We start from the raw sequence: 144179 nt of genomic DNA on the forward strand, positions 1-144179 counted from the left end.
CTTGTCCCTTTTTTTTAATAACAAATACTTCAAATTATTCATAATCTGTACCATGCTAATCATAATTCTATAGGTCCTTCTCATAGCTCCCCTCAGTCACACCTTTTCCAAACTAAAGGGTTCCCAGGCTGCCTAAACTTTCTCCATAGAGACCAATATCCAAAAATGTGGAGAAAGAGAACAGGATGGATACCATTCATGTTTTAAGTTAAGATTGAAATTAGAGCTGACATAAAGCCAGTCACAATGGGAGGAACGACCTTATTACAAAGAACCACACAGAAATCATAACATTCCTGGATTCTGGAAGACTGCCCATGTGATTTACTTTCTCAAAGACTTTTGTTATCCAGCTAAGTACATTTAAGTTGGGATGATCAGAAAGAAATGCATTATTCAAGTTTTGGTTTTATTATGCAGTGCCATGAAGTATCCTACTTGTTCCAGAGCCTTTGTTAATAATTCTGATACTGGTTTTGCTTTGTTTTATCTGAGTACAGAACAGACTTCTAGAGGACAATCCACAGATCATGCACGTTATTTCACATCCATGTGGACTCCAATATCACCAATATTCCTGAAGCGATAACAGCTATTTTAAAGTTTGCTACTCAATAGGAATGTATCTACATTGTGCAAAACAAGACATTAAGATCCTCAGGTTAGTGGAAATCCAACACAAGAAATACCAGTACTGAGATACCATAAAGACCGGGTACCCAGTGTTATATGAACCACATTTGTATATCCTAGCTCGGTCACTGAAGTGATACTTGAGCAGCAATTGGAGTAGGGCCTAAAACAGCACTATCCTTGATTTACATGACGTTAGCAGCTAAATATTCGGTAGTCTTGGCTGCATAGGTCACTCCTAATTAGACCTTTTCAACTATAATCCCACTGAACTCTCTTTTTACTTATGAAAAATGAACCAGGAGCACTCCTTACCTTGCAGTTGGCTTATGCATTTCTTAAATACATGAAGCTGAGGAGGAAATGGGAGTACCCACTTTTTAACCAGGCAAAGAAAAAGCATCACCAATAAGGAAGGAAGAAAAACATTTCCAAAGTTAGCAAAAGTTGATTGACCAAATTTAAAAATTGTACTTGCAATGAAGGGTTTTTAAATTTGTTTGAATTTTGCTTATTTATTTGTTTTGCATTGTTTTGTTAAATAAGAAATTTCATCAGAGCAGTGATGCCTCCTTTGTTGGCGATTGGCTCTTGAAATGCCATAAAAGCAAATTCCTTTGGTAGTCAGGGCACATTTAGGAAACATCAGGCTCACCTAAATTTCCTGCTGCTTTTTGCAGTGAGACAAAGTAGATGTAAAATGAGGGATTTGCTCGTGCTCTTATTTTTGGTTTTATATTTTGAATGGAGAAAAGTGATCCTAGAGGAGAAAAGTGATCCTAGAGAACTAAGGAATTGCTTAAATAAAAACAGAGTATTGTAAAGCATGAAGAATGTAAACTAAAGGAATACATTTCCATACAGGGAAAAATTCCTATGGAATACTGTGGTACAAGTAATTAAAAATTATTGTGTTTATATAAAATCTTTATTTATATTTATGCACATACACAATTATTTATAATTATAGAAAAAATTGATAAGTATATATTTTATAGTTATATTGAATATAATACATTATAAATGCATTTATATTATGTAGTTATAATTGTGAACATTATTATACTGTAATATTGAATTTTTGTACAAAAAGTAAAAAAAAATATTCACAAATTCATCAGCACTTAAATAATGTACTTGTACTAGTACATTTAAATAATATACTTTACTAGATCCTGTTTATTAATCTGAATATATGTTAAAAAAACTCCTAAATTCTTGACCAAAATGTGTTTTAAAAGGCACATTTAGAGGGCAATTAGTTCTGTCACAGTATGAGCTGCAGAATTTTGGTTTTACTGACTATACTGTAAAAAGCTCTTGGACTTTCACAGTATATACTGCCAATGATTTTCACCCTGAGGATTTAATAGCCCTGTATGGCATTTATGGTCTTTTTACATCAATTTTTTGATACATAGGGTTTATTCTGTGTATTGCAGACTCAGTAGAAGAGTTTATTGCAGCCATCATTTTACACGTCCTTGAAATGTTTCAGCTCCTTCTTAAGTACGATAAGGAAATGTATATTTAATGTATATATCTAACTCCCAGCATGGGTTTGCTTGAAACAGCCAGATGTAAAAGATGTTCTGTGACGTGACGACAATTCTGCAATAGTATATTTGAGCTGTGCAATTAAATTAATTTGTGTCAATGATGATAATAGAAATACATATAATATATGGAGTCACGCTTTCTTACTCTTGAGAATAAATTACCTATTAAACTATTAACTGTTGAGACAATACATTGATATGAAAAGCTGATTACTAATGTATCTCAACAATAATGTTGACACACTGGTCCATGGTCACAATTGCTGCAAAACCACATACTTTCCTTAAGCAAATCCAAATATAAAACTTCCCCCAGCCATTTTATGATTATAACACTCAATTCATGTCCAGTGTCTTCTTTGAAATGAAATAGCTCATTATGTCCCAGTGTGGTTTTTTTTCTTTTTCCAAAATAATAAAAGCAATTATAGTGGCTATCATTTTAAAAAAATAATTACCTGTCAAATTTAATTTGAAAACCAAATCATTTTAACTCATGCATTTCTTACATAGCTTTAAATTTTTAACATCTCATTTTTGATCTTGGGTGTTTTCTTTTAATAAAAAATAGTGATATTTTCCTAATGTATGCTTTTGCATGTGAATGCAAGGTGTTGAATTTCAAAATTAAGAGATTTGATCTAGAGAAATTAAGATATTCAAAATATATCCCTTCACAATCCCATGTAACCTCCTGTTTTTTCTACAGAGCAATCTTTCTGTAGCCATGCTGGAAGCATTTTTTCCTAAGATTGGAAGAGCGAAGCACAGCAGTATAATTCATTGAATATTGTCCTTCAGAATGTTGTCAGTTTGAGACAGCTCATAGGAGATATCCAAAATCTGTACAACAGAGACCTGTCCAAACACTTTTCCAGAAATAATGGGTTTATGTCTGTGAACTGCCTAAGTACAAGGAATGAGAACACTATCCATCTGCCATATGGCTGTGTTGCAGAATGTTGCTACACAAAGATGTTTTCAATTCCTTTTATTCTTCTAAGAATTAGCATGTGTTAATGTATTTTGGATGTAATTGAATTTTGTTTATGCTCTTCTCCATCTTCATTCTAGTAAGAAATAAACATCAAAACAGATTTTCAGTGATTAACAATAGTAGAATTTGACTTCCCCCTTTTCTTCCTGAGTACAAATCTATATTATCAATCTAGAGAGCTGTTGGAGAAAAAGCAGCAATGCACAGAAATGCATGGGTGCTATGATCTGTATCTCAGAACATGGCAGAATTTGTTCTCTGGGGATATGCACCTTTTCCTTAACCAAAAATCTTTTACTGACATGTTGTCTGTATTTCCACAACTATAGCTCAATGTAGCATTTATGTTAAGAGCGTTAAAATTGAGAATAAAATGAAACCTCTCCTTGCAGGTACCTCAGCAGTCTCTTCTTCAAGAATAACTTCTCACAAATTTGTTACAACCATGCATTATGAGTTTTATGAAATACTATTACAAATTAATTGCTTAAACATCTTCTTAGTGATTTTCAATTTGTTGATGGATTGTGTCGTGAAGCATGTAATTCCTGGAGCAAATAATTTCAAAAATGTTTTTATTTTCTTTCCCTAGGTATCCACACTATCTGTGTGTGGGCGGTTGAGCCCAACCAACAGCTAAGCACCCACTTGGTGACTTGCTCAGACTGCTGCCCCCAGAGGGATGGAGGAGATGAATGGAAAAGCTGAAAACCCATGGGTCGAGATTAATGCAGTTTAATAGGTGAAGAAAAGTTTCTCAGGCAAGCAAAACAAAACAAGGAATTAATTTGCTACTTCCCCATCATCAGGCAGAAGTTTAGCCACTTGCTGCAATGCATGACTTCAGTACACATAAAGGTTCTTGGGAGGACAAACTATGTAACCACAAACATCCCAACATCCCCCCTCTCCACCTTTACCTGAGCTTTTATTTCTCAGCACACCTTCATATGCTGGGGGTTATCCCTCTGGCCAGCTGGGGGCTGCTGCTCTGACTGTGTCCCCTCACAATTTTTGTGCACTCCCAGTCTGCTGTCTTAGTAATCAGAGTGAGAAAAACATAAAACCTTGACACGAATTTAAAAACACAGCACCATAAAAGCACCTCAGACAGAGCAAGCTAATCATGTTAATGACTCACTCTTCTTGGAGTCCCATTACACTCCTGACCTAGGTTCCTGCCTGGGAAAATACTACTTTAAAAAGAAGGTATAGCCAAAACAAATGTAAATATTTTAAGCTTTTGGTTTATTCTCATTTATGCATTTTATCTGTCATGAAGGTATTTGCACAGAAGGAAAATCTGGATCAGCACATCTGTGTCTTAATACAAAACTCTGTTTCCTTAGAAAGATTCCCTAACAGGTTACTTGTATATATTCATACACACACATATACATAAATATGAGTAAATGTATATTTATATATATACAATATATGTATATTTTTATATAACAAATGTTGTTTGCTTTTAGTTGGGTTTTTGGAGGATTTTTTTTTTTTTTTCCATCAGCTAAGTTATACCAGAAGGAGAACAGAAAGCAACTAAGGACCAAAATGGCACACAACATTTTTTCATAATTTTCAATATTTTATACTTTGTAGAGGTAAGAATTTGTAAGAATTGAACAGTTTTGAAGCACACAGACTATTTCAGCTTAATTGCTTCTCAATATAATTTTTTTCTCCCTGTTTTTTAGAGTTAATTGCACTGTGGATGAAGCAAAATTTTAATTTTGTTAGGTGAAATAACTAAGCTTTGCAAAATCATCTGACCTAAATTATCCATGGCATAATTGTTAATTGATTTTGCTGCCTCTTGCAATAATGTGTAATATTTCTACTTGGGTTAGAATTTGTAATCCACACTTTATTTTCCAAGGAGATGCACTTTGTCAGGTAAACTATGCAGAATATGATGTAATATACATTAATATTATATATAATAAGTTAGGAGACATGTTTCTGCATTCAAGGAAGCCCAAATTAATATAATGGAAATGTATATTCTGCAAGTAGGTTTCAGTGATTAACTGCAACAATTTAAAGCTACAGGAAAATCTGCTTAAAAATGTTGCAGATTTTTGTTGTGTAATTGGCTTTTTGTTTCTCAGCAGAGGGCTTATAAAGCAGTTGTGATCCAGAATATGTATGTACACAGACTGCACACAGGCAGGAGATTTGCACAAAGTGATCTGTACTATAGAAAATATGGCTGATCCATATTTACAACTGAATCTTTGTGCTCTTAGTCACAAGAAAACAGACATGATGAATACTGTCAAATTTTTAAGTTGTAAAGGTTCTGGTTTTGATACAGAATATATGATGTCTTACATTAACCAATGGGGCTCTCTTTGTGTTTGATTCAACCCCTTTGACAGTAAAAGAGAGATTGAATTTTTAGGCCTATTTCAACCACAAAAGGGAGACATGATCTCTCTGGAAACTGGTTGTCCTCAATGCTTAGAATTTTTAGACATTTATTATAGCTTTCTAAATTTTTCTTTGCTTTCTTTTTTTCTTGTCATTTTTTTAAAATACGTTGTTGACTTGCTGAAAGAAATCTGCCATGTTTTTCAGAGTCTGGACAACGTAAAATCACAGACTGTGTGTTACAAGCAAATAAATACAATGATATTTGTCTAGTCTCATATTTGAGACAAACAGATAAGCAAGATTCACAAACCATTTTACATTAATCCTACATCCACATACATACATTTATGTACACATTACTTTGTAGTAAGCATTCTGAGGATCATTTTCTCTTTGCTATAAAAGTGCACAAGCTTTCTGTCACATTAGCTGAAATTGACATAAAAGTACAAGAACAAATTTGTGAGAATATGGGCATGAGTCTATTCTTTCTGTGTTCTCTTATAAGGGTTGTCTTTCTCAAAAGGTTGTCTTTGCAGACTTGTCTTATATGTAGTAATGTTTTGGAGTCATTAATCTCTTATTTGCAGTTTTAAAGTAAGGCCCATACTATTAAGTTCACAAAAATCTATAAATTGGTAGACCTAAATGGGGTACAAGCAGCCACATGGCTGTGTTTATAGCAAGTTAAAAATAGCTCCTTTTAATAAATTTGGTTATATTAAATAAATTTATGCATCTATAAATAATGAAGAAACAAGTACAAATTTGCAGTAGTCGCCAAGTGACTATTGTGTTTTGAGCTCTGAATTTATAATTAACTTTTTCAAAAGTGTATATCCGTAACTATCTTAATTATCTTTTAAAAAAAAAAATCATTCAATTATTGAAAATGGCACTTTTTGAATTTTGCATTTGTTCATAATTAATATGATTAGACTCAGACACTGAAATAATTTCTGTGGCTGGTAATTGATTCCCTGTTCATTCCACTCACATCTGTAATTTTTTTAAACTTTACCACAGACATCTGCAAGATAATAGCTGTGTGTTCATTCTAAGGCAGCCTGTCTCAAAGTACAAATCTGACCTGACTCATTGAAATCATCATATGAATTTACAAAATTATTCTCTTGGAACATAACATTATAACAGCATATGTAACATATGTAACAGCAAACTAGCCTGCTCACATATTAACTATGCTTACACTTTAGAGATGGGTGAAGAGGCAGATCCAAACGGGGTTTATATTATCATTTGGGGTTCACTGATGGCAAATCTTTTGAGCTTCTCTAATCACTTTGCCACCATATGGAAAGTGTCAGTTTTACCCTGTGGTAATCTGACCTTCTTTCACCAAATCTCTGGTGAATATAAATAGAAACTGAACAAGTGTTATCTGGTTTTAGATCCAAAATGGAACAGAGTCAGACTAAAGCTGAAATTTTACCTTTTTGCTAAAATGTGTTGCATGACAATTGTTACAGCAAAATCAATGGAGAGAAGTTTACGTGAATCCCCGTCTAGGAAACCTAACAGCTCATATTTCCCAGAATAGAACACAAAGTGCCTTGGCTGTTAGAAGATTTCTTATGAGGAAAAAGTACTAATCTGCATTGATTCCTTTCCAGGGACAAAATCTGGGTTTACGTATAGGTGGGAGAATCTCACCCAAATGCCTGACAGTTTTTGTGCTGTTTTCCCGTGTGGGTATTGACAATTCACCATGTACTGCCATGGTCTGATCAGAAGACGTCATAACACCCAGGGTAATAAGGGAGGGAGTATCAGTTCTTGGCTGCTCTCACATCTCTCAGCTGAAAGTTTAGGCTCAGCCAGATACTAATGAACAGGGAACAAGTGTACTGTGGTGAAAGACAGCACTAACAAGTTCAGATTTCTTGGTCACAACCGTATTCTATTAAAACTTCCTTTTGCTTTGTAAAGCCGGTAGGGAAAATGCTATTTTAGAATTTGTTCTCACCCATACAGAAATACTGACTCAGAAACTACAGGTATAATGTGAGTTGAATAAAAAGTACTAAAAAGTGAATACTGATTAATTCTCCAAGGAATTGATGGTAGAAGAAAAGAAGAAGAGTCAAGATAATACAATTCAGAAAATCCAAGTGGGCAACTCAGGGAACTAAGAGACGAGGTGCTTCAGAGAGAGAGAGTAATGTATGAAGAAATGTGAGAGAACTGGGAGTAATGGAAAGGCTGAGATTATGCTCATAATGGCAGAATATAGAATTCCACAGCTAAGATAGATAGGAAGCCTATTAAGAAAGCAGTACAGGACCAGAAATTCTTCAATGACGTGAAAATAAATATTAGATGAATAAATCAAAAATGGAAACAAAGGTAGATTTCTAAGAATATGCCTAAGGACAAAAAAAAAAAAAAAAGAAAAATTGGAGTAAAATCAGGGAAACTAAGGTGCAAAAAAGACTTTCCATTAGCAAAGAACAGAAGAGCCCCAGGAGAAGGAAATTAAAAATAAGAAAAAAGGAGGCAAGGATACATAACAAACTTTGGATTGGGTAAAGATCAAGACAAATGGTACGTTCTTTGCTTTAAAAAACTGAATAAATAAACAATCCTCCCTTTTTTTTAGCTATACATATAAAGAAATAAAATTTATGAATTTTTATACAGAAAATAAAAAAAAAGAAAGAACATACTATAATGTATCTTATAAAGTAGAGTGGGCAAATTCAATTTGTGCATCTTGACTAAATTATTTTTTTTTATATAAGGAATTAATTTTACAAAATGTCTAGACTCCTGGAAAATAATGTTTTGGAATTCTGGTATCCAGAGTTCTAATAGGAATAAGCTTAATATTGAACCTGAAAAAAATTAGTTGAAAAAAAAAAAGAAAAAAAAAAAGATCCCAGAGCATTAGTTATGTTAGTCTAACTCCAATTTCTGGCAGGATTCTGTAAAAAAATTATTAAGAAATCAATTTATAAGTACCTCAAAGATAATAAGGTGATAAAAAAGGACACCATGAGTTTGTCAAGAACTGATCATGTCAAGCTAATCTAATTTCTTTCCCTGACAGTCTAACAGGACAAGTGAATAAAGAAGAAGCAGGAGGTTAGGTACAGCTTGACTTTATTATGTTTTTTTGACACTGCCATGCATGACATTCTTATAAGCAAGCTAAGAAAATGCAGTTAGGTTATAATCACCCACTTAAAACTCACTCTGGAGAAGTAGTTATTAAAGGCTTACCTATCCTAGGAGGGTATTTCAAGTGGCATTCCTCATGGATCTGCCTACCCCTGTCTTGTTTCCATTAATAGTTGGAATGGATGAAATATGTAAAGAGATTCACATAATCACAGAATTAATTAGGTTGAAAAAGACTTCTGAACTCATCGAGTGCAACCGATGACCCAACACCACCATGTCAATGAGACCATGGCACTGAGTGCCACATCCAGTCTTTCCTTAAACACCTGCATCACCTCCCTGGGCAGCCCACTCCAATATCTAATCATGCATTCTGTGAAAAAGTTCTTCCTAATGTCCAACCTAAACCTCCCGTGGTTCAGTTTAAGACTACATCCTCTTGCCTTGTCACTGGTTGCCTGGGAGAAGAGACCACCCCCACCTGGCTACACCCTCCTGACAGGGAGTTGTAGGGAGTGATAAGGTCACCCCTGAGCATCCTTTCCTCCCTGGCTGCCTCAGCCTCTCCTCATAGGATTTTGCTCCAGACCCTTCACCAGCTCCATTGCCCTTCTCTGGACATGCTCCAGCACTGCAATGTCCTTCCTGAATTGATTACATCATAATAGAAGAGATGGCAGTCATTTCCAAGGACAATTTAAGACTATAGTGTGATTTGACATATTCCTACAAAATTCAACAAATTTAAATTCAGATAATTTCAAGTTTCATTTTACTTTCCAATATGCACAAAAATCATTGTTTCACTGTCTACTGTGAGTGAGTTGACATTCAGAGAATTTCAGTCAGAGAATACAGAGAAATTCAATGGTTATATCAAAACCTAAGGTGCTAACGAGGGCTAGCTGACTAGAATTTTTTTTTCTTTTTAAAGGCCAACATGGATCTTGGCCCTATAATAGATTTGAAAGCAATTATGAGTCAGTTATGTGAAACAGAAAGAAGAACCCTAATTCTGGAGCACATTAAGATAGTATTTAATGTTAAGACATTATGGTGGTAACAATTCTTGCTCTTTGCAGCACAGGGGAAGCACTGGCTGGAATCCTTCTGCTTTTTAACACCCACAGACAGTAATCCACAAAATAGCATTCAGAGAGGAGACCTTTGATCTCCTGTTAATTGGTTTTATTGGGTTTTTTATATTATATATCATAACTTGATAGATTTAAGAATTCAATTCTAGTATGATATCTGTAAAAATTTTGTCTAGACAATAATATTGGTTCATTTCTGTAAGCTAGAAGACCTTTCTCCCAGTTAGGGTGACTAATTTGAGATTCCACAAACTCACAGTAGGCAGTGAGACAATGTGTTTTGTGCGTATTGAAAACTGAACCTGCATACAGGGCACATGCTGATTCAGAAAGACCTTCCAGCTTATGAAGCCAGTGAAAATGAAATCTAACTTCTCCCATTTCTTGGTGGTGTCATTCATATCCTCACTTACAACTTAAGTTGCAGACCTAAGTTGCAGACTAAATAGGAGAGTGACAGCATTATTGTGGAGTATTAAGAGGCTGTACTGCACAGACTTTTCACTCCAGCTATTTGAAGAACTGGCTGAGCATTTGTATGATATTCTTTAAAAGCTAAAATAGCTATAATCAATCCATGCATTCAGTGTACTTTGTAAAAGCTCATTTACCATGTTGCACTTATATTCCAATAAAGAAGTTTATAAATTTTCAAGCAATTCTACTGCATTTTAAGCATTAGTCCATCCTGGGAATTGAGGAGCCACTCAGCTTCTAGAGCTCATCTGACAAGGCAAATCCAAGGCATGCAGTCATTTGAATGGCTTATTAAACTTAAATCATAACCAATTAGTAAGGATTGTACTGTTCCCCTCCTTCATTGGTAAATACTCATTTATTTTCTTGTCTCATTTACTTTCTTGTATATCATTATTAATAAGCTTTCTCTCCCGCACAAAGCAACATGCCTGCAAAAGCAGATGAAAGGAAACAATGAAGTTCTTGTAGATTACACATGCTGACATTTAAGGTATTGTAAAATTTTATTCTCTGGGGCTCTGGCCTTGCACAGTGTTGCTCATACCATCTTCTTTATAAAAGGGTAAAAAACCTACACATTTTCCAGTAAGTACAAGAAGGAAGATGGAGGATGGAGAAAAATCCTACAGGGACCAAAATCATGCCTACTTTCTGGAAAACTTAAAGTTTTGTCCTCACACACAGCTAGAAAAAGTAAAGGGCATGCATGCTGAGAATTGAAAGAGCAAATGGTATCTGACAGGGAGAAAAAAACAGGAAAAAAAATTGTGGCTTGTTGTTTAAATTGGTAGTCTGTGTTCCACACCACAGAAAAAAAAGTCACTCCATTTCTTGTCTGAAGACGTTTGCTGCTGCATGTTGAGAATGATCATTGCAGTGGTGCTGAAACCTATCCTATAAGAAGGACATGCATTAATTCTGATATTCCTTCTTAACCTGTCTTGAATCTGGAGCAAAAACACAGACTTTGATGTCATTTCCTTTGTCTTGAGGTTTGGTCTCCAAAAACAGCTTCAGACATGGGGTTCATTCAAGGCTTGACAGACCTGTATGGATAAATGCCTGAGGCATCGAGGTTGTTGGAAATGGTACTGGATGCCTGTGCATATGCCTATGCCTAAGTAAATGAATCAGGCCCAATTTTTTTCTGGGATTCGCCTTTCTTGTACCAACAAGGGAAAAGGTTTCCCGGATGAAGCAATGCTCTCAAGCATGTAGTGTGATTACCACAGTAGTCCTGTGCAGGGGCAGGAGTTGGGCTCAATGATCTTTTTGAGTCCCTTCCAACTCATCATATTATATGATTAATTTCGAGTCATATTGGTGTCTGAACTTTTGTGACAAATTGGTCTCTTGTATAAGAGTTAATTAGAAAAGTTCTGCCAAGAAAGCTGCCTTTTGAAAACATGGATTATTGAGTATAGAACAGAATATTCCAGGATTATGCAAATTTGCCTATTATCTTCATTGAGAAAATATTCTGTTTTGGTAGGAAGGTATTCCACTAAAATTCCATTCATGTAGAATTATTTTAAAAGCAGATCCCCTTCAGTTTAAAAACTTTTTTCTTCTCTGCTTCTGATTTTCTGTATAAATTGCTTCATTTTCTGGCACCACTTACATCACAATATTAATTCACCCTGAGTGTTATAAATAGTGTGAACCACAGGGAAATGATGATAAATGTTAGCTTACTGTTTAGCTTAACTAATGTAGAATAAACTTCCATCAGCATCTCACTATGGATAATAGCTAATGAGATTTCTATCTTATGCTGCAACTTAATTGCATAGAGTTGTTCTCTTTGAAAGCTTGCTATCTAATGCAGTTACATGGGAAAAAAAAGAAAAGGACTAAATGTCTAAACGGCCTGCAAGTTATCTGCAAAGTTTATAATTACAGCATTAAAAAAAAAACTTAAAAAGCAAAAACCCAAGAAGAAACAAAAAAGCTAATATTCTACTGTATTTTCTGTAGAAATCACTGTTTTAATTTAAGGTATTTTAACCATTAAAATGGGGTAATATTTTGAATGTACAACAGTATTGCAAGCCACCAGCTCTGGTGAATTGCAAAACTTTGGTTTGAATTTAAAAGTCTATTATCAACTTTGTGTAATAAATTTAACTTTATTGACATTTAATTTCATATGATTCACTTGCTTGAGTCCCAATTGTGCCCTCACATACTGTACAAGGTACATTTAAAGATCATGAGACTTAATAGCTCACTGTTCATATGAGACTTGTGGACAATTTTTTTAAAAGAAAGAAAAAAGAGAAGATAGGTGTTTGGATATTTTCAGCTAATCTTAAAGAGTAATCTTTACTTTGTGTATACAGAAACAAAGTCAAACACCACCTTCTGATGTATGCGAAAAAATCTGAGACTTTTTTTCTTCTCAAGAAGAAACACTCCAGTAATCCAACTGAAGTTATCTGCAATATTAAGAGCCTATTTCTGCCTACCAGAATTCATTTGTATGCAGGAGGCAAGTGCTCCACATTCTGCACTAAGAGTTCAAACAAGTAGAGGAAAATAAGCCCTCCTCCCTATTGCAAATGTGGGAATGAAAACTTTTTGTTCCAGAGGATTTTTCTATAAGGAAAAATGGAAGAAAATGGGTGTTGTCTCAGTTCTTTAAAAGTGTATAGCTTTAAACAACAGAACCTCAGAATAATCTTGAAGAACAGCTTGTCTGTATCACTTCTTGCAATGCCCTTTTCTCCCTCTGTACTTCTTGAGGAGGCCCTAGTGTATGATCAAGTTGGGAAGACGGAGTAAGGGGAAATAGATAGCATCACACAAAGCAAAGATTAAAAACTCCTTCTCCTCAGCCTGAGAAATCTGAGAAAATATCTGATTTTTTTAATGGCACATCAGCAAAGATGGGTCATGGCAGTTTGTGTGTAAGGGTGTGCAGGAAGGACCCTGAAACTCAGCCAGCTTGATCAGGGAGGAAGGGTATCAGCCTGGCAGAAGACCGTATCCTGTGTAAGCTCTGCACATGCCATGGCTGATGCAGCTTCCCAGAGAGAGCTGTGATAGGAACACTCTGCCTGCCAGGTGTTGGGCTGCAGGGTGTGCCCTGCTCGTGTGCCAGTACTGGACGCACTGTAGGGAGCTGCACCCAGGAGGAAGAACTCCTCCACTTGGTGACAGAGCAGAGGTGAGTAGGCTGAGGTGTATCAGGAAGAGAGACTGCAGGAATTACTCCCTGACTTCCCTTAGTCAGGCAGACAGGACACGTTCTATGGATGATTCCTTATCCTCTCTCCACCTGGCAGAATGTGTTGACTTAAGGGATGGGGCAACGGTGGTGAGTTCCTGCAAGGTGCAGAAGGCACATCCCTGTGGCTACCCCACCTTCCCAGGTGCCCTGGCATAGCAGGCACAAGGCTGTGCAAGTGGAACTGAACAGTGACAAGGATGATGGTTCATCTAGGTTGGAAGTGTTGCTGAGGTTAAGTTTGCCTATAACCTGCATCAAGACTGCTTCCGTAAAGGGAAAAACAAAACAAAACAAAATGACCTATTGTCATAGGACATGCTCTTCTGAGGGGAAAAGGAGATCCAACTTTCTAACCAAATCTACTTCTTAGGGAATTCTGCTGTCTCCCTGGGGTCCAGGTTAAAGAGATGATGAGGAAACTTCCCACTCTGGTATGCCCCTCAAACTGTTATCCATTATTCATTTTTCCTGTAGGCAGCAAAGAAGTTGCAAAAAGAAGTCTGAGGGCAATCAAGAAAGACCTCAGGGCCTTGGTACTACTGATTATGGGATCAGGAGCACAAGCCCTGTTCTCTTCAAACCTTTCAGTTGCTGGGAATGATGAGGGAAGCAACAGGCTCCACACCTGGTGTCACTGGTAGAATTTGGAAGGTTTTGATCATGGGTTTTGTGCAAGGGGAGGTTTAAATACAGTATTTGAAAAATTTAATTTGTTGAAAGGGCTATCAAGTGGTGAAGTCCGATCTCTGGAGTTTTTGAAAGATGTGGCACTTAGGGACATAGTTTAGTGGTGAACTTGTTAGTGTTAGGTCAGTGGTTGGATTGGTTGGATTCAATAATCTTAAAGATCTTTTCCAGCCTATATGACTCTATGGTTCCATGAATCTGTATGTGTTTTTATGCATGTGTATACCAAGTCAGTTAAAATTTCTGAATCTATTCTGAAAATATGGTTAAAATTGTCTTTTCAGAAATACGTAAATAGCTAACATAATTTTTCATTAAATTTGGTTAAAAAATATGGGTTTTAATATTCCCATTTATTTGTCTCAGTCTCACTAGGTTCTTTGGTATCCACGCAATAGTTTCTGTGAATTTTTTGATAATCATAATCTCATTTTTTTTTAAATTATCCGTCTCAGTCCTTGTCTAAAATACTTATCATGCTCACAGACAACCTCTTCTCCACCTTATACATGTCACACAGGGATAGGGTGTCCTTGTCTTCCCTAGGCCATGCTAGCATACAATAATATGATGCTCTGTAGGATGCAGATATTACTTTTGTTTACGGGATTCTGGGTATGGAGAGATTTTTCACATCTCTCTCTTGAAATTATCAAGTTTTGGTGTTTCAAAGTCCTGCTCATTGAGCTCTTGCTGTCCAGTTAAAATCTGCTGAGGTGTCCACAGCTGATACCTCAAGCACAGTAGCTTTCTTCAAGATCTCATAATGCATGTACTCAGAAGTCTTACAGCCTTAAAACCTTCAGAGAACAATTAGAGAAGATGCAAAACACAGTTAACCTGTTGATAATGACACTTAGAAACAACAGGTCCCATCAGGAAGTGGGGTGCTTTCAAAAGATGCGAAAAAGTAGAAAAAAATCTTCCTCTGTGATAGAAGAATGAAAAAGGCTGATAAGATTTGTTGCTCTGGAAAAATGCCCTTTTTGCATGAGCTAATGAGAGTTCCTGTGCTTTCTTTAAGACACTGAGGCACTAATATTTAAGATAAGCTGATTTGCCAGGGAACCTTGAGGTTTCACAGGCTGATTACCATTAGCTAGAATGCTAAAAGTCCTCCCCATGTCTTCATAAATATTATGTAGCCAACAGCAGGAGCAATACACAATTCTAAGTGAATAAACACATCACTAAAGCTACTGAGCATGACTTACACCTTCAGCAATTGACCAGTAGAATATCCATTTTTTTTTGCAGCAATATCAAAAAGATTACTGGACATTTTTACTAGGTGTATTTTTAAATACACTCCCAATTTTTTTTTTTTTTTTCAAAAGACACCATTTCCAATGAAGTAATGTAACAGAATATGGAAAGGAAATGATTTTATAATGTAAGGAGAAAAATTGCATATAAATAATCAATGTTTTCATTTTGTTTCTAAAAGAGAACAAATTAGTTCAAAACATAATTTGAACTAATAACTAATTGAATAAATAACTTCAGGAAAAAGCTTTTTAATTACAACTTCTATGCCAGATAAAATCAGCAGTATCATATGAATTGTAAATTGCTGAGTAGAAGATTTTATTTAATGATTTTCATATGATAAAAATTCCTTCTTTTTAACCTCATTGTTGATTCATTATTCAGTGGGTGTACTAATTTATTGACTCTTTCCCCAGCTGGGATTAAAGTTTCAGAAAGGACCCACCATTTCATATATAGTGTTTATACATATTTTTCACAATACTTTACAATTTTTTCAATGCTGGTTTTTTTATTTGGCGTTATAAATAAAAGTTTAAATAGATGGATTTTGATAAAATAAAAAGAAGCAATTACTTTGACTGAATTCTTCTCTGGCCTGTGATGTAAGGAGGAAGAAATCTCACATGCTTAAATTCATAGGTAATGCTGAGCTTATGTTAGTGGAAATTGAACTGACCAATTTGGCCCCGTGACACTACTTATAAGAGATTAATGTTCTTATTACATGCTATCCTTGAACTTTGTAATGAAAGAAAAAATGCCCCAAAAGTATGAAAGAAAGCAAGGGCAAAGATGAATAACATGAAAGAAAAAGATTTTTGTTTTTTTTAAATAGAGAAAATAACAACAAAAGAGATACTTGAAGTCTTCACCTTTTACACTTAATCTGGAAACTTAATTTTCTTTTCTATTTGAATTACTTGAATTTCCAGGAAATCTTTCCTGCTAGGCAAAAAATGCTGTCATATTAGTATTAAATTGATATATAGACTCACAGTAAGATATTATTCTCACATATAGAGGAACCAATCCTAAACCACAGATGGGTGTTGATTTCACTCTTTTAGAGATACTTTTATTTGTGGGTAATTTTCATGCTCTAGTGGCTCTTTGTATAGCTGGAAGCCATCAGAAAAATCCAAAATCTATGTCACGCATCTAGCAAGCAATATTTTCTGTTATTTGGTTGTAGCAACAGAGTTTCATCATGAAGATATCTTTGGTGTTTGAATGTTGTTCTTTTTATTTAAACTCCAGAAAACATTTGGGAAGCTGTCAAATAGAGGGATAAACAAAATTAAGGAAAGGAACAAGGAAGAGCAAGTAGAGCACTCTTCCTTCTCAAACAAGGATGAATGCTCTATTCCCTCTAATAGAGCAAATCCAGAGTTGGGGATACTATATGGTGAAGATCATCAGCTTTCTGTGGTCACCCTAAATCCCCTCTCCTTTTGCCAGTCCTGAAAATAAGATACTGAAGGGGAAGGACCATTGGCATGTAGGGCATGTAGTAGACTATACCTTATATCCTTAAGCCTTTATGATCCTCAGAAAACACTGAGGAAGCAAAACCCATGAGTGGTTAGTCCTGAAAACCTGATGAGAAAATCATCATGAGTAGCAAGCACAGAATAACCAAGGGCAAGATATGCTTGACCAACTTAAAATAAAGCCCTTTACCTTGTCTCTCATAAGGTCCTCAACAGACAAGTTGGTGTATGGGCTAGATGGGCAGACGGTAAACTGGACTGAAAACTGGTTGAATGGCCAGGCCCAGAGGGTGGTGCTCAGTGACACAGAGTCTGGCTGGAGGCCAGTAACTAGCAGTGCACCTCATGGAACAATACTGGGTCCAGTCCTGTTCAGCATGTTCAGCAATGAGCCAGATGATGGTGCCGAGTGCACTTCCAGCAAGTTTGCTGATGACATAAAAACGGGAGAAGTGGCTGATACTTGGGAGGACTGTGCTGCCACGCAGAGCAGCATCAAAAGGTGGGAGAAATGGACTGATGGGAATCTGATGAAGGTCACCAAGAAGAAATACAAAGTCCTGCACCTGGGAATACACCAATGTATACTCAGTGTTGCTTAGGTGGAAAACTGTTTGGTGGAAGATCTGTAGGGTCTAGTAAACCTCAAGGTGATCAGGAGCCACCAGTGCACTGTTGCTGTAAAGCATGGAAATGGTGTCCTGGGCTGCATTAAGCAATCTGTTACCAGCATGTGACTCACTATTTTCTGTTTTTCAATTTGTTTTCACTGAAAATAAACAAAGAAAAAAACCCCACTCCTTTGTTTCTAATCGCAATACAAAATTTATTGTAAATCTAAACAAAATTCGCATATCTGAGAATAGTATTCACGTGAATACTATGTGATAGCAGCATGTTCCCTGCATGTGAAATAATGGCTCATTTGGAAGCTGTTTGGCATATCAGAGCAGCATCTGAAAGCAATAAAAAGCAGTGAGATTTGTGGCATCATTTTGATATCTCTAGCATGAGCTAAATAGAAATGTTTTCTGTACTACAATAGCTAAGATGTTGCTGTAATAATAAGCTACAAGTCAAACACTAACTGAAACAGTGCTCTGCTTTCCTTGATTTGGAACACAGAGAGTAGAAATTAGGAAAACAGCTTTATTGAAAATACAGGTTAACTACAATCTCCAACAGTTTGGCAACTCCAGAAATAAAGAGATCTATGATGACTATTTTATACAATATATGTCAGCAGTGGGCAGTGCAATATCTGGAATGTATTAGAAATATAACACTAATACTATAACATTAAAATTTGATACCAAACTATGACTTTGTCATAGGTAATTCAGTGAGAAAGAAAGGGAGAAAGGTGTTGCAGACGACAATGATGTTTTCCCAAGCACAAAAGATCCCCCATTTTAACCCAAAAGTTGCACTCTAGCTTTGATAAAATGTACTGATGTGAAACCATAAAGAACATAATGTGAGAAAAAGAGGATGTCAAGCAAGTAAAGCCCACAAAAGAGCTCACAAATCCTAAGAAATGACACTCACTCAATCACTCCTAACATGATAATACTCATTATTTAGAAATAAAATACAAACATTGTGAAACACAACATAAGCATGAGAATTTATTAGATTATTATGACACATTTGCAAAGACCAGCAATCTCATAACACAGCAGTTCAATTAGCTTAGAGGAATTTTTCATTTGAACTGAGACCAATACTACAGGAAGAAGATGAATGTTCTACTGACCAAAGTAAATCAAACATTCTTAATATTAAGGTGGATATCAAAGGGAAAAATGAGGCCTATGAACCACCTGATAGTGATAGAATGGTGAGGGAGGAGAAGAAAGGACTGACAATTTCATTTCACTATGAATTACACATATGAGCAAATATATGTGTATGACATGTCAATATTAGATGATTTTTTTATTTTTTTTTTAATGAAAATTTCCTATCCTCTGTGCCTAATCAAGAGTAAATTAATTACAAATATCAGGTAACATCACACCTGAAAAACTCGCTGAATAGGTCTTCTAAAACCTGAGAAATACATAAATCTAGAAAATTAGTGAAGAAGGCTAAATGTCTCCCATTTCATTGCCACAGTTCCTCTATGTAAGGTTAGAATGAGAGTATTGCTCTGGAAATCTCTGTGTATCAAACTACTTGAGTGCATATAGTCTCTGGCCTTTGTAGGAAAAATTGTCATAATTGACTCGTTTTTGACAGACTTGTCAGCTTGTAAACAAAACCCACCAAAATTAACTTAGTATGCTAATATTTTCTTCTTGTTTTGAAGGGGAGATGTTCAGGAAGTGATGGCTGATGCCAGGTTTGTTTACTTTTTATGCTTCATACATCACCAGGGTTATGCTAGCTACCCTTAGAAAAACAGAGGATATATTTGTGCACATTCAACAGCCCCTTTGGGAAACACCATTTCTCAAACTGCCATTTGGGCTGTGTTCAGTACACAAGGTGTTTTACCAAAAAAATGCAACACATTTCTGATGTCATCTAGGTTACTGATGTCTGCACAGATGACATTTTGATCTGAGGAAACATGGGAAATAGCATTACCAGAAAAACATTTGAATGAAGAGAACAAACAAACAAACCACAAAGCAAAAGGAAGAAAGCATCGTAGAAAGAAAAGGAAGAAAACAACATTGTCAGAATAAAGAGATATAAAACAGTAAACAGCAGCTGCTGAAAAAATCTGATTCAAAAAACAGGGAAGAAATATAAGAATGCTTCGGGTTCTGAACTATGAAAAAGAAATCTCTGTTTCATATGTTTGTTCCAGAAAGAAAAAAATAGGAATACTAAGGTAATCATAGCTTTTACAACAAATCTGGAAACAAAATATATTTGAAGGGCTCTAACAGTGCTGTCCTATGAAGGATTTCCCAAAACTTCTGTCCCCACTGATATATCCAAGAAATGAAACAGTACAGTCAAAATTACTTGTGTTTCTGTCAAAGGCTGAAAATGGTAATCTTTCACACAACGTCTAGCAGCATAAGCAAGTTCCATAATAAATTGAACATTGCTAATTACTTCAGTTGCTAGACAGACATTATATTTAATAATTTAATTTAATAATTGAAAGCAATTAAGTTCAATACAAAAGAGTGTTTTTTGTTAATTTATTATAACTAGCTTTACCAAGAACTAATGTGTTGGGAATCATGTTCTGCACAAAGTTTTCTACTCAGCTTTTGGGAACTAACCAACCAAACTAGGTAAGTACAAATTATGCACGGGTGATCAGCTGCAATGTAGGCGCTCAATGACACAGAGCTTTATTTGTCTCTTTGACATTGAGAGATTAGTGAACGAGAAGACATCTGAGCTTGCTGCATTGCTTGCCTTTACCAGAGAATCGTTTTTATTAATTTCATTGCTTTGGAAAACAGCTGACATTCAATCTGGCTGAGAGAACGAAGATATTTCTGAACTGACTTCAACAATCCTTCTTTTTGACAGCTAGCTTGCAATGAATGAAGCTGAGTAATCAGCCACTCATGTTTGAAATAGAAGCTGTACACCTGAAACACATCTTGAACTTGCATTTCAGACATGTTTGGACCTATAAGTGTGTTAAGATTTTCCATAATTTTAGAGACACTTCTCAAAACCTGATTGAATGCTGAACTTTGTACTATCAATTACATTGAGTAATATATATTTATAACATTTTCTTGCTGATAATGGATACTGTTCAAGTATTTTAGTTTACCTTTTCTTGAGAACATTTCCTCTGGACTCTGCACATTTCAACTTTATCTTCTTTGTGATCAATTACCTCAGGAGTTCAGGTTTTATAATTTTGGGTGACTGAGTGAATAGCATTTTCTTTGTACTTTTTAAATTGCTGAGGAACCCAACTACTGCCATTATCAATTATTTTGATAATTTCTGCAGAACATGGATCCTGAACTGATTCTAAGAAGCCAGAGACTACAGCTACTGTTTTTGTGGTTTTGTTTTTGTTTTTGTTTTTTTGTTAAGCAAGATAATTTTAAGTGGAATTTCATTTGCTTAGAGGGATCTGTGAATGCAGTGCAAAATCTACATGGTCTTCAGCCTAAAAATGTTTCCAAACTACTTGGCTTTCCTGTGTCAACTCTTCCATATGATAAACCAAGAAAGGAGAAATGAAACTTTATGTTTCCAGACCTATACCTTATTGGTAGAACAGTCTGGGTGGTGCTGTCTTTTCCTTATTATTTTGAATTTTTTATTTAATATTGTAAAATGTCGCTTTGTTTCAAAAGACCCCATAAAAATCATACCCAGAGGGGGAGAAAAAATAGCAGATTTTTTCTTATTGTTACACTTAGTAGCTATATCTGACATAAACCAATATGCTTAAGTAATCATCATAAAATTAGTGATAGTTGTTTAAATTTTGTAACTGTCAATAAAATAACATCACCACCATAAGTGATACATTATAGAAACAAGTGAAATCTTCAGTGCTCTTGTCAGTGTTCAAACTCAAAGGCATAAAATAATTTACTGTGTTGCAAGAGTTAACTTTTATGACTATAAAGTCAATCATGTCAATCATGACTTTTTATTAGATACCTTTCTCCGGCTTCATTATTTTAGTTAAAATGAATGAATTTCTGAATGAATTTTGTTTTGTCCCATTTAGTTCTCGTATTTCAAATGAGAAAAAATGCAAAAAATAGGTAGTAGTCATTTCTAGTTAAGAGCATCGTGGCACAGTACCTATCTGTTTTATTTATTTGCTGTAAGTCTAGTGCATGGATTCTGTAAATGTTAGTGAAAAGGTGACAAGAAAACACATATCTGGTTATTTGCCTGACAGAATCTTTTTGAATCATGTTAAATCCCAGAAGAGAGAAGAAATATTCTCTCCCCTGACGACATCTGAGCATCCTCAACCAGGAGGTGAGTCTGGACTTGATGGAAGGAGAGAAATGAAGGTAGGGAGGCGGCGATGTAGGGGGAGGGGTTGGAAATAGGAAACTTGATGGAAAAATAAGGGATTTGATCAGAAGAAGTGTAGATCTCTGTGATAGTGAACTAATAATAAAGACTCCTTTTACAGAAAAGGAAAGAAATTAGTCATAATATCCTAAGTCAGACATCAAAATAGTTTTATGATTCGCTCTGTTAATATCTGTTTCTTTCCATTGACTGAATATAGTGCTCAGGCTGACTAATTGAGATATATACTAGACTTTATAGATATATACTACTAGTATATATGACTAAGAGTCTAAGAGATACCTAGGAATGGAAGAAAAAATGCACCATCAAATCTAATGTGACAAAATTATTTTCTCAGAGACCAAGAGGTGTTAGTGTAGTGTATGTTGCTTGAAGCACCCACAAATTTTTATTAGTGAAAAAGACTGCAGGAAAAGTTCCCACATGTAAAGATTCAATGAGTATAAAATAAACTGATTATCTGCCTCTCTTTTCTTAATCTGTCTCAGCCAAAGGATTTTTTTTTTAAATATTGTAATAAAACAAAGCATTAAATATAGAAAATGCTTTAGGAAATTTACAGGCATATTCTCAGACTGTTCCGTATAATAGACTTGCACCATGAGATTTTCTTTATCTAACTAATATGTGATCTTAGATTTTCATCGTTATATATTCTTTCTTTCTTTTTTTTTTTTTTTTTTTTCCCCTGAGAAGACTGAAAGCTTATTATGTTACTACAAGTTTTGTGGCCTCTGAAGAACACCAGTTGTTACAGGTGTCAGGAGAAATCTTGATAGCATTCAGATATGCATCTAACCTTTTCCAATTTGTAAATCCACATCAACTATATACTTTGTCTGCATACTTTGACTGAAGTACTCAGGCATGAAAGTCTGAAAGAGCAATAGGAATAAAGGATCCCTTCCCTAGTTTCAAAATAATGATAAATAATGATACTCTAAAAAGCATCAAACTAAAGCATCCACTGTTTCAATAATGACATTTTTGATGAACTAAAGAATGGGATTTTTACTGCAGATGACATGAAACATGGATAGACAGTTAAGATGTTGAAAGACAGGATTGAATCTCAGATTACTTCCATAAACTGGAGAAAATACAGATAAGATTAAGTAGGGACATCTATATTTTCATATGCTTAGACAGAATAATTATCTATTCACATACTAGACTTTTGATTAGGTAGTTAGCAGAAAGAGGCAAACATTCTAGGGCATGTCTTAGGAAGTATGTAAAAGGTGTAGCAAAAATGTAAAAGACTAGTAGCAAAACTTCCAGTATTTTAAACATTATATTTTATGAGAGGTATAAAGAGAATACAACCATCCAAGAAAGCACAGGAATGATCTAGAAAATATGAAGTACAAAAAAACATGGAAAGGACTGGCATAATTTTCCCTAGAAAATCAAGAAAGGACATGCTGAACCATATTATCCATAGAAAGCTAATATGGAGAAGAAGGGAATAATCTGTTTCTCAAGTGTAGGATTTAAGAAAAGAAGATAGAGACTGGAAGAGAGAGTTTGTTTAGGTACAAACATTTTAATGTTAAAAGTAGTTATACTCCTTCACATGCAGCTGAAACAGCTTGAGGTTACAGAAACAGGCTTGATTAATTGTGTGTGTTTTCAATGTACGTGTACTGCACAATTAATAACTAGAGTTTTCACTGAGTAGATAAATTATTCTAGTGGCCAAAGCTTTATCATCAGTAATCATTTTCTCCTGGAAGAGATTTTGTTTGTTTGTTTGTTCTCTGCTTATTGGGGGATGTATTTTCAATGTTGTCAATACTAATTCAAAATTATTGGCAATTTTTAATGTTTCAGTTCTGTATACCAAAATTTAGATAACTTAAGGGAGCCTTAGTTTTCCATTGTGATGTATATGTAGCTCCTAAAACTTTGACAACATTCAGACTTGCAAATTTGGCACCTGAATGTTTACATACCAAAATCACTATTGCAACAAGTAACAAAGTTCTCCAAAACTACTGAGGGCAGACAATCCCAAAATACAATTCTTCAGCCAACTTATTTTCATGTTCAGATGCTAAATTTAGTCTGTATGTTCCTGTGGAAGTTGTGGAGTTTTCCTCAGTGGGAGTCTTTAAAAACAGTTTGAAGAAACATCAATCAACAGTGATGAATTGTCTGGTGTTTGAAATATGGGTTCACTCTTTTGGTTTGCTCTAATTAGTCAATTTATTGTAAAGTTGTCTAATACATGAGGGAACGATGAAACAGAAGAGTCTATACATGAGATAGTAAGTGTATATAAAATCTTTTTTTTTTGTATAATAAATTGCAGAGAGATTAGCAATGATTATGGGATTCTCTTTTGCAACAAAAGTCCTGGAAAAATGTGTAAAGTGTTCATGCTTAGAGAAAGGCTTGAATGATCATCAGTTTCATGAGTAGGTGAGGGAAAGAATCAATTTGATTGACGAAAGAGAGAATAAGAAGTTCTGACAGTTTTGCCAAACTTTTCCTTACAATCTTGGTCAACAAATTTGTTGAGAGAGACAAAACAGAAATCAGAGATAATGATGAGAAACATCTTTACCAGATCCTAAGTATCAAATGTCATCTAATAACTCGGATATTGAGACTTCAAGCAAAAGAGATGAGCAGAGATTCTCATGCTGGATGAAAAGGTGAATATCTTAAATGATATAATAGACAATGTAGAGACTCTATTCAACACTTTCCTAATTTATAGTCCTATTTTTTTTCAATTTTGTATTGAAAGAAATGGTGTCATATTATTCTCACAATTATTCCCATTCACATTTCTTATTCCCTTTTTTTCTGTGTTGGCTGTTTTCTCTGTTAAACTTTTTCTTAACTTTCATCTGCTTCATGTATTTTTTTCTCTCATATACAGAATATGCCATCTTATGATTTTGGTATTCTGCCTCTTCAGATCTTAGTTTTGCTGTTAATATTTTTTTCCATAAGCTTTGTCTAAACATTCTTTTAAAATCCATTTCTCCCTTCTGCTCATCCTTTTTTGTCATCCTTTATTTGTCAGATTCAGTTGATCAGCGCTGAGTTTTTTATGTTTTTGCTTACATAATACACTACAAAGTGCTCTTTGTCCTTTTTATTTTCTACTCATCCCTGTGTTTCAACCATTCTTGTTACTGAAATGCTTTTCCTCAGATCATTACCTTGTCTATTGACACTTTATTTGTTGTTTGTAGTGGAGGATATTGTTTTTATTGCTACCTTATCTGCTTTCCCTTGAATATTTGAGGTATTTTCCAAAGTTGTTATGGCAGGTTAAGACCACAGAACTTTATGTCTATATATACTTAAAAAGAAGCAACAGGACACTTTAAACTAAAATATTTAGCTCCCACAGGTAAGCATATTTTGCGTATTCTCCGACATCTCTGTTTTCTTCTTTTTCTACTATACAAACTGATGCATTGGTTTGATTGAGATTATACAGTCTTCAGTAGAGGGATCATAAAAGATCATAATCTGTCTCTTGTTCACTCACAGATGCTATTTTTGCTCCAGCCCAGATAGCTGTCACAGTAAGACAGAAACTAATTCAAGTGGAGGCATGAGCACCTGCTAGTTAGTCTAGTGCAGCTGCTTAGAACTGTGTCTCTCAAAAACTTTAATTATAAAAAATACTAAAAACACAAGTGACTCAGAAAATCACTGGAGCTTACTTAGTATGTCTGATTCAGAAAATTCTTGGCACAGAAAATGTGAAATCCAACCTGTGTTTTAATTTTAGAATACAATTTGGGTTTAGAACAGAAAACCCACAAAATCACCCACAGAGTGAATACTACTGTGAATCCTCCAGAACTACTCACAGCCAACAAAGAAAGGAATAAAGCTGGAGTATTTTTTTAGACTACTGAACTTTAATTTTTCACACCTCCTTCGCATACAGCTGGGGTGGCTTGAAGAGTTAGTAATAGACTTGATTAATTACTTGGCTTTTTGATGACGGAATTCATACTATATAATTAGAGATTTCACAGAAGTGGGCACATTATTTCAAATCTTACGTAGATGGGGGAGGCTTTAACTTCAAAGATTTCTCACCAAGAACCATTTTTCATTGGGGTAGACATTTTCTAATTCAATAATATAATGTTTTACAGTCCAAAATAGCAAGTAATTTTGATGCTTCAGTTTTATGCTCCCAGACTTGATAAATGTTTCAGCTTTATGCCCCCAAATGTGATACATGTTAGGCAGTCCTGATTTTCTGGTCTGCTAGGACCCTATCTGTAAGGATTTACAGAGCACCAAATGCTAAACACTAAAATCACACGGGTAAAAGTAATGGATGTCTTCCTCAGTGTCAGGAGGGAGCAAGCTAGATTTGGTACTTTCACAGAGAGAGTGTCTGAAATTGGAAGATACTTCTGGAGATCATCTGCTCCAACTCCTCTGCTCAAGCAGAGCTGGATGCTTAGGACACTGTCTAAACAGGTTTTGTATATTTCCAAGGTGTAAGATTTTTCAGCCTCTCTGGGCCTGTGTTAGTGGTCAGTGTTTCCTGACATTCATAAGGAGCTTCCTGTGTTTCAGTCTGTGCCCAGTGCCTCTGGACCTGTCAGTGGGAACCACTGGAAAGGGCCTGGCTCTGTCTTTGCACACTGTCTGAGGGTATTCAAGTGCACAGATGAAATCCTTGCTGAACCTGGTCTCTTCCAGGTTAAACAGTCCCAGTGCCATTGTCCTTCCTATACTTGTCAGCTGTTCCAAACCCATAACCATCTTTGTGGCCCTTCTTTGAAGCCTCTCCAGTATGTCCAGTCTCTCTTGTACTGAGGAATCCAGGACTGGACACAGCACTCCATATGTGATTCCCATTTTCATTGCATTCAGTCGCAAAACATGTGTTTCTTGGTATTTCTCGCTGAATACTTTAATCAGTTATCATGAATCCCAAGGTCAAAATATGCCACTAGAAACATTTCTTCATTGAAAGGGTTGTCAAGCATTGAAACAGGCTGCCCAGGGAAGTGGTGGACTCACCATTACTGAAGGTATTTAGAAGACACATAGACGTGGCACTTAAGGATATGGTTTGGAGATGGAGTTGGCAGTGTTAGGTTTACGGTTGACCTCAGCGATCTTAGAGATCTTTTCCACCCTAAAGAATTCTGATTCTTGCATGGTCAATGGCATGTTGGTGTTAAAAGACAGCTCTCCTCAAGTTCATATTCTCTGAAGTATGCAGAGAAATGAACACTTTTTCAAATTCAGACCATTGATACACACATTCATTCTGTGAAAAAGTAAAACCCTTGCAAATGGACAGCAAGGAAACTAGAAGTGATTTTGGCAGATTGACAACTCCTTCCAGAGTTATCCTTTAAAGATGGGAAAATTACACATATTTATTTCATTTTTAATATCTTGTTGCAAGTCTTCATAATATTTAATTTAGCTTTTAGTTTGATATAATCTTATTGATTAAGCAAGGGCTTTGTTTGAATGACAATGTTTCCGTAGAAACCACAGGGCAGGAAGGTATACTTCTGAAATACTAGGAATCTGACACAAATGATAGGATTTCTCAGAATGGATAGCACACTTTGTGCAAAGCCACATGGTATAGGTTGGAGACCACTATTCTTGCCAGAAAACTTATGGAGATAAACCTCTTTTCTCTTATTGCTGTTACTTCTTTACTAACTAGCAAGATGGAGGCAATTAAAAAAAGAAAAAGAAAAAAAATGCAGGACTCTTGGATCTTTGCACTCCAAGTAAATTTTTGCTGTACTTTCCTTAAGTGTTTAATAGGCCAAATTACACCATGGTATTACTTACTTAATATCTTATATTTCCAGTCAGGAAGCTAGAACTCACTTCTGCTATGTGCTGAGCATTCTTGCAAGGTTGAGAACAAGTTCCAACAAGTTTCTATTGATACTTAGCATGACCTGCAGCCCTCTGAACTCAATTAAAAACAACATTGCTTTTGTTTCAAGGGGCATGTTCAGAGGTGGTAACTGTGACACTTATTGGATTGCTGTAAACACCCAGCTCTGTAACAATTATTTCAAGCAAAATCAAAATAGGTGGTTGCTGACATAATCATCTGAATCCACTCAGAAAGGGAGGGGAGAGGAGAGGAGAGGAGAGGAGAGGAGAGGAGAGGAGAGGAGAGGAGAGGAGAGGAGAGGAGAGGAGAGGAGAGGAGAGGAGAGGAGAGGAGAGGAGAGGAGAGGAGAGGAGAGGAGAGGAGAGGAGAGGAGAGGAGAGGAGAGGAGAGGAGAGGAGAGGAGAGGAGAGGAGAGGAGAGGAGAGGAGAGGAGAGGAGAGGAGAGGAGAGGAGAGGAGAGGAGAGGAGAGGAGAGGAGAGGAGAGGAGAGGAGAGGAGAGGAGAGGAGAGGAGAGGAGCATTGCTCTATTTTCCTTATGTTTTTTTTTCCTCTAATTTCTATAGTATAAAGATCTTAAGACTGATATTAAAATATTAACTGTATTAGTTACCAGCATATCAAGTGTAAGAAAATAATATTTCCTTGCTTGGAACATAATACAAAAAAAGAAACACTTTGGGATAATTTTTTAAGTCGTTTCTATTCATAAGACCTTTAACACCTTTAACTCTAAAAGGATAAATCCTAGCTTCTGCATATGCACAGGGAAGTTATTTGTACACAGCAAGATTTAAGCAGAAGAGACACATCCTGAAATCTAGACTCTCAATGGAAATTGTCTATCAAATACCTTTCCTCAGAAGGGCTATGAAACTTAACAAACTGGTCTAAAAACCTCCTAGTCATGTCCTTGCTTCTTAAATAAAATTATTGTCTGGTCCAGCCACTGTTGCTATTCTTTCATGAGTTACAGTACACCATAGAAAAATCACAGCATACTCTGAATAATATAATTTTATTAGTTTCACTGTCTATTGGAAGTTCCAGATGTTGAGTAACCTTTCTAGCTATATATTTACACCTTTTAGTAATAGAAGAATGGATTAAGAGCAGCCCTGAGAAGGACTTGGGGTTGTTGGTGAATGACAAGCTCAACAAGAGCCGACAATATGTGCCCATAGCCTAGAGAGCCAGATATATCCTGGACTGCTTCAAAAGTAACAAGACCATCAGGTAAAGGGAGATGATTCTCCCTCTCTGCTCTCACGAAATCTCACCTGGATTACCACATTGACCTCTGGGGCCCCCAAGACAAGAAGGATGTGAACCTGTGGGAGCAAGTCCAGAGGAGGACCAAGAACATGATCAAAGACACATATCTGTGAAAGACAGAACACCTCTACTTACTGTAACCTTCTTCTGTTTTTAATGCCATCTCTTGCCAGTATACAGACCTCCAGCATTTATAGGTAATGAAAAGTTTGTGGGAAGTTCTCAATTTTAGGAGATGGTGGGTAGATACTACTTTCCCTCTCATTTATTCTATAATAAAAATCTTGAAAAGATAATTTTAGTTTATTGAAACATATATTTATATCAGCATCATAGCAACAGATTATTGTGTTTTCTGAGATTTCTAAGTACAAGTCACATTGATGCCCTTTACTGACCCACACATATTTGAACACACACAATCCTGGATTTCTTTCCACTTACTTTTTCCTTGTGTGCACTGGATTGGACCAAGTACTATGAGATGGGATGTGCCAGTGCACTGCCAGGAACAGTCATTCTTTCATGTCTTTCTCCAAAGAGACATTTTTCCTTGTAATGAAAGGGAAAATGGGAACTGAAGACTAATAAGCTTTTATGAAAAGACTTTTTTTAAGCTTCTAATATAGGTAAACTTAATAAACCTAATAAAATGCTGTACTTTTTGCTTGCTGTGCTTTTATCTAATCTTATGAGATATTTTTATCACTTTGATAGGTGTAAGGTACCGTACTTAGTGGTTAGAGAAGTTTCACAATGACATTTGGAGTACACTGTAATCAGCAAAATGATCCTTCTGGTTTGTAGCCTTCCTTTGAAGGCCTGTCACAGCACATGGACATTTTGTCTATTCCATCTTAATACTATTTTCCCCTGGCTTTCATCTCTTCTGTAAACCAAAAAACATAATAGTAAATGGTTTAACCAAATGGACATAAATGTTACTAGCATTATTTTCCCTTTGAGGGCCAAACTACTGCAGCTGGGCTGCTGAATGAAGCAAGGTGATGTAACAACGTGTGTAGCTGTACACAGAAAAGGCAACTGTGAAAAGGATGTGGGAAAAACATGATGACAAGTATCAGGATAATAAGAGGAACAGAATATGAAAGGTTGGCTGGTAATCTGTTCTGATCAGAGCTGTACCATGTTTTAACTGTCAGCAGCAAAACTTGAACTGAATAGACTTCAAAGGAAATGAAACTCCACTAAGGACATAAAGAATTATCCAAAGGTTGCAGTGTTGTTTGTTTTCTGAGGAAGTCTATGTTGAGCAACCTTTTATTTTTTTAAGAATTAAAACAAAATTCAGCCCAAGAGAAGAACAATTTACATTACAGCGCAAGAAAACAAGCTCATGCTCATAGTTAATAGTTGTACTAATACACTGTAAACTGTGAATTCACCTTTAAATTGAGTACTCTAGTAATTCCCTTTGAAACTAATATAATGCTTGTGAAGTAAAAGAGCTGTTGTTTGATGCTTTGTTTAACAAGAGCATTAATTAAAACTAGTTCAATACTGATATTTTGGATAGCTATATGTACGTGCACTCCTGTACAATAATGGCTAGAGTACATGTTTTATGCTCGGGATTTTTGTGAAGTAAAATTTTTTCTCATGGAATAGAACAATAGAATGTTCTTGTTTTTTACTTTCTTACCAGAGGGGTCACTTTTTTGTTTCATTAGCACTATGTTGCTTATTTAAGCTCTTTGACAAAATGTAGATATGAATGCTTTGAGGAAAGAAGAAATAATATTAATAATTATGATTTATTTATAATTATTATTATTATTAATAATATGCTACTAATAATATACAGCATTGTAGAATGTCAACAAACAAACAAAAAAGAATATTATTTTCAGCTGCAACTGCAAAGGAAATGCACTTTAATTTGAGACTACTTTCATGAGCATGCTTAAGTCATAGGCCTTTCAAAGAGTTGTCTTTGACATTTCAGCATGAGGAAACAGAAATGGAAAGGGCAAGCAATGCCAGACTTCAAATATGTATAGAAATTGCTTTTGTGTGTACAAACTTTAAACTTTTTTCTAATCCCAATTAGAATTCAATAAATTCAATTTGCTTAAGCTGGATTTCTCTAATTCTACTCCAAACTTGCATTCACAGAGCTGGAGGAAGAAATTATTGCTTTGTCTGCTTCTTTTGTCCAGCAACTCTGACTGTGTCCAGGGTACACTACAAGATGCTTTACTGAGATATGAGACAATATGAGCCAATTTTTGCCTTTGATTCATCTGAGAAGTTCTTTTAAGTCTTGGCTCTCTCAACCTGCACTGAAATTGTCTCACTAATATGGGAAAGGGCATTTTGAATTACCGTTTCTTTGTGATAGAACTTCTTCACTTTGTATATTATAAAAGCTGAAATACTAATTTATCCCAATGGGAAGCACATAGGAGATATTCTTTAGCTTGAAGATTCAGATCCTCACCTAAAAAGGGGGCGAAAAAAGTGCCTACTCCCTCTGCAAATTGTATCTGCTCATTCACAAAAATGTGAAAAACTGTCGGCGTAAATCATAGAATTGTCTTGATTTCCCAGTACTCACTTTTTTGTTCTGTCATCAAAAGTCCATATGGTCAACATCAGTAGATGGTTTTGAAGAGAAATGTAATCTTAAAACAGGATGAAGGCTTTGTCTGAGGGTTCTGTATACCAAATAAGGGCAACATCATAATTTTTCAGAAATTAGTATGCTATTTCTTTTCCTGTACTCACATAACTAACTCTGAATAACCAATATGGGTGACATGCAAGATTCCATGTAGAGAGTTAATTATTCTTTACTTATAGAAGAAAATAATAATTTTTTTTTTCATTTAGAAAGTATTTTATAATTAACTTCAGCTATTTAACTGAAAGATCACTTACTCTTTCAGCCTCACTTAGCATCAAGAGATATTGGTGGAAATCCGCAGTCCTAACCTGTACTGAATGGTGATCATATTTAACAGTATGATTTTTAGTACGCCTAATAATAAGTTAGTGTTTCGTGGTTTGGACTAGTCAGTCATACACAGTCCTTCAATTGCAATAAATTAGTCTGGTAAAAATAGTTAACGTACTTAAAATTAATGTAATTTTGGATTTAAAACTCAGGTTTGGAATTCATTACTCATTCTGCTCCTTTAAATTAATAATTCAATTTCAAATAATCTTGTATTTTTATTGCACTTAATATCAGATTTATGGTATAACAAAGTCCTTTTACAGAGTCAGTATCTTACATTTCCAATCTAGTTCACTCAGCACACCCAGTGATAGCAGATGTCCATCTTCAATACATCTTTTTTAAATATATAAAACACTCTGAATATTTAAAAATTATGACAGTTTTTGTGAATGATATCAGTTATTATAGTAGCCCTGTTTTTTAGCGTGCATTTTAAAATATCTGTTTATAAGATATAAAATATTCTTAAGTAAAAACAAATCCAGGGAAATAATCAGACAAGACATAGACTTAAGCATTTATATCTCGATGTTATTCCTTCCTTTTTCTGATTTTTAATTGTCATATCTGTAGTTTTAGATGGCACACTGAATAGTATATTAATTATTATATTGTACCAGAATATTATGATTTAGAAGTTCTTGTTTTAAAATTTCACATATCCCTTCTAAATTTTTTGGGCCCAAAGTGTCCAACGGTCAATATATGTTTAGTTAAATACATTCCAGAGCTTCATTTGGAACTTGAAATATAATTCCACTATGAAAATCCAACTTATAGGCATTTCTTTTTTTGTGTTCTTACATAGGATTTCCATAACAAATTCTAAGAGTTCTATTACTGATGGTGAAATTGGCGATAACAAAAGACAATAACACATAAGATGAGTAGTACTGAGTAAAAAACCCCAAACCTGTCTACGAGTATGTGGTCATTCAAGAGTAACATTACCTCTAAAATATTAGTATGCTTGTCATTGCTTTGCTCAGTGCATCTTTCAGGATGGAGCTGGGAATGGCTGCAGCAGATAAACTATGGCGGTAACTGTGAACTTTTGCTTATAAGTGTCTGGCTTTTAAAGATAGAACAGGTCTCCTTTCCATACCTGCCTGATCTCTCTGTGCTAGTTACAGCTGAAGTGAATGAAAAGATTTTGCTCCTTCTCGTGACACTGATTCCTGCATCCACCGAATGCAATGGTTGTTGTTATCACTGACTTTGTTAATATACAGATCCAGTTCCTCAGTTCCCAGCCACGCCATTTTGCACAAACTAATTCAGCTTCTGATCCCCAGTTTAAGTTCACCTTTGAATCCCCAAACTGTTTCTTTCAGTCAGCTGTGAGCTGTCATACTACACCACTCACATCAAGTTTCCTACCATGCATTTCCTTCCAAACCTCAACATAAAAGTTTACTTGATCTATCCTCTGCTTGCTGCATATAAACAAATTTTATCTGCATGTTCTCTGTGTTTAAGAAGTCTCATGTGTGGTACACAGTCTTCTAGTCTGTGTCTACAAAGGTTCACAGATTATTATGATGGCAAATATTCTAACTTAATTATAAGTAATCTATTAAAAACATTCTTTTTGGTTATAGTTGTAATAATATAGATATGCATACTATTTGAAGAAGTGCAAGTTACTTAGTGCTTAATAGTTACATTTATTGTGATAGTTCTGACTCTAAATATAAGATACTACTAAAATGAACAGGAAATGATACAAGTAGGAAACACTGAGTTTTTGACATTCACTGCTATAGCTGTGAAAAAAACTGATTATAGTTCAGAACAAATTCTGTGATTCCTAACAAACAGCTATTCAACACAGACAACTGCTGCTGAAGTCACTGTGGGTGTTTTGTATTCTGAAAGGGTTCAATATGGTCCCTTTGAATATACCTTTATTTGTTAACATTTCTTTTGGTGAGGTTATACTACTGGCTTTAAGTGTCTTTATAGTAATCAACATATTCAAATTGTCAGCAGTAAGACCAGGAAATAAGCAATGAGATGCCCCATATAGAAATTCACCACATTCATACCATACATTATCATACATCAGTCAAAATATTATTTCTTACTATCATTCTTCATGATGTCCATTAAGTAAACCTTTCATAAAAGTAATTAGGATTCCATAGAACCTAAAAAAGCTGATCTATGTCTGTCTACCTTAGAGACTAAGAACTAACACTAAGGGCTCCTCAAAGAGACAAGAACAAGAGGAAAAAAAAAACATTCTCCTTTCTGGTTCAGGAGATTATTCAGTAGCAAGTAGTCACTATTTGTAGCTAGTAAGATGTACAAAAGGATATATACACTTACAAAAAGTCAGGTAAAATACTTCTCTTTTTCTGGGCAATTGCAATGTCCAAAAGTGGAATGAGACATCCTGTGAAGCTTGTGGAAGTATTTCCCATGATGAGATTTGTCAGAAGCCATGTGCCAAGATACTCAGTCCACACTTCTGAAATGTTCTCTAAGAGGCTATTAGATATTTACATTGTCTACTAGTAACTGCAGCAATTGTGCCACTGCTGGTACTAATCTCTGTATTCAAAGTTTTATCTTAGTCATTGTATTAAGATGGGTGAAGTTAAGTGATATTAATAACTGATCTTCATTTCCTTTTACTAAATCTGTGCAAAAGTTTGTCTTTACAGAATATTGTGATCATAAATTAATTAGTGCCTGTGAGAAGATGGGATACTGGTTTGAGTACCATTAAAAGCTAAAAACTGTGTTTAATACAATTTTCATTATTCTCAAGTTTACCATACTATTTCAGTATTCTATCCTGAATTTCTGCTCCTTAAAATGGAATGTGCATTTTATAAAAAGCTTCATACTTTTCTTAAAAATCTTTTGTTAAAAATTACTGTCATCAAACATTATGTCATCACTTTCTATGTCATCTCATGGTAGTGTGCAGGATTAAAACTGATGCAATACTTGACATAACACACCCCCTCTCCCCCTCCCCCAGTAAATTCTGGTAGTCTGGTTTGGTTTTCTTTCATGAATGCAAAATCTCACTGAAATCAGTGAGGATTACATTGAGATTAAACAAACAGTGAGTATCTTTTATTCCACTACATACTAGCCTCAGAATCTGCAGTTAAGGAAAAAAAAACAAACAGGAATTGTTTTTCTCCAAATCACAGTCTGATATTTCTGTACTCTGGTAAAGCAAGAAAATAAAGTTCTTGCTTATCAGCAATCCTGTACAAAAGGACGTATGCTATGAGTTGAGTTGGAGTCTACCTAGATTATTTTCCTTCCTCTTCTCATTGCCTGTTCTTTTGGTCCAAAAATGTGCATTTCAGTTTGTGGTTTTCTCACCTTCTCACACTATGTTCAGTTATTGAACAGCTTATAAAGACAGAAGGTATCTTAAAACAGGTAGATGATTTATCTATGCCCTTCAACCTTTAAACAGAAATATTAATTTAAAAAATTACTTCAGATAATGGAAAAGAAAATATATAAATTGTCAAAACAAGGGATAATAATAGGGATAAAATGCTCCTTCTATTGGTAGATCAGTCTTTCAATGCATGAAAGGCACGATGTACCTGTTATTTGAGTTGTAGCCAATCCATACATAGTAGGGCAATGATACCAGTGCAAGCTGTTGTCAGTTTAAAGCATCAACATCCATCATGTAAAGTTATTATATATGCATCTATCATTTGGTGTATTAGAAATAAAGTCATTGTAATAGAATTTTGTCAAAAGATCGATGTTAGAAAATAAATTTCTTGGCTTCACCTCAGTGTTTACAGTGTTTGGTAGCAGGAGACCACAGTCTTTTGACAATCTTCTATAGTGGTGGCAATATCTCTTAATTTGAGATCAAGTACAGTATATGTCCTTTAGGTTTTTTTATTATTTATAGATTTTTGCATTAAATTTACTATGAGAAGGTTCAATGAAACACGAGGTACGATGAAAAGCTATTTGTTTCAGTGCTTCTTTATTGCAAACCTGACTGGTCACATATTTGCATTACATTGTTTTGTGCTCTGTCTTATCTCTACTGCCCTAGAAATGTAATAGCACACAAACACAAGAGCGTGGATTCATTAAATGTGTCCGAAGTCTGCTGCCTGTCTTCAGCTGATACAATGAATGGGTGTAGGAGTTACTGACATGAGAAATTATTTTTTTTATTTAGCCAAGCATCAATATAACTTCTTTGCTTACTGAACTATTCTCATTGATCACTGATATAAATGAGAGAGAACTTTATATCTGTGAGTATTTGTCATGGCCAAAGCTTTTATATGAAAGCTATGGATTTTAGACTCTTTGGTGGATTTTATTCCCTCCATTCTGTTTTTTGAATTGCGTAAGACAATTACATACACCCATACTGGAGATGAAGGACATAACTATAAACTAAATGGCCTTTGATTTTTTTTTTCTCACAGTATCAGTCATCAAATGTTAACATTAACATTAATTTCTGTCCACTACAGATAAAACAAGTGACAAGACACTGCTGAATTTCAGCTCTAGTTGGGAAAAGCTCCAGTGACTGGTGCATGGTTGGTTTGTCTCTGTCCTGGAAAAGAGATGATAGAAAATTCAATAATATGACATAGCTTGGTGTTGTCAGCAAACTTGATGAGGCTGCATTCAATCCCACTGTCCATGTCACCAACAAAGATGTTAGATAGCTCTGGTCCCAATACAGAGTCTTGAGAAACGCAACTCATCGTTGGTCTCCTCATGACTCTGAATAGGCAACAGTTCTAGGTATATTTTCTTTTGTCTTGAAAATATATAGAAAAAAATTATAACCAAGAAAATATTTGTGTATCCTTAGATTCTCATCTTAAAATTGTTGTAGGTATTTCCTTTCATAACTTATAATTAACTTCTAGGATTAGTAACTCATTCTTAAATATGAACTTTGAACCCTAGAATTGGAGTAGAGGAACCACTAAGAGTTAAACAGTTTTATTATTGTTTACGTTTTCAAATCCATTTACTGTAACCAAAGTTGATAAAAATAAAAGGAAAAAAATGCACAATACATAAATTAGTACAAATATATAGACTAACTGAAAACTGAGATGAATCATTACTATTCATTGGAATCATTGTTCCTATGCTGATTTATTCTAGTTAAAGAGTTATTCACAGACTGGGTAAAATGTTGTGATCACCATTTGCTGGTCATTGCAATCTGTTTTCCTTAGCTTTCAGTATCAGTTAGTCTTATTTCAATGAATCTTGAGTAGGTTTGTACCTGCTCCTTGCAAGGTAACAGTCAAAATGTTTCAAAAGTGTTAGTGAGGTAAAGTATAGGTAGAGGTAAAAATTCCTTCACCATTCATGAAAGTTTGTTCAGTTGCATCTAATGAATTTGCTGACATCAGCAACATAGATGGAAAATAACAGGAATGAAAGCAGAGCAAAACATTATGACTGGTAGTTGTAACATTTACTGTACCAAAATAGTTTCTATATTGACCCAAAAGAGCATGTCTGTGCTATTTATAAATTGTGGGAAATTAGTACAAGCCTTGTTAATTCAAATCAGTAAGGTATTTTCAGTTTGATATGAACTTCAAGTATGAGTTTGTCACTAAAACTGAACAGAAAATTAGCTGGGCTGGGTTTCTTTCAACTGAAAGGTGTGATGAACCAATCAGTGATAATGCAAAAGGCTTTTAGAAATGGATACTACAGGTGAAAACTGGGAAATTTGAGCTAGTTCTTAATAGCTCACATCTCAAAAATTAAGTGTTGTGTTTTTTTCAAGAGTTTAGTTACAATTAGGATCCCACATGAGTAGCTTTTGAGAATGTCTGCTTTTTAAGATACTGTAATTAGAGCTGCACCTGTTTTTTTGTTATAACTTTCAGGCACAGTGACACAGAATCACAGAGAATCACTTGTGCAATCCTCTGGGGTTTTTTCCTTGCTTTACCGAGTTAAGTAGCATTTAAATGGGAAAAAAAAAAAAAAAAAAAAAAAAAAAAAAAAAAAAAAAAAAAAGAAAAAGAAAAAGAATAATTTATGGGCTCTTAAAGCCAGAAATAATCTGTTTGCAAATCTTTACCAAAACTTCCACTGACACCAGTGGGTATCAGTATGCATACTGCCAAAATAAAATATTAATGAAACTGATGGTCATGAATACACTGTGTAATGTAACACAGTGTAGGAAATCCCCTGACCAGCTCTCAGCCAGCCTAAATCTCTATCTGAAGTGACACACTGTCATGGGGAGATGCTAGCTCAGATCCTGCAACAGCATTGAAGTGTCAGCCTTATACAACACCATAAGAAATTATCTCAAAGATAGGAGGAACTGGCTTGCTGCAGCTCTGCTAAAATGACTATACTCATTATAGGTCTACAGCTAACTCTTTCTCTGATATACTGGGAAAGCTCTGCACCGCTCGCAGCACAGACAGCCATAAGATATTCCACAAGGCCAGCACACATCAAGACAAAATATTGTCATTCCAAAAAAATTGGCTCCTATTTCAGAACCCAGCACAATTGCTTAACAACATGGTAAAATAGTTAATATCACATGATGGCAACATATAAAGTTGCTGAAAAAAATTGCCCTATAACCTGCAGTTTGTGGTCTCTTGATAATGCTTAAGCTTAGAAGAAATAAACTAATCACTTAATTGCTCTCACATTATACAGTTGTTCCCACATAAAGTAGTTGGCACTCAACTAACTAATCAGGTATGATTACAACTGCAGTATTTGTGAAAAAAAAAAATCTTCCTATAAATCTTCGTAAATGAAATGCAATATGACTGTAGCAAAGAAAACAGCATGTAATAAACATTCATGACAAGCAACAAGTCTGAATGTTTGAATGTTTGGATTCCAGGATAGAGTGATGTAAACAATGGACTCATTTAAAATTCATTGTTCAGGCCACATTGAAGACCTGTAAAATAAAGAAAAAGCCCAGGAGAACTGAAATAGATCTATATCAGGGTTTGGACCATACACAAGTGGAAAGAAATGTTAGAACAGGTATTTCAAACATCTCCTACTGAATATAAAAGAGTTTGTTTAATTTTTGTACTCCTTTTTCTGAGTTTTGGGTATTTTTTGCTCAAGTGTAAGTGAACCTGAAAATGAAAAATATTTAAAGCAAACAGAACCCTGACATTTTTGTAAGGTAAATAAAATGGAGTTTCTATGCTATTTGTTAGAGAATTTTGGAAATAAAGTATATGAGCATGTTTTGAAATCCTGAACTCCATTACTGCTAATATTTTGGCTGAAATTATTAGTTGAATTCCAATCAGGTGTAGTGATAGTTTCCAACATTCCACATAGTATAATTTTTCTAATAAAAATACAAAGAACACTACTGATAGTTCTAATATCTATTCTGCAGAATTTACAATGGTATATTAACAGCCTGATCTCTGTGTCTTTGGCCATTTCATACCTTAATTCACAGAAATTATAGCCTAGCTGTAGAAAAAATCTGTTTAAGCAAAGCACAAACGTGTAGAAGTTTATATCTCACTCCTTTCCCTGCAGTCTCTCATAGCCCCATCTTCAAACATTATTTGATCTTGAGCTGTATAAATAAGTTAACCAAGATTTATTTCAAGGGTAACCATATTTCTAAACAGGTACTGTTTGACAAAAGAATGGATTTTAACTATCCTGGTTTTTAAATACGTGGCGTACATTTATTTTATTTAAACATTTGCAGAAATTGTAGCAAAATGACTACCTTGTTTCAGAGGTAACTTAAAAGCACCACTACCTTTATTTACCTGCATAGTTCTTATTAATATCTGTCCACTAGGCCTGTGCTAAGGTCCATTCAGCATCAAAATATTATGATCTTACTATTATGAACCTAGGCATATACAAACATTCAAACCATCAAAAAAATTCAGGCAAAAAATAACAAAAGAAAATTAGAAATGCAAAAGTAAAATCTGAACTGTTATGACTTTTAAAAATTTTATTTTGGTGAAAAAAGAAAAAAGTATGACCACGTTCTTAATATTTCAATCCAAAGGAGTATGACACAGTCAGGGGGAGTAAGGCACCTAATTTTGGTGTGAACAGCTTGCCTTGTATATAGATAGCTAGTCATGGCTATAAAATATAAATTAGGTTTGTTTAAAATATTAATAATATTTTTATGTTTTTATAATATTATAAATATTTTAATGATATTTATAGTTTACTGTCTAATTCTCACAAAAGCAAACTACTTGAAATATATTTTGGCAGGGAAGCATTTAATTTTTTTAAAAATGTTGTTATAAAAAAGGAAAAGGAAACAATAAAAACCTGTGAAAAATTATGAAGGTTAGAACATTAAAAATACAGTATGATGCATTATTTTGGTTTTTTTTTAAAGAGGAACTTTATGGACTTTCACACAGAATGAAGACCAGAGTCTTAGGCAGAAAAATTCAGTAAGTTTTACTAAAAGCTATGGAGATCTACTGGTTTATAGAGCTGAAAATCAGTGCAATATTGTTTAAAAATAAATCATAGTAATATAAATCTCAGTATTTAGATTACCTTCAGCTTTATATAAATCTACCCAATGTATAGCATAATCAATGTTAATTGTAGCAACAGCCATAGGTTTTTACTCCCAATGCCTCATAAAATATTTTATCACTACTGTATGACATAATAAGCCTAAGTCTTGGAAAGGGAAAAGGAGATTTAATGTACTTTCTGGTAAATAATAGTGAATGGTTTACACACTTCTGTGTCTGATCTATAACAGGAAAGTTTATTGTCTTTTAGTTTTTTATTTACCTCACAAGTGAGCAAGCACTACAAAACAGAATAGAAGAGGATTTTTTTTTTCAGAGTCAAAAAACCAGGGGATAATATTATCAATCTGATCTTCATTGACATAGAGTGCTGACTGATAAATCAAATTATCTTTTTCAGTCTGAAATCACAACTTTATATTTTTCAAATATAATGTCTAAATTTTCCAAATTTCAGTTTGCCAACAGTGGTGTTGAATTGGTTCTATTTAAATGAATTATGCCATTTTGGGTCCTGATTACCCTTGTGAAAAGATTATAATAAAATGTAAGGATGGAATTAATCTACTGGAATTCAAGCAGAAGGTTGATTTGGAGGCTAGGTAATGCCAAACCTCCAAACTTCCTCTTTCAAATAATTTAATAATGGACTCATAGTTATCACATTAAAAAAAAAAAACCTTTAAAATGTCTTTGATGTCTGTTAGATTATATGTGGTTTGTACAGAAGTGATCTGTTTTTAAAAAAAAAAATTATTAAAGACTTGCGTTGCTATTTAATATAATTAATCTATTAAAACATTTCATAGCTATTCCTGTTTCTTCACAGTGAGAGATGTCTTTTAATGTGCCTCTGTGGTAAATGTTCACTCTGGGATTGCTGTTCTCTGGAAAACTCCAACTCCCACAGACATAGAGGCAAAGTTTGCCAAAATGAGTTCATTCAAGTTCGTTTTTCAAATTAATTCAAACAACTTATGTTTCTGAAGCTGCCTTAGAAAACCACAGGGAAAAATTTATAGAGTGAGTAACTTCCATTGAGAGAAGGAGGCAGTTTGTTATCTAGTGAAATTTCCTGTGTAGCAGGACCAGCACACTTTCCAGAATCTGTACTTTTCTAAAGCCAGGACATACTTAATTTTCTAAGGAAGAGGCAAACACCGATCACTAACCCTTCTCCCTCTTGCTGTGTGTTTGCTAGTTTAGAAGATCCTTTACACATTTGCCAACTGAATCTCACATATTCTAAGCAGTCCTTGATACTCAGAGAGGGATCCATGATTGTGAAAGTTATTGCCTGCTATCAACACCAGTCCAACAAACTGATTTTGACTCACAGAATCTGTTCATTCTTTCTCAAGTCTTTCCATTTCACTAGCAAGATCAAAGGAAAAAAAAAAAAAAGATGGTCTCTATGCCCTTGAGCATTTCTCCCATGTGCCAGATAGGAAGAACACTGGAAAGCACCCAACTTTATTCCATAAGTTTAAGCACTGGATTTAAAAATTTATTGTCTGAAAATTCAATGTATTTCATATCTTGTACAAAAAGCAGAGCCAATAATGGGATCTGGAACCAGAAAACTAATTCTTTAATTTTCAGCAATGATAATCTTGTCTGGTATTATTTCAGATCTCATTATTTGCTCATGACTTTCAGTCACACCTGAGATACTTCATAGCCCCTTGGTCAGGCCCACAGCTTCAATCCCCCTTGGAATAAAAAGAGCCTCAAATAAAGTTTGCAGTTCTGGGTGAGTATTCCAGTGAGAAGGCTGTTTTGTGAAAACCAGGTCTCTCCCTCTACCCATAAAAGTGCTCTTCAGTTTCTATATCTGAATATAAGGCACAATTGAAAAGTAGGCGTTGTGACTTGATGACATGTTTGTGTAAAGATTGATTCTACTCAGGTTGAATTTCCAGGGCTCATCTCCAGCTTAGGTAGACTAGAGCTTAGCCCAGCTCTTGCTAGGTGTCACTGTTTTCCAGGCTGGAGTGTTTCACTTTGTAAATACAATTTAATTTATTTGGATCTAAATGCATGACTTCCCTTTCTGCTATATTGAACCAGATATTGTTTGATTATGTTCAGCTTGTCAAATGATCCAGACAACTTTATAGAGTAATATATCCTCTTTATTATTTACTACTCTCTCAATTTTCAAACCATTTACAAATTTCGTCAGTAATGATTTTATGATTTCTTTTTGGTCATTGATAAAAGTACTTCACAGCACGAAGCCAAGAGCTGAGCTGAATAAGATCTTACGGAAAGAAAAGCTCCAGTATCCAGAAAAGACATGTTTTCCCTTGCATGAAGTATTATTAAAAAAAAAAGAGTAATTGCTTTTTTCCTATATCTACATTAAATTAACTAAATGATGAAATTGCAACAAAACAATGAACGTAAATATTTCTTTTTTTAAATTATTGCCACGTATGTGTAGTTACCCACATAGTGAATTAATTAAGCTTTCCATAGTTTGTCTTTATCTTAAAGTAGAAACCATGTGTGCATGGGAAAGAGGAAAAAAGAAAAAGCAGATTTTTAAAGTATGATTTTTATTTGCTTAAGAATTATCTCAATTTTGAGTATATATTCTTTTTAAACAAAGGGATTTGAATTGATAGAGATTTTTTGAACAGTATTTCACTATTCATTTGTATTACATATACTGCTGACCTGAAAAAGACAATTAAAATTTAAAAATCTCAAGTGCCTCTTTTTCAACAGCGAAACAGAAAATACAAAAATTATGTATTCTATATACAAACCAGAAGGCAAATGCAAACTTACCTCTACTTCAATGAACCAGATTTTATTTAGAAAAACAAATACTCCCCTCCTCCAGAATTGTGAGTTCATGGATAAGCAGCTAACTGTGAAAAAGAATGAAATATTAAAAATATTTTCTCAGAATCATAATATGCTAATTGAATGACGATTTATGTTACAACCATATCACTTCTTTATTTCCAATCGTTTCAAAGAATAGATCTTAAAAGTTAAGATGCCAGATTCAGGTGACTGAAATGTGGCCTTAGACTTAGCTGGATAGAGAGAGAAAAAAATCCCCACGTGCATTTTGTCAGAGTACAAATTAAATATTTTAAATAGATTCAAGTGCATATTCAAGTACATATAAAGATATGAAAAAGTGATGACAATCCTGAGACTTCCATCACATGCAAACCATTTTTAAATTAGCAAAAATAAAACAGTAGAATTTTACCACCAGACGGATAATTAAGGGAAATAAATAGATTTCTGTACTTTTTTTACTTCTATACTACCTACTGTAGTTTGCAGGAATTAGTTTGACTTCCTATCCGGTTTTATTGCCATATTTCAGTCACCTGAATACTTGTACATCAACAAAAGAAGAAAGCAATAGCTCCTTTAATTTCCATTTTAGTCTCTCAAATCCACAGATTTATAAAACTAGAAATATAAGTTCCTCCATATTTATGCTAAAATTTCCAATTATGTTGTTACATGAATAAGATTTCAACTTGGAGAGCAGTTTGTATCACAACTCCATCATCAAATTAGAGCATGGAAACCCTTAACAAAATTTAAGGTGTGTTCAATAACACCTGTTTAAAAGGAGCCTTCCTAGTCATCTGAAGTTGTTTTTAAGGTTTCCTTTGTACCGGACTGCCAGAGATCTAAGACAAAGTGCCTTAAATAAAGGGAGCCAAACACATTTCTAAACTAATTCATTCAGGACAGCCTGTCAATATTCCTAAATTTAATCAGATAACAGTTCTTTGTACAGAAATGGCTGTGCTTTAAAAGGTACAACGTTCTTTTCACTTTCAATCTCACAATTGCTCTGCAAATACCAATTCAACGCTAATGCTCATGGTATTTAGCTGGGCATTGCTAGGATGTCAGCAGCTCCCTTGGTCTTGTTTGAACATTTGAACTATTTGATAGGTAATTAAGGTTTCTCTCAATAGTCTGTAGCTTTAGTTAAACCATAAGGTCTGCATCAATGGAATTTTTTTTCTCCCAGTTCAACCTCTTCTCACTTTCTCTATCCGTAGTCAGTGATCTCACCTCTGCAAAGTGCCTCACTGAGATCTGACTTACTGCATGTGTACATGAGATGCCACTGAAAAATTCCTTCTAATGAAGTTAGAGACTGCAACCAGACTACAGTTCACCATGAAACATCCCAGGCAGGCAGGATTGATCAATTGTGGCTGCAGATTAGTTCGATTTATAAGCAGGAACTCTGAATGTATTTGGTTTACTGCACATGGAAACTTATTATAGTGGTTGCACAACACATGTGATGCAGCCTAGAAGTGCCTTTCTTCTCACTGAGAAAAAATTTGGATGAAAAAAAATCTATTTGGTTATTTAAATGAAATCGAAGTTTTACCATGGCTGAGGTGGAAGGGTGTTATTGCTCCTTAAAACTATGAACTGTGTCCCTGGCACATGAATGCATTTAAATGCTGACTGTGGTGTTGGCAGAAGCAGATTGTAAGCTCAAAAGAAATTACTGAACATCAAGGGAAGAAGAGAACAAAACATAACTCTTATTTGACACAAAAGGACTGTTAAAGAAATTGAATTAACATCCAAAATAAATGCAATAAATAAATTATTAAAAAATAAACCCCCAAAACAAAACCAAAACAAAAAAGAAAGAAGAAAGTAGACTTCCTTAGAGTCCAATGACCTACACTATGTTGAGTTATAACAGCAATTTCTTAAGTAGGACAAAGAGTGTGGATGGAAAAAGAAATTTGTTTGTGTTTTGGTAGAACTTAAGGGATTTTTGAGACCTGAGTCTTTTTTATGAGTTAAACTACATTCCCCCATCCCATTGTTTTTTTTTTTTTTATGAGTACAACCTATATGAAATTAAGACAATTTATGAACTTAAAAGAACAAAGATTCACCAAAAGATATCATTGAATGATGATTAATAAATTTAGCATATACTGGTAGATGTTAGTGGATCCTACACAGTAGCAATATTAAAAGACTTTATTAGGGCAAGGTTATTTTTTGGAAAAAAATAGATTAATAGTCTAGGAAAAGTAGCAAGGAAATCCTTCCAAAATTCTTTCATCTAGGCACAGAAATTCCAATGACACTTCAACCATAAAAACTGAAACAGTTCTCTCTATCCAAATGTGTTTTAGAAGACAGAATAGCGTGTTCTGCCTCAATCTTGTGGCCACAACTGCTATTGAACTGTTTATGAGCTATGGCAGTGGCCTGCAGTGATCATGTTCTTGACTTCTTAAGTGACTCTCGATGTTTCAGCTGTGTCTTTCACTAACTCCAAATAGTGCTTTTGCTGTCCTTTTGGACAGTACCCATGGGTTAACCTCCAGCAGGCAATTTCAACTTGCAAATTCCAGGCCCTACTTTTCCCAGCTGAGCATTTGTGACTTCAGTTTTTTCACCCTTTTCTTCCAATCGTCCCAGACAAACAGGGCTCCATTGCCCTGGACAGTAAATTCTCTGTATGCCTCAAAAAGCTCACTTCATTACAGGTGATGTCAAAATAAAGGGTAGTAATTCTTCATTGCTCTGAAAAACTACAGGAATTTTTTAAACTTGAGTTTGTTATATACCTGCATTATGTTACTGTAAAATATATCTATGATAACTAAAACAATATCAAAAAGATAAAATTAATTTCTCTCCCTCACTAAGACTCTGTATCCTGTGTGAAATTCAAGACTGCAGCAATTTGGTATACTGGTTATAAATCCCTGAAAGCATGGATTATGATGAAAACTTTGACAAACCTAACTAGAACTGCACAAACACATCATAAGCATGAGAAAAATTAATGTTTTTCCAGTAACAAAATGTGCTATTGCACTTGTAAATTTACATTCTCTGTCTGTACAAGGAAGTAATATAATAAATTACAAAATAATTATTACATGTTGCAAATGTTAGAGCTCATGATCATATTATTGGTATTGAATTTATATGAAGACAGTGAGAGCAATAAAACTTCAAACTTTTTATCTTTGATGCAGAAAGGATTTATAATTAATTAGATCAGAAAGGGTTAACCTTTCCTGAAAATTAATAACACTGGGAAAAATCATAAACAAACCAAAGAAACAAAAATCCCATAATTTTAATTTCTTTTAGCACCATTCCATGTATATGAAAACCATTAACTTCCCTGTTTATTTAAGAAAATAAGTAGGATGAGATCAGTAAGATTGTGCACAATCTTACAAGCCTTCTGCTGAGGATTTAAGTAATCTAATGGATTGCAAATTAACAATCCATTAGATTATTTAAGGCTTTGAATTGTCATCTCTGTTAAGAATAATTTTCCTTCTTAAACATGAAATTCTGCAGTGTAGTTGTCATCCCAATTTTTTTCCTTCTTAATGCTTTAGTCCATGAAGTTGCAAAATTAATCTTTTGATTCAGTTTGCAAGTCCTTTTTGCCCTGTAGCAAAACTATGTTTTCTCCAGCACTATTTGCCGAGGCAATTTCCTAAAAGAGAAACAGATTTGTACAAGAGTTAAGGATGTATATTTGGAAAATTTCTTCTGTGTTTTCCCAGTGAGGTTTACCTCCTCCAAGTTAAAGCAGATGCTATATTTGAAACCTGAAATTCCCATTGCTGGTTTTATTTTTTCTTTCCTATTGAGTATATGGCACATTTATAAAGATTGTCAAGTCTGAAGACATGTTCTTCAAACACATTTGTATTGAAGCAGTTAAATCTGCAAAGATAGATAAATAGGTTTGGTTATCCTCCCCGAATAAAAAATTATAATTACATTAGCACAAATTCTCCTGTGGATAAAAACAGAATGAGGCCATATTTTTGTCTGCACTAAAGGTTTTGTTTCATGGCTACTGTGCTGTGCTTATCTATTGTTTTTCCCAAATATTGTCACTAATGTAAAGAAAAAGTCTGGAATTTTGTGTCTGCAGCCCAAGTCCAGCAGATCTTTTGACTGCAACTGCTCCCTGGTCCCTTGTGCCATTTTTTTTCTTTAAAGTGGAAACATCAAAAGTGACTGAGAGACTGAAGGTTTATTATCTCTCACACCACCATGTGTCTGAAATACTAAAATAATATACAAGCCCAGGGTAAGACTTTACACAGAGATAATGCCAATCTGTTGGCAAGAAAGGTTTGAAGATTGGAGAACAAAGGAAGCTCCTGGTTCCTGAAGATGAAATATTTTACTCCAGATCTAACAGACCAACACCTTCTAGGGCCTTTCTTGGTTAGGTGCTCTTCATCAAGTGCCCTTGCAAAAAGTTTTCTGCCCTCTCTCACCTCAGAGGTGTCTTCACAGATGAATTAACTCCGTGCCACACAAGTGTCTCTGGCAAATTGCAGGATCTTTCAGCCTGCTTGTGCTGCCAGACATCTACTCCCAGGTTCTCCAAGCCCTGTCATTATCAAAAGATTTCAGAGACAAAGCTGTTTCCTTTTGCCTCCAAAGAGCCCCCACCAACCCAAAATGAAGCAGCTATTTCAAGACAAACAAGCAGCTTTCCTCCTTCCTGGCCCACCTCCAATCTCTTAACAACATATATTGGACTTAGAAACCAAACTCGAAACAGGCATGTTAAATATTTCTACCATCTGTCACAAAGGAATTGCAAGTGATTTGCATATCTTGCACTGCCATAACAGTGATGAATGTCTTCAGTTGTAGTAGTAAAAAAGAAAAAAATATCGATATACATTGGACTGTCACCTTTTGTGTTCTGACTTTTTACAGACTCATAAGTAAATATTTGCATTCAGTAGTACACTGCTAGGAAAAAAATTACCTGTCCATTAACACGTTGCTTTTCAGATATTTGAGTTATCAAACTTAGAGGTATTTTGTTTAATTCAGTGGGTAGGATTTAATGAAATATCATTTCCACAGATGAAAGGGAAAGAAAGAAAAATAGAGTTCAAAGTATGTCTTCAGTGCAAACCAACATAACTAATAGGACATGACTGGTTTTCTCAGTAACTGTGTTAAGTCAGGGCCCTGTTCAAAATTTTATATTTACAGATAGGAAGTGAAGCTTGTAAGACTGCTTCTCCCAGAGAGAGAAAAACAAACAAGAAGAAAATTATTTGATATCCTGATTTCTGCACTAGGGAATTCATACAGATAGGTTAGTTTTCCCATTGACTACCAGAGCACATTGAATAAGAAATACACAGTCAGCAAGGTATTCCTTCTGTCACCACCTAAACACCTTCTGGGTAGTTCACTGTATCTTCAGCTACAATCTTGCTTTGGCATGCACTGAATCATATTAATACCTGAATGAAATATATTGCTGGAATCAATACTACGCTTTCCACAGTTTGCAGGGATATTATGAAATGTTTGTTATAACATGCACATATATTGTTCCACTTTTTAAACTTTTTTACATTTTATTTAGCACATACAAACATGATAATTTTTCAAAAGTGTAAAATGTCTATCAAAAGAACCACATTTTTAAATTAAAATTACCTCAAGTGTTTCCAATGATAAGCAATGTTGCCCACTTCTTGACATACAAATTCCAATGTTTTAGTAACTTGCTTAGATCATGTTATCATTTCTCTCATGAATAAATGTGTAACAGTATTGTAAGTCTCAAAATTGAATTATTTCTTTGTTAGGGGAATAGGTTTCCTCTGCTTTCAGAAGTGCCAAGAACTTAAAAAAGTTTCTACCTTTGCTTCTACACACAGCTAAGAGCAGCATCCATCCTTATTCACCAAGATAATTCATTCAGTCTTCCAGTAACAGGGGTAAATATATGGAGTGAGACTTTGCCAAATAGAAACACAAATCACCTTTTTGAAAAGAAGAAGTGAAAATAAAAATATAAATGGCATCTTCCATTACATACTATATCTTAAAGATATGTTGCGAGCTTATTCTTTTGGCTTCTTTGAGACATTCTTAAATTATTCCTTTACTTCTTAGTATCTGTTGCTAAATACTGAAAAATGCATGAAAATGGAAGAAAAAAGGATTACACTGTCTTTTAGAACAGTCCAGGGTTGTCAGTGAATTGATAGACATATAACAACAAGAACAGCATCAGTTGTCTAGGAAATTTATCTATACAATAAAAAATATACTGTGTACAGTAGTCATGCTTTGTATGGACAGGACTCGCAGAGGTGATGACATTTTCAAGCTATAATCTCTATTTTTTGTTAAATGATCATATTTTAAGGTGCCTTTTTTAGTGCCATGAGAGAAGGAAATGTACAGAAGAATTACTTCAGTTATTTATTTTCAATAATGTTAATGTGAATTCTTTAAATATATTTTTTTTTCTGTAAAACACATGTACTATGCAGCCTCTTAGAATACCATGCAGAGTTTTTGTTGATTTTTTCTTATTTAGCATTTACTGATTTCAAAGATTCACACAGAATAAAAATATTACAGGGGTCTTGCTTTGCCTTTGGATGCAGTAGCACTCCTCTCTCTTCACAAAGAGCCAAGTGAGAGGTGCTGTGGCATTTGTTTTTTAATCCCCAAGGACCAATTCCTAGTGGATTTCAACATGTCTTTGTTTTTAAACTCTTTAAAAATATATGAACTCCAGAATGTACTGTCTCCTCAGCTCTCTGTTCCATTCCCTCTGTATCTTCAGTTTGAATTCAACTACATATGAACTGTAATGAAATAATAGAAACACAAAATCATAGAATGGCCTGGGTTGGAAGGAACCTTAAAGATCATCTTGTTCCAGCTCCCCTGCCATTAGCAGGGACATCTATCACTAGACCAGGTTCCTCAAAGCCCCATCCAACCTGACTTCGAACACTTCAATGTTTGGGGCATCAACAACTTCTCTGGGCAACCTGTGCCAGTGCCTCACCTCACTCACAGTGAAGATTTTCTTCCTAATATCTAATTTAAATCTACAGTCTTTGAGTTTGAAGCCATTCCCCCCTGTCCCATCGTTACATGCCCTTGTAAAAAGTCCCTCTCCAGCTCTCCTTTAACTCCCTTTAGGTACTGGATAGCTGCTATAAGGTCTTCCCAGTGTCTTCTCTTCTCTAGGCTGCACAACCCCAACTCTCTCAGCCATGTGTGGTAGCCTTGATATTTGCAATCTTTTAGCTCATGCACAGTATGTCTGTAGAAATGAAATATAACTTCTCTCCCATCATCTACTTTGTTATCTAGCTATGTCCTTATCTACTTTCAATATTAGCTGTCATGAGTTTTATTCCTGGCTCTGTGATACACCTGACAGTTCCACCAAAAAGCAAAAGTTCATTTAGCAGGGTGAGTACAGACACATAGGAAGACTGCTGTCCTGGATCCAGCCAGAACAGGGTTGATTCTTGCTGTAGGCAAGGCATGTGTAGGACCTGGAAGTTATTTTATACCACCTCATATCATTCTGTGGGGACAGGCAAGGCTTGCTTCCTGGTCAGGGCAGCAGGGCAGTGGGAATGGTCGGGTATAGTCGAGGGTTTCTGTGGGGTGAGTAAAAACATTTCTTTTCTCCTACACTCTGTCATTACTGTTGTTGGTGTTCATTTTCTTATCTCATTGTAGTTTCCAGTAAATTGTTCTTATCTCAGCCCATGATCTTTACCTTTTGTGCCTACAACTCTTCTCTCCATCCTGTGGCAGGGGAAGGGGAGGAGCAGGGGGAAGTGAGCAAGCAGTATTTGGTTTGGAGTGGTTTCAGTGGGAACACCAAATTGGAGAATACTCTTCCTAAACAACTGTGAAATCAAACTTCAGCTGAAATTATTGAGGATTAATTATTAATTTGAGCAATCAATACAGGACTAGGAAAATTCAATACTGAAATTCTACAAACATTTTCTGTATACTTTCTTTTGCTAAGGATTTACCTATTTGTAATTTCCATCAATTCTTTCTGAAAATAAGTGGTGTGGTATACATTTACATCACTTCTCAATTTAATGTTTCATGACAAGTTTATTAGTTTTTTAATAGATGTGAGGTACTTGAATAACTGCCAATTTGAGGAACTTGAATTAATGTGTTGAAATATTGAGTAGAAAAGTTCTAATGTTAAATACATTGTTTTAATTCACATAGAATATTTTTCTGCTATCAGACACTGGCTGTGGTGCAGTAGTTGTGAAATCAATATATTTGTAAATAAAGATTTAATTGATTCAATATTTCCCTATTATATCCCTGTAAAAGGAAAATGAGAAGCTCCTAATAAATATTTGATTTTTTTTAAATAAATTTTTCAAAACAAACTTATCCCAAGACAACAATAATTTTGATAAAACTTTGCTTGATCTTTAATTTCTAGGGAAGCTACTTTCAGTTATTCGATTTTAGATTGTGTAGTGTATCTTTTATATAATGCCTGTACATCACATTTTTTTATTTATCATGGATTCAAAGGGAAAGAAGAAAAACTGAAGCCAGAACTGGAAAATTTATGAACCATATGTGGTTTAGAAATAACTGTGGAACTGTCTGGTTTCCAACCAAGTGATATGGACAATGCAGCATTTCCCAGGAATAGCACTCAAGGTAATTCATAGACTCAATGTGAGCAATAAAAGTCTACTAGGATAATTAACCAAAAGCATTCAAAACTCCTGAGATTATTTCAGAAGCCTGAGAATTTATAGAGAAATTAATTTTAGTTTTTCTTGTTTGTTTATTTTTTAGTCCTTCTCTTTCTTCTTCAGAGAAGGACATAGAGGAATCAGAAAAGAAGGAGTGAACATGGGAGAAAGAAAAGATGGAAGAAGAGTTTTTTAGCTTTTATCTTTGTTTCTCACTCCAAATCTATTTTAATTGGCAATAAATTAAATTATCTTTTCACCAGTTTGAGTTTATTTTGTGTCCCTATTTTTATCTCAGTCCATGGGCTTTGTCATCTTATTTTCTCTCTCTGTCCTGTTGAGGAGTGGGAGTGAGAGAGCAGCTGGGTGGGCATCTGGCAGCTGACAAGGTCAGCCTACCACAGCAATGAAACAATAGACTGTTTTAAATGAAATTTTCCTTTGACGTTTTCTAAAAATCATTAAAATGGAAATTGGCAAGTCTACCAGCAATGATTTTTTGCGAGGAGAGAAGAATGAAAATTAAAAGGGAAGATGGTAAGAATTTTTGAGTTTCTCAGTCTGCTAACAGTCTAGGTAAAAACTGAGAGACAACTGAAACTAAAATGTAAATTTTTCTTGTTGATGACTTTCATTTCTTTAATACTCATTATCCCCCTGTCTTTTCTACAAAAGAGCTATTTCTATAATGCTGCCTGCATGTAATAAAACATTAGAGTAGAATTATTTGTTCCGCTTAACAACATTATTGCACTTTGCCATGAATGGACCCACAGTATCGGCAGAGTACCTCATAGATAAGATAGAAAAAAATATATCTCTGCTTTTTTTTACAAGATAAAATTCTTAGTGAAAACATTGGACAGAGGAAGACCTCCAAACTCAATTTGGGAGGAATAATCCCCTAGCTAGGTAATGAACATCATCTTGCAATGTTACAGAGTAAACTGGAAGAGAGGGAGCAGTGGTGCTTGAGAGACTCCAATCTCAAGACATCTCAAGACATGAATGCTTGGTATCTGCTCATGCCACTTCATTATGCCATGGGAAGGCAGTCCTGGCTCAGTGGAAAAGGAGATTTTCAACTACGCTGTGGAATTCTGCTGGGGTGCTTAGTGCTGCTCAGTTTATATGAACGAGACAAGATGGAAGGTTGACGAAGGCATCTGGTGAGGATACCAGTATGGTTGTTTCCTTAGTAGTTATCACTGACAGATGCCCACCACATTTGAGCCCCAAAGAAAACCTGCTATCATAGAAACACAGAGAAGGCAGGCTTGGCTGCCTTCCTTTCATGTGGCACTTTCAGATACGAAGACATTCTTTAAAGACAGGGAAGTGCCAACAAGAAAATGAGTGAGTGATTTGAAGAAATTATGAGAGACATGAAGCAGGAATCCTGTGAGGAAAAAATGTTAAATTTAATTTTGTGTTACCTGGGCACGTATACATATTGCTGTTACTAATACTGAGATTATTGCATAAATGTGGTGGGCTGCATGCATGGAAGTACAATTAAATTTTTTAGTGAAATGAAAAGAATTTTAGATTATTTACTTCTTCCTGCCTGTACTAAATCATAATTATATACAATATGTATCTCAAATATTCTCGTTAGTCCACTGTGTTCTGCATGCTGCAGTGTAAATTCCTACAGGCAGCAGTGACACAGAAATTTTGGGGTCAAAAAAGTCTCCTTGCAGCACATGCTACCATTTCGGCTACGCTGGGATACTAGTTTTGTAGAATACTTAACAGTCAAATGGTAATTGCAAATATAAGGCAAAGATGATAGTTAACCTAAATTACTGGTATAGACACTTTAGTTTTTCATCAAAAAATTGTTTGAAAGAGGATCTGTGAATAGGACAGTCTGCTGAATGGGGCTGAAGGAGACGGAAAAGGATAATGTCCTCACAATATGTTATGCTGTCATAAAAATTATATTAGTAATGTGCCTGACATATTGATGTTTTACAGCTGAATGCCATTTTTAACTAGAGTAGGCTAAACAGATGCCCCGTGAAATCTATCTTTTTCCTTTTGAAGATTCCTATGTTTCTTTTTTTTTTAAACCCTATAATTCTTACTAGCAGTGCTGAAATGCTTTACTTCTGTACCTTCAGAGGGTAAAGCTTTTAAATTTTTTCCTTTTGTATATTTAGAAGACTTGAAGTCCCCAAAGCAGAAAGAAATTAAGAATAAAACTTGACAAGAGTCTATAATCTTTATAAATGCCAGCATTGGAATCCAAATAAAAAGTTATTTAAATGCTGTTTCTGCAGTAATTCAAAATATTATTTTAGAGGAATTTAGAATTTTTTATTGTGCAAAAAATTACTTTGTATTTTTCTCTGCAAGAAGGGGTTTTATTTGCTTTTATTCCATTATGCCTATTCCAGGAAATATCTCTTTTTAAAACTTTATTTCAAACTATGAAAATATTACCTTAGCATGAGCTAAATTGTCATTCCAGTTAGTCCTCATTCTGAGTTTCCCATCAGAAATCTCACAAATGCTGTGGTGTGGGCAAAAAAATAGAAAGTAAGGTAGCATCTTTATTTGCCATGTCTTATCAAGGCAACAAACTAGAACAACAAACATAACAACAAACTATATGAGAAACGGACTTCTCTGCTTTAGGGAAAATACTCATGGCAATGAATACAACTTCATAAAACTAAAAGATCTCCTCATAGGCATAATCAAAACATTGCTTACATTTAAACTTGTGTGAGTTCAGTTAATACAGTTTAGGTATTGTTGATACTTTTTTGTCTTTGAATCTTTTATAGATAATGAAAAAACATCTTCTACAAACTAAATTAGAGCTGAAATATGAGTCCTCTGTATGTAAATAGACTATATTTTATCATTTTATAATATTAAAAAGACATAGCCTACCTGATATTAGGAAAAAGAAAGAGACAAGCCTATGGCTATCTTTACAATAATATAAACTTTACCTTGATCCACTTTGGCCAAAATGGTTAAAAGTATGTGCACTCAAGTTCAGCTATTATATATACAAAAATCTGAGCAAACACAGTAAAATAAATCACAGTATCAGCTGTTTTGACGCAGTCCTTTAAAAAAAAAAAAGACTTCTTAAAAGTCTGAAAATCCCATCCTGACTTCAAAGAAGTGCCAAGATATTCAAAAAGCATACATTTCTGTCATGGTTTAACCCCAGCCGGCAACTAAGCACCACACAGCTGCTCACTTCCTCACTGTGGGTCAGATGGGGCTGAGAATCAGATGAGCAAAAGTGAGAAGATTCATGGAGTGAGATATAGGCAGTTTAAAAGGTAAAGTAAAAGCCTCACACACAAGAAAAACAAAGCAAGGAATTAATTCACCACTTCCCATGGGGGGAGATGTTCAGCCATCCCTAAGAAAGCAAGGCTCCATCACATGTAACAATGACTTGGGAAGACAAATGCTGTTACTTTGAATGTTCCCCCTTTTCTCCTTCTTCCCCCAGCTTTATATTCTGATCATGTCATAAGGTCTGGGATAATCCTTGGATCAGTTGGGGTCAGCTGTCCTGACTGCATCCCCTCCCAGCTCCTTGTGTACCTCCAGCGTCCTTGATGGTGGGGTGGGGGGAGAGGCAGAAAAGGCCTTGGCACTGTGTAAGTGCTGCTCATCAAAAAAGACAATATGCCTCTGTTAATCAACCCTCTTTGCAGCACAAATCCAAGACACAGCCCCATAGTATCTACTGTGAACAAAACTGACTCTTATCTCAGACAAAACCAGCCCAATTTCTTTATCAGTTATGCAGATCCGGCAACTTTATGCAGCTTGGGCTATGCAGAAAGATCTGTAAAGTATCCAGTTGCAAATAACCAGCAGAGAATATGGAGTTCCAGGAGCATCTCTGCCAGCCCAGTCAAGCTCAGCCCAGCCCAGATTGGCCTTGGAGTCTTCCGCAGCTTCCTTCCAGGGCTCCTACATTCTTGGATGAAGGATTACATCCAGACAGAACTACTTATGCAGGTGATGCTGTGCTGTACATCTGTGAGCCGCTATCCTGAGCAGCACAGGACTGGTACTCCACCACAGGAGGTTAGAGCTGGCCCTGCCTTTACTCTTTAATCACCCTGCCTTGAATTTTACAATTACCTTGACATACAGAAATATTCTCTCTGTGTGTTTTTTTTGTTTGTTTGTTTGTTTTGTATGTGGTTATTTTTGGTTTGGGGATTGGGGGGTGGGGAGTGTTTGTTTGATTTGTTTGGGTTTTATGGATTTTTTTACATTAAATCTTCTGAATAAGAAGGTTAATATTTAGTCTTCCATCCACTTTCCCTAGACTGGCTTCCGCTTTTTTGAGACTTGTATGTGATTTTGCTTTTTTCCTTACAACCTTAAGACATTGCTCTGAAAGAAAGAGAGCAAGATCTAAATGTGAGATTCTGCTGTTTTTTCTTGTTAATATATGATAAAGATGATTAGAGTCATAGGTTCTTTTAAGCAGTCCCAAATGATGCATTTATGAGTAATACAAGTACGTGCTAGAAAAATTACATTGATTTTACTGCAAAGCTACAGGTTTCACTGACATACACTAATTACTTTCCTGCAAAAAATAACTAGGTAACACTTTCTATTTAAACAATTGCTAACACGTTTGTGCTGCAAAGTGCATAGTGCAATTAAGTGTCATGCAGAACACATATAATATATAATATCAGACAGAAATGCAATTTTAACATTTCATTTCGCTCTGAAAATGATTAGGGACAAATATACATTATTTATTCTACCAAAAAAAATCTAAAATAAGTACTTTTTTCACTTCAGAAAATGCTTAGAAAAATGTTGTTAAAGTATGATTGCACTAGACAGCTTCATATTCTAGATGTGAACAAAAAGAAGTTAATAGAAAAAATAAACAATATGAGGAATAACATCATCTTATTCAGTTCTTGGGAAAAAAGCAGCCTAAAGTTCTGCATGCGTGGCAGCAATTAGTTGTCATGATAAACCTGTCCTATTTCTGAAAGTGAATTGCAATGCTGTTAGCTGTTATTTAGTACAGGAAAGCATTATCTTTTTAATATCTACTAGCATATTAGGATTTTGGCTGAAAGTGTTTCTATTTGGTGATTTCTTTTTTTTGCAGATTTTTTCTTCCCTTCCTCTCACTGTCTCTGCACAATTATCCATAAGTCTTTTTCTGCTATCTGTGTTCTGGTTGCTCCTTGGTTATTTGCAGTTCTTTCTTCTTTCTTTTCTTCCTCTTCTCAGCTCTGTTCTTTTCTTCAGCTATTTCCTATGATAGCTATCAAATATTAACTTGGCTTTTTTTAAGTTAGCATTACTGTTAATGCTATAAAGCTTATAGTTATAGTATGTTTTATTTTGGGGGTTATCATTCCCACAGGAAGGCCATAGCACACTTAAGGAATAGCATGTTTTCCTTTTTTTCTTGTTTATCATTGTTCTTTCGAGTTATGATAGCTGCTAAATCCTTATGAACCAACTGCCAGTACAGTCAAAGGCATTGCAGGGTCATTAGTCTGAACACCACACACTTGATTTAGTCTTTCAGTTGTCAGATGAAACAGGATGCTCATGAATATTTGGGATACCCCCAATTACTATTTTTTTTCAGTTTTGCACCATGTATGGGGTTTTTTTCTAGAACAATTTATATGCAAAAGGTGTGTTGTATAACTTTCCAGTGGAACTTAGGCAGAAATTGAGCATAAATGGGACATAAGTTATTCATGAATAGAAATTGTAAGATTGTTGACAAAAGTGGATCTATTCTTTTTACAGTTGTTGTCATCCATATGGATGCATTTCAGTCTAAATGCATTTAAATATTATTTCATCATTTAAAATATTTTCATGAGAATGATATATCTGAGGTTTTTTGTGTCAACAGAGACTTGGAAAATAAGGAAATTCATATTAAAATCATATTAAATTAGAAATTTATTTCTAAATCTGTTAGTTATCGTATTCATAATGTAGAGAGAGAAGGAAGAAGGGAAGGAGGGAAGGAGGGAAGGAAGGAGGGAAGGAAGAAGGGAAGGAGGGAAGGAATTCGGAAGGAAGGAAGGAAGGAATTCGGAAGGAAGGAAGGAATTCGGAAGGAATTCGGAAGGAAGGAAGGAAGGAATTCGGAAGGAAGGAAGGAATTCGGAAGGAATTCGGAAGGAAGGAAGGAATTCGGAAGGAAGGAAGGAAGGAAGGAATTCGGAAGGAAGGAGCTTGCTTCTTCAGTTCTCATTACAATATGTTTCTAAGATCATACTTACATTTTTATCTGTCTCATACATGTATCCAAGAAATTCTTAATGGCTACACAGGAATTATGTTCAGATACATATGTTATTGCAATATGTTCTTACAGAATTATGCACAAACAAGTAAATATGCCTATGTATTTCTTTTTCTTATTAGAAAAGGTAGGTGTTAGCCAATGAGGACAAGAATACAAGGAGGTCAAATTCTGGTATCAGAGCTGGTAATCCACATAGTTGTGAAGAAATGTCCCAGGTTTTGTTCGGAGCCAACTATAAACTACTGTTGTTATTACTGTTATTATCATCCTTATTATCATTATTTATTCTATTGATCTTCTTGCAGAATTGTAAGTATCTATCCATCTAAACTCTGCAGAGTTTAGTGCAGACCTCATCAACTTTTAGATAAAACCTTTAGAGAACCAAATATGTACAAAACAAACATTTTGAGTCGGACAAGTCACTAGCACATTTCAACACATATTAATCTCCATCAAATCACTTCAAACTGAGAAAGAACTCTTTTTTTGTTAGCATGTGACATTAAAGAGCCCTGGATCCTGGGCCAGATGATGTAAATTTATTTTTGCACAACCAAAAATAAAGCTGTGGTCAATATAAATTCAAATTATATTCAGAATAGTTGTGCTGGTAAATCACCCTCAATTTTCAGTAAGCGAGATTTTCTGTAAAAGAAGTATGAAAAAAGACAAACTAAAAATAGGTAGAAGTACAAAAATTGTAGATAAATTTGCATACCAAACAAATATTCTGAGTTGGAAGGGACCCACAATGGTCATTGAGTCCAACTGTTAAGTGAATGGCTTATAGTGGGATCTTTTTCATTTTCTATTCTTTCAGGTATAGCCACTGGTATGTCTGAACGAAAAAAGCAAAAGAGATGATTATTTCCCAAGCCATCGGATTGGAGCAACACCAAAACATTTTGCTTTCATCTGAGAAAATCCCTTCCCTTCATCTCAAATAAACATGCATTGAATTTCAGACATCCTGAGAAAAGGAAGGAGGTTTTTCATTTTCTCTTTCATTCATAAATCCCCCATTTTCTCAGATTTAGAAACAGGACGAAACTAGTACTAAATGGAAAAGGGTGGACAAGTGCACGTGTCTTTAGTGTGTCTCTGTAATGGCTGGAAAGTGATTTTACCTTTAAGTAATTTAATAAAGAGAAATGACGGAGAGGGAGCCAGCACATCCTACTGTTTGATGCTGTGTGGTACACAAGGTGGGAAAAGGACTGACAGTAGCACAACATCTCAAAGGAAGGCTGAGTCTCGCATCTTGCCTAGACACAGTCTTCTGCCAGGTCAAGATAGAGATGCACCCAACTTCCTTCTCAAAACACTCTCATATAAGGTTTTGATTGAACCAGATCAAAAAATAAGTAAGATGACTACCAGTTTTTAAGTCAAGGGAAGCAGCCCATTAACTGCCTAACCAAAGAGTGTACTTAATGTTAAAGAGCAATATAAACTAACAAACCTATGAAATCTTTTTACAAGAATCCTAGATTTCTCTTAAACTCAAGTCTTTGGGAAATTCTGTGAGACATATGCACAGATCCATTTATTTATAACCTTTTAATATAGGATCTTGAATTTATCATTAATCCCATTTCTTTGGATCAGAATATATCAAATTTCAACAAGGGAAAGAAACACTCTGAATGAAAACATTTAAGTTTAGGTATCTAAATAAAAGCTTAATTAAGGAGCCCTATCATTTTATTGGCCCACCCTACCTGATATCAACATGTATGTTACCTACTTCCTTTTACTAATGGAACAGAATTTAGAATAATGGTGCTAAACATATTTGCAATAAGGACACACCTTTAAGTGGAGTAAATCTTCATTGCAATTGAATTTCATGATGCAAATCAGAACCAAGATTACATAACTGGGACCAAGATTTAAATATTTACTTCTCACAGTGTACATGAGTTTGGATTAGTATTTAAGACTTTATAGAAAACAATAAAAGCATTAACACTCAGATTACTATTGAAACCTAAGATATTTGTGAAGAAATTTAGACCTGTTTAGTTCTTGTTTAACTTGATACCTCTTGTTTAATTCAGAACATGAAGTACCTTCAGCACAATTCAGAAATAAACATTTACACAAGATGCTGATTTTCAAAGTAAAAAACCAGTACAGTAGGGAGGATGAACTGGCAAAACTAGCTTTCTACATGAACCATGACAAAATGCATGGTTACCTTTAAAATGAATAGACATTCATGCTTTGAGGTATGTAGCTGAAATGAGAAAAATTTCTGCATGGAGAGATTTTTCCATTACCAGTTTCCTTGTATTTTCTTCCAAAACATCCTTGGTCAGATAGATGAGCAACATGTCACACTGAGCGCTAGATCAACTATTACTCTGATGTGATGTGATTCCATGTGGATGCGGATAAATACATCTTACAGATTTTCCCTTTTGCAACCTGCATCACAAAAAAAAGTGAGCTCCTTTCCATAAGATACACAAACTCCAAGTACTGTTATGAATGTAGATAAGCATATAGAAAATAATAAACATACAAGTGTTTTGCTGAATAAATGCCTCAAGGCAAACTCCTGCCGTTATTGCTACTCTAGTAATTGTTAAGACCTTACAAAAAGAATTTGGATCAAAACCATCTAAACCAATGGACTTACACTTCTTCAAGTTTTAGGCAAAGTGCTTGCCAAAATTTGAAAACTGTGTCAGGGAATTTAGGAAGTGGGGCCATGAGGCCAAGTATTACATCCTTTGAGCACAAAGCGGAGAGAAATAATGATAAGGATTGGTGCTGGCTAAATAGTGAACAATTGGGCATGATAGGAAAAGATGTGTGCTAATGTCTTTACAAACAATTAGATGAGTGAGGGGTATGGGTGGTAATGTCTTTGAAATGGGTCTTCATGTCTCTACCAACTTCAAGCTCCAAGTTTGTAACAGAACCCAGATAGTTTGATTCCTGAACTTTAGGGTAAGAGACAAATGTGTCAGCACCAACTCTGTTGCAGAACCCAGATAGCCTGAACTTCTGAACTTGAACAAGACGTGTTCAAGGGGGGATTATGTGTTACATGGTTTGGGAAGGCTGTACCTTCCTAGTACCTCAACCAATGGGGAAAGGAAGGGGGCAACATGTGGCCGGGGGTTTAAGATAAAAGGAGGCTGTGTCCTCACAAACATCTAGAGAAACCCCAGAGTGGTATGCCCCAGTGGACTCTCTCGCTTTATTTGAATAAAGTTGCAGAACTCCTCTGTCTCCTTTGTGGACACTGGCTTTCCATAGTGTGGTTTTCTGCAGAAGCATGTGTGCTAGCACGATCTACTGTGACATTGAGAGAAGAGATTGTGAATCCTGCTGGCTGCCAGGAACTCTTCATTAAAGCCATTATCTTTGTAGGGATTTTGCATAGCATGCAGAAGTTAATTTCTTTTTCTTAGTAAATAATTTTGAATTAGCCACATAGGATATACCCGTGTGCACAGTTTACCTTTGGGCTTAGTTAAGGCAATAAACATGTAAGTTTCTAGACCCAGCTGGTTTTGAGATAAGCAGAGGAAGAAGAGGTAGAAAAAAGCCTGTGCAACTTTTCTTACACAGACTTTGTGTGTCTAAGTGCAAGTTTCTGGGCAGCGGGCAGGTATTAGAGGGGAAAATTCTGTGCTTTATCTATCATAGAAGATTAGGCTGGATGAGCATAACCTCAAACTAAAATGAGGATCTATCTGTTTGCTAGACCAGTGAATACTATCCTTCTAGCGAGACTTTAGTATCTGAACTGGATACCAAGCCTTAAGGCAATGTGTTTAAATGTTATAAAGGATTTAGAGGGAAAAACAAAATAAAACAAAACAACCAACCAAAAAAAAAAAAAGAAAAAAAGAAAGAAAATAATTATTTGCACTAAAACTACTAAAACTAATCTGTTGTTTTCTGAACTGCTAAGACTTGAGGAAACTGTACACAGCTCCTGGGATAAAGAGCATGTCTTGTTCACTCAACAATGAACTTGCTGGACAATATATCAGTGTTGACAGTCTTCCATGACTACATGTGTGGGCCTTTATCTAAAACATGGTTAGCTGAAAGTTATAGGTAGGAAAGCTTTAGGATACTTTACTTTGATTACACAGGTGTTTTGCCAGAGGTAAGGAATGGATCACATTCTCATAGAAAAGGAGTAATGAGGCATAAAAATAATCAATGTCCTGATGACACGTCATCCTAAATAATCCATGTGCCTGGCTGTAGAGGCTGAGATGGATGCTAGCTGCTCTGCAGCTTTCCCTGGAGGAGGTTGTCAGTGGGTGGTGTGGGTGAGGAGGTGATGTCAGTCATGTCCCACATGTGATGGTGAGAACAGATGAGCTGAGATGATGGTGACTGAGGCATTCCATCCACAGGCACAAAGCCAACAACTAGCTCCCAGCTTCCAGGAAATTAAGAAAATAAAAAAAATAAGCCTAAAATTGTCCTTTGAAAGGCAATGTCTTTACAGGCAAATGAAAGTCTTTTACTTACCAAAAGGGTTGTCAAGCATTGAAACAGCATTATGGAAACTTCCATATCTGACCATTCACAACACTCCCTAGCAGTCACACTCCCACTACCAGAGACTTAATTGGGTCCAAAGCCCCTTTGCAGCAGGTGACTCCAGTGACCAACAGATCCCTGCTTGGCTCCCCACACACCCACTCTACAGTCAGACCAGGTTTCCTTGCCAATTCTACCCCAGGTTTTCCATGGCAGAGTCTCAGATACCTCTGATAAGAAAGTTGTGGTTTTATGTCTTTGCAAACAATTTCATGGGTGAGGGCATGGATGTTAATGTCTTTGAAATGGGTCTTAATGTCTCTACCAAATTCAAGACACAGGTTTGTAACAGAACCCAGACAGTGTGACTCCTGAAACAGACAATAAGTCCACACAAGCCTGATTTTCTGAACTTTGGGGAAAAATTACAGGTTCAAGGGGGGGTATATGACAAGCTGTACCTTCCTAGCACCTTAGCCAATGGGGAAAGGAAGAGAGGGTAATGTGCAGCCACAACTTTAGGATAAAAGGAGGCTGCATCCTCCAAAACCTCGAAAAAGAAAACCCCGCGGGCATATGCTGTCTCCCTTTATTAAAATGAAATTGCAGGATTCCTCTGCCTCCCTTATGGACACTGGCTTTTCATAGCGTGATTTTCCATACATCTTGTTCCATAAAGCCATTTTCACAGCACAGTAACACAGGAACAGCCCGAGCCAGTGCCCCCAAGGAGGACCCCAACCAAGGAACCCTTGGGTTCTTATAGCCTCAGAGTCCATTGTGGGCAAGTCTTTCTCTTCTTCCGGAGTCTTTGGCTTTTTCAGATCCTTTCCCCCACTCCGTGTCCATCCACCTCACTGGTGTCACCAGTCCTGTCTCCTTTGTTATCCAAAAGGTCAGCAATTCCCGGCTCCTGCTGTGTCTCTCAGTGTCCATTCCCCTGACTGATGTCACCCACCTTCGTGCCCTTTGTCATCCCAAAGGTTGGCAGTTCACAACCAGCTCCCACACAGAGCTCAATCTGCATCTCAATCTGCAGCTTGTGAGCTAAGCTACCTGGACCAGGAGTATTCCTCAACAACAGGCTGTCCAGGGAAGTGCTTCAGTCACCAGTCCTGGAGGTATTTAAAAGACCTGTAAACACGGTGCTTAGGGACATGGCTTAGTGGTGAACTTGGCAGTGTTAGTTTAATGGCTAGACTTTATCATACTAAGGGTCTTTTCCAACCCAAATTGTTCTATGATTCTACTGCATGTCCAACACCTAGGTCCAGGATAGAAATCTACCTTTAAATCAGATTGCTTCTTTATAAAGGATGTTTTATGCACATAAGATGCTTTTAAAGTAAGGGCACTTAGTGCTTTTTCAATTGTATCAGGTTTTACATCGAGAATGGCTAATACATTAGGAAAACTTAGCAGGTGAGTTTTCTCTGCTTTCGAGTTTCACATTATCACCAGGACACCAGTAAGTGTTGAAGGGTAAGCAATCAGTATTTCCACTTCTATCTGGTAAACTGAGTGATTATGTAGATGTAGATGATTACAGTCAACAAAATTGCATCTGAAAATTTTCATTGATAGAAGTAGTTGGTTAACATTAAGACAACCAAATAATGCAAGGGAAGATACGACTGCAAAAAACAAGGAAACCAATTCTCTCTGATTGGACTTATATTCTCTCCTTATTTTTAATTTTAAGACATTCATCAGTATAATTTTTGGATAAACAGTTGATTTTCACTTTGTTTTTCATGCTGTAGGTGGTCAAAACTTAATAATTATGACCGTTGTCATTATTATTATTAATTATTATTATTGTTATTATTACTACAATTTTTCTGCAAAACAATTTTGGTTTTGCAATTTCAAAATAGCTTGTAGGCAATGTCATTCTTCTACTGACAACTTACAGCTTCGTGGTTTGCCTTGTTACATGTCTAACAGTAAATATATACTCATTCTGGTTTAATTCACAGGATCAGCAGTCTGGTACAGTCTCCAGGGGAAGGAGATCAGCTACTCAGCTAGTCAAATACTGCCATCAGCACAAAGTGTAATTGCAGAAAAGATGTTCTGTGGCTACCATCTTCAAGCCATCTTCTTAAAAGAGTGACAATTTTGTTCTGTTTTGCAGCTTATTTTATATAGTGTACATCTACAGGGAAACTTCCTTCTTCACCATCTTCACCTAATCCCTCTCTCTGTCAAATGCTGTCACAAAACTTAACCTTCTGTTACGAGTAAGAGTGAATCACTTCTTTGAAACCAAATTTCAGTTCTCACATTCGCAGCCTGGCTGAGGAGATTTAGCTGTCACACCTGCATTATACATTCAGCCTCACAGCAGCTGAAATAAGCGACCTTGTAACTGTTACTCCATTTTCAAGTTAGGTTTGCTACTCAGTTCTCTGTGAGAAAGTCTACAGGACATTTTGTGTATTCACTCCAAATCTTCCCAGCAAATCAATGCACCATAAAACATCTCAAGCAGTCCAAAGCTTACTCTACTAGTCATTAACTTAATCAACTGCTGATCAGACAAGACACAGATAGTATATAACACCAAATCTGTTCACTTACATTGTCGATATTTGGCCTTATTTTTGTATCTTAATAGGACACTAGTCTAATTACCAGTAGATTTATTTGTATTGGTTAGTAAATGAAGTTGTTTTCTCCTTAACAAGAGAGTCAGTGGCATCAGAGCTGGCATTTCCATTATTTCATTTTCTAATTCCAAAAGCAACTGATGAAACCTTAATGAGGTGGATGCTTTCAAACTGTCATTAATCTCTGCTTGAAGTTCTTTAATAGGATTATTAGTCTCAGAAAACAACAACCCAATAGAACAACCCAAACCCTCCAAACCCAACAAACAAACACCAACCCCATCAAATAAACAGTCAATTGTCAATCTGTGGGCTTTCTTCATGAATGACATGGAGGCATTCATACTGTTTTGTAAGAAAAATTTGATGGGCCTGGCGGAAATATCCCTTTAACAGAATAAATAAACATATCCAAAGTGAGTGGATATCACTTGGGAGGAAAATCTGTATGTGCCTATGTTTGGTGTAGAAGTAGTAAAGAGAATGCCAATTAGAAATCCCACTGCCAAAGTGACATTTCTAGCACTTATTTCAGCAGTACTGTATCACTGCAGCAATATATGCAGTGACAATAAAAACTCCAATATGTAAAATCTTGAGCTGTTTTGTAGAACTTGATGAAAGTCTGGTGTCAGGCTGGGCAAGCCAGCGAGATAGATGAAGAATGTGGTGCATTTTAAGTTTACATATGAGCATATTCCTGTAATGCATTTCCTATGTTGTGATGAATAGTTCTAAATAATTTGCATAATAAATTTTTTTTGCTTTTGGTGCTTTTGAAAATACACAGTAGACACTACTTTTAAACTTGCATGTAATGAGCTCGCTACAGGGTGGAATTTGTTTGTTTATTTATTTTATTTATTTATTGTTTCATTGAAAAAAATGTCATCAAATTCTGCTTGCTTCCAGCTATTGAATTTATACAATATCAATTGTAGAAATGAACTTTTTTCCTGAACAAGTGCTACATTTTAAAGCAAGATAACATATATAAAATCTGTAAATATGAAAGTATAGGAGAAGGTGCTATCCTTTAAAAAACTATTTTAAAAAACTGCAAAGACGATTTTTTAAATTTAAATGCCCATATCCATTAAAAAAAGTTTCATAATGGAGGTTTCTGTTGCAGATCTTATTCATTTGCTTACTTCTGTTTCTGGAAGGTGCACATTTTTCTGCCTCAACTTTAAAAATTAATACAGTCGTACATAAGAAAAAATCAATGCTACATGTCAGCGTATATATATTATGCCTGAGCTTACTGTGGAATGAAAGATATCCTGTATAGGTTTGTGCACTATTTGAAATCTGAAATCTTTCAAATACTTTGTAATCCAGACTACATTACTGTATGAAATATTTATGCTGTGTTGAAACGTCTTTTTTTTTTCTTTTTTTTTTTTTTTTTTTTTTTTTTCTAGCTAGTGTGTGTGACACTCTATTTAAAATCTGGGCTGTATTGATTTTTAGTCCTATTTGAGTTGTGATTACATGTGGAAAAATCACCATGTTTTCTAGTCAAAATTGAGTAGATATTATGTTCTTTATAAAGTTAACAGGCAGCATGATTTTTTTCTTTGATCCCCATATATAATACTAAACATGGATTTCAAATGTCAGTAACTGCAAATGGTCATTTGTATAAGGCTACTCTTTGGCCACAAGTATGGCTATAGTTTGCAATAATTTTTTATTTTCTTATGGTGGGTCATCTGGGGGAAGGTAACAACATTTTTTCTGTTGAAATTTGATGTTTATTCCTAGCCCTTATTTTTAACATATCCTGAAAAACATAAGGTGGTTTTTTTTTTTGTAATTTCCTTCAAAATTTTTTATCTTCTTTCTTTTTTTTTTTTTCCTCCACTTTCCTAAAAGGGATTAAATTTCAGTTCATGATCTTTCAACTGTTGTCTGAGATCCTTTGGGATCTTCTACCTGGACAAACAAAACCAAACCCCAAAGTCTCAAAGGAACAAACAAAAACTCCCACTTTTTACTACTCTTCCCTACATGTATTGCTACTCACCCTCATGAAAAGTAAATTCAAGAAAATGCCACATTGCTAAGCAAAATCAAAGATAAAATCATCAATATTAACTCTTGTGCAATCATGTCGGATCACTTTACCCTCTAGAGGCAAAAGATGCACCATAGGTATGAGCTCTGCAGGTGTTTCAGTACAGCTGCATGATGAATATCAGCAGTCAGGTCCTATGTAACAGGCAGCACTGCAATACCACACCACCAGCATTTAGGCAAAGGCTTTGGTTTCCTCACCTCAGGTGGCACAAATATTTGAATTTTGAGAGTTTGTAACTTGCTTCTTCCAACCTGACCAGAACTTCAATTTGTCTAGCAATAGGATTACTATGTCAGTGCTGCGACAGCTAACCTCTACTTCTGGTGTGCAAAGTGCGATGACATTTTGTTGATTTGAATATGCAATAAATGCCACTGACTGTCCAATGACTGCTGATCAAGGAAACTATGAATGCTTACATGCTAAGCCAGAAAATAATTCTTTAAAAATTACTCTTTTAGATTTCCAAGTCAAAGATGTTTGACTTCAAATCCTCAAATATACAAATGTAATTTTTCAGTATTGCTGACATACAAAATATCAGCTAGCTGGAGGGCATTAATTTATTTAGAAATGGTACCGGATTATTTAAGAAAATCCCTGTTTGGCAAGCTTGTTTTTGGATGGCTTTGGAGCTCTGGTTGCCTGTAGACTAAGGAAGGGGAGGAAAAATGGAAACCCGAGGGATCAAACCATAAAGTCTGCAAATACTGAGAAATTTGGGAAAAAATCATGAAGCTACAACAGTCCCAAGGTTTCTAAACTGCAGGACTCTAAAGTAAGACTATGAATGTCTACTGAATCTACTCAGCAGAACAAACCAACATGGCCTTGGAGCTTGTTTCTTATCAGCTCAGCAGGATGGGATGCACTAGAGAGAGGGTGGCAGCTGCTGCAGCGTGCCTCACCTCCATATTTCCTGAGCAGAAGGTCTTTCTTAAAAGACATGAAAAAGCACCAGTATCTCATGAGGCATAGAATACTGCCAAAGCTATATACAGGCAAAATAATGAGAAACTGAGAAAGCAAGAAAATCCCAAAACTTTTCTGAAGTTTCAGAAAGATTTATTTTCACTCTAAATCAAAACTATTTCTTACAATGCTTCTGAATATGACTATGAAACTGCTCTTGGGAGCTAACCTATTCCTCCCCTCTTGTAACAGTCCTCTTTTTGTGTTTAATAAACTGAAATATGGTCTTCCCTTCACTGGTTTTTAATAAATTCCTCATCTTTACATGAAGATGTTCTGTGTCTGGCCTGCTGACCTACCTCTCACCTCCTGACATAGCAAATATATTTAGCAATATAACTGAAGAATATTTTAAAACTGAAATAATGCTCAGGCCACTGTCTGATCCAAATCCCGCAGGGTACCATGCAATTCTTAGTTCCTCTTGGGTGAGCAAAACCTTCCATCTTTCACTGTGAACAGCTCATTTAACACATTAGAAGGTATCATCTTGCCTTGTAAAGTTCAGGCAAAAAAAATCCCAGGAAAAAATTGAAGCATTATTATAGCTCAAGGGTGTCTTACCTGTACATGAGAGACCATTGGGCTATTCATCTTGAACAGAAAAAGAGATGGTGCCAGGGAAGGACGCTGAGAACAACTTTATCTTCTCCCTCTAACAATACAAAAACAAGACAGGTATGACCTTACAGCTAAGTCTGTAGCTCAGGAAGAGGGAATATTGTCCCTGGCTATGTCACAGGCTTTCCCTGGGATTTTTTGCAGTCAGTTCTGTCTAGATGCTTAAATCTGGTTAGATGCTTAAATCTTCACCCATGAAGGAACACCTGTGAATCTGTGATGTAGACTCTGAGGGCCTCAGTTTCCTAATGTAAAACACGAATGCAATCTACTCTCTCCCACATAATAGTTTCCATAAGTATTAAAAGAAGATGCTCCCGTGTCTGAGATGATCCATGTAAATCTGCATGCTGTGTGTTTTTATAGAGAGCTACTAAGTCTGTGGGAGAGGTGTGAGAGACTGAAATGTTAAGGTTAATGGCTTAAACATTGTTAAAAAAGACTTTACCCACTATGTCAAAACTGTATAAAGATGTTGCTACCACAAAAGTCCATTCCCCACCTGAATATGCCTCCTGACAGCAAATAGACTGTGATAAAGGTGGTACTATTCTCCAGTTATCTCTGGTGTCAGGAAAAGAATGTACACGCAAGGAAAGCCAAACCCAGCAGCTGTTCTGAAAATCAGCTCTGGCTGGGTTCGTCGAGGGGAAGCCACAGCCCACAGGTTCATTCTTTTTTACTGTCCCCCACATTTCTGGCAGCTTCAACTCCATTTGAGCTTCATCTACATGAATTTTCTCCCTACACTGGCAAGCAACATCTCTCTATTCTTCCTGTGTCACTTGACCCTGTTTCCACAGGGCATACACATTCATTTTTTTGCCTTATTTCCAAGAGAATACTCCTGTTCAGACAAGCCAGTCTTCTGCCTTGCCTGCTTGACTTCCAGCGTTTGGGAATTGCTTGTTCCTGTTCCCTTAGGAGGTGATTTTTAAAAAGTAACCAGCAGTTATGGACCCAAGAACCTGCAAAAAAATTTCTCAGGGGACCTAATTCACTAAGTCTCAGAGCAGCCTCAAGTCTGCTCTTCTCATGTTCAGAGCTGAGGTTTTGCTGTCACCATTCCTCCTGTCAACAGGGCTTTTAAACTCAAACCTTTTGTGGTCACTGTGGCCAAGATGGCCACCAATGTCCATTTCACTTATGAGATCCACTCTGTTGACAAGCAATAGATAAAGGAAGGTATCTTTCTGAGTCAACTCCCTTAGGAGTTGTTCCATAAAGTTCTCATAAAGGTTTTTTAGGAATCTTCTGGTCCGGGCTGTACCAGCTGTGTGATTCCCCCCAGTTAATTTCTAGCAAGGTGACAGAAGGTTACTGGCAGGTGTTCCTTAGCTCCGCAAAGAATAACTCATTGGTGTCGTCGCCCTGGATAGGAGGTCTACAATCGACTCCCACGATGACATCTGCATTTTTTGTTTGCCCCTTGACACTCACTCAGAGGCTCTCAACTGTGATATTGCCAACTGCACTATTGCCAACTGTGCTATTGCCAACTGTGAGCTTCATATATTCTACCCCTCTATTACATACAGTTCCACCCCCCCTGCCTCTTCTGCCCTGTTTATCCCTCCTGAAAAACCTGTAACCATCCAACAGGCCAGCCAGGCATAGGACTCATCCCACCAGGTTTCATTTATGTCAGTAATATTAGATCTCAGGGACTGGGCCAAAGCTTCGAACTGGTGGTGTTTGTTCCTCATGCTGGGTGCATTAGCGTAGAAGCATTTCAGGTTTGGTACATGGCAGCCAAAACCTCATGAAGCAGATTGAGGGGCCCCATTAGTGCTCATTTCCTCAAGTGTTGGCACACCATCCCATTGCTCATCACTGGGTAGCCTGGTTTTGTCCCTTTCTCCCTTCCAAGGTAATATAAAGCTCTATCAAGGAACCCCACTAACTCCTTTGCTAGAATTTTTTCCCCTCTGAGATAGGTGCATTCCATCAGGTGTCAGTAGACCAGATTTTGAATAGGTCATCCCATAGTCAAAACTCCAAAAATTTTCTCATTACACCAGCTTCAGAGTCACACATTGACCTGATGGATCTGATGATGCCTTTTCTATTGTCCAAAACCTCGCCTCATCTTCAGTACCATGAGCCTTAAGCTTGGGAAGGATGTGCACTATAGTTATTCATGTCTTTCTGAAGGAAATCAACTTTTGTCAAGAAAGGAGCTGAGATATAAACTACTCAAAGTTTCATATTCCTCTTTGAGATTCTTAGAATTTCTCTCTACATTCCTTTCAGTGTAATTTCTTTGTATTTGCATCTATACTGCTCCTGCTCATTTAGACTGTTAAAGCATATTTAGGCACACCTGTATGAACTCTTTCTTTAATGAAATATAATGATTTGAAAAAGTCAGAAGGGAGCCATTAAAGTAGAATTAAAAGAAGGATTTCACACAGCTTACAAGTCAGAGGATTCATCTGCCAGACTTTTCCTCTCTCTACAGACTTTTGCCTTTTAATCCTTCATAAAGATTATTTGATCAGAATCATATCGAAAAATGTAAGCATTTATTCTAACAACACACTTGTAATCATAATTGGGAAATGTATTAAAGCTCTTGTCAAGCTGGGTAATTCATGTCGAAAGTGTTTCTTCTATCCAATGAGGAATGATTTCATCACAGATTAGTTTTATGATGAAGACTGAAGAAAGCACATAAAACTTAACAGGAATCTTATGAGAAAATAAAGTAACTGGCTTGAAAATATTTCAGAAAAAACAAATTTAAATGTCCAGTAGTACAAAAAAGATTTTAAAGATTAAAACTGGTAGGTTAATGATACTCAGCTATCTATAAAAGCAGTGCATTTTAATATAAAATCAGCAAGAGCATTCACATCTCACAGTTTAAATAAGATCAAAAATCATCAGTGCTGTGATGAAAACACATGTAGCATTAGAGGAGACAAAAACTTATCTAGCAACCAATAAAATTAGAATAGACTGGAAAGTGATCTAGGTTGACTTTCTTTGTTTGGTTGGGTTTTTTTATAAAGACAAAATGTGAAAATGTGTAGGGAAGCTAGCCTAGACAAGCAGTTGTGTATCAAGCTGCTGTCCCACACTGTCATGCTAAAACAGATCAATGTCTATCTACTCCAAAATACCACCTCAAATACTGATACATAAACTGTAGAGATAGGATGCAATACAGCAAGGAAAAGTTAAGAAAAACAACACTGTTCATATCATCCATTTGATGATTTTTGCTGTGACATGGAAATATGTACATCCTTTTAACTTTTTAAATGCACGTAATGTAATTGGGGAATGTTTAAAAAGGAGCAATGGAAACATGCACTATTCACTGATACAGGCTAAAATGCTAGAATCTTGGATAATGTAATATATAGATGAAGGCATATTTCCAACTCACCCATGGTATAAAAGAGTAAGACTCGTAAGTGATACATAGACCTTATAGACCCAAATTTAATCATGGCCTTAAATTTTATGAAGTATTAAAACTTACATTTTTGTAGTTGTGACATAAAGGCCTTTTGTGTTGATTTGCTTAATATTTTTGAAGATAAAACCTTCAAAAATAGTTTTAGCAAAATAGTACTGTCTTTGGAAAAAAAATGAAGGGGACTCAATTAGTCTGTCAACTGAAAAGACAAAACAATGTTAGAGAACTGAAAGATATAGGCTGTGAAAACAAATTTTATGATTTACCTGAAGGCAGATAAACATGCAAAAAATTTCACATGTATCAGAAAATAAATCCTATAATTAATATGCACTGAATGTAGAAACATTACATCCTAGTAAAATGCTTGTCCTAAACCTCTGATCCTCTTTTGTTTTTTAATAAAGTTCAAGCAATGAATTGCTTCTTTGGTATCTATATATAAAGACAAATCCCTAAAGAAATAAATGAAAGCATTGACCAAAGCATTGACATCAAACCTTTACATCCCTAATTGGCTTTTCCAACTTAAAATTCTTTGTGGAGATCAGGGAAATAAGAAAAGAGAAAGGATGTAAGGATTCACCCCATTAGGTCTGAGGAAAACAAGAATATGTCTCCCTGTTACAAAAGAAAAGAAATAATATACTTAGTAGAGTGGAGAAACTGGAAGCCTTAAAAGAATAACTCTCTTTGCAATGCCAAGATCAGTGTCTTCTTATGTCATTTTCCATATTACCACGTGTCTTTATTGCAAAATTTCTCAGTGTTTCGCTGATTAGCTGGTACACAGCAAGATCTGTGCCAGATTGTCATGTTTCTCTTCACTCCATTTGGGACTTACTCAACCCCAGAAAGTACTAACTAAATGTGCCATTTACCTGCAAGTAATGGCTGTTGATTAAAATCTGTTTTGTATGAGGGAGTGGGAAAAAGGATATTTTTTGTTGCAAGATCATCTTCAATAATATCAGTTCTTGTATCTAGGCTTCTGCATCTCTCCTCTACTCTGGTACCAAATCAGGCAGCTATCATTGTAATACTTCTGAAAAGAGTTCCTGACATCTATTAAAAATATTTTTTATGATATGCAGATAAAATATCAGTCAATGGACAAAAATAGGTTTGATCTGAAAACACAAAGAAAACTTTTTTTAACCCTTTTTATTGTTCCCCATCACAACAATCTGAAAGCTGACATGGAGAAAAACAGTACAGCATAGCAGCTTTGAATTGTATTTCAAACTGAAGTTTGGGATTTTCTCAAACTGACATTTCTGAGCTACCTGCTTGTGGTAATCATCTTGCAAATTATGCCATGTCCCTGCAACACTAACATAATGTGAAGAAAAGAAGTGATAAAACTTATCTTTATCCAGTTGTTATGTAAATTTACAATCAAAATAGGAATTTTAATGTTTAAAAATTTAAGAACTTGTCTAAAAAATAAAGCATTTAAAGTCTTTCTTCTGAATTTTTTTAAGTCTTTTCTTTTTGTATTCTAAAGATATTAGTACCACATGTGATGTCATTTCCAGCAAGGTGATTCTGAGTAGCAATTGACTCAGAAACATCCTTTGCAATTTGTGTTATAGTCTGTTTCTGTAAGCAGTATTTCTCATATTTAAGGGAAACCAAGTTAAACAGAGAAACAAAGACACTTCTGAATCTGACATGAAATTAGAAACTCAAAGTTCAGATACAAATTTGAAAAAAGTTTGGGCTAGTATTCAGGTAAATCATGGTTCTGTGAAGGAGTTTATGTTTTGCGAACTTTAAACATCACTATTACAAGCAAATAACATAAGTTCCACATTGGGATGAGATTATAATTCTCAGTAAGACATTCCTGTGAGTATTAATAAGGAAACTTCCCTGTCTGACCATCCTGGATCCACTCTGTCAGTCATCTCATACCACCTGAGCTGGGACTCAGGCCCCTTTGCAGCCACACCCCCGCTCACACAGTCACATCAGCTTTCCTCCCAGACTCGACCCCAGGTTTTCACAGCCTAGTCTCTGAAGTCCAGATCATTAAAATAATTTAGTCCTGGTGCAATAACTAAACAACAAAATAGCAGCTCAAGCTGGGTGCCCCGGGCCCTTTGTTATGCAAAGGGTCGGCATTTCCCTGCCTCTCGCCTCGGGCTCTGGCTACCCAGGGCTCAGCCTGCAGCTCCCACTGCATCTGCCCTGAGCTACCTGCTCTGAAGGTATTCCTCAACAGGTTCTTTTGCTGAATTTGGTCTGGTGTCAGAATATGCTCTTTTTCAAATTAAAGTTCGATCTGGAGGTAAAATAAGATAGTGTCATATTTTATGAGGAAAACTACTCAAAACTCAGAGAATGTCCTCTGAGCCAGATTTGGTAGAATTTTTCAGGTGTAAGTTCCCACAGAGACCTCTAATGCCATTTGAGATTCCCTAGATTATCCCAAGTAGCCTCCTACTGACAGTCCAGAAGGCAATATGGATCATTCATAGGTTTTATGCCATGCTTGACAGCTTCTTATAGATATCTTGGATACCTCAGAGCTTCTCAGATGTCACTAAGTGTTTTTGCATCAGGGGAACTAAGATGACCCTTATTGCTTTTCTCTGTCTAATCAGGTTTGAAAGAGGAAGCAAACCACATTTGAGCAAAAAGCAATTCTAGTAATTGAGATGGCTTTTAGACCACTCTTTTCCTTTCAGTTCAGACTTTATTCAATATTCCCATGTTAAAAATTTTGTTTAAGGGGAAAGAGGAAAGATAGCTTCTGCATAAAGAAAATAATTTATTGTTAGTGTAGTGGCTATTTTAACAATCTAATCTAGGAAGTATTATTAGTTTAGGTCAAATTATTACAGAAAAGGAAATAATGTTTCTCTACCAAAAAAAGTTTCAATGATAGCAGTAATACAATTAAAACAGTTATAGACACATTTAATTTTCATGCTTTTTCTGGTATTATCCCTTCTCATGCTTCTAGATCCTGGGATCAAGTTCATTCTAGTGCTGGTGTAGGAGTTGCTACAGTGTATTGTCAGCAGCAGGAATCTTTCACCAGGAAGAATATTGTTGATGTTAATGTTGAGATTTTCATCTTCCTCATTCTACTATTCATGAAGAATAATTTTAATATGTTTGTTAAAATATTTTTACAACTTTCTCTTTCTTTATTGATCTGCAACTGCATATTATATTTGAATATAATATCTATGGTAGCTTTTAAGTGTGTTAGGTACTCCTTTTTTTTAATTTGCTACCCCTAAAACCAGTTTTTTCCAGCTCCAGATATGCATTTCTGTAACTGCTCATGTCTCCAGTGCCTTCCTGTATACAGCCTTTATCACCCCATTCCTGAGCTGCATCCCCACTTCTCTAAGCTTCTGCTGTCATACCAGGTCTGCATTTTTCTGCATCATTATCTTAGAACTGTGAACACCTCATTCTTCATAAAAAAGCTCCACCCTACTTGTCACTACTATCTCTATAAAACTGTGATTGGACTGTATAATGATAGGCAAAAAAAATTAGCCATAACCACCTCATCAGAAGAAAAATTGCTCTTCCAGGTAAACCAAATCAAACAAAGCTGCAGGCAGGTCAAAAAAAGTTCAGAAAAAGGAATCCTGACAAACCTCAGTCCTAAGACCTTGCAAACTTATTGCAAAGCCTGTGGCCTTTACTAATTCTGGGTATATTGTATCACAGGTCACAGAATTACAATATTTGCAGAGAAAGAGGTGTTATCTCATGTGTAGCACTAATTTTAGATGCATAAAATTTCACCTAGTACAAATAAAACTCAAATTTTAATATTTTTACCTTCATGAATTATTTGAATTTATGAAGGATATGAAACCATTCATTAAAGAAAAACATATACCCAGACTACAGAACTTAAAACACCCCACCAGTTTTCTGAATCCAGAAAGTAGGAAAACAAGCAAGCCTGCCATTATCCTGGGTTTAACAAGGGAGACTTTGAGATGGCTATTGCATATGCCTTAGAGACATTAGCTTTCTTTCTTTTGTTGGTTTGGTTGACTGGTTTGTTGGCTTCCTAAGTGGTGTATATCTGACAGGTTGTGAAATCCATCTGTACAGCTTATTTGAATCTAAGGATGGTAAATATTTTAAGTTTCTATTGATTAATCAGTAAACATGCCATGCTATGAGGTGAGAATATGGTTCAAAATAATGTTTTTCTTATTTCTGATGTGTGTAAAGAGCTTTCACATATTAAAAAAAAAAAAAAAACCAACCTATTTTGTTGGGGTTTTTTTCTCCTAATGTGTGTCATTTAATAGGAAATCTTGTGCTGTTTTGTCAATGTATTTTTTGATGCCTTAAGCAACAAGCAGAAAACAGTATTGTGTTAAGACTACTGAATCTGTAATGGTGGATATTGGACAGCTCAGGAGAAATTTCTTTATTGAATTCCCCCTGAATTGTCTTGGGGTAAATGACTTAGCAGATGTGGGATATATCTATTAAAGCTCACTGGTATAAAAGGACAGCAGGCATGATTTTATGTTATTCTTGTCTACCTTTTTAATCCTCTTGTCAAAAGTAAGTAATGAAATAAGGATTTATTGAGCATTCCATTAACAGAAGGAATTCTGGCAAAACCTTGTATAAACATGTCAAAAGACAGATGATACTGTATCTTCAAGTTTCTCCACTTGTACCTACAATACAAAACCTTAAGTAGATTTCAGAACAGGTTTACAGTAGTTAAATTTTGTCTTTGTTTAAGTTGATATATAAAGGCAGGACAGGGACTAATGCCTGACCCTGGAGTCATCTGGAAGAAGCTTGTTATAAACCCACATTGACACAATAGATCAGATTTGTCTTGGAGAGATCTACTTGGAATAAACCAGACCTGAGAGATGGACCCAAATTAAGCACAGTGAACAATAGCACTTCATGTACCGCATGATTGTGTGCCATGGACTGGTTTTTGGCCATAAACCTGCGAGCATGGCATGGCTTGTAGAGACAGACCTAACCCTCCTGCCTCCCCAGTCAGGCTTGCCACTATGCATTGCTCATTGCAAATAGCTCTTAGCATATGGGAATGACCAAATCAGAGTCAAGCACTGCTTAGGGTGGTGGCTGGCACTAATTCAATTATGAGATGTTCTTTCCTAACACTTTAACATGATGGTTTTAACAACTGTGTGCCTGTACCCATAATATATCCCTTTTAATTTTTCTGGAATCAGTATAGCCTTGCAGATTTGATGCTCAAGATTTATCCTTCCCCTTCTACATTTAACAATACAGATATACATGCAATTTTTACCTGCATTGCTTTTATTGAATTGCTTGTAGCTTGGCCTAAATTGTTCACAGTAGGCTTACAAAAAACCAAACTGACACATTGCTGCATATCACATTCAATTTTTTTACTGACCTAGTAGACTGTAAGACTGAGCACCTGGATTCATATCAAGTCAGTGAATATGCTGAGAATCTGCCTTCTAAAAGAGCTCAACCCTATGCCTTAAACAGAGCCCAAGCTTATGGATAAACAATACAGAAAGTAATTATGCTTAGACTCACATGTACCTCACAGAATGACGAGCTTGCTGTGTTTAATCTTTGCTTAACAGCGAAAAGTTTTCAACAGTTTGATTATAACTGCAACATGAAGCCACCATGAGCAGAAATAGATGACTGATGATGCAGTTGTGGCCTCTCCTCTTTCATTGATGTTCGTCTACATTGTAAAGGCACCATGTGGCTTTTCAGACATCTGGTAACAGCTGATCATGCTCAGGACAAGGACAGCAGGACTTCTATTTGTGCAGATTGCAACACAGCACTAAAACAGCAATGAGGAATCTTGAATTTTACTTGACTCTATCAAGTATTGTCACGCTCCTCCTTTCAGAGTCATTCAAGTATTAAATGAAAACCAGAGCACACTTATGAATATGTTGTTCCAGTTCTGTATATGCTGTACAATTAAGAAGATGTTACACCAGTACCTGATTACCAAGAATGACTGCAGCCAACTGTAAGGGAAGACACAAAACTGTATTCACCATTTGTTAAGTAATTTAAAAATAATATTAATATTAAAAAAAAATCCAAACAAGTTTAAGGGTGACTAGAAGGACAAATTTCTGTGTATTTTATTGATAGATTTTGCTTACTGCTCTGGGGCACTCTTACAAAATGTGCTATACAGAAAAAAGGAATTAAACCAGGCTAGAATGGCTCAGGGGCCTCCCAGGGCTTTTACAGCAATGTTTTAAAATTATGTCTGAAAAGGGTAGCTTGGGATTCAGCATATACCTGTAGGCTGTTGCAAATTTAGGCCTAATAGCTCTAAAACAATGTAAGCAAGCTAGTTCAGATAATGAATTTGCCTTCTGAACATGTGTTAGCAACAGATTTTCTAATGTATAGATGATGTAACTATACGTATGGCCAATAAAAAGAATAAAATTAAGAGACTGAATATACCTATTAGCAGCGTATGAGATGACATTAAGTACCATCTGTCTGTTCAAGAGCAAAATATTTTTTGGTAGTTATATTGGCTCTGCATGAAGAGTTAGGGCTAAAACTTCCATAGCATTTAAACAAATAAGGCAGCACCACTCCTCCACTACTCTCAGGCACTTTTCTCACAAACCTATAACAAAGTATGGTGGCTTAATATATTGAGACTCTGAAACCACTTTAGTCATCTCTGTTGTAGTGACCAGTCTTAAATAAATTTAAAATTCTATTATTGACTTTACCCACTTAAGCACTAAATACAGATACAAATATTGCATCTGGTATAAACATATAACAGACTAGAAAACTAGTTTTGTTCATTACAAAATCACAGGGCTGAATTTCAAATGAAGGATGTTCTCACTAAGTACTAACACTGTATTTGTGTGGAAACTTGAGTCACCCTCTGAACTGTAATTCTCTCAGATTCAAGGAGGATTAAACAGTTCTAACCATTTTCCATTTGTAAGGAGAATTCTGCTGAAACAGTCTGGGTCTGGGTTTTGGTGTGGGGTTTTTTTGTTTGTTTGTTTTTTGGTTTTGTTTTGGTTTTGGTTTTTTGTTATTTTTTTTTAAACTTACCCATAGACATAGAAAATGATACTTAATGAGTGAGAAAGTGATTCAGAGTCTAGTCCAACTGTCAGTTAAGCCAGTGAAAGTTTTGCCATAGCTCTCATAGTGCAAGATCAGGAATATTGCATTTAGTGTGCAATAGGAATTAAAGCATGGTCTTAGCATTTCTGTACAGGCTCCAGCTGTGAAAGGCATTGTGCTGGGTCACAGCATCCTTTAGGTTCCCTTACATTTCTCTGAATAAAATGTACATTTGTCTTGATTGACCAGCAATTGAACATAAGACACTAAGAGTAGAATTGGATCTCAATTTAAAAAGGCACTACTGATACAAAATTGTCCCTATTTCTGGCAGTTTTAACTAAAAGAAAGAAACTCTTTGCTTTCTCCCCTCAGAATTACTTTTAGCCATATGAGGTTGTATTAAACTGCCAGAGTCTTCATAGAAAAACTGAAACTTACTGAAACACCTAAACTCCATATATTGTCATTCGACTAACACCCTGCTGGACAATGGCATATTTTTAAATACAGGGAGCTAAGGACATTGGTGGTATAAATTCTATAAGGAGATGCACCATCTTCCATTAGCCACTTGGAATTACCAAAAATATTAGAGTTTTTTGAGCATGCAAACCCTACTTGCAAACCTTGTCCTGTTCTTGATATAAAGAATAGTTCATCCTAAAGGGTTCCAGAAATGCATATAGAGATGTGAAGAAATTCCCTTGGTGGCTAAGAGGTTACTGAAATGGGTTTTTTTATCCTTTTGAGACCCCTGGTATGTTTGTACTTCTTCTCATGCTACATAGACATTAATTCCAAGAGTGTATTCTGTCCAAGTACTTGTCTGCTTGATATTCAAAGTTTTTTCTTGAAGGTAACTGAACTAAATAAGAAAATAACTAAAAGGATTAATCTGCTATCAAAGAAATATTTTAGGACATATTTTTGGAACGTTACACATTAATAATGTCCAGAAGTTGTTAATGTCCTTTTTGAAAATAATTCCTACTACCTCAAATAAATCCCAGTTAGAAGAATGAACAATTACAAAATAAATATGGAAAAGTAAACAATAACATTTGTCAGACTTTTAATGTCCCCCCCCATCTCAGACTTTTAATGTCCAAACTTAACAATATCAGTATATTTGTAAAGTTTTAACATGAGATGAAAAACAGGCTGAAATATTTTTCAGAACTAAAATGGTACCTTATTTAATCTTATCCGTGGTAATAAAGCATTCTTTTTATTATATTGTATTTTCAATATGAAATACAGAAAGTCGTAGGAGATGGTCCTTGACCTTCAATTTGTCATTATTCTTTTTATTTAATTTCATTTTAGATAGACATGAGAAACTAGAGCTTAGAAGAGAATCAAGTAACACGATGAAGTGACTCACCTGAGTCTGTAAGGCCACAATAATGTGACAGCATAGTACATATTATTGAAATTTACCTGTATTGACTCAGTCCAGGGCTGGACCTCTAAATAGTTGCTATCTCACTACCCAACAAAAACTCTATGTATAATGTGCATATAAAAACCAGGTATAAATGGGCAAACAGTGTCATATGTGATTTTGTTTAAGCTTATTCACCACAAATTTGGCATTAGGATCGAATAAGGAATGCTTTGAAATGTGCTATATACTTTGTATGTGTCTCATAAATTAATGGAGAAATATTTAAAGACTGGTTTAGGCATCTTAAGTATTTTAGTGCAACAGTTTTTCTTTTTTTTCCCCACATGTTAAGCCAGGTGCCACAGTATCTGTGAACCCAGATGTCCACATCTCAGAAGGACCTATAAATTTTCTGATAATGTGCTAAAACAGTGATTATTTGCATTACAAGACAAGTCTTTAATACAAAGACAACTACTTCATAAATAAACAGCATACATAAATGCATGTCATATATTGATGGTGGGTTTTTTTGTGTCATAACTAAACATACATTAATAATATACCTTAATGATCATCATTTTTGTAAGTCTAGATCATCATCCATTTTGTTTTGATAACAGGCTGTTTGGTCAGTTTACTTTGTAGTGCTCTAACAATGGCACTGAAGAAGTAAGCCCTCATTTGCCAATGTACTTATGTATGTATATGGTGATTATGTGGGAGTATATATGTATAAATCTCTGTGTGTATGTATTACTATGTATTTGTAAACTTCTGTATACATCTATATATGTGAGCAGAAGTATATAAATAACTAGATTCCTGTACATATACATACATAACACATAGCAAATATTTAAATATTCTTGATCTGCAGCAAACATGATCTTTCAGAATATCTTAGTTTGCTCTCCGGTTCATATAAAAATAATTTATGGTCTTCGTCTTTAGGTACTGAAGCAGTGTCCGTAACTTGCACACTCAAAGAAACAACAGCACTGACACCCTTGTTAGTAGTCCTATAAAAAAAATACTTGTTCAGAAAGAATTACAAACTGAATCTAGCCTGTATAACCTTAGGCCACTGAGGCATGAGCCTGGGGCACTTACCTGTCATGTATCCCTTTACACCTCTTAATCCCCACAGTAACAGGCCATCTGCACCCATAATCAGATGGCCAGATTTTAGAGCAATACACCTTGTTTATAAAGGGCAATTCTAATTTACAACCAACTCTATTTTGGGAGGTACTTTGGGAGCAAACCTCTGATGCTTTCAGATCAGCCATCTGTCTCCTCTCTTGCCAAGTTACCTCTAGGTTATGCTCTTTCCCCTCCTCACCATATTATCCTGTCTCTTGCACATTCACATAGAGGGACTATCAGGAGAAAGGGCACTTTAGCAGTTAAGAAGTACAAAAATTATCCTAGAATATATGTTTGGATACTCTTCTGAGCAATGGTTTCAACAATGGGATGCACTTTCTGCTGTGGTATTTGCTGTGTCTTGTGTCCCTGATTATCAAGGGGAGAGGGGGTGGTACAGGGACGGACCTTTTGCACGGTCTAAAAGCATCCACACTACCCGCCTAGGTCTGCACTGTGGGGTTCCTGAGGGCTGGAACATTTCTGTGTGTCCCTGGGCAACTCTACAAACCCATCACATTGCCTGCAAGCAGCTCTTCAGAATAAATCATCTTTCTTCCTTTGCAAGTTGCTGCTGCATTCACCTGTTCAAGAATGGTCTACCAGAGAATTTCATGCCAGCTTTACCCACCTGCAAGGTGCCTTGTCCTGATGATAAACTCAGTTTACAGCAAGCTAGTTGGTACAAAGAAGTGTAGTCATCAGGCAAATCCAGCACTTTGGAACATGCACTTCCTTAAAGGTAAAGCGCCCAAACCATGGCAGGCTGTTTGCTGCTCCTGCTGCCTTTATGTGTGCTGATATGCTGCAGAGGTGCAGCAAATTTTGAACAGATAACACAGGCTAAATTAATTTCTGGAAGAATATGAAATGGAACAAAGAATTCAGCAGAACTCTAGACAGCATAACATATCAGTGCTCCAAGCACATACCCCATCCATAAGTGATAGAATCCGCAAGCACTGGAATCTCTACTGCACTAGAAAGGATGTTAGTGCTTATGTTTCTGGAAAGAAATACAGGAACACAGGAACAAAGTATAGATGTTTAGGGAAAAGATGGCTAGATTACACATTTTGATATTTGTAAAGAGGTATGAAATTTTGCTGCCTTTCTTCAGCAGTTTGATAGACTGTGACCACTGTAAAACTAGCTTCAATGCAATCCATTACAATCCATATATCTATGCTGAAAATCTGTTAGTCTTCAAAGTAACACAGTTAACAAATTTCATGTTAAATTCACATTTGTGTCGGCTACATAATATAACAAGCAAAGAGAAAAAAAAAAAAGCTGAAGAATACCTTTAAGAACAGCTACAGTAAGTGGATTGAGCAGTCTGAATACTATTGATAGAATATTGTAAAAATAGAAGTCAGCATAATCATATCAGCTCTGGAAATATCTAACATTTTTGTTTAAATAGACCCTAAATCTCTGTAGAGAAATTCTGTGAAGTGGTCCTAGGGCAATATAAAATTTATTTTGAATAAAATATTACACATGTTTCTGAGGAAATACCTAAATATTTGTAGTTATATTATTATTCACTATATACATGAAATATTCAGATGAGCTTGGTTTTACTTTATGTAGTGCTTGCATCATCTAATTTCGACATCAGTTTCAAACACCATCTTCTGCACTACGGGTGTCAGGGTGTGCTGAAAAGAATAACAGCTGAATTGCTCTGTAAGCATATGTCTTACATCGCTGTCTTGAGAAATCTACCTAGTCCTCGTGAGAATAGGCCTCATGAATTCATAGCCTTTATATTGACATTGCTACTTTGCATGACTCTCTGTGGTGGTGCACCATCCTCCCCCTCAGTGGCGCTATTATAGAAATATAACGTCCAATGAAGACAAAACAATTGCGGATGTAGCTTATTTTTGGATAAGGAAATAGTTGTTCATTCCAGAAACAATTGCATAGCTGGATGAAGCTACTAGGTTTGTACCTTCCTACTGAAACTTGACATGTATTCTTCTGTTCTCTGTTTAAATGAAGTGGGTTCACAAAGGGATATTATATAAATGGTTCAGTTCTGTGGACAGATAACCTGGACACACCTCCACTTTTGAGAGATGTTACTACCCAGCATTTCTCAACCAGACTTGATTTAGAATTGTTCCCAATGCTTACTAAAAATCCAAGTGAATTCAAAACTTGTATTTAAAATGCTTGACCTGACCTGACCAGACAAGGAATACATTCTTCATTATGATCAGCAACTAAAGCTCAGACACCTCTTACTCTCAATTGCAAAATTTCAACTCCTGTTACAAGAGGTAATGAAAATGGGGAGGGGGGAGGTTTGATCCTTTTTTTTTTTCTTTTGAAAATAATTTTGAAAGAATGGAATATTTTCTTTATCATTCTTTGACATCATTTATTTTCCTGTTAAACATTCAAGGAAACATTGAGATTTTGCTGTGAGGGTATTTCAATGAAGTGGGAATTTATATTAAAATATGCTCCGCAAAGCAATAAATGGCTATGACAAGTTGCATTTAATTATAAGTCAATGAACAGGACATTCCTGGTCAATCCACTTTCACTCTGTTAAGAACCTGAATAGAGTTCATATGGGTACTGAAGATGATATATTTTCAGAATGAGAATAAAGAAAAACAGTGGTTTGTTGTTTAGTTGGTTTGGGTTTTTTTAATGAAATATGGATGCAATTCATGTCCCAAGTTATTTCTGAATGCCACAGAATACTTCTCTGAAGTGTCTTTTTTCTTGTATCTGTGAACCAGTTGAGTCAGAAATGAGACTTCTCTGACCTTTGTCTACTTTTAGTGTCACATTCTGTTTAAATCTTTCTGTGGTACCTAAACACTTATTTTCTTCCATTTTCAAGCTCAAATTGGAAGTGCCAAAATATTTTGATATAAGTTGTTCTTCAGGGAATTTGGCTTAAAAGTACTACTGGTGTAGTAGAAAATATCTGAAAATCTGTTTTCCTGTGATTTTCTCTCCAATTTCAGTGATCAGAGATTCAGGACTTAAAGTACTTCATATCAATATTAATTTTTACTATCTTTTGGACCTTAAAAATAGTGGTTTCTGTTTGTACTTTTCTTTTTTTTAAGTTTGCTGTTAAAGAGCACATTGACCAATATGCATTTTACTGTGCAAGTGGCACATATAAGTTAGCAATCTATATGCAAAAGGTGACAAAAAGTGCCAAGTATTATAATCTTCTATGATAAATAATGACAGAACGACTGTTTGTCCCTGAATCATAAATTCTTGCTGTCATATTCTATATTGAAAAAGTAGAAAAGTTCCATTTTATGAGAAGCCATGTGCTATGCCATATGTATGAGAACAAACACCCTTTTATCCTTTGAATTACTAAATAGGATTTTTTTCCCCCATGAATTGCAATTTTGCCAAACCTTTAGGTTCTGAAACAATGATTCATCACCCTGAAGTCTTTAGACTAGTTCTAGTTTCAGATACCTAAAATATTGAATGGAGTAATATAATTTTTCTTTGTTTATACAAAACTTTATAAATAAAATTATCAATTTTTTTCCCTCTAACACTAGAAATAGCATAATTTCTTTATGATTTTTAAAAGAATATTGGGATACACTATTCTTGTGAAGCTGTAAAAACACCACTGATTTTGAGTAAGCACACACACAAAAAAGTCCACTCCATTCTGGAAGCTGAACAGGGTGAGATTTGAAACATAAACAGTCCACTGTAGACCTCTCCCCTTGCTTCCTGAGTAAAATCAAGAGGAATCATCCTCATGCATTAGATCAAGGAAACAAAAAATCAGTCTGTTTTACACTGTAGGCACTAACTCAGACTTACAGGCATCTCTCTGACTATAGCAGGAGCCAACTAACAGCCATAGCAGGCAAAGGCTGAATTGCTCATTGACTTCAGCCAACAGTGTGAGAAGCTGAATGCTTTGTCTTGCTAACAGCTGTTCGTCTGTTTGTTGCTTGCATCTATGGCTTCATCATTTTAAACAACTTTCTTCTATTCCCTGGAAAAACCCAGATTTTATTTCACTTAAAATACGTGCTAGTTTAGTAATACAGACAGAGCCCCTCCTGAACACAAGCAACCCACAATTTTCTGAGTTTTGCAGCTTAGCTGAATTCCACAGAGCTTTCTAAGAGATGGCAAAAGGGGTATTTCAGATAGCAGGCCAAGCATGCTGCCAAATTTAAAATTATCTCTCCGAGGTATGGACAAGCTCCGGCTTTCTGCCAAATGACTGTATGATTAACACAAAGAAAGCAATGCGTTTTTTCTCTAGACTCATTCTGAAATTTATCCTTTCCTGTCTGTCAAAACACAAACCCAAACAGCTGAAAATAGTGTAAGACAGACATGTGAAAAAATGCTTAAATTTTTGGCCAAATTTTATAGAAAGTCGCAAAAATAAAGACTTCCAAAAATCTCAAAAAATGTGGGTATGGGCAGTTCTGTCATCCATTTCCTTCTCATGAATATTTGAATTTTAGTAGGACTACGTTTTTTAAAATTTTCTTTCTCTAATGTATTAAAACACTTCCTTAGTGGAAGGAGCAAGGCAAGGAAGAAATAAAAAAAAAGAAAAATATGGAGGGGTGGGAGGCTTTATATTATCACAGATAATAGAAAGAATGAAGCATGTTATAAAAAAGATTTGATTTCATCATCGCCATGTCACCATGCAGATGTGTCCATCCCTGTTAGAATCAAATTTTTAGAAGAGGGAGTAAATGTCAAAAAAAATCTGTATCTGATGTTTATCATAGAATCATAGAATGATTTAGGTTGAAAGAGACACTAAAGATCATTTACTTACAACCCCCTGCTGTGGGCAGGGACATTTTCCATTAGACCTGGTTGCTCAGATCGCCATCTGGCCTGAAACACTTTCAGGAATGGGCCAACAACTGGGCATCCTGTTCCAGTGCTTCACCAGACTCACAGTAAAGAATTTCTTACTAATAACTAATTTAAATCAATCAATTTTCAATTTGAAGCCATTCCCCCTTGTCCTGTCACTACATACCATTGCAAATAGTCTCTCTCCATCCTGCTTGCAGGCTCCCTTCAGGTACTGGAAGGCCACAACCTTCCAGCTGACACAGGTGAGGCAGAAGCCTTCTCTTTTCCAGGCTGAACAAACCCTATTCTCTGAGCATTTCTGCATAGGAGAGATGCTCCATCCCTCTGATTGACTTGGTGGCCCTACTTTGGACTCACTCCAACAGGCTCATGCCCTTCCTGTGCTGGGGACCTCAGAGCTGGATACAATACTCAACATTTATGCTTAAACTTAAGTTTCTTTATATACTTCATCTAATACTGAAGTACTAAGGCCTGAACCCAATTGGCCCTACAGGTGAACCTTCCAACCAAATGTTAAATATATATTTTCTCATTAGCAAAATATTGTTATATGTGTTCATTTATAGGAAAAACATGTGTTTACCTTTCTGTTTCTAGAAATTGGATAAGGCCACATCTGGCCTTATCAGTGGGGTATAGGATCAAAGACAACTCCCTTGGTTCCTCATTGAGCCCTGGCCAGGTTTTGGGAGAAATCCAACAGGAGAATGAGCCCATAATTAGAAATTATGTCAGCTTGTTTGTTTAACAGTATAAAAGCTGGACTACTGTTGCAGCAAAGTGGGAGAGCCTCATGACCTGCAAAGGCGGATGCACCGCAGGATTTCCCAGGTACCGTGAGTGGTTCCCCAGTTGCTCTCTGTGACAGCTTCCCCTGATGGCTGATGTTTCTTGGACTTGGATGATGGCAAAGTATTTGTGAAACTGGTGATGTACAGTTCCCAGTTACGGGGCACAGTTCTCCAGTCCTTTGCTGTGACTCTCTCACTCCTGAGGTTTGTCAGACTTGTATGATGTATCCTTACTGGGATAACTGCTGACGTATCTTTCTTAATCACTATAGGCATTCTTTCACAGTAATGATTATGTGCATTGCTTAGCCTATCCTTTTGTGATTTGTTGCAATTGTACATTATAGTAAATCACGCTGTTGCTAAAGTTGGTGTCTGTGGCTTTGTCTCTGATCCTACCTACCAGTAAAACAAATACTAAAAAAGTTCTGCAAAGAAAATATGACTTATTTTCATCAAAGAGTGACTGTTTCACTTGGAAATATTAATGCAATAGCAGACTAGCCCTGATTTAGGGGAATAAATCTCTGATTCATTAAAAAAAGAAAAAACAAAAGGAGAAATAAAAAAATATAACAAAAAGAAACATAAAAGATGTTCAGATCCTGTTATCAAGGAAATAAGAAAAAAAAAAAGATAGACTGAAAGTATTTAGAGATTGTAAAAGATATCCTGTCTCCCACTCTTTTGATTTATTTCCCAGAAGCTATGTTCAGGTACAATTTTTGCTATTGTTTAATAAATCAGAATTATCAGTTCATGTCAACTCTGACTTACCGAAATCCACAAACTCTTCCAATTTGAACCTAATGACTCTGTTATTATCAGTAAAATAAATAGAACTGGGACACAGATTTAAACCCTGGACATTTTCTTCTCTCCTTAATAGTGAGCTCTAGCCTCTAGCATTGTTTTGGCTTGTGTGAACTAACGCTCTTCCAGGTAATGTTTAGACCACTGATGGTTCCCAGGAGGCAGGATGGAAAAAGCCATATATTCTGTATATACTATAAATCGTATATATTCTAGACCTGTGATGTGCCAGTAGTCCTTAATGCTGGAGAATAAGCCCATTTTATTTGATAATATAAATGTATCCAGTGAAACTTGGGATGCTCACAGTAACTCTGCCTCTAATACTTTACCACCCTGGACATAAATCTAGACACAAACTAGTTTTTATTTCTAACCTACCAGAAATACTGTGGAGGTCATAATTTTTACTGAACACTCATGTCCTTATGGGTCCTTAGCTTTCCTATGTGCAGTTTTCTTGGTACTTAAGGAACCAAAGAGCCAAGAAGAAGTCATAAACATAGCATTTCCCATAATCCACTCAAATCTTTTCCACACAGAAGCTGCAGGCAGTCTGTGTTTGGATGCCTAGTAGTAAACTACCCAGCTAATTCCATACTGGTGCCCTAATGTACTTCTAGGGGCTTCAAAGAAACCATCTAGAGCATCTGTGGCCTTCAGTCATGCCTGGGTTCTGGTTTGTGGTTTGATTTAAAAGCAAATCTTAGAGCTGAGAGTTGATGGAGTTGGAAGAAACAACTGGATCTATCTGAAGTTTTCTGTATTTAATATTTAAAAAAACCCCTTTGTATTTGATGATTAAACAAAGATTTGGGTTGTGGTACTTTTGAAAGGTCATATTTAGTGGAAATAATAATTTTAACCCCTTACTTAAATGACAATAACATGACTCCATACTCTTTTTCTTCACTGATTTTCAGAGAAAATAGCATCTGACATTCCTCTGAACAAAAGTAGGCAATTTAGGTAACATTGCTCTGTTCTGAAATAGTTATAAATGTGTTTTTAAATAAGCTAATATTTGGAAACTAGTAATGACTTAATTTTGTCTACATCTGTCAATCAATGATATATTTAAATAAATCTTGCTATACAGTATGGAAATAGAAGTGCAATATGCATGGTCTTCTATTTTTCTCTTTGACTGTACTATTTTTAATCTATACCTTTGGGAAAAAATGCCTTTAGCATCAGTCAGGACTATAACTTTGCAAGCTGTAAAAAAAAAAAAACCCATATCATTGTCAATTTATTCCTATGAGAGTCACCATAAAAACCAAACAAGGTTTTTTTAATGCTTCCCCCCTTCTTTTTGCTGCTAGCTGACTCTACAAATATCACATATATTGTTTTCATTTCTTTACATTGTAACCCACCTGAGAGTTCATAAAACATGTGCTTGTTCCTTGCAATTCGGCAAACTCAGTAAATGGTAGAAATACATTAAGTTTGTACATCCCTAGTAGAATTATTAGGGAATAAGAAACAATGACCCCTACAAGAAGTCAGAATTCAACAGGGATGTAAAGTAGATTGATCATAGTAAAAGAAACTTACCAGAAGAAAACAATACAGCGCTCAACTTTTTCAGGTCTCAAGGTAGCTGTCTAGGCAGTTGAAACTGCAGCCATGGCCACTTCTTATTATTTTTGTTTAAATAAATATTTAAATATACTTTGTGACAGAATGTTTTCTCATGGACAGTAAGAGTTGCAACAAACTTTTTCCAAATATTGTCTAGTAGCTAGAAAAATCCACCTAATGTGTGAAATGAATTTTGGAATTATCCAAGTCTCTACATGGGGAATATAGAACTAGGAAAATATTCTCATAATCTATATGCCTGCACTTGCATAAAGTTATGTGAAATGGACTTGGTCTATAATGGCATTTTGCCTTTTTCCAGATTTGGCTGAAGAGATAAAAATCAACATTAGTGGCTTCTTTTTATTTTCTCACCAACATGTAGATGAGACATGCAAATAGTCATTTCCATGGCATAAAATCTGGTCCCTTGCTACAGTACATATAGATTCTTTAATTACCTTGTTCTTTGTTCTGTGCTTAGTTCTACATGGAAGAATTTGTTATATTTGAAAAAACATTTAAAATTTATCACATTTTCTTCCCTGCGGGTTTTTACTGTAAAAAAATAATACTGACAAGATTTTTATACAACCCAGTGACCAATGATTCTTTCTGTGACCCTAGGACTTTAAAGGTATCTAACTAGAAGGAAACTCTAGCTGTGGGCGTGTAGGTGATTTTCAGATGGGCTGAATCTGTATGTAAAGTCTTAACTTAGATTTTTATATCGAGAAAATTCACTGAGTAGCACTCATTTTCAGAAGAGCTAAATTCTGAGCAGTCCCTAATGAATTTGGTGAATAATATTTGATAATGGTAAAACACCATTAAAACCAATCAAATATGGTATTACTGTTTTAAATCTATAGAGAATTACTGTCCATGCACACACACACAAAACTCCCCTCCCCAAATAAAACCCAACAACCAAAATCAACCCATCAAACAAAGAAACAAATTAATTCTGTGTTATTGGTCTGAGATATGTACTTAATGAATAGACTGGAGCTATTTTACACTATATGCACTAATATCTCCCAAATTTCTGTCCATCATTGCTGATATACACCTATATCTGTTTAAGTACATTAAATTAGTCATCAATAGCTCATGAACTTATTCATTTCCAGGTGTTCAATCATCATTTTGGCTGTCACGATCCGCTTATACAAGTGGGGGTCGTGATGGTTTGTTTATAGATCTCAGAGTACAAAAGGACACAAGGGATTTCAGGTTTAATCAAAACAGTGCACCTTTATTAAGTGCCCACAACACGGTAATGCGATAGAGGAGAGAAAGAGAGAGAGATAAAGAAAACAAAGTAAAAGAGTAGAGAGGAAGAAGAGGGGGAGGGTAATAGCTACCAACGGATGAGACGAAGTCCTCGTGGTCTTCTGCCAATAGATTCGTCTTCTTTCCATGGGGAGATCTCATCTTAGTTATCTCAGAAAGTCCCTTTATAGTCCTTTTCAAAAGCAAGGGGCAACTGGCCAAGACCATATCCATGTTTCATAATAACATTTCAAAACTAGATGCTAGCACTAACTATAACAGGTACATACCAAGCATGCCTTTCATAGGCCATACTCCCTGCCATGGTTCGAGGCCTAGCAGCGTTAGTACGTCTCCTTCTGACATGAGTTTAGCAGTGCTCTCCTTTCTGCTTTCTAGCTGTATCTCCACATCTCCCCCTTTTTTCCCAGGTGGGGGAAATCTACAGCCGTTGTTATGGGGCCCGTTGCTTTGGGAAAACAGGTACAGGACAGGTGTACAGGACAGGTCATTCCTTTCTGCTTCAGCGCAGTCCTTCCCGCCTGGGCAGCAAGAACGGCGCAGTCCATTGGGACCTGCATTAATTTCCTCAGGAATGCGTACCAGTTCCCAGTGGGCACACCCGCAGGCAGCACTTGGCAGACACCCCGCCTCAGCCAGGCCAGGACTCCTGTGCTCAGTCTGTGTCCTTGGCAATGATCGTGAGGCAGATGAGGGACCTTCAGACTATCTCTTACATTTTGGCTTATAAGATTTTGTGAAAATTTTAGATAAAAATATTCACCCTGTCAGCATCCTGATACATTCTTATTTATTACCTTTTTCAAATCACTTCAGGAAGGAGTAAATATCATTATATGCTTTGAAAAACAAGGTAGAATGACTGCTGAACAAATACCAACAAGTTCAAAATCAGTCTTCCAAAACAAAGGTAGTAAGTACTCAGTCTAGAAGATGACAGCAATGCTGTTCCCCTCTGCCTGGAAGGAGTTATTTATATGCAAATTAGCATTAGACCCAGTAATTCTGGTTCAGAAGCAAGTTGGACGGAAAGTATAAAGTCACATATATTCTCTGGGATCATATTGCCTGGGCTTCACCAGGTGTGTCTGTGCTGTTGAATAAAAGAGAGTTATGAAACAAGCTTGACTGTTTAAGTCCACACTCCTTGCTGTCAGCTCACTGCGTAAATCTGTTTGGGGCTTCATCTGCCTACATTCATTAAGATACTATTTCTACATTTTCATGGAATAGTTGCTTCCTAAACCTCTCCAAGTGCAGTGAGGTGGACAATATGCCACCATTTGGTAAGCTGCAACATCTCCACTGATCTGATGTTCCTTCAGAAAACAATCTCTGCAGCCTCAATCTACCAATGTTCTTTCATGTGCATCCAAGGGCATATAGCACATACACTTCCAATTTTATTCTGCCACTGTTGAGGGAAACAGCACAACCTTTTATTTTATTTATTTATTTATTTTTATTGCAGACATGCAGAGCTGATGAAATAGTGTAAACAGCTAGGAGATAGGGAAATCCCATTAGACTCAGAACACCTAGGACAAAAAGATAAGGCCAATCCATTTTAGGAAGAGCTTGATCAATGTGTCAAGCTTTGGACCCTAGTCTTTAACAGGATAGCCAAGGACTTCAAAACCAAAACTGCTGATCACAGAGACAGTAATAAAGTTACAGAGGAGATTTTAACTCCCTTACTTGGATGAATAACAAAAAGTATAATCTCAGGTTTTATCAAATATAAATAATCCTGCATTACTCATTTAGTTACCAAATTTATAATGGGCAATTGTACTTTTAAACTACTGCTGCTTAACAAAACCCTAGCAAAAACTATCCCAGGTTCTTGTTATACACTTTATATGGGAAAGAAGAACACTTCCTCTTTTTTAATGACTTTTTTTTCTATGACAAATATTTGTCAAGATAAAAGAATGGTATTACTTTTGTCACCTTCCAATTCAATGTTTAAAGAATTAGTTTTTGCATCTCCTCTCAATGTCAGCATGAAGGTCTTACCTCCACATTTCACTAGATTTGAAATTTTACACTGAATGTCTAAATGCTTGTCAGCTAGTCTATAGGATATTGGACTGTTGTGGTCCTACATGAATAATCAATTTTAATAATGAATTACTTAAATATTGAAGAATGTGGTCCAAAAAGTGTAGTGGTTTTGCTGCACTACCATAGCAGAGGTCTGATACTGTATTGTACAATGAGGAACTTGGTCTTTACTCTTCATTTTCCTGCAATGATGTGACTTATTGTCTATGTTCTGTCGTTCAATTTGTTGGGATTTTTTGTCTACTTGCAAACCCTTAGGGTGAAATATTTAACAACATTTAACAACTCAAGCCTCTCTGTAAACTCCTTTGAAAATTTATATATCAAGAAATATTAATGTAAAGCACCCTGTGTCTTATCTTGGGTGAGAAGAGACAAAGTTGGTGTTGTAGTGGGTGCCTGCTGTAGGCCTGCTGACCAGGAAGAACAAGTGGATCAGGCCCTCTGGCTTACATTCACAGGCCATGGTCCTCATGAGAGTTGCCAACCACCCCAGTATCTGTGGGAGTGACAGCACGGCAGCACCCAGGCAATCCAGGAGTTTCCTGGTGTGCATAGATGATAATTTCCTCCTCATCAAAATTCTGCTAATAAGGGTCCCATGAGATAAGGTCCTGGAGGGAAGAAAGGACCAAGAAAGCTGATTAATATTAAAGAATCACCCACTCCATGCTTAAGAGTGGTCCATCCCAACAAATAGGAAGTCAGGCAAAAAACTCTGGAATACCTGTGTCAATGAATAAGGAGTTCCTGGCCAAACTTAAACACGAAAAGGAAGTACACAGGGTGTGGAAGCAAGGAGCGGTAACTTGGGAGGAATATAGACATATTGTTTGAGATTCCAGGGATGAATTAGGAAAGCTAAAGCCCAAATGGAATTCACTGTACACCAGTGTCAAAAACAACAAGAGGGGTTTCTGTAGGTGCACATGTGACAAAAGGAGGATTAGGGAAAATACGGATGCATTGCTCCACGAGATGAGGAACCTGGTTACAGAGAACATGAAAAAGGCTTGTGTAAATGCTGGGGCCTACGCAGCTGGAAAGCAGTACCTGGGTGTCCTGTTGGACACCAAATTGAACAGGAGCCAAAAATGTGCTCTTGCAGTAGAGAGTTTCTTGCTCCAGACTGCAGCAGGATTGTTGCCCACAGATCAAGAGGAGAGATCCTGCCTCTCTACTCAGCACTTATGAGGCACCTGTGCACACTGTGTCCAATCCTGGTCTTCACCAGTAAAAGAGAGACATGGACATACTAAAGATAGTCCAAAGAAGGGCCACAAAAATGATAAAGGGACTGAAGCATCTCACATATGAGGAAAGACTGAGGTGGTTGAGTCAGTTCAGCCTGGAGAAGAGAATGCTCAGGGGCAGAACTTATCAATGTCCATAAATACCTGCAGAGAGTGTGAAAAGAAGATGGAGCCAGGCTCTTTTCAGTGGTGTCCAGGGACAGGACACAGGCAATAAGCACAAACTGAAACGGAAGACACTTCATCTGAATGTCAGGAAACACTGTGACGGTGACTGATTACTGACACAGGTTGTCCAGAGAATCTGTGGAATCTCTGCAATCTGTGAAATATCTGTGGATATTCAAAATCTCTTTGGACATGGTCCTGGGCACCCAGTTCTAGGTGGCTGTGCTTGAGCAGGGAGGTTGGAGGTGATGACTTCCAGAAGTAACCTTCCAAAATCAACTGTCCTGTGACATTTTTTTTCAGCCATAAACACAGAACATATACACATATTTTGTTTTCTCAACATATTAAAGAATTAATATCTTTCAATGAACCCATGTTTTAAATGGGTTTCAACTTACAGTTTCAACATCCTTTGAAAGAATTTCATTGTACTCAGTATCAAATCTCTTTTATTCCCATAGTGGGACAGATTATTGATAGACAGCAGCATTCCAAACATATTGGCACTGTGCTGAAGTAATAATCTAAATACATAAATAATGATTTTTTTTTCTCTACTATTCCAAGATGCATATTTCATAGTTTGCATCCACTAACATTAATCTGAATGACATAAATAATTTGCATAGAGTGATGCTTGGGAGAGTCAAATCTTAGGAGAGTGGGACGCTGGATTACTATTACAAATTAAATGTGATGCACTTCATCTAGTGTTGCCTATAGTCTCAGTGTCAGTGCAGACATGAACTGTACAATATATTAGGCAGCCCTTGACCAAGATTCTTTAATGATGCATTGAATGATCTCTGTTACAAAGATTGCAGAACTAACCAAAATTTCTAGGAAGCTCATATGCTACAAAATCAGAGATTCTTAAATCAAACTAAGTTTTGAGCTACCACATGTAGTGCGGAGAATAAATGTGACCAGTCTAGTTTTATTTTCCCAGTTACCTCTTGGAAAATCCTTGGTCAATAGCACTGCAATTAGCTTTAAACTGTTGAAGGCAGAGGGTAGGAAGGGAGATAAAGAAAAAAACTCTTTAATTTTTATTATTTACTTTTCAAAATTTATTCATATATTTTTACATGTTGCCTTCAGATGAGAAAGTTCTTAGCATCAAGTTTAAGAATGTTTTCACTAGCGACTACAGAATTGTGAAGCACCTAATTACTGTTTTGAACTTTGCAATTGAAAGAGACATACCTTTTCCTGCATCTGAGAAAGAATGCCCCTTATTACCTTTTAAGAAAGAATTATCTAGGTCTTTCCTGACTTGCAATGATATGCTGGACAGTTTTACTGACTATTAAGTCCTTCACATCAGTCACTGAGTCATAAACATTTGATAGGAGGTAAATCTCAACTCTTCCTTTTCCTTATTTTTCTCTTTCTTACCTTCTTACAACACAATGTTTATGAAGTCTCATCATTGCTTTTTCTCCAAGTGATATGAATTAATAGTTTGTTACATATTTCTTTTTCTAAAAAAAAACCCCCAAATGTATGGATTGGTTAGTTTTTCCTATTTAACCTGTAATGTAGAAATATAAAAGATTGAAAACTCCATAGATATACAAGGAATTCAAAGAGACATGAAAGTTTCATAACCATCACTATTTGTGGCATAGTATCATGGTTTAACCCCAGTTGGTAAATTATGTACCTCACACCCCCACCAAAGGGATAGAGGAGAGATTTGTAAAAGTGAGAAAGCTCAGAAGTTGAGATAAAGTCAGTTTAATGGTAAAGCAAAAAGGTACACACACAAGCAAAGCAAAACAAGGAATTAATTTTCTGCTTCCCATGGGCGGACAGGTGTTCAGCCATTTCCAAGAGAGCAGGGCTCTATTACACGTAACAGTGATTTGAGAAGACAAATGCCATCACTCCAAATGTCCCCTGCTTCCTTCTTCTTCCCCCAACTTTCAATGCTCAGCATGAGACCCTATGGTCTGGGATATCCTTTTGGTCAGTTGGGGCCTGCTGTCTTGGCTGCAGCCCCTCCCACCTTCTTGTGCACCCTCAGCCTCCTCACTGTCAGGGCAGTATGAGAAGAAAAAAAGGCCTTGACTCTGTGTCAGCACTACTCAGAAATATCTAAAACATCTCAGAATTGTCAACACTCTTTTCAGCTCAAATCTAAAACATGGTCCCGTAATAGCTGCTGTGAAGAGTACTAACTCTACTCCAGTCAAAACCAGCACACATCGTAAAAGATGGAACAAAGTTGATTATTCTATCTTACGACTCTTGGGGTATTGGCAATCATTAGAAAAAGAAATTTTATTTTCAATGAAATTATGTTGGCTTTTTCCATTTTTTAGTGAGATTCTATTCTCAGGTTTAAAAACCCTCAGAAGGGAGGTGTCTCTTGTTTTGTTTTGCTTTTTTTGCTTTGTTTTGGTTTTGTTTTATTTTTCCTGCCAATTCATATAATTTTTCTATTTTTTTTCTTTTTTGGCTTGGAAATTTAGGAAGTGAAACAAGAAAGAAGATTTTTGTGTATAATTTTTTTCTTTCTTCAGGATTTCGAAATTAATTTAGAGGAAAACAAATGTCAATAGTGGATTCAACTCTCAAAGCAGCTACATTTGCCTGACTGAAAATTGATTCCACTAAGTCTTCTTACTCCTTTTATGACTGCATCTGGGAGTAAGAAAATATAGTTATAAATTTTTAGTTCATTTTATAAGTGAAAAATAAAAGTAATGAAGAAATAAACCAAGAATTAGAATAAATACCTGTTGAGGACTCAGGTATTGATGACAAGGTATGTTAATACATAAATATTTGAACAATATTGAGAGCAAATCCAGCTCCAGAATATCCACGTCATTCTTAGACACTGATTTTCCAATGTGCATGTTTATTTTTGCTGAAAAAATCTGATATTAAAAAAAAAAAGAGTTCTTGTTTGAACCATTTGAGGACTCAAACTGAAGTGAAAAACCCAAATTACTGCCTTTTAGAGACATTATCTGATCACATTTAAAATTTTTTCACTGCTTCTAAAAAATGTTCACATGGGTTCTGGATTTCTTAAAACTATTATAGATTACAAAAGAATATCTACAATGAAATTAATTTTTTAAAAGTATATAATTTAGAAATCATCTTAAAATACAAGAGTAATTTGTGCTTCAGCGCATATAAGCGCTGAAAACTAGAGTTCACTTAGAATTTGACTTAAAGCTCTTAAAATTTAACTCAGGAAAATAACCTTTTTTAAATTTTTACTTGATTTTTTTCTTGTTGCTCAAGACTTCCTCTGTAGGTACACACTCACACACTTGTAGATTGCACACATGTATCCAGAGTCAGGATTTAGCTACAGCCGATAATTCAATGCATTTATTTTGGATGCTGTGGATCAGTTTCCAAAAAAATCAAAATATTGATATATAGTTTTCAGAACTCATTCCTTTTAAAACCACTGAAATGTGATCTTCCATTGTGGCAACTGCTACCCTTAGCAATATCCAAATACATAGAGAAAAGAAATGGTTATACTTGCCTTAAAATATCATGACAAAATATAATAATGCAAAAGTTATCTAAAACCATAAATGTCAGGGCTTAAAAAAGTGTTGAATTTGGCTAATAGTTCCTTAGGAAGTATAGAAGTTAAAACCAAGGCTGATAGAAATATTTTTGAGTTAAACTTAATGATCCTTATGGGTCCCTTCAAAATTGAAATGTTCTATTATATTCTATTCTATGTACAGAGTTAAAATATTTTGTGATTATTGAAGTAGAAATTAATTGTGACAAAATTGGAAGAAGTTATCAGAATTCTGGGTACATAGCTTCAAAATTAATTATTCATAACCTATTAAAAAGAGCTAGAGACTACTTAGAAATGTTTTTTCAGGTAATAAAGAAGATTAATGGTTATAAAAGGAAAATGTGCTAGTTTGGTAAAATTACATCTCAGATGAATGGCTAGTAGAATTTTCTATTTATCTAGACTTATCATTTGACTACATATTTACCAGAAAAACTGTTACTCTAAATGTACATGAAATCTATGATTGCTAATATTTGTTAAGATGTTGATTTTTTAGGTTTGTCCCCTGAAAGTCTAAACTTAAATTTAATGTAGGTAACAAATCTGTGTATGAAAAATTGAACAAAAACCAAAATGTGAGCTATCTTTATTGCTAGCATCATAACTAATTCAGAAATTAGGCAAGCATTCTCACACTTCCTGTTCTGCAAGAGAGAAACAAGGGGAATGTCAGTTCTTCTGATATCACCTTGAGAAAGAAGTTAAAATGTAATTCTTTAATAGTGTTTTTATATTTAAAATGCCTTACATATTAATTAATTAGCTATAGATGGTGCACATCCCCTGAAATTAACTTATGATACCATATTATGTTAGCTTAAGGTCTTTTTATTGGTATTTAGACTAAAGCAGCATTAAATTACACCAGCATTCAACAAGCACACTTTAAAATTTAATGCTTAAACAACTATCCTTATAAAATAACTTATGCATTCCAGGTATTAAAACAACCTTTTCCTCTACTTAGTAAATATGCATTTCAGTCCTAGAAAATACATGCATCGCATTTTCATCCCACAAATTCATTAGAAAAAAACCCAAACACTTTCTATGCTAAGCATAAAATCCCTTGCCGTTGAGTTTGTCATCACTTAAAAAAGTTTTTCTCCACATTACACACATTACACACGAAAATTCTTTCCTTACTTTTAAGTTTACTTTCTTTACTGCTGAGATACCAGTAGATGCAAAAGGACATGTGGTATCTGACTTCATCTATTGTCAAACTACATCATTATTCTTGTCACTGGAGTGGGACACAGTGGAAGAAGAAAACTGTCATCCTCTAAATTACCAATGCCATTATTTTCATACCCAAACTCTCCCTTTTTGGGATACTCCTAATTTGAAACAACATGATTTTAGTTGGTGGAATTCAATGAGGGTTTAAACTTGTGTTATGGCTGAAGATGCAGAAATAAGGTCATTAGCAAATAGATGCAATAAATTTTACATCAAGGACAAATCAGCTTTCAGGTGGCTGTTTCACCCTGTTAAAACATTCTCTCCAGGATCCAGATTACTCAATATTCTTGACACTTAATCAAGGTTGGCCAGCATACAGCAAGCAAGCCTAAGTGAAATATGTATCCCAGCAATATTTTAGCTTAACACTATCTTCGGCTACCTTCAGCCTTTCAATCTCTCAGCTTTTTCCAGGTTAGAGGGAGTATTTGATCATTTTCAGCATATTTCCATATAAGTATTTTTTTAAAAAAATACTTTCATAGTAAATTAGATAAGGTATAGCATTAAGTCCAGTCAGAATATCAAAGATGGAGCATACCTTGTCAAAAAATAGCAATTTTAAAAAACAAAGTGAAAGAAGATCTGGTACATCATGTGGAAATAATTTCCTTTGAACTAAAACAAAAAAGAACAAAGAAGCAAGGGCAGAAAATAAGTTTCATAATGCCCAGGTAAAAGACAATATGACTGTGACCACATAAAAAGCTTCAAGTCACAGCATGAACTAGAAATCAAGCTAAAACTCCATTGATGAAACCTGCTTGAGCTTTACCTAAAATTACTGTTACACAGAGAGATCATTCATTGTCATGTTTTTTCATCACAAAAATGGTATATAGTGCTGAGACTTTTGATAAGGTGGTGTAGCTATGTTCATATAGTTCAGCATTGTGTAAAGGTGATAACGCAGTTCCCTACATCAATGCAGTATTAATACTACTTAATTTGCCTTAAAAACAAGAAGATAATTTAATGCCCATTCATAAAGGCACATCTCTTTCTGTCCTTTCTCTATGTTTTCGCTCAACTCTACAGCCTTTATAGCTTTAATTTTCCTTGCAGGTCTTTGGTACAGTGTGCCTGTATTTTGCTCATTCAGAGACCAGAGAAGTTCATCCTGCTCCTCATTTCCTTTTCCCTACTGCAGAACAATTCTTGAGAGGAAAAGGAACTCGTGTACCATTTTGCTGTCACAGGTCGGAATTCTGGGTCAATGCATTTGATGGTGATAGCAATGGTCAACCAAGCATCAGGCTGTAGAGAGAGTATATTTTCATTGTGCTAGCAATAGTTTGGTCTGAAACATTAAACACGGACAGGTGAGTCCATCATTATTCACCAGAATTTTGCCTTAGAGTTAATGTCTCAGTACTCCACATGGGAAATTCTTCTATATCAAAGTTTTAATGTTTCAAAAAAATGTTTATTCTTCAAAATATGTCTACAAAAGAAAAAATATCAGCCAATTTTTTTTCACTGACTCTCAAAGCTAATAAAAATTATGACCAAAATTATTCTCAATAAAATTTAGACACAAAAAGTCAATGAAAACTTTTATCTATTCCACAAGTCAAGAAGATAGTTTAAAAACCTACAGTTAAGAAGTAAACTACACTTAAAGTTAAAATCTCATTTAATTTCTTCCAAAGATAAAGGTGGTGCTTCTTTAAAAAACTGATTTTTGTTTTCACTTTTGTTCTCCCATTTAAGTGCATTAGATCTACAGGAACCAGAACTTAAGTTCCTATGACAGCATTTGATTTTATCTTAGAAGAATCTTGCTTAAAAAAAGATAAAGATGGTGCTTCATGTAAATATTTAAATTATGCTTAAAATTTACTGATTTCATCACATCTATCCTTTCCAATACACAGATTTACTGTAAGACTCTTAAAATGCCTCATTTTTCAGCAAGCAGAAAGAGGAATAAGGGTAGGAAACAGGCATTTAAAATCTTCAACATAAAAAGGAGTGCAGAAATATTTGTGTTGAAGCTAAGCCCACATTCCTAGTTTCTATCTTGAGATGTTTTCGTAAGAATGTATTTCTTCATACTCCATACCCCTTTATTGTGCGAATTAGATGATTTTCAGCCTTGGATTTATGAATCCTGAGTTACATATTTTTTAAATTTCTTGTGTTTTGATCCAGTCAACTTGATAAGAGTGTCTTGCAAGGAAAAAATTAATCCTTTCACCATGAAGTACTTGATTCCTGTAAATAGTAGTTAACAAGAAAGCCCCAGTCCCAACTAACCAATAGACCTCTTGTTTTGTACCATGCCAGTATAGCCAAATCTTTCTGAAGAATTCATATATTCCAGCACTTTGCTATTAGGAACCATTATTGTGGCTGCAGACAGCAGCTGGTGTCTTTAGGCATGACTTTGTGGGTTTTTGCAGCAAATCATGCTGAAAATATTTTGATGTGGCTATGTGTAATTCATGGTTTAATTTTGGAAGATAAAGGTGAAAAAATGTAACTCCTCTGCTCATAAACAGTATTTCAGCTGTTATCCCACTGGTGTTTCAAGTATTTTCATGTAAATTTATATTTAGATTTTCAACAGCTAAAATCATCAGAGATGGCATGGGTCTCTTTTTTCCCTCACCTTCTTTAAGATAAGATCGTAGTTTTTGATATAAAAGCTTAATTAATCTAGAAATCACATGAATATTTGCATGTGATTTAAAACATTCTAGCAAGTATTGTCATGCTGAAGTGCAGAGCATCATATTTCTCGAAAGTCTAAGTTAGTCCTTTCAGGGAACAGATCCCTATCTCAGCTGAGTTAGCATCAACAAATCTTTTAGAACACGACCAAGATCTTTCAGATCTTCTATCATTTAATGGAATCTGTCACCCAGGCTTACATACTTAGGATCCCTGGACAAATCATAATTCCTAGTGTCAAAGACAGTAGCCAGAAAAACTAAGTTGTTAAGTAAAGACAGCACCTAGAGTAGGAGAGAGTGAAGTAAAAAGAATGGGAGGCATTCTTGCAATTCAGCCATCCTTCCCTGACCCCCTGCAACTCTTAGATGTCATATTCTGGGCAATTTTCTCCTAGGTCAAAACTTGTACCAGACTAAGGAAGTAATTTCCAGAGACATCTGAGGACAAGAGGGCTAAAGGACAGTTACATAGAACCTGTAGGAGACCTGAACTGGCAATACCAGGTGGGAAGAGTAATCTATGGCATCTACAAGAGCAATTACAGATATATTACATTACTGTGGAATATAAGAGAGGATGTTTTTTCAGCTAAGACAACTAGAAGGTAAACAACAGGATTTGTGATGCAAAAGCCACCTTCATTCCCTCCTATCTGCCAAAAAATATAGTTAAAATAATATTGGTAATATTACTGTAGAAAACACTTAGCTCATCTCCACACGGAAACATAGGGAATTGCTTGAAAATAAACAGAAAATTCTGACTCTTTGCCCAAAAAAGCCGATTAATAGTTATTTGTGCTCAACAGCTTAACAGAGCTTTTGTCTGCAGACAAATTTTCATAGATATTTGCAAAGGTGGCCTGGGGAAAAGGAAAAAAGAGACCTCAGGTTATGGGATTTTTTTGTATAAGCAATGGCTCAAAAAATTTACCTGTAAAAATTTTCTTCTCTGCATTTTTTCAGAAGATTGAGTTCTAGCATAATTTCTGCATCCTATCTGCATTCTGGCTCAATCAGCTTTAAAGAAAGATATTTGGAGTCTGCCTTCATGTTGACCAAATGTTATAGTTTAAAATAAGGCTTCTGAAAAGATATGAGAGGTTTTTGAGAGACTGTTCCTCTTAGTGAGGACTTTTTCCCCTTATACTAACACATAAAACAGAGTTTTTCAATTGTTTGCATAATATTTGCCATGAGTATTACTGACATTTCATCTGTCTAAATCTTTCCTTTTTTTTTTTTTTTCCCCATTATTCACTCAACTGAGAAATATTTTTTAACTTCCAGCATCGTTTTTTGGGCCTCTACATAGCAACAACTTAAAGGCCTGACTTTTCTGACTGGGAGAAAACTGACAAAAATGTCAAATGTCAGGTGTTGAGTATGGTAGCAACACACCCAGCATCAATCCAAAGACCCTAAATGCTAAAATATTTCAGTTCAAAAATGAAAGATTCAAGACAAGTTCCTCCTGTTGTAGCAAACCCAGCTTAAGGCTGGCAATGGCATTATACAAGCTGAGCAGAACTGTGAGAGAAGAGTTTGGTCCTCAGTACATCTCTTAAACAAAAACCTGAATAAAATATTTACATGTAGCAAATGTGCATGGTCAGGAGGTTATAGCAATCTCTCCTACTTCTCCCTCTCTCTGTGATTGAGCAATGGTGCAAAGAAATCCCTTTTCTCTTTCAATAATTTCACCTTAAGAGAAATTCAGATTTCAATAATAAACTGAAATTAGTTTTTGTAGCTGATTCAAAAGCAAAACTGTTTGTCTCAGGATACTTGTATGATCTCGGGAGAGCGCTTCATTTCTATGTGCACGTATATTTTTGTCTAGAAAGGGAAATGTGGTCACCATTCTCAAGGATACTAATACAGTAAAGCATGAAAGGTGCTATATAAGCAGTAAAAATCTTACATCAATGCTCCATGTGCCATCAGTGCAAAACTGTATGAAAAAAAGAGGATTTATATTTAGGCAATGATGTGTTCTACAAGTCTTTAAAAAATACCGTGATCATTTCTCTTCTGCAATTATGTAGATAAATACATTTAATTAGAATATATAGATGTAATAATTTGCTATGAAGAAATAAATGTTGCCTTCTTTTACTAGAATTACAAGAAGTATTATTACAAATGTCAGTGCTTAAAGATATGTAAGGATGTTTTGTTTTCTGACGGGATGTTGATTTTCATGGGATTTTGTATCAACCTTCTATGTTTAATGGGTTTGTCACTTCTTTTTCTGATTATTAGCATGTCTAATTGCCATACTTATTACATATTGATGTTATTGATCAGTTAAATACATTAGACAATATAATTTGATGACGAGTTCCATAAATATGTACAATGACTTTTTCCAGAGTGTACTGTCTGCACCTTCATGCGGTCTTTTTAAACTTCTTTAAAACAATTTTTTTTTTTAAATTTTGCTTTTTTCCCCCCCAGCGTAATCAATTACAGAAAGACATTAAGATAGGAAGATGTAGAATCTGGAACAGAACATTCTATTTTCATTTGTATATACCTGAGCTAGATACTGTTGTTTCTGAGAAGATCAATAGTCATAGAGAAGAACCTCTACAATATTATTTCTCTTTTTTTTTAATGGCTACCTTTAGAATAAGACACATGGAAATAATTTAAAGATTTTCATTCTTTTCACAGAAAATAAAAAATTCTTTCATATATAGACATCTAATCGTACAAGAAGAATTTTAAGGTGTGGTGTAGTTTCCAGCTTTTCTTACTAGCTAGGAAAGCTACCGGTTTCTATGTATAGGAATGTTTTTGTGCATTTCTAGTATATTTGTTTTCTTTCATAATTCAGGAAGGTTATAGGGAGTAATTTCTAATGGGAGTGTGAAGTCCAGAGATTCATAGTTTGCGTATTTTATCCAGTTCACATTATATTTCAGCTAAAAAAAAGAAAAAAAGATGCAGATCTAGGCAGTTTTGCTGCCAGTGAAATATTGAAAGTAAGTCTTTATAATTTTTTTGCTACAGAAAAAACAAGTTATTATTAACTCAATTAGAATATTCAGTCTTAGGTTTCAATTTTGTTACCTAAGGTAGAATTCATTGCAAAATAATTTCTTCTTATGAACAAATATATATTGAAAAATGTATATCTTACAAAAGTTTTTGCTCATTTCTTCAGCTGGGCTTAGAAGATAACAGTCTGCCATTTTCTAGTAGCTGTGGAGCTTTACCCTTATACAGATCAACAGCTTTTTCTGATCATCTCTTTATGACAAGAAATTGACAGTTTTTTTCAATGTTTTTGATCAGACGTTTTTTCCAAGGTATTCACAGCCAGAGGTAATTCAGTTCTAGTGAGGAAAAATAATTAAGCAAGTAAACAAATAAATAGAAATGTAATTTACTAACAATATCATGTGCCTTTCCTCTAAATGTGCAGCTCTGTATTACTAGATTCCCTGCCGGCTCTGTGGCTCACATGCATGAACGCACCGACGCAGGGATGGCTTCAGTAATATTAAGCCAACGGCAAGGAGTTGAGAAGGGTCCTTGCTTAGAGTTCCACAGAGGCAGTTTTTTCCTACAGCTTGTGAAGGGTTCTAGACGCAAATGACCCCGAGCACATGACAGCTCGAGCTTAAGTACAGGGGTGTGGCTAACACCAGGAGCCAACTGGGGAATCAGAACTGGCGTACATTACTGTAACCAAACAAGGCATCCTGGGAGAGGCTTCTTTCCCTCACCATAACTGCTAGGTCTTTGGCACCAGAGACGGCCTTACCAAGAACTCTCTCTGTCTCTTGTACCACAGGTTGGTTGGCCACCACAGTTCTGTGTAAGTTTTCCTTACATAAATTATTACACACATTTATTGGAAGCATGGGCATAGTAAATGAGATGTTTCATCTCTCCAACCATCTTCTGCTTCCCAGAAACACATAAGATACACAGGGAATTAAAAAGGAAGTGGTTCAAGAAAACCCTACAGTACATCTGGAGTAAGCAGCACAAAGACTTCTACGTTAATGAGTTCTTCAAAGTCATATTTAGCCACCAATAAACATACTTCCATAATTTTGCACAATTTCTCCTTGAAAATTTGCATTTTAAATTTATGACCTGTGCAATGATCTTTGGCATTAAGTCAATGTTTTTCAAGCATTTTTTTTTAGTTTAAATATTGTTGCTTGCAAAATTTATTGGTGTCCACTTTTCTTTCATTGACAAGTCAGAATGATTACTAATTCTGAATTCAGTGTCTCCATATCATTCAGATGTTTCACACCTGCCATTGCTTGCCTCAATACATTTCTCTTCAGGCAAAAAAAATCACATTACTCATTGTACCAAACGATAAATTTCTGTCATGAAAATTTTCACCTATAGAGTAAAATAGACAAAGAAAAAAAATATTACATCTTGAAGGGATCTTTGAATGAAATTTTTCCAAATTTTCCAAAAATTTCCAAAACCATCCAGTCAGGAAAGAATGGAAAAAATATTTCCAAAAAAAGAAAAAAAAAGAAGCCATACAAAAACTCATCTAGAAGGTGAACTAGATGGATAGAAGACAAACTTCATGTGACTATTCCTCCCCACCATCAGCTTTTCCCATCTCGTTTTCCACAGAGAGCCTCACTAACCCTAGGAATCAGGAATAAATTGGGAAAAGTCACAGATCCTGAAATGTGTAAAACTCTCTCACCTGTTTGTAAATGTCATTAAGCAGAATACAATACATTTAGACTAGAGTGCTTAATGGAGTATGCAATCAAGATACTCAAAATCTTTTATGTAGCAAACTGTCCCTAATCAAGTAAAGTAGCACAAATTATTTTCATGACTCAGTTCTAAGGAAAAATGAAAATTATTTTATTGCAATTGATTGACCTTGTCCTAGAGTGTCACAAAGAATAGATCTTCATTTGTAGACCACAGGTAAAGAACATTCTCATGAACAATCAAGAAATCAAAAGAAAGCAACGAGAAGAGAAGGAGGCAAAGGATTGGTAGCTTATAATGATTCTTGAGAAATTTAAGCATTAAGCATGCATAAATGAATAACAAGGATCAAGTATCACAGAGCATTTTCAATAAGAATAACAAGGCATACAAATTAGGAAGGAAAAAACTGGTTCTGTTAAGAGAAGATGACAACTGCATGTCAAAAGAAAGGAAAGCAGCATAATCCAATCACTTTTCATTTAGTCTAACAAAATCAAAAGTGCACATGTGAAATTCAGTGTTCCTTTTCTCTTTTTTTGTAAAAATAGAATGACAATACATGCATATCACTGCATAATTTTCTTTATTTTGTATGAGGATAGGAATAATATTAATATTTGACTTTCACTGAGGAAGAAAAGGCTCAACATTTAAATATTAACACAAAGTATGAGAATAAAATGCAGTGGGGATTCTGTAACACAATATATCGAACAAGGAGTCCCGTGGAAAAGAAATATATATGGACTGATTCTTGATAGATGTTTCAGAGATGTTTATTTCTCCAGCCGCATGGCTGGGGATCTGCCAAGGAGCTGTTACAGTCATGGGACCTGAGCGTCCTTGCCCACGCAGGGGAACACAAACCAACAATGGGGAACGGGGCTGGCCAGGGGCAGGGAAAACCTGTGTCTCCTGCCCAGGGCCCCTCTCCCAGGGCTACATGGCAGGGGGAGGGACCCAACATTTCACCTGTTTATTTTTAATAAAAAGAGATTTAAAACTTAATATTGAAAACAACTGGATAAACATAACAAGAACAGTTTCAAAATAAAACAAGCCACCCTCCTGAGTCTTTAAATGTCCAAACAGATTCTCTGGAACATCTTAAGGCTGACAGAAGAGACAGGACTCTCTGAGCATGCTTTGTGGGGAAACTGAGGCAGGAGAGGGTTTAACTTCTTCCCTCCCCCTTTTCATCTCCCACTCGGCATTGGAAAGGGATTTTTGGGGAAACAATTGGCAAAGGTATGGTTTTGTGAGGGAAACCATGGATGAAAAAACGGATTGGGAATTCACTGGTGGTAATAGGACATAGGGTAAAAGGGAAAGGTGGGATTAGGAAAGGGAGACTGTAGGGGGGGCTCATAATGGAGATATACTGTATACTGCCTTTTACAGCAACACCATCAGGCCCAGTAACTTGTGATGCTTGCAACCCTTTTCTACCTTGTCCACCACCTCTCCATCTCCCAAACCTGGGATGTATTTTCCAGCATTACTCTTTTTAATAGCAGTTCTATGAACTAATAGGTCTTGCTGGTTGTCACATCTTGTTATAAAACCATAATTTTGTTTAACATTATACCATTTTACTATTCCTAAAACCTTAGCTACGGTGATCTTTTCCTTTTTCCGAGTGGCTGCTGTTTTCTGTCTCGCCGCGTTCTTGCTTTCTCTTTCACTTGCTCCCATGTTGGAATTGCCAGGGCTGCTAGTGCTGCTGGGGCCTCCAGAGCTGCTGGTGCCTGCGCGCTCTTCCCAGGGTCGCATTCGGGGCCGCGCGGGCTGGGCCGGGCCATGCTGCTCAGTTCTCCGTGCGTCGCCTCCTCTGGTCGCAGCTTCGCTGCCGCTGCCAGGGCGCTGCACCCACGTCTCGGCCGGGCCCCCGAGGGATGACCCCCCTGCACCCTGCTCCAGCGCGTGTTTCGGCTGGGCACGGCTCTGCTTCACTGCCACCGCCACTAGCCGCCGCCCGCGCGCCACCCCTCTCGGCCGGGCGTTCACGGGGCTCACTCCACCACGCGCTGCACGGGGCCAGGTGGGCACCACCGGGTCCCGCTGCTCTCGCCGCGCCTCGCTCCGCCACCGACACTGCAGCTCGCGTGGCTCCGCCCGCGCCAGGAACTGCCTCGCTGCTGCTCGCAGAGCGCTCGGTGCACGGGGCCTGGGCCGCACGGTCCCTGCGCCAGGCTTCCCTTCGCCAGGACACAGCTGACATTGCTCAACAGTCTCGGTAACTAAATAATATTCACGAAAATATTCTTCCATCGGCATATATTTTGACTCAAAAATTAGCTGTGTCCAAACGGTCTTCCAAAAGTCTTTGATAAGAATTAAATCCCAAGAAACATAGAAAAAGCTCTTAAACAACCATTCCAGGAAGTGTTTCAGTTCCTTTTGGGCTTGAATTAAGCTAAAATTTACAAATCGTTGTTCAAGAATCTTTTCAAGTTTAAGAAAAATTTCCATATGCAGCTCTGAGAGCCAAGAGTCTTCCCACAGTTCCTCCATAGTTTAGATATGGAATAGCAAAACAAAAACAAGAAGAGAAATCCAAAGTTTCTTTCAGTCACTTAGGGATCAGGAATCGTTCTGCTCACAATTCTCCACCATTTGCTACAGTGGGGAATACTGTAACACAATGTATCAAACAAGGAGGGCCGTGGAAAAGAAATATATATGGACAGATTCGTGGTAGATGTTTCAGAGATGTTTATTTCTCCAGCCGCATGGCCAGGATCTGCCAAGGAACTGTTACAGTCACGGGACCCGAGGGTCCTTGCCCACGCAGGGAACACAAAACAACCAATGGGAACGAGGCTGAGCAGGGGCAGGGAAACCCCGTGTCTGCCCCCCCGGGGCCCCTCTCCCAGGGCCACATGGCAGGGGGGAGGGACCCCGAGAGCAGACATGATAAAAAATCATCAGCAGTACTTTGTGTATGAAAAGATACATTTGGAAGAAACAGGTTGTCTTAATTATCCTGATGATAACTGCCTAGTTGTCTGAAATCATAAATTTTTAATCTTATAGTATAATTTTTGAGGCAACACTGCATGTTTAGGGTAACTTCTATGTTTAAAAAATTAGATGACCAGCTCCCTGGTTCCATTAGAGCTTTATTTCTGTGTTGCTTCTCAGGACAGTCTGTTATTCAATGCTTCTTGAAAACTGGGTTTTGAAATTACAAAATGTTCAGGTGGCTTTCCAGATTTGTCTTTCCTAGCTGATATGATTATAACTTTGGCAAAAATTCAGTTTTATTTGAAAGGATAGATCAATTACTTAGAATGTCATAGTCTGGTTTTCACCTAGTACATCAGAGGAAGGTACAAGCAAAATGGTGAGTGTCCTTATCCAGAAATGGAATAAATCTGCAAATATCAAAATATCATTAATTACTTCTGAAACAAATAAATTCACTTACTGTAATATGATTGCCAGGATTTTCAATTTCTTTTGGGAATGTATACCAAGGAAAAAAGGGGATATTAATAAAAGTGTAATCTGGATTCAGAGAAAAAGATGTCTAACACATTTAGACAATAAAACTTCGAGAAATATGCAAAACATGGAATTTACTTTTGTACAGAAATGAGTTTCATAATATTGGTCCAAACCAGCTGATTGATTGAAGTAGTCTAAATCATCACTATAGGAGTACAGTCATCGTTTTGATAGAAAACCCACAGAGAAATTGAAAATGCACTAAAATTTTTTGTCTAAATATTTCAATAGCTTTTAATGTAAATAACATATCCTTACTTGCCTAAAAAAAAGAAAGTTCTTAAAAATGTAAATTCTAAGAGAAAGTATATTGAGTACATTTACACAGATAGCTCAATAGATTTCTAATGAACAAGAAAAAATATTTCAATTCCTTCTGCTGATATGAGAAACTCACGGTGTGGTCGATTAACAACAGATTTCTGTTGCACAGGCTACATCAATAAATGTTGATGGCAACTTTTTTTATCTTTCCTATTACATTACATCGCCTTATTTTCCTTCCTATATTTTCCTTTTGAAATGCAGTAAATCTTGTTTACGTGTTTTTCTGCATTCATATTTTATTAACTCTGTTTTATAATTATGTAATTTCTTTTTGGTCAGTTTGAAAATCTAGAACTAAGAGGACTGAAAGTAAAAATGCTGACCATTAGATAAGTACTGTTAAGTGCAATTTGAGAAATTAATGATATTAGAAGTTAAACAGTCATTCAGTGGATAAGAAATTGATTGGATGGATGCAGACAGAGTTGTGGTCAATGATTCTATGTCCAGGTGGAGGCTGGTGATGAGTGGTATCCCTCAACTCTCTGTCCTGGGACTGATGCTCTTCAATACTTTCACCAATAATGCAGATAGTGGATCAAGTATACCCTCATCAGGTTTTCAGATGACTTCAAGCTGAGTTGTGTAGTTGACACAACAGAAGGACGGGATGACGTCTAGGGGGACCTGAACAAACTCGAGAAGTGAGCCCACAAGAACCTCAAGAGGTCAACAAGCCCAAGTGCAGGTGCTGCACCTGGGTTGAGGCAATCCCAGATGCGCATACAGACTGGGAAAAGAAGATATTGAGAGCAATCCTGTGGAGAAGGGCTTGGGAATTGTGGATGAAAAGCTGAACATAAACCAACAATTAAACAGTGCACACTCACAGCGCAGAAGGATAGCCACGTCCTGAGCTTCCTGAAAAGACACATGGACAGGAGCTCGAGGAGGCAATTCTCTCTCTCTAGTCTGGTTACAGGTCTGGGTTCTCCAGGACAAGAGAGATGTGGACCTGCTAGAATTGGTCCAGAAGAAAGCCCCAAAGATGATCTGAGGCCTGGAGTACCTCTCCTATGAAGACAAGGCTGAGTGAGAGAGCAGGGGCTGTTCAACCTAGGGAAGAGAAGGCTCCAGGGAAACCTAATTGGAGCCTTTCACTACCTAAAGGTGGCTTACAGAAAGAGGAAGAAAGACTTTTTTTTATGGGCATAGAGTGACAGGACAAGGGGCAGTGCTTTGAAGTTGAAAGAGGGCATGCTTAAATTAAGTACTAGGAAGAAATTCTTTACTGTGAGCATGGTGGAGCACTGGATCAGGTTGCCCAGAGTGGTTGTGGTTGTCCCATCTCCAGAAATGTTCCAAGCCAGGATTGATGAAACCCTGAGCAACTTGACCTAGTGAATGGCATCCCTGCCCATGGCAAAGGGACTAGAAATAGATGATCTTTAACGACCTTTCCAACCAAATAATTTTATGATTCTACGATTCTATTAAACACAATAAATCAGTAAGTGTTCGAGTAAGCAAATCTTTGTCATACTGATATAGACAAAACTCAAGTTTTATTGCTGGAAAAATATCTACGAGTACCTGTATACAGTACCGAGGTTACAGTGAGCAAGGTGAAGGTGATGGACTGTGTTGTTAAAGAAATAGTATATAAATCCAGAAAGGTGGCATATTTTTATACTGCAGTATTTATATGTCACATTGAGTAGTGTATGCAATGCTGAAATTATAAAGCAAGAAATACAGTAGCTATGCTTGAAAGTGACAGGTACTAAAGATTTATAAGAGGTTGAAGGAACTGATTCTACTTTGATAGACAAAATGTCCTCAATTGAGTTATTAAATTATGAAGCACAATGATGAAAAGATCTAAATAACTTTTGAAAAACACTGAAAATGCATCTGTATATAAATATTTATAATTATATATGCCACCCTGAATATGATGACTTTACTATCTACCAGCTCCAGACAGCCTCATCTCTTTTTTTTTTACACTGTTTCAATCTCAGTTCAGCCTTAAAAACTTTGTTCAACTATTGATCCACATTGGCCCAAAACAAGAACTAATAAACTTTTCTAGCTTCTCTGTTGGAACAGAAGTCTTACATTTGGATGGATTTCATTTTATGTTTTTCTTTTTTTTTTGCCTCTATAATATATGTCCTGTGTACCTTATAAGGAGCCAGAAAAGTGATATAAAAAATCATATGTTAGTAAAATTTAGCAGCCTTATCATGACCTTATTTTTATACTAAAAAATATGATGGTATCAGATTAATACAGAATATATAATTAACATACAATATAAGTTAACATATAAATAATATTTAATTAGATAACGATATCAAAATAGTATTAGAAATATAGATACACACATCTGCAAGTTCTATGAAAAGCTTTATTAACATTAAAATAAATCGTAATCTGTGTGAGAGACTCTCAGACGAAATATTTTATTTCAGATGTTTTATTTACATAGGTGAGTGAAAGTGCTTTTTGAGTAGATTGGTTCATGGAGTAAAAATTAAGGGGTTCACAAAAGATTACTTCTGGATACATGCATTAAGCAGTTTTTAGAGCACATAGTAAAGTAGCACATATATAAAAAGAAGTTGCAAAAGTTTCAATTTCAGAGTTCCTTTATTTTAAGCTGTCTCTTTAGATTTTTAAGACCTTGGGATTTCTTATTTAATGATAAGCATTTTAGAACTGTCTTATAACAATATGTATAGTTACAGTGCTATATAACTAAATTATAAATTACGTTTTTTTTACTAAGGAAGGGAACATGAAATGCCTATTTTAGAAAGTTTAATGTATTTTTAATTACAAAATGAGAAATCCAGCAAATAAAAGGTGAAAAATGAGAAATAATCTCTCTCCCATAACAGGGAAAAGGAACAGATCCTTACCTTTCTCATTATTTTTCACTGATGTGACACCAAGGACTTAGCCAATGTCTTGAAGGGTAATACTATGCAGAAAGAATCCTTGAATATACAGCTGTTGAATCAATCAAAGCCTCACCTCCTGTCACTAATGAGATTATTGTCTGGAACAAAATATTTTTTTCTTCTTTCTAAACCCACCTCATTGCAGTCACTTTTATCTTCTCTCTTAGCACACAGAGTAGTTGGGTGAAGTCAAGGGCTGACAGGAGCATGTTCCTTTGGTGACTCCTCTCTGGGAATTTGGGACCAGTGGAAATGACAGTTTTCTAGACCTTGGAGAGCTTCTACTGTTCTGAATGTTCTGAATCTAAGTGTGGTAAAATGAGAGTGTACACTTGTTTCACACTACCTTTGATCTTTAGGGATAAAAGTCACAGAATCACAGAACTGTTGAGGTTGGAAGGGACCCTTAGAAGTCGTCTAGTTCAGCCCCCCTATTCAAGCACCTATAACTGGGTGCTCAGACCATGTCTAAACTGCTTCTGACTATCTTCAAAGTGATCCACAGACTCTCTGGACTATGTCAGTGATCAGTCACCCTCACAGTAAAACTGTTTCCTGATATTCCTGACAGAACATCCCTTGTTTCAGTTTGTGCCCATTGCCTCTGGCATTGTCACTAGGCATAACTGAAAAGAGCCTGGTTCTCTCTTTGCAACCTCTCTGGAAATATTTATGCACATTGATAAGGAGGCTTCCTGAGCCTTCTCTTCTTCAGGCTGAACTGGCCCAGCCACCTCAGTCTTTCCCATATGTGAGCAGCTTCTGTTCTTTCATCATCTTTGCAGCCCTTCTTTGGACCCTCTCTTATGTCTGTGACTCCAGGAAACACAGGACCAGACAAGGTCTCCAGATGTGAACTTACTAGGAGTGAGGAAAGGGGAAGGATCACTCCCTGATTGTTGGTTGTCATGGGCCACTCAAGCTTGGAGTAGGTGGTCCTTGAATATTAAATCAGGACTTTTATGAGTGCCTCTTCCTCCCCAGGCCTTATTCTTTAGGACTCTTCCAAGCATACCTTTGAGTCAGCAAAAGTCTGCTGTCCTGCATTCCAGGGCTGAGATCGCTCTTCAGTCTTCTCCCTGCTCTCAGTACCATCTCATATCCACAGTAACCTAGGCTTTCAACCTAGACAACCCCAACAAACCCTTTCTTGTTTTTGAGCATGATGTGCATCAGGACACCTTTTCTTTGGCTCCTCCAACACTTGAGTGATGATCAGGGATCTTCAGGAAGCTCCTGGACTGCTACCCCTCTGCTATATTGGAGTATAGTAAAAGGGGTGTTTTGTTTATTTAAATGGTCCTGATACGTTTATGAAGGATGTCACTTTCTTTTGCTTTTACCAGCACGTTAGTGAAAAAATACTTTCCATCCATTTAGCACTTTTTCGATACCTTTGCTTGTCATCAGAGTCACTGCAGTAGAGTAAGAGACTTTCCCTCTTGACTGTATAAACTATAAAAAGGTTTCAGGTTTGAATGGCTTTCCACAGAAAGAAGACACTTTGCCAGAAGGTACATCGGGAGACACTACTGTTAAGTTACTTCGAGTCTTATTATTGCAATAAATTTCTCTTCAGCTTCCCAAGTGAGTGCTTCACTCCTGAATATTCCTCCCAGTTCTCTTTTATTCAGAGAACAGCAGAAGTAAATGAGTAAGTCAACTGAAGATCCTAAACTGACAGGCTTAGTCATTGATGCTAACCTTTATGAACCCTATAGACTCCTCTTTAAGAAACAGCTCCTTATGGGGACATAACCCAAAGTTATGATCCCTTTTAGAAGGGACTATTTACCACAGACAGTGGAACAAGGGACTGTATTCTTCAGTGTTTGGGGTTGTCTCATGCAATTATCTTAGACAGAAAAAAAATAAACACATTCACCAATTTTATTATCAAATGCATCACCTTGGGTCACTAAAGATAGGCTTTTAAATATGTAAATAGAATGGAAATTAGTTATTGCAATTCCCTTTGGCTCTGGCTGGCTGGATTGTTTTGGGATTTTTAATTTATTTTTTGTTTGGCTTGGTTTTATTTTTGGGGTGGAGGGGTTGGGTTTTTTCATCATAGCCTTTCATATATACAGAATATATATAATGTTATGCCCATGTATAGATATCATGTGTCTAGCTTTCAAGCACTCATGTTTAAAAGTCTTGTGCATTAATCCATTAAAAATTCAGTCCTCCTTCATTCATGTTTTCTTATAGACTCACAGGTTTTTGCACTTGTCAAATACGATTGCAAGAACAATTTTTTAAATGAAAATATAACATAGCTATAAACATGTTATGGCTATAAACACGTTCAGAATTCACATTTAAAATTTTAAAATAGGTTTAGCTGTATCAAGCAGTAACTAATCTTTAAAGTTAGCAAGAGGAATTTCATTCAGGTTGGTATCTGCTTCTAAAGAGGTAAATTACTGTTATTTCTCCATATTTAATTGAAGGGAACAGAAGTTCTTCTGTACAGAAACTTTACACATTTGACATTAATTTGGGTTTTAATAGGACTGTCAAAGTTAGCTTGTATAAATTTACTCATGAGCTGGAACCATAAACCTCTGAAACTATATCTTAAGGTCAAAATCTTTTCCTTGGATAATCTATGGTGATCCATAGCTGGTATTCTTCCTTTTACACAAATAAACTAAACTCTCAGTTATATGGCCCCATCAGCCATTACGTATTTTTTCTTTAACAGCAACTTAGTTTGAGTCAGTGGGTATTTTTGTCCTAGGCCCTCCTTTAAACGTAGAGGAGGCGATGACATTCCTCTATTACGGAAACATGATGATGTTCTAGAATTCATTGGCTTTCTGTGAATACCTGCAGATAGATCCTGAGGTGATCTAAAGATTCTTACATTCATCCCTTTTCCACATAAATTTTGTTTCAGATTATCCCATGCATGCTCAGAAAACTAGTTAATCAATTTTAGGGGAGGAAGGAATGGTGGATGTGTTGTCCTCTACAAAATTGAATAGTGTGTGAAGAGTTGTCTCCAAAGAAAAGTCAGAAGCAAGTCTAAAACTGGGTAAGAATCAGAGACCAAGGTAGCAACAGAACCTTGTGGTTGATGTCTGGTACAGGCCAGCTGATACAGGGCAGCCTATTGAAAAAGTCTTCTTGCTCTGGCTACAGGAGGCCTCATGCTCACAGGCTCTTCTCCTGCCAGAGAAGTTCAACCACATCAACATCTGCTGGGAAAGCATGGCAAGTTGTAGGCAGTCCAGGAGACTCCTGGAATGCATGAAGGATAACTTCTTAAGCAAAGTACTAGACAGCCCTTTCAGAGGGGATGCAGAACTGGACCTGTTGGTTACCAACATAAGTGAGCTAATCAGTGGTGTGAAGTTTGGAGGCAGCCTGGGCTGTGATGATTATGGTGGACTTTGCAGCCCTGAGGGATATGGGACAGTCAAAGAGTACAGTCAGGACTCTAAATTTTGGGAAAGTAGAATTCCAGCTCTTCAAGGAGTTAGTCAGTAGCAGTCTCTGCTAAGCTGCCCTCAGGGGCAAGGGAGTAGGACAGAGCTGACAGACTCTAAGGATGCTTTCCACAGAGTGCCAGAGCTCCCGATCCTCAGGTGTAAGAAATCAGTCAAAGAAACCAGGAGTGGTACGGCTGAGTCAAGCAAGACCTGCTGGTCAAACTAAAGGGGAAGAAGGGAGGGAAGGTTGAGAGAATTAGGATTGTTCATCCTGAAGAAGAGAAGGCTGCAGAGAGACATTACTCCAACGTTTCAGCACTTAAGGGTGTCCTACAGAAAAAATGAGGACAGACTTTTTATCAAGGCCTGTTGAGATAGGACAAGGGATAATGGGTTTTTACTGAATTTACTGAATTTACTGGGTCCATTTACGTTATATATAAGAAAGAAATTCTTTACAATGAGAGTGGTAAAACACTAGAACAGGTTGCCCAGAGAGGTGGTGGATTTCCCATATCGCTCAAAACATTCAAAGGCTTTAAGTCACCTGATGTAGTTGAAGATGTCCCTGCTCATTGCAGGGGGTTGGACTAGAAGGCCTTTAAAGCTCCCTTCCAATGCAAACTATTCTATGATTCTAAGGTACAGTTTTATAAATTGCTGTATACATATAGTGATAGAGATCCTAAAATTAATTGCAATAATCAAATGACTCAGCCAAAACTCACTGTAAAAGTTTCAATTTAGCTAAGTTAAAAATCCATCCATAACAGTGATGAATAAATAAATAAATAAAGTTTGAGCTTTTGAGAGAAATTCCTGAAGTAATATTGCAAGTTGGTTGAATAATGCTGAAACACTATGGTGATCTCATTTTTCACTGAAATCATAGAAAAAACAAACATTCTGAGAGGAAAAAGAATTATTTATTGTTGTCTTCTGTTCTCTGAACACACTGCCTCATATACAATGTGGTTCTCTGGGGGTGATTTTTTCTTATTTGTGGCAGACTAAAATGGTCCTGCAGTTTTTTAGCCACAATTCCTTATGAGGGAAAAAAAGGAATGGTTGAGTCTTCCTCCCAACTTTACCCACTCAGTCACTCTTAATTTTCTACTGTCCATGCAATCTTCATTTAAAATAATGATGCAGAGTAGTTGGTGGTGGAGTCAGAGTCTACACAGCTTCAGCAGCTGCTATTTATCAGAGGACAAAATTAAAAAAAATAAGCAACTCATACTTAAGTACATTTCTTCCAAAGAGCTTTGCTTTTTACAACCAGGTTGAAAATCCCCTGAGGAAACAGGTTGAATGAAGTATGTATTTAGTTTAATGCAGACTGAAGCACTTGCTTTCCCAGTATTTCCCATTGGTACTGCAAGGACAGAGGAGGAATACATCAAGCTGTGCACTAAACATTATGCAGAAATCCAAGAAATCGCAGGGAATACCATGGAGGTTAGAGATTTAAAAAAAATCTGAGAAATTCAGCATCAGACTAGTTTGCAAATGTAACGTGTTTTGGATCAAACAGCCTCAAGGTATAATTTATGAAATTTGACACTCTGCTTGGTGCAATGGAATTATATGAATGATACTATAGTTATTTTCTGGTTTACCTACCAGACTTACCCTGACTTAAAATAGTTTTGATAGCTGTAATAAGGACAGTGAACGAAGTTGTGTTTTTTTCAATAACACATTGTATGTTTCTACTTAAGTTTCAAGACTACTTTAAATTGACCAACTACATTGAAAAGAGCTCTGAAATGCCTGTAGTGGAAATTTCTCCTTATCAATACACTGGTGTTGAACTGATGGGACAAGTTAGTCTCCCCATGAGCTTCTGTGAGCAGAGAACAATCTGTCCACAAGCCAGCAGTGTGTCCTTGTGGCCTGGAAAACCAATGGTATCCTGGCCTGTTTTAGGAAGAGCATTCCCAGGGGGTCAAGGGAGGTGATCCTGCCCCTCTACTCAGCCTGGAGTCACGTCTGGCGTGCTGTATTGAGTTCTGGGCTCCTTAGCACAAGAGAGACTTGGAGCTCCTGGAGTGGATCCAGCTGAGGGCAATGATTATGATTAAGGGACTGGAGCATTTCTCTTATGAGGAATGGCTGAGGGAGTTGGGCCTGTTCAACCTTGAAAAGAGCTGACTGAAAGAGGGCCTTATCAATGTCTGAAGGGAGGGTGTCAAGACAACGGAGCCAAGCTCTTTTCTGTAGCCCCAAGCAGTAGGACAAGAAGCAATGGCCAAAAACTGGAACACGTAGGCCTTAGTGAGGTGCACAGGAAGTTCCACCTGAATCTGAAACAAGGAAGAACTTTACTTTTCAGTGACTGAGCACTGGAACACATTGCCCAGAGGTTGTGGAGTCTCCCTCACTAGAGATATTCAAGAACCCTCTGGACACAATCCTGTGCAATGTGCTCTAGAATCCTACCTGAGCAGGAAGTTTGGACCAGATGACCCACTGTGGTTCCTTCCAACCTTATCCATTCTGTCATTCTGGGATTCTGTGAGGTCACCAGGTTCCTGGGTGAAGGAGTAGAAGTTTTGAAAGGTCCTGCTAAAATTGTTTTGTAAGGAATGAAAAGAGAAAAAATGAACGTTATTCATAAAGAAATGACCTAAAGGCTAGATAATCTGAAACACAGACAGGGAATCTGCTGAAGGGAGATGAAATGATGGTGAGTCACAACCAGCAAAATTTCTTGAAGACAAAGAGTTTTTTACTGTGACAGCATGTATCCCAGTACATACAATTTATTCCCATTATGACAGCTCATGGGCTGTAAAATTAATTCCTATGCAAGGAAAAAAAACAACAAACCTTTATTTCCTATATTTCAAGATAAAAAATGTTCCTAAAGTGTGCAAGACAGAACCAGACATGTAAAGTTTGTTATAAAGACCTACGTGTTCCAGTTTGTCAGTGGTGCAGAAGACATACATACCTAATACCAACAGCCCTGATCCAAGATATAGTGGTTTGGAGGTTCTTTCATGAACTTCAATAGGCTGCTTATAACAAAAATGGGAACTTTATGGGAATTGTGATTAGCCAGAAAGATAACAACTGTTATCAACAAAATATTTTTCCATCTTCATTTACAGAAATTTCATTCAAAAAGATGGAGGAGTGTTGCCTATTGACAGAAAATAAATAAGATGACATTAGACAAAGAAAATATGCAGGATGTGGCTTCTCTTAAAGCTAGACCAGCAACTACTAAAAGTATGGTACAGGGGTCTATGACCATTTCTTTTGCTCTCTTTGAACTCTTTATCAAAAGGTTCACTGTTTCTTCAGACTTGAAGATATCTTCTCCTCAAGTTCTCTCATAATAGAAAATAAAAATACCAAGAAATTCTAGGCAAGTTTTAAATTCTGATTTTTTGAAATATTCTTTAAAATCTTGTGTATTAGCAAGTCTATATTTGATGCATGCTTCTATTAAAGTTACTCAGGAATATCTTAGATTAGTCCTTTTTTTAATTCTTTATTTTTGTTTGGGGTTTTTTTTTGGATTTTTTTTTGTTGTTTTCTACCTCCTGTTTTCTTATGTTTTGAAAATATATTTAGATGAACTAATTTCCACCGAGAGAGGGAACAAACGGCAGAGGGTATGTTACTCTGTTTTAGGATGGGGTTTTTTTGCTATTTGGAACTGTCATTGCAAATATTACCTATTATGCAAAGGTTCTAAGAATTTTTTTCTATTTAGTTTTTAAAAATTCTACAGCTTCCTTGCCACTTTTCCGTTATAAGACCCATAGTCAAAACCCTTTTGAGTTCTAATAGAAACTGAAAATCAGGAGCAATATGTAATTCCTTGACATTCTCTGACTCTCCTCCTTGTTCCCTTCTTCTGCTTGTTCCCCTATCAATATTTAAGAAGCTCATAAAATGAGAAAGCCAATAATTAAATAGAGTTTCAAAACCAAGTTTCTGCATCTTCCAGCTATTTCTGTTGCAGGAATTTCTATTAACTGAGAATTATAACCAACATTGTCAGGAATGTAGTTAACCTTCAAACTGACTTGAAATTGGATTATTTTATTTCAGCTTTCACATTTCACTCTGATTTATTCCATTCTTATATTAAATTTAAATATTTATGTTAAATTCGTATTTTCATATGCTTTAATGATTGGGGTGGTTTTTTTCTGAGATCTCTAAATGTATGAATACCTTTTTCATACAAGTATCTAAATTTTGTGCTAAAATGATGCTACTCTGATCTTCCTGGAATCATAGAAATTAAAAAAGGAAAATGACCATTGAGATAGATGCAAATTCCACTACCAGTAATGTCCAGATTACCTTAAAAAACCCACATTTCCTTCTATCTTCCAGACTAAACATCCTGTTCAATTATATTTCTCCAAAAATCTGGAAAGTGCATGAAGACAGTTTATTCCCAATTCGGTGTTAGTGGTATTTGGGGACATTGTTCTTAAAGAACGGATGGGAGAAGGGAAGACATGAAACTGTGCAGGCTGATATCCTTCAGTATGAGACACCTCACACTGGTCTTCTATACAGTCAGAAAGAACTGAACATCCATAAAGTTAAAAGCCCTTCTGAAATTGTTTCTGGTGTACCATAGCTCTGCTGTGCTCCCAGGAGCATGTCTGTGCCAAAAGAGCTTAACATCAGCTAGACTGTTAGTGATCTTAATCAATATTTAGTCAAACTCTACAGATTTAGTTCTTTTAGTATTCACTCACGAATCAGTCTGGTTATTTTTACTTACATTTACTTATATTTATTTACATGTAAATTCCTAACAATTTGTCAATATCTTTTTGGTAATGTGGTATCCAGAACTGAATAAAAGCAACTTTCAAATACCTTTATTATCACTATTATTATTATTATTATTACTACTATTAGTATTAACTACAAACACCTCATTTTGCAAATATACCCATCAGGCCCAAGTTTTAATAATAAACTTTGTTTTGGCCTCAAAATCAATTGCAAGATGAGTCAATTGTAGATACTTTTGACACCATTAAATACTTAGTGCTGAGTTACCTTTGCCTAATTACCTGTAAATTATGCACCTAGGTGAAACTTCTTTATGAAAAAAGTCCTCTGAAATTATGCCTTGATACGTGTGGGTTGCTTTTTCATATGTATCAAATCAAATATGAGCAGAAAAAAACAAGAAATGATAAAGTCATAGCAGATAGTTTTATAACTGCCACTACTATTGTGAAGCAGAGCACTCAGGAAACATCTACAAAAGTATTTTGCAAAGGCATTTTTAACACCTTTCAAATTAGTATGTTTAGGATATGACAGATGTGAAATCTCTTTGACTCAAAGAGCACTTCAGTGACATTTGGAAGTCCTTGAAGGCTTCAAGAACAGCCATGAGCCTGGCATAAATTAATTTCCATATGTATCAGCTCTACAGGCAAGCTGCAGACAGCTTCAAGAAGTGCCTGGCAATGCAATGAGTCTTCCAAACAGCCTCTTGCAAATCCTTTAAAAGAATTTAAATAAAAGACATTTTCTCTTTGTTCAAGAAAATCATATTCTCTGACTCAACAGGGCATTGTATACATTCTGGCTAATAGGCCCTTAAAAACCTGTTTGTGAAAAATTCACGAGGTACTCAAAAGCTAGCTATAACGTTACTTGAAATGGACATTTATATGATGAGTACTGTTGTTCCTACCTTTATGTTTCTAAGATATAGACAAGAGATTTAGCTGATCACGTTCCTTCTCTAAGGAGCCACTGTGGTACTTCTAGTCCGAAAGTTTTGGAAAGTGTCACAGCACCAGCTGGTAAATGGGTAAATCCCAACTGTGAGGGAGAGTCCCACAGGTCAATATGATGTACAGCAATCCTCTGCAGTTAGCATGAGAAGCATTGCTATATAAGCACAGCAAACATACAACTATTAAGCCTGACACTACCTGAACTGCTGGAAGCTGCAATAAGTCTTGAAAATGTCTCTTTAAGCATATAAGATGACAATTCCTGAAGAAAGGTCTGTTGCAAGGCAGTGAAGGTACAAATGGAACAAGTCTGTGAAAGTGAGATAGAACAGTATATTACATTCTGGGAAGAGTAGACTCAGGTAGTCTTAATATCGCTAAGATCACCAAACAGAGGCTTCAAGATAAAGAACATTAAAACCACATGTATATGAAATTAGTATTAGATGGAGGATTTCTGAAATAGTCAGGTCACAGATCTTCTGATGTTCAGTATTCTATCAGAAAGGAAGAGATAATTGCTTTGAACATTATTCAATGTATGATAGAAAGGGTACTTCTTGCTCTTTTCACAAGCTGTTGTAGATCAAAAGCAACACTATTAAAGCTGATGAAGTCGAACACTGATGAAAACAAAAACTTTTTAATGAGAATCCAGCCCAAAGTACTGAGGTTTTACAGAATCTTTATTGAATGTCAGTACCTAGAAAATACAAACAAATTTAAACTTGACAAAATAAGTGACAGGAGAACAAGTGTTTATGGAGTATGTACTACAAAAGGTCATGACATTCCTGCCTGTTGATGTACACTGGAAGCAAAACTCAAGGGGGAGTGTTCAGAAATGGCACTTTCTCAGAGTTTAATGTAAAGCAGAATCTCAGAGATGAAAAAGAAAGAGAACATTTCAAGATGTTCTGTTCTGAATTTAAGCTGATCCCTCAAGCTACCTACTGCTCCTGGAAGTACAGATGGCAATTTTGGGGAGATTTCTTTCTTTGGAAAAATATAGAGATCTGATAGTAGTTTATCTGAAACGCAATTAGAATTGAATTGTAACTAGGCATGCATGCCAGGAGGAATGGCTTTAAGTTTTATTACTTTTCATGAAGACTTGTGGTTACATGTGGCTGCATACTGCTGTTTTCTAATGTGATGCATGAGGAATGCCCATAAAAGAATGTTATCCATAAACTTACTCTTTCCAGCCCAGTATGTATGCACAAAGAAAAATTATAGACTAAACACACAAAGGAAGACTAATTACATTAGCAAGGAAAGAGCAATTGAAGTATTTAAATACATTAATATTGTCTCATAATCAATTAAAAATTTCTTCACACATTATTTGCTGATGAGATTTTTTCTCTTCAAGTTGGCAATATTTGTAAAAAAAAAAGGACTACAAAATTTATTTTTTCATAGGGTGGATAATAAAAATATCTGAAGATATTTATCTTTTTTTAAATGAGTACTTAAATTTTTATTCTTATGAATTCAGAAGTCAAGACAAACACTATTTAACTTGAAGCATGTGAATGCTGCCTTTGGTGTGACTGCATGAAATTAATCACATGGTCTGTTGGATTAGATCATGAATATATATTGATTTCACTGGGTTGCCAGGAAAGGAAAGGAGTTGCAGTCAAAGCCGAATAGTATAGGTTTATATTTGTGTACAAGTTCTTTGTAGCAATGTATATAAAACTAGGTGACAATTTTATTAACCTGGCATATTTCAGTGACGAAATAAGAAAAAAAATAGTGACACAGGAGTCAGTGTCATTTTCACAAACATACACATCTCTTCTGTAGTCTTGCCAACTGCAAGCAGACTTGCAACTTCACAGGATCATTAAGAAATCATTCAAATGGGGTTAACCAAATATTTATATATGATGTCACTGAATGTCAGTGATTTTCTGTTTCTAGTTCCAATGCTAGATATTAAAATTTATGTTTCATATTCTATTACCTTTGTTCTTGGACTTTAATATCAAAGCTCAATAAACCAGTTCCACCAGTTAGAAGGAATACAAGTTTTTAAATTAGAGTTATGTTTAGAAGGTATTTAGGAACTTATAATTTTCTCATTTCTCATCGTTAAAAAAGGAGCATCCTTCTGGCCCATGGTTGGGTTTATAGTGATCTCATCATAACAACACCTTTGTCTTATCTGAATCCAGCCAAGAGAAAGAGCTTTGTAAAAACAAACCTTCTGTTGGAGAAAGACTGTTTATATGAACAAAAATGTTTATACGAAAATAAAAAGACAGGATTTTTTTCACATTTCTACTTGCTCATTGTCTTCCTACCCTTTGAAATTTTTCAAGCAATTTTAAAAAAAAATATTTTTGATACATAAATCTTCTCCCGTCCCTGAGTAAAAAGGAAATATGCAGCTCAGGATTAATATCTGCATATTTTACAATTGATAACATGCTAGTGGAGTTGGGGAAATCAAACTTGTAGCCAGGAAGACAATATCTGTGGTGTGGATTTAATCTTCAGTCATAGAAGAGGGCAAACAATGAAGAGCAAGCCAGATCTCTTAACATGATCTAGAGAGTATAATTCTGTATTTGTACTGACTGCAATGACAAAAAAATTAAAAATTAGGGTGTATAAGATTATGCCAAAAGATATCTCAGAAAAAGTGCAAATATTTGCATGTTATTGTTCCAAAAGAGGATGAAGGAAGAATTTTTTTTCAATAGTTTAAATAATTTCCTTCTTTTACAGTTTTGGTCTTCAAATACAAGTTCTCTGGTTTTATTTTCTTGTAGAAGGAGCAGAGATGTTTGTGTAGTCCTTTCTGTCGTTATGAGGCAACTGAGCAAAAAAGGACCTGACACCAAAAGTTGAAGATATAAATGGTATTTCTACTTCACAAATAAATATATACATCATAAAATGTATCTGTATATTTCTGTTCTCATAAACAGGATCTCACTGATAAAGCAGGACATTGTCACAGTGTGCAGGAAGCTTTGCTGTGACACACACTGCAGCCTTTTGTAGAAAGATACAGAAAAGATAAGAGAGTCCAGAAAATAAAGGGTATCTTTGATATGTTTACAAAGAGAATGGTAGGCAAGAAACAACCAATTTTTAAATTGCACTGTTATCAATTTAATGCTCCTCTCAGAGTAAACAATGAATGCAGTCTAATGTAAAATAACTTGCAGCCATTGGTAAATGATCATAGAAATATTTCTTCACAGTCTTCGCTTCTGACAGAAGCCCTGTAATATACACTGTTGAGGTTAGAAAAGTAAGAATTCTAGCACTAGATATATTACTGACAGGAATGTATGTCCTAAACAAAAAAGGCTATGGAACATGCACAGCACAGATAATTATAATTCATTTGGAAAAAAGCACAGTGGGTACATTCAGAGTCTGGCTTTTTCCAACAAATAAAACTAACTAAACAGAAAGCTTTTTAGCTTTCATATAGGTTTTAGTTAGACATTCTGTAGAATTTGTGTTGAAATGCTTACAAAGCATAAGTTAGAAAGACTAACTTCTTATTAGTTTCTGTAACTTCTAAATAGATTTCCTATAGAAATGTACTCTGTTGTTAATTTCTGCCTGGTTTGTCTGTAAACATATGCTCCAGAGTGCAGCCTTTTGTGACATTGTAGTCTAGATGGAGAAATTACAAGGATGATAAAAAGTGAAGAATTTGGATCAGCTCTGTTCCTTCTTTGTCATCATATGATCAAAAACTAGCACCTCAAATATTACCTGATTTTCCAGAGTGCCTAATTCAGCAGTCCCCCAATCAAGAGATAGTATGAAAAATTTCTAAAAATTTGTATAAACACAACTAGAATGTTTGTAGCAACCCTTATTTACTACTGTCCTTTGAGTACATGGCCTGGCTGCTCAGGAGAGCAGAGGGACCAAGCTGATCAGTGATTTCTATGACATCCCTGAAAATGAGAATTCTGATTCTGTGTAAGAACTCTCACACAAAATTAGTAGTCTCCAGAATAAAGTGAGGAGGTTTTGTTTGATAAACATATCTAAATCTCTCAATATAATTTGTGAACCTACTACCCACATTTATTTTAGCTGTTTTATATTTTGCTTTGTAACTAGAAGATGACACCCTGTCTGTATTATACTGTCTTTCCCATCATCTGCTGGAAGTCTTTAAAAAAACAGCAGCAGGAGTTAATGTTCTCTTTTCCACAGGAAAGGGATTTCAGCAACAAATTCATTAACTAGATACAAACTGTATTTATAGATGTTGGGATTTTTTCTCTGGAATCAATTCATTAATGATGCTGACTTGATACTATAGCATGTGAAGAAAGAAGGTAGTAAGAGAGACAGATAGTCAGAGGAATTTTAACCTTTCGGATGGCTCATTCCTGAGGCTGTTCAGCACTTTATCTCATCAAAAGTGTACCATGTTTGCTGATGTGTTTTATCTCTCAGACACTCTTTGATGTTTAGTTCAGTCATCTATTTAAAGGCACTTTTCTTATTGCAATTTATACTGGAATTTCACTTCCTATGGCTGATTTATGTAATACTGTGCATGTTTAAAACTGTCATAGAATATTTCCGTTTCAAAGATGATGTACATATCTGTTCTTTTGTATGTTACTCTGGGTTTCTCTTTAAAAGTCTTTGTTGCCTAGTGACTATGTTTTTAAAGGTAGCTTCAGTTTCTAATGACATAGTTTTGATGGGGAATTAACTATACCTGCATTTTTCACCTTCACAAGCCTATTTCTTGTTTTCCAAAAGTCATATGATAATAAATGAGATCCCCTCTCTCTTCTCTACAATAAACAGGCCCAGCTCCCACAGTGCCCTCTCATAAGAGAAGACACCTCCCATCCTTGTGGCCTCTGCTGGACCCTTTCCAGAAGCTCCTTCTCTTTCATGTACTGAGGAGCCGAGAACTGGACACAGCTCTCCAGATGTGGCCTCATTAGGGCCAAGTGGAGGCGGGGCTATCACCTCCCTCGGCCTGCTGGTCACTGCCCTCCCAATGCACCTCAGGATACCACTGGCCCTTCTGGCCACAAGGGCACTGCCAGCTCACAGTGAGTTTGGCATCCACCAGTACTCCCAGGTCCTTCCCAGCAGAGCTGCTCTGCAGTAGGTCAGCCCCCAGCCTGTGCTGGTTATTCCTCCCCAGGTGCAGGACCCTACACTTGCCCTTGCTGAACCTCATTAGGTTTCTCTCCTCCCAACTCTCCAGCCTATCAAGGTCCCACTGAATGGCAGCACAGCCTTCTGGTGTGCCAGCCAGTCCCCCCAGTTTCATGTCATCAGCAAACTTGCTGAGGGCACATCCTATCCCTTTATCCAGGTCATTGGTAAAGAAGTTGAATAAGGCTGGACTCAGTACTGATCCCTGGGAATGCCACTGACTACAGGCCTCCAAGTGGATTCTGCTCTGCTGGTCACGACCCTCTGAGCTCTGCCATTCAGCCACTTCTGGATCCAACTCAGTGTCCATTCACTTACCCCACATTTCCTGAGCTTACCTACAAGGAAGTTATGGCCTCCTTTCTACCTTGTGACCCAGAATCCACACTTCCCTTCCCCCTGGACCAGAATCCCTCACCATTTCAGAAAATCCTACCTATGCTGCTGAGGAAGTTATTACCAGTAAACAACTACAACATCAATCATATCCATCAAAATGCATTTTTAGGAAGTTACTTTCAGTCATTACCTTCTTCAGGGAGTCCTTTTCCACTTTCTTTCTTTTTTTTTTTTTTATTTATACTGCTTCTTTCTAGAAATATTTTCATTAAACTTACCTTACTTTCATAACCTCACTTGAAGTAGAAGTAACTTTCTGAATAATTCTATAAACATTCTGCAGTTGTCATATTCCTATCACAGATTTGAGATTTCTGTCATGCTGTGCTATATTATCCTCTTTTTCATGGTTTCTTTTTCTGGGTATCAATAATTCTTGATCTATCCCTCTATCAAATTCTATTAATGTCTTATAAAAGCTTAACATAAGCATTATGAAAGTACCTGTGGATTTGCATTGTAGTTCTCTTTCATACTTCTGAAACACTTAGCAACATTTATGTTAGTATTGCCCACCCTCTGTCCAAACTGATCATCCAGTAATACACCTAACTACTTTCCTAATTAATAAATAGTTATACGTTAATTTCTTCTGTCCAGAAATGACCAGCATTTCAAATACTGGTTTCAATCTTTAAGCTAAAGTGTTTGCCAGAATGGGGACATAATATTGAGACACATCCTTGCCACCATCTGCAGGAATCTGTGTTGCTCTTTCCTCAGATACATGCCTCTCTTTAAAGCCTGACATTTCTTTCTTCCTCAGAACTCTCTAGACTTATATTTTGTATTACCCTCTCATATCACTCTCGCTAGTATAAGGTTGCTTCTTTTTTCTGGAGAAACACAAAATGAGATATTGTGACTTTGAAATTGGTTTTGTACAATAATATTGCATTACATAGAATAATAGTCTTATAAACGCAGTCAATTGAGGATCAAATATAGTCCCTACCAGTGCAAAATAAAAGGTCTCTTCTCCCCTTCTTCTCTCTATAACATACTGTGTAGCAGGAGGAAAGCTGCCACATATAACACAGACCGACAAATGATTGATAATTCTCAGGACCCACAGCATATTTTAAACTGGTCACCTCAAACACTAGAGCAATGCATGTTGCCTTTTTTTTTTCTCATAGTCCTCTTCAACATGGTATTTTGGAGATAGCAGTGGGGGCTTTCAGTATAAGCAACCAACAGCAATTTCTGTTCAGACTGTGACTGCTCATAAGCTTCTCTGAATATCAAATAATAGTTTAGATGGAAAATTAGACTAGAGAGCAGAGGGACACCAGCTGCTAACAGAGAAAAGTGCAAGAAACTGGAACTGGCATTTAATTATCTTTGATACCTCTACTACTCTGTCAAATCTGGCTAAAATCAATAGATTTAAAAGCTACAGGAATAGGGAAGAGACACACACATACACAGACAAATGTGCACGCTGACCTTCTGCCCATAGTGAACATTGCTACAAAGCTTACTTGGCTGATGTGTTCAAGGGATGTTCCATGCTGCCCAAAGGGACAGAATACACTGTGATGAGTGGCCAGATCTGTGTGAAGCAGAAAAGACGTTCACTAGGCTTACATTGAGACATGCCTCATTTGTGGTCTGGATGCTGCACAAGTGCTTCGCAGTACATCCAGAAGCACACACAGTCACAAGTGGGCTAAGGAAACAAAGTCAAAGGTTATTTCGTCCTGTTTATTGGTCTGTTCGGTAGGAAATATGCTCCAAAAGGCACACCTATTTCCCCTCTGTAGGCTGGAACAGATGGACAATACCAATCTCTATTTGAGTCAAAGGTAAATGCTGTCGTTTCTTCTCTATGGTGCCTGAAAGGATGGCATTTCAATAGGCTATGTTTTGCCTTAGAGAGACTTTAAAACCCCCCAAAAGTTCAACCCTAGATAGTGTTGTACTGGATGAAACTGGAGACAAAAGAAGACAGAAATAAGTTGATAGGACCAGTGGAAATTTTATGTATAAGGTAAGATAGTTACAAGGGCACTAAGGGTTCACCAAATGCCTGATCAAGAGCAAGATTTATATTTTCAGACTTCTTGAAATCTAACTACTCAAAATCTGATGAATTACCATACCTCTACTGAAAAACCTCTTTATCCTATCTACATATACATATGTATGTATGCATATATGTGTATATTTTTTTGGTTTAACTTTTGTCTGAGTTTAAAATAATTCTTATATAGCATTCAATTTTGCTTCTGTCTTCATGCATAAAGGATTAGATTGACCTAGGTCTAGATTTTCAAAGATTTTTTCTTTCTATTTTAACAAAGTGAAATAAAGTACTATTTTCTCCTTGGTGTATTCTACTCTCTTTCTTTCATGTAAAAAAATATTCCTGTTTTTAGGGTTTTCTCCCTGACATTTCAGGCACAAATCATCTCACAAGCATCTCTAACTAATCCCAGCAATGTAACAGTACATTGATATGAGATATTTTGATGGATTGGTTTTTATTTGACTGCATCTGTGCTAAAACTGAAATTCCATTTATTTTGTGATATGATGATGATAGTGTCACTCTTTTGTGCTTATCCCTTTTCTGTACTTTTTTTGCACAATGGAATGTGGTTTCTAGAGCATATCTACAAACCTAAGCACTTGAAAAAGTACCTAAGGTCTCCTATTGAAAAAAAGGCTGTACTATGGGTGGTGAGCTACTAATGTCCATTTTAACAGTTCATGCAATAAGAAGTTGATCCTTCAAATAATTTATTTTAATCACTATCATGACTTCTGATTGCATTTTTTTAAAGGAAGGATCTTTTGTGAAGGCTGAACAGGAAAATTTTTCTAACTAATTTCCCATTCCTCCATGGGAAAAATCCTAAAATGCAATATAAGAAACAGAACCTTCAGTCTGGCAGAGCATACTTTAAAGGGTTCTTCAATAACAATTGATGAATGTGGATTTTATTTTTATTTTTCAAAAAATGCTTGCTGCTGTTTCAAATTAAAGGGTATTTCCCGTGAATTCTCTCTACTCTTCTTCACCATGACAAATGCCATAAGTGAGGTGTAAAAGGGTGCAGAGTGAAGATAAACATTCCTAAAAGTGATAAATCATTCAAGAGGCAGAAAGCGAGGACTAGAACTGTTAAAGTGGATAGGCAATGGGATACTTCTATAGTGAAGGTAGAAGAGAGAAGTAGGTTCATGCTTAAACCTTGCTCTGACACAGGGAGATATACAAGTCATGGATGCAATAAAAACTTCCCTGTGACCCTTCACCTAAGCCAAGTGATCTGTAGTTGTAAAAAAAAGGTTTTTTCCTAGATATTTTCAACATATATCTGCAATGAAAAGTTGCAGTTTATTTTTCAGTTTTTTCATCAAACAGAAATTGCTGACTAGCAAAGGTCAGTCAAAATGAAAATGTTGATTTAAACATTTATACTAACTGTATGTGCTGGTATTTAGGAGCCTTTATTTTGTCCATTGAATACCATAAATCCTTGATCAAATTGCATCATTTATCAACTCAAAAAATTCACAGCAAAAAAGTAAGAGAAAATAGGATGGGGAGAAGAATGGGAAACTCTGATAAACTGTAATTACACATATTGTTAGCACAAAGCAATGACTAATGGAAAATGAGCTCTATAGCCAAATTGCTGAGAAACTAATTTTTACACAATGCTCATACAGAGTGGGTTCCCTCCTTCCCTTTTTCTTTTAGTTGAATAAAAACTATCTTTAGTCTTGTCCCTGACTGGGAATGCTCATCATCTGCAGCTGGAAGGCATTAGGTGCGTCCCTGAAGAACATCCTCCAACAGTTCCATCTGAAAGAAATCCAACAGTGCTCCAAAAATTTCCCTAATATGAGCTGAATCAAAATGAGCTGGAACCATTGACAAATTAATTGAAAGCCATGTTTCTGTTCCAAACTAAACACCATTGCAAGCTCAACCTGTAAAATAGTTCTAGTTACTTGAATTAAATAAAAGCTGTTTACTTACCAACATGCAAAATAATGTTACATTGATTAAAATACTACAAAAAAGGCAGAGAGACACAAAAATTGTCTGTTCCATTACATATAATCTAAAAATTCTAACTACTTCTTTGAAAATATTGGTTATTGTTTCTAGACATATAAACAGATCTTCATTGGTCTTAACACTGTTTGCTGCTGCTAAAACTATGAACTTCTGAAACCCATTCATATATGTAATGATATCTGGGATGTAATCCAAAATTTCCAACCTAATTATTGTAATTATGATAAAAAAATAAGAAGAAAGATGGAGAAGAGAGAATAATAACTATGTTTTTCCCCCCACCCCTCTATCTCTCTAGATTGCTAGTCTTATAGAGGCTGTATCTTTTTAAATCTATGAACTCCAACTAGCACAACTGAGCCCTGATCTCAGGTCCCTACTTCCATAACATCAGCAGTAGCAGGTGAGCAAAAGACATTTATGGTACTACTCCTACACCCAAAGTTATGGATCTACTTAAGTGCTTTGCTGATTTTGACCTAGATGAGGAGCTAGGAGGGAACTTGCTATTTGAGCCGTGTAAAGTGGTTGTCAAATGTCCGTAAATTCCACCTCACTGGTCACCATATTTCAAGTAGTCATATTGTTTCACTACCTGCTAATTGATATTCACCCTCCAGTGATGGAGAAAAAAACTTAGGTGCAGTTATTTTGTTGTCACTATTGTCAATTTTTTAACCAATTTTGCTAAATTTTTGTCACCATATTTTAGGTAGGTACATTACAATAAATGTTGGTTAGACCAAACATTTGGCTGATAAACTCTTTTATCTGTTTCCTCCAGCAACGGAATTTTCTTAAAGTTTAGTTAATTGGGTGTAGATTTAAGATGGCCAGCACTCAAACACTTCACTAATAGAGTTGCATGCTTTACTGATCTTAACAGTTGAATGGTATATTTCATTTATGTTCATTTGCATAATTTGCTGATTAAACTACATGTTTAATCTGTTGACCTTTACACTACTTATCCTACATTTACAGAGATGTAATCAATGTGCAGATTTTACTGAACGGAGCAGACATCTCAAAGCTTACTTAGCCCTTAGAAAATTCATTTAAAGCTATCAGCACACTGTCTCATTGCTGTTTGTTGGTGTTCCTTCTCTTTCTCCCTCAGGTTCACTGGATGGAAAATGAAAATAATCCACACAGATAATAAAAAAACCAATATCCATATGTACCACAGGCTATATCTAGTCCTGCAGTGAAGGACGCAAAAACACTGAGCCAAAATTGTCAAATTTGTAAAATCAGCAAAACCAGACCCAAGGAGGAGGAAAACAGATCTGCTGTTCTTACCATTCCATGCATGTCTGATTCACTTCTGTGAGCACTGTCTCCTGAAATGCTTCCCATAACACTGATAATGAGACATCTTCAGATGACAGGAGTTGAATGAAGCATCCCTTACAACTTATTTGTTCATAAAGAACTACACAGAGTTTACCTGAAAAACGAGTCCTGGCAGAAAGCCCTACAACAGCGCTCTCTCTATTATTTTGGTCTCCATCTGGGACAAAAATACAAAAGCAAAGAAGACATTTTTGTCAAAGGCGATATCCAAACCACTGTTTGTGGATCAATCGGGGAGTGACTTCTCTACAAAATAACTATTTCATCCTCAAAACACTTTTTAACCTTTTCTCGTCTTCGTATAACCAAAGAATGAAGTGTTCAAAAATCTCCATTCTGAAAACCAATAAAACCATTCCCTCTTTTTTTTTTCCTGCTATTTGTCACTTATTAAGTGAGGACTCACTTCTTGATGATGAAGGTCAAAATCACTCAGAAAAAAACCACTGAGCATGTGGGAATTACCTAGAGTATGTAAAAAGAAAATCATGAACCAGATTCTTGGTGCAACTGAGGGCAATCATCTGGATGCAATCCTGTGCAATATGCTTTCAGATGACCCTGTCTGAGCAGGGAATTTGACCAATGACCCACTGTTGTCCCCTCCAACCTTACCCATTTTGTGATTCTGTAAGGGCAACAAAGTTGTGTTTTAAGCACCTCAGAGCAACTCTGGCTGCACTTGAAACAGATCTTCAAGGATTTAATTGATTGCCTGAAGATCATGGAGCTGAGTCCAAGACAACCTTGTTGTTTAATTTTCAGAATGTCATCTGTCAATCTCCTGACCAATACTATCCTGTATCAAGTCCTAAAACTGACTCTTGTGTGGGAGTCATAAATGCTACGGAGCTGCCCGAGGCTGGAAAACCATAGGCTATCTACCACTGAGTGTAAGAATGACCCTTTTTTGGCAGTTATGGTGGGCATAATGACATTGTTGATAAGATTTCTCCCTTTCATCAATCAATTTGAATAATGGCCTATCACCAACACTGGGGAGAATTTGCTTTTCTGTTCAAGTAGAGAAATACAAGCTAATGCGTCTTCCAGCGAATGAGGTGGAAATTTGCAGATAAAAAACCATGGTAAAGTTTCCAATTTTTTCAGTTTTAGAATCCACTTTGTTTTTAAACATCTATATTCTGTCTCAGAATTTTATTTTGTAGGTGTCCTGGGTTGCAGTGTATTCTATTACCATCCCCATCAGCTGTTGAAATCAGGTGGGGCAGTGTTTCCTTGCCTCCTCCCCCCAGACTATCTTTCTGTTCATGGCCCATCATTGTCCTGCCGCCTGACTCAGAGATAACTCCCTCCGGAATATCTTCTGTTAACGAGCCTAATCAACACTTTGTCTCATGACTCGTTACCCCATTGTGAGATGCTCCACCCAGAGGGAGGAACCAAGCATCCCATCGTGGATATAATCTGAGGCTGAACACCAGAGACACTGGCTTCCCACTGGATTTCCAGAGGACAGGAGCTACACAGCCACCATTGGACTTCCTGAGGAAGAGCAGACTGTTTTACTACAGGATCACTGCTTCAGAGGACTGCAGCCACCATTCTACCAGACTGCTACCACCACCCTGCCTAACAGGGTGTCAGGTTGTACCTTGACTCTGTCAGTTTGACAGTGTTTTCTTTTACCTTTTTTTTCCCCCTTTTCTTTAATTTCCATTAAATTGTTATTCTGACTTAGTGCCTCCCACTGGTTTGTTTTCAAACTAGTACAGTAGGGAACACTATAAACTATGAAGGAGATAGTGCAAGCCTGTATGAATATGACAAGCTAGCCTGTGTTGTTTTCGAGAGTTTAGTAAAAGGGAACGCGAAGAGTTTTGAGAGAGGAGCATGCACTGTATTGGAGAAAACCTCAAGGAATTTATACTGCAGCTGAAGCAGCATGACCAGGGGGAAAAAGAGGTTGCTGATACAAATTCAGTCCCAGATGGGCAGCCCAAGGCTGGCCCAGTCAGTAGCAATCTGGATACCTGAGGGCTATTAGCAAAAACCACAGTATAACAGAAACAACTGGAATTAAAGCTGAAGAAACAGAATAAGAGATGGCCAAAAAAATAAAAATATCTGGGAGCTGCTGACCTGGAGACCTAGAGGCAGTCAAAACTGATGAAAGTGGAAAATGTGCTTGAACAGCTATGGAGGCGAGGCAGTGAACAAGATCCCAAGAGCCTCCACCACCTGCAATCACTGTCTTTGGTAAATTGCATCTGTAGAATAACTTTTAGTTATAATATTGCATCTGTAGAATAACATATGTAGAATAACTTTCATATCTAAGTAGTTTTTATGCCTACTGAAAGTCTGTACAGCTGGCATAAGGCAGCAAAATTCTCTAAAGTATCCCTTTAACTGTCCAAGCAGGTAGGACAAAGACTATATTTTCTCAGCACCCTATTTCCACATGAACTTTTTACAATACAAGCTGCATACAAAAAACTTTATTTAGCAAGTTCAGTATCATTATGGTGTTTTACCACCAGCAATTATGGAACTTGCCAAAGTACAAGGGAAGGAGTTTTAGGAAAACATCTATGAATTATATACTTTGATGTGATAAAAGCAAGGGATCCTTGGTCAATGATGCATTGCTGATTTTATTTACCTCTTAGGTAGTGTTGCACTGTGACAGAAAATGAGAGAAATTTAAGAAACTCACAAAGGTTGAATAAATAAGTACAAAGCCTGTCTTACCCATAAGCATTTAGAAACTACTTTTCAGCAGCAGAAAACAGGGAAAAAATAGAAACTTCACTATGCATAAAGAAAGAGAAGAAAACTGAAACTAATCAGACATGAGCTTAGCTTTCATCTCCAAACTCATATAAAACTCAGTTTTCATGTAGATCAGCAAAGCTTCTGCACTCATAACATCCTATGTTGGTAGAGTGAATTTGAATCTCAGATTCTCCAGGGAAATGCACAGCAGAAACGACAGTAAACTATAAGTATGCTTAAGGTGAAGAGCAACAGATACTTCTTATCAAAGGAGGCATAATCCCAGGTCAAATAGTAAGAGTTGCTGTGAAATAAATAGAAATGTCAGTACTAAGATATCAAGAAGGTAGGAAATGCCCCTTCAAAGAAAACTGACTGTGATCTATGTGGTGTGGTAAATTATAGTGATAATTGTGTGAATTTCATAAGCCGCATTGACAGAAATATGTGGTTAAAACCTTGGCATTAGGATAAAGAGGAAAGAAGTTTGGGAATAAATTAGGAAAGAAACAAAAACTTTATGACCTTCATACATTTAGTGAGACAGTAAAAAAATGATCATATAACAAGCGACTGCACCTGATGCATTCCACTTCATAAAATTATTCTTATTAATCTATTTCATAATTTTTGCATAAAGTACCTTAAAGAAACTCCTGTTTGAAAACAGGAGTCTGTAGGGAAACACCTGTGTGACAGATGTGTTGCTGGTGGTGATCCAGAGATTGTATGTGCTAAGTACCGAGCTGAGCTAAAGCACACCTACCTTCCACAGGTTCTCTTGGGCTATAGCAAAGTTATGATTAGTTTAAGAAACATTTTTGCTAGTCTACTTGGTAGAGTGAAATAAAGGACTGTGGTAGACTGTGATATATTTCAGAAGAAGAAAAGGACATAGAGATTAATTTCATTTTATTAAGGATCATTTCTCCGGAGCTGAAATGGATATACACAGTCCATTCTTAAGTGTAACCAACGCAGAGAAATACCCATGCCTCTGGTTCCCTTTTCTATCTTTATATATGTATCTCATATAGCATTTACACTGGTGTAGTCTGAGGGTGGATTGCAAAAACATACAGCAAACTGTAAATATGCATTCAATTTTAAGGCATGATAATTCTTAAAATAGAAACCCTTAGATGACTGATGTAGTACACAGTAACCCAATATTGTAGAATTCCTAAACAGAAGATGGAATTTTTTCATTAATGAAATATTTAAGAGACAGCATGGATATATCTTGGATACATTAAATAAATCTGTAAGTCTTGTAAATTCTGTGCTTAGGATAGACAAGAAGGTCTTTTGGTAGCCTGAATTACCTGCAAAATACTTAGCAAAGTGCAGTACACTGAGCAGCCTGCCTGAATTCATATGGATCCCAACATATTTATGACAAAATGATGCCTTGGTTTTGTATTTTCATTATAACTAAGCAAATTTGCTTGACTTACCTTCAAATTCTGGTGTAGTATCGCATATTATGAAGAAAAAACAAAAACAAAAAAATAGATTTTAGGTTTGTTTGGGCTATTTTTCAGTTTGTTTACTCAAACTGGTTATCAAAATACTGCAATCACTTTAATTAACATAGAACATAGTGTGACTACCAATTTTATTGAAAATCAAGAATCCAACTGGATCACCAAAGCATGCAGCTGGATCCATAAAATATCTAATTGGAACATCAAAGTACGCACTGTAACACATAGGCAATATTTGTACGTTTGAGGCATTAAAATCTGCAGCTGAATCAATAAAATATTGTTTATCAGAAGAGGATAAAAAACCCAAACAATGAAAACATGCAAGTGAATCATGAAGATGTTAAATGTGAACAGTAAAAAAGATCAGACATTATGTAAACACTTAAAGTACTATAGTGTAAGTTGAGTAAAAAATACATGAAACCAAAACTAACAACATTTGCAAAACCGTCTTTCAGAACACTATGCCAAGCAAATAATGGTCTAGCAGGATTTTAGCTTTGAGTAGCATTTCTTTGCTGAATATTTACAAAGTATGGCTGGAATGATGATTTTTGGGTATTTCTAGCAAAATACATAACCAGGAGACAACAAAAAGGATGATTTTTTTGATGGAACCTTCATGGTTTCCATGTATTATGCTTGTTTTTCATGGCATAGCACCCCTTCTCTTGGCAGCCTGTGAGAACATTCATTATTTAGCATTATTTAGACTATATTTGAGTTATCTTCCTACTGGACACTGCTGTTGATTTTCATCAATACATTATTTCTTTTCATAATTTCACAACCCAGGATCTGAATCTGGATCTGAAATTTATGTAAGTCATATGTAAGTCAGTCCAGCTCCACTGAACTCATGATTTAAACTAGCAAAGTATTTATGTCAACTCTGCGTCTGGTCTTCCCAATGTAAGTCTAAGACATTTTTATGAAGTTTCACTTCCTGCATCAATTTGCATCAGATAAGGGGCAGATGTGCCAGAGTGCTCCAACTGCTGTGCAGTGATGCAAAGCAGTTACAAATCCAGCTTCCTGTGCCAAATTCATAGCTACGTTGGCATGCTGGAAGAGTGCAGAGCAAGAAGGCTGTATCCATGAATGTAAACTCATGCCTCCTGCAGCTATGTCATTTGATTTAAAGTTGATTACCCATTCACGCCTTCAAATTTGCTATGTATAGTATGATTTCCTTCTTTTTTGCCCACAAATCCTTTTTTTTTTCTTAATATGCACAATGAATACAAAGATTTCTTTAGGTTCTATAAAAAGAGAAATCATACAGACTTTGCAGATTATACTTGTGTAAGAATAACTCTGGGAATTACTACATGAAAAGAATAACTCCATTAAAGTCAGTGGATTACAGCAATGAAGCCGTAATACAGTCACAGAACAGGTACATAAACATCAGCAGGGAAATAAAAACATCTTTCCACAAAACAGGAAATGCACAGACGAAACAGAAATATACTGAATCTTTTGGAAGTAGATATACTGTAAGTTAGTTGTACCCATATGGTGAACAAGACTGCATATTCTAAAGTGTTTTGAACTGCTTCTTAGATGTAGGTGACCAGAAAATATAAGCTATATAAAATAACCGTTAGATTAATTGAAACAGCAAATTTTTGATAGCATGCTCTCTGTCTTAAAAAATTAACATCTTTTGTCAGTGTTTATGAAATTGACGAGCTCTGAATAGTGGCATTCTTGACTTTTAAGATTTTTTTACTTTATTTTATATTAAAAAATTAAGAATTTTATGATCAGGAAATATCGAAGTGTTATTATACCACATTTTCAGAGTGAAATGTTGAAAATAAAGTTAAGTGGTGGTATTATTATTATTATTATTATTATTATTATTAAGCAATTTACATAAGAAACAGGCATGCTTGGGCATCTATTTTAGAAATGTATTTTAGGATGAAATAAAATGTACCTGAAAAAAAGCTATTACTCTTGCCCCTCTAAGAGAATTAAAGTGGCAAGCCCATGTGAAGCAACATCCATTATAAAGATCCAAGGTTAGGTGAAGTTAGTCCTAAAAAGAATGTACTTTTTCCCTTTGGTATTTCATTGGGATAAACATTAAAAGCCTCCCTCTCATCATGCTACTATGCCTGCAAATTTTGTTCAGTCTTTCTCTGCCCTCTATCATATATTTTTTGTCCACACAGGTGGTTCATTGGCACCAGGAATTTTCTGGAAAGTAATCTGAAGTTCTTACCTGCTCCGTGGCTGTAACTGCCTCTAGAGACTAATACACAGTGTCCTTTCACAGAAATTTTTCTGTCCTTTCAAGGCTCCTAGAAGAGAACATCCCAGCTTACTGGGCCAAGGCTTTCCTGGCTCTGTCCTCTACTTCTCTGAAGCTCCATTTGAAAGGAACTTGCATGGAACTTTCTTTAACTGTAGTTCCTAGGGGTATCAGCCATGGGTCTGGTAGACATCCTGCCTACATGGAAATACACTCCATGAGAATGCACACCTCATGCTCATTGAAGTTTGCAAGTGTTTGAGCCTAGTTGTAAAGTACATCTGTTATTGGTGAGAGCTTTAGTCTTGTGGTTTTTCACACCTTTCAGAGTTATCAGCTATTTGCATTTCATATTTATTATCACAGAAGCACAGAATGGGTCAGGTTGGAAGGCACCACAGTGGATCATCCAGTCCAACCTCCTGCTCAAGCTGGACCATCCCAGAACATATGGCACAGGATTGCATCCAGATGGTTCTTGAATTCTTCAGAGAGGGAGACTTCACAACCTCTCTGGGCAACCTGTTCCACTGCATGGTCATCCACACAGTAAAGTTCTTCCTTGCATCCAGGTGGAACTTTCTATGCAGAAATGTCTGCTCATTGCCTCTTGCCCTATTGCCTGGCACCATGGAGGACAGCCTGGATCCATCCTTTTGGCACCCTCCCTTCAGATACTTGTAGACATCAATTAGTTCCCTCTCAGCCATTTATATTTTATATTTGAAAGTTAAGGACAACACAGTTCCCAGTCAAGTGCCTGTTTAAACCAAGAATGTGACAAATTCTGTTTCATAAGCATATATTCAAGTATTTACTGGTATGACAGCACTTCTCAGTGGTAACAATATTTACTTTTCCAGACTTTGCTGACATTTCCTTACCACCTGTTTCCCATTGCTATTTCTGTTATGTATCTCATTTTCTGTGTTTCTGTACTTACTTATTTTTTCATTATATCATTCTTCCTATCTTTTCATTTTATTGGTACTATAACATAAATGTTTTGTACCAGATCTTTTGTTAATCTACTCTTATTTTTCTAAGAATTTCATTAGAAATTATTTTTCTAATATTTTATGAGTGACTGACAATTTTCTTGTTGACTTCTGGACTTTTTTTCAGTTACTTTTTGACTTCACTCTCCATATATTGGAGGTTTTAACATTACTCTTTTACCTCTTCTCCCATCTGACTCACTATTAACTCAGAATACGAGAAAATTCCCTTTGACTCCACTGATGAAACTATCAGGGATGCACACATATGTGTCTCCCTAGATGGTCCTTGTAACATAAAAAGCCCCATAAATTAGATGCTATGATATATTTTTAATGCTATGGAATTTTTCCCCCAAATAGGCTAAATTATGTGATTGCAAACTGGCAGTAATTTTCAAAACACCCCAAAAAGATCCTATTTAATGATGGCTATCTAAAGGGTATTAAAATCTGAAGATGTAAATGCATTGAATTAAAAAAAGTGTAAGCCTTCAAAACTCATATTATGAATACCCTTGCTAACGAAATTTGTTAGCTACCCCAAATATTTATATCTGGGCATGACTAAAACCTGCCTGACTCTAAGTATACCTGGACATACCTAGACATTCATGAAGTAGATATTCCTGTGTATTTGATGTAGTGCTACAGATATACTAGAAGCCAAAAATCTAATTACTCCATTAAAAGTACAACTTGTTAAACAGGAAGATTTGAGGTCCAAGATACCCTTTTAACTCAAGATTAGAGCCTCTACTTTCAAGGAAAGACAGGCAAAAAAGATGTAGAAAGCCTTCCTTGGACAAAGAAGAAAAATTTCTACCATAAAGGGTTTCCTGCTTGGTCTGCAGATACTGACCTTGCAGTATTATGGCAACCAAGATCTATGCCAAGTTTTAGTTAGTGAGAAGAGAGCAGTGTACCTACAGATAGGTGAAGGCTAGAGCTTATGAGCTGGGGACTTCAGTCATAACCTTCTATTCAAAATTTCCTATTAACTAGCTTATAAGAAACACTCAGCATTTCCTAAGGGCTATTGTGAGTCACTCAAATCTGCAGACATGGTAGAGAAAATTGGAGGCTTTAATTCACTAAGTAAGACATAAGGTTAAGGCACTGCAACAGCTTTAAAATTGATGAGGACAGAGAATAGAATTGAACCTTCAGTCCTGATAAGACCTTTTTCAGATTAGGGAAAATAGAAATAAATCAAGACAGGTATTTTATTTTGCATCAGAAGAAAACCTGCTTAGTAAAAACAGTAATATTTTTTAAATCCAAGTTTATGAGCAAGAGTGAAAATTAAATTAATGGAGGACCAAAAAGAACCTAATTAGTATGCATTTCTAAAATCTCTCACTAAGAAGTAAAAGATAGCAAACAAAGAAAACAAAACTATTAATACCAATAACACTACCTGTACACCTACTGAGAAGCTTTCTAAGAGGACATTCAAATAATGCATGCATGCGAAAAGGAGAGTGACCAAAAGTAGGCCCTGGTTCAGTGATTACTGAAGCTGGTGGCAATAGGACAAAAAAAATGATTTCAGTATTTAAAGGCCATGTGTGTCAAGTGTCTGCAGAACAACCAGATCTTTCTGCTGTACTCTGCAGCCGTGCACTGTTTCCCTACCTGAGCTCTGTAAATTTCACTGAGCTGTGACATATCTATGTGTCATCAACAGATTACTTCTCAGTGTATTCACTCTTCGTGTAAGAAAATAAGTATATAGACCACATCATGCTATGCCAGAAAACAAATTATTATATTAAAAAAATTCAAATAGTTGATGTTCCATAAAAAGAGTTTTTCACAGAAAAGAAAACACTCTGAATAATTATCTGTCCAGATATGTGTCAAAGTGATTTCACATATTTTCTAAGACCAGTTTCTGATGTCTGTCAGCACTCAGCATACAACACCAAGCAATAAAGCTTATCTGATAAAGTGAGAGCAATATGAAGCGCTATTGTTGTTATTGTTGTTATTATTATTATTATTATTATTATTATTGTCATTTTCTGATTAAGGACTGAATGAAGGTGATATGTGAAGGAATTTGTCTGAATAAAAGATATTACCCCTGTATTTGTCAGCAATATCTTACTTAGAGTTTAAAACAGCAACTAGTGAAGGGTAAAGTAATGTATTGGATAAAAGATGATTACAATATATTAAACACATAAAGGAGAAAGGAAGACTACCAAAAATTATTAGATTAATAGAGCCAGAGAAAGAAAAAAATCCAAGAAGGAGTTAGTTAAGCCATTAAGGGATCTGGATCTTTCCAAGCCAAATGGTGCCATCCACATTAAATTGTGTTATATTAGTTTCATCTTTATGTTGTTGCATTATTCTATATCAGTACCTATGG

This window comes from Corvus cornix, chromosome 1, assembly GCF_000738735.6.
Source record: "Corvus cornix cornix isolate S_Up_H32 chromosome 1, ASM73873v5, whole genome shotgun sequence".
Classification (NCBI taxonomy): Eukaryota; Metazoa; Chordata; class Aves; order Passeriformes; family Corvidae; genus Corvus; species Corvus cornix.